Source organism: Balaenoptera physalus, assembly GCF_965194825.1.
Source record: "Balaenoptera physalus genome assembly, chromosome: 4".
Classification (NCBI taxonomy): Eukaryota; Metazoa; Chordata; class Mammalia; order Artiodactyla; family Balaenopteridae; genus Balaenoptera; species Balaenoptera physalus.
Genome location: NC_138891.1, coordinates 79,688,240 through 79,792,800, shown reverse-complemented (window position 1 = coordinate 79,792,800; position 104,561 = coordinate 79,688,240). Strand labels below are relative to the sequence as shown.

The following is a 104,561-nucleotide window of genomic DNA, read 5'->3' as shown; positions in this document are numbered from 1 at the left end:
TCAGGAAGGAAGAAACCATATATCGAGAGCTTGTTCATGCCAGATTTCCCCACAGACATTACCTCATTTAATTTCACAAAAACAATCTTTTAAACTAGGCTTTATTATCCTAAACTCAAGTGCAGCAGAACAGGAAGGAAATGTAAATGGGTAAAGTAGGCTAGGTGATTTTTTAAGATACGACTTTTATACACGAAGTTCCAATTTTTAAACATTGGCAACTTAAACAAGTGAATGGATGAATGAATGAATAAAGCCATTGTAATAGATTGCAAAAAATGCCCACAAATTCCTTTCATCCTTGTATGCATGCCCCTTTGCAATGTGACTTTGCTGCTCCTCCCAACATGAGATGGAGTCTTTTACTTACCTCCTTGAATCTTACTTTGGCTAATAGCAAACACAACACAAGCAGAGGTTTGAAAAATGTTTGTGCCTTAGGATTTGCCCATTTCTTGCTACTTGAGACCACCATGCAGAGAAGTCAGGCTAGCCTCCTTGAGAATGAGACCAAGAGGTCCAGGCACTCAACAGCCCAGCACTAGCTGCCAGATGTGTGAATGAGGCAATGCGGCTGCCAGATGACTGCAGACATGTACGTGATCCCAGGTGAGACCAGCAGGAGAACCACCAGCTAAACCTAGCTCAAACTGCTGACCCACAAAATTGTGAGCAAATAGAATGACATATTTTATGCCGTTAAGTTTTGGGGTGTTTTGTTAAGCAGTGATAGATAACTGATACAATTATGTCAAAAAACATGCATGTAGGTGTGAATGACTATGGGCTGCCAGTTTGACACATTCTGCTTTAGATAAAGGGGTCTAAGCAACCTCCAGAGGTCCCCAGGCTCCAGTGTACTGCAGTAGCAGCAGAATGATTTGCCTGTGTCTGAGATGTTAGCACAGAAAGGACCAGACCAAAGGAGCCATGGTGATATAAACAAGTGACAGGTTGGTAGCAAACTGTGTGGACTGATGCCTGCAGACCAGGGAGCTTATAGTACATCTCAGCATATGTCAGCATAGACAACTGACATTGTGGTATTATATAAGCTTCCCTGGAATTTATATGCAAACCTGGGAGAAAGGGGGGTGTAAACCTTAGCTTTACTGAGGCTAAGTTTTTATTATTCCTGCAGTATGCAGACTCAAAATCAAAAGTGAATTCAAGAAAAATATTTCTTGCATATCTGAGTTTATGAGTACATTGGGTCTTGAATCGCTATTGATCCTAGAAGTTAGGCTTTGGTGATTAGGGGGAAAAAATGGATGGGAACCAATAAACGACAAAGGAAAAGCTTTACTGCTTTGTTTTTCCATAAACTTTATATGTTCTTTCCAAATCAGCTTTGAAGGCAGATTTAAGAGGTGTTTCAGTTCCTTCCTAAGGTGTGAGAGATTTCTGAAAGAGTAAGAAAGTGGTAACAGATCCTTGACTGGATGAAAATTATTTTGAGGGGCCTGAAAATATTTAAAATTGAATAAACCTATCAATTCCCTATTTAGGGATTTCTCCCAAGTGGGTTCACTTTATTTCCTGTCTTTTTCTGTTTTTGTAACAATAATTCAAGAAAACGAGTATTTGTTTTGTAACCACTATGTGCCAGGTACTGTGCCATACACACACAGGAGAAATGAGAATAAATAAAACACAGAACACATAGCTCTGAGTCTGTCTGATGGCTTTCTATTTTAATCTAATCACACACTTATTCATTTATCTTACAATTATTGGGGACCTGCTATGTGCCAGGCCCTGTGAGGTGTGGGGGGATACAGAGATGATTAAGAGTCTGGTTCTGTAGGAGGGCGCATGCTGGAGAAGACTGACCAATAAACGGACCATTACAACGGAGTGCATGTGTGCTGTGACAAGAAAGAGTCAGGGTGCTATGGGAGGGAGTAGGGACCACAGAGCTCTGACTAGCTCCCTGAGGAGATGATAGCTGAGCCAAGTCACACAGAGTAAGAGTTGGATAGGGCATTGAGCAGAGGGAGGATTGTATACAAAGACAGAGAAGTGCAGTGCATTCAAACACCTGTTTTTAGGGCACTGACGGAAATAGAGTGGAGGAGTCTAGTGAGGGAAGGCTTCCAGAAAGGGCAGTTTTGGCAGACATTTAAAGCAGGGGAAAGAGGGGGACTTCTAGGCAGGGTGATTAGCATTCAAAAAGACACCCAGTGGAAGAAGCAGGTTGTGTGCAGGGACAAGGCAAACATACACTGGACCAGAGCAGAGTCACAGTATCAAAGCAGTGAGCAATAAGAACAAAGATGCTAAAAACCAGGCAGAGGGAGAGGGACTCAGTGAATGATATGGGGAACAGGTGAAGAGAAGAACTTGAAAAGGACCAGGAATTGGAGACACCAGATACCTGCCACCTCTGGATTCTAGCACAAGATAGGTTTACTCTCTGCAGAAGCTCTGGACTCACAAATATCAGGGAGTGGGGCGTAGGACCAAAACCAAGTGTAGTGATGATGAAATCTCCAGCTTCCTTCTCCAACTGCATTTCCAGAATGCTATCAGCGAGTGTTTTACCCTCCAGACAGGACACTGGAGGATTCTTCTCTAGGACAGTGTCCTATAAATACGATACATTTTGATAAATAATTATTAAATATAAAAGGCAAAGTCTTTCTGGAAATGCTTCTTTTAATGAGGTAGATGGCTCCCTCCCACATTAATTCAAATATCCATGAATAATTCTTACTTCTAGAATGACACAGGATTCAGCATCATTTAATCCTATTTTTTGCTTTTATAGACATAAATGTTGAGAAAATTTGTTCACATAAATAAGCAGTTATGAACAGAAGGGATTTTGTTGTGGTAGCACTCAAATCCCTTCTGAATTAAATACCAAAAATCACATACTGACCTATCATTAAACATTATTTTAATGACCTATCAGTCAATAACTCAGATTGGTTCTTCTTTAATTTTGTTGCAAGCAAATAATTGGAAACCTGATTGGAAAAGGCTTTGTTGCCCAGCTATTGGAATCAGTGACTTTAACTGTTACCCTTTCACTTGGAGGTGCTTTGTCTAACTCATTTACTCAGAAAGGGTTGGGAAAATAAAAATGTTAATTTTACATACCTTTGCCTATATAATTATTTTTGATAAAAATGTTATTTTGATATTTTGATAGACCAGGCAAGAAGACTTGCCATGAAAGAATGTGCCACAGCCTTGGATGTTTCCTACCAAAGCTCTTTGCTTTGTTCTCAGGAGCTCTTCCTTAAGAGCTCTGCAAATTTTTTTTTTTTTTAATTGTGAGGAGTGGAACAGACAAAATCCTTAACTAAAACTAATATTTAGAATTGTGCCTTTGTTGGCATCCTGAAGACATTTACACCCTGGGGCAAAATGCCATATTTCTATTGCACTAGTAGTGAGATGCTCCTTTTCTGTAGTGGGAAAAGGGCAATTGGGAAAGTAGAGGTGGTAAATAAGAGCCAGCACGAGCTGCTTCACAAGCAGATCAGTCTTAACAAAGATACATTCATATGAGAATCAGTGATCTGGAAAATGATTCCCTTAAAACTATCCGTGCCCATGTACCTCTTGGAAGAGATTCTTCCACACATCCCAGTTGGAAGACCACTGATCCACACCAAGAAAATGGAAAATATTACATCCAGGAAACTGGGGATTATTACAGAGTAGTGTGAAGGACACGTGGCAGGCCTAGAGAGCAATCACTCCAGAGTGCAGTTAGAGGACGGAGGACCTCAGGACCGATGTCTCCAAGAAAAAGATGAAACTGATAGATTACCTGATATATTTGATGGTACTGAGCAAGATTTTACATCTTTGTTGAAGTTCAGGGGTTTCATTCTTCACCTTTACTTATTGATGACCTTGGTAAAGCTTAGTGGTTGGCCAGCTGAGAAAACAAATGTGGTATAAGAGAGGGGCTATGTATAAGATGGCAAGGCATTTCATTAGAAATGGATATACCCAGAGGGTAGAAAGTGCTAGTATTAAAAATGGGTAGCAGTACATCGAAGACAAATATTTCCTGTTTTGCCGATAGAGGATGTGACAATCACGTTACGATTGCTGTGGCATGTGTAGCCTTGAGAGGGAGGAGTGGCTTACTTAGTTCATTAAGGGGCGATCATGAAGAGGAAGCCAAAGATGAACTTTGATGAACTCTGCTATAACGGTGCCATAAGGTAGAGTCTACAATCCATGTGTTCCCTACGTTTTTGATATGGGTTTATTTTTTTCAAAGGGTGGATCCTGAGCTACCTGCATCAAAATCACCTGGTTTGCCTGTTAAAAATACAAAATCCTGGCTCTATCCCATATACATAGAACTGGGCGAGGGGGGCAGAAGAAATCCTGGAATCCTCATTTTAAACAAGCACTTCAGAGGACTTTCATGCACTTTTGAGTTTGAAAGCCATTGCTTTGAGTCCTTAAATGTAGGTGCTTATTAATTGTTACTCGAAGTTGGATCCTTTTCCTACTCTATGGAGCAGCGCTGGCAGGCTCCAACTCCAATTTTGCATTAGGCAAACATACTGGGGAATATGTGAGGCTCAGGGGCCTCCCAGTGCTAGATTTCCTGGAACCCTTCCTCTCCTACCACAGTAATTTAACTCAGTTTTGGGACTATGGAGAAATGAATTTTTTAACTTCCTTCTCCTCCTTCCCCCAGAGTATCCTCCTTTGAATTTTAACAGATGTTAAATCAATGCAGACATCCTGTTAGACTTCAAACTTCTTAAAATAGACGCTACCTGTGCTTTAAAAATTTCAATTAAACCAGCATTTAGATACCCATATAAGGCCCTACCTAGGTTGGGTGCTAAAGCACATACTGTTGAAATGAAGACTCAAAAGCTCTGATTATGGCAGCGGTTAGGAGCTCTTCACCTCAGTCCGATGGCCCAGCACATCAGTTCTATGCAGTCCACTTCCAGAATGGAGAGAAAAACAGCAGTGTCACGGCACCTGGATTATATCATAGATGTCCCAAGTTCAGGAACTTCTGAGAACCTGAGTAAAGCTGATATGGATCAACCCCTTTGGGAGTGGCTCTCTCTCTAGAGCACTAAGGTAGAGAGACCAACCCAAATCAAATCCTTAGTTGGATTCCAACTAAGCAGCCTGGGGGACAGATGAGTGGCCATAGATCTTCATATCTGGTTGCCTCCACAGTGAGTAAGAACGTTGGTTAGACATCTGAATCACAACAGGGGAAAAAAAAAAGTTCTCTTACAGCTAGCAATTTGTTCCATCAAGAAAGTAAGAAAATTAAGGCTTTAATTAACACTTTTTAGGAAGTATTTGGTATTTCAACTTGTTTATTACCTAAAAGCAATTTTTATGAGCAGGTCTCAGGAAGTCTTAGCAAAAATTATGCTTCAAAAGATTCTTTTTGAAGAACTCTGGCTAATAACATTCACTTTGGCCAACAACCTTATTTTGCTGCTATAAATGCTGCAACAAACTTACCTTAGATGATTAAAATCATTTTTTCTTAGAAAACTATAATTCAGGAGTCAAGCCTGACAGCAAGAACAAATGAAGTTGAGTACTGTTAATTTTTCAAGGTTGACCCTGAAGCCATCAGTGATAGGTTATTTTCATCTTATTTTTCAATAAGGGAGAAAATAGAGAAATTGGAATAGATCTTCTTTCTAATTAAGGGTTATTGATTTATTTTTTAAAAGAGGAATACAAAGAGCTTCAGTTGGTTTAGGTCTTCTGCATATGCATTTGGTTTCTACTTCTTAACTGCACAGCCACTGTCACAAAATACTTGTGCCAAATTCCACATACAGATCCTGATTTGCATAGCTCTCCTTTATGTCAAAAAAGAAATCAGGGCTAACTCTTGTGGGGGAGGATGTGAAGAAAGACTGCAGGATATTCTAGCTGATGAAAAGTGCTTTAAAATCCTTGCCAAATTCCCAAGACTGACTTTCTAAAAGCACTCTCTAACATCGTCATTTTAATATCCTCTTTCAGCACACCTTGATTTCCAAAGTACGGAATAGAAAGAGAATTTAGTGTTTTTTTCCCCTAGTTTTAAAATGAGAAGCTGAAACTGTGTATTTATTATTATTATATTTTAATATGGAGCAAAATCAGGAGTGCAGAGACCTCCTAGAGAGAAGAATACATGTGAAAAGGAGTTGTTGAATAAGGCAGCAAATTACAGTTTTCGTAAAACAGGTTTATATATTAACAAAGACTGGGGCAAAGGCAATTATACAAGCAAAAAAGATGGGTAAAAAAAGTAATGATGAACAATTATGCATATACACACACACCACCCCCAAAAAATTTTGGATTATGAAATCCAAGAATCCTAGTCCATAATTCATGTAAATGTGTTGCTGTGGAAGTTATTTTTACTTCTCTCCATAAATACATTGTTGACACAAAGAATAATATTCTTAGTTTACGGACTATAGTTAAGGGACATTTTAGGAGTTGACCTTTCCTTCAAAAATAAAAATAAAAAATGAAGAGGCTGTAAATCTCTCTTACTGTGCTTGTGCAGGTCTTAGATTTCACCCTACCTATTTCCAAACAGAAAACAGTAAGAGGGTGCAGACAGCTGTAACCTAAAGAGTGAAGGATTTAGTGAGCTGTCAATTTCTCGCATAATTCTTCTTTTCTGGTACTGCTGTCCTCTATGTATTATTAATCTATTTATATTTAACTCCAGCTATTAGTCTGCCTCTTCCAGCCACTGAGCCATTTGCAAAGGAGAGGAGAGAGAGACAAGGGTTGCTATTATTAGGCATTCTTTTGTGTGATGAAGGTGGAGGCAGTTAAATAACACCATTTTGCTTCTTTGAAAATGACAGAGAGTGTTTGGGGTGGACAACTCAGGGCTGGTTAACATAACCTTTCCCCTCAGAAGGTAAAACAATAGAGATACATTTTTGAAGTACTTAATTAAGCCTTCAGCAAGGAGTGTGGGAAAATTACAGACCCATAAAAACCCTCCAGTTCTGGGCAAGGGTAAATTTTCTCTGCAGCATTCTGTCGCTGCTCATTTACTGCATCATTTTAACATCTCGTATTTCCACAAGGCTTTTATATAATCTATAAACAGGGACAGAAAGGTGAGGAACAGAGAGAATGGGGACAAAGTTTGGACTTCCCATGCTGTTACTTCCTTTCAGTTTTCCATTAAAGGGTGAGGGTGAAGGGTGGCATTTTAAGATGATTTCGTTAAAAGCCTGAGACATTAATAATTGATACAGCAAGAAGAAAGCTGTGAAAAACTGCCACTGCTTGCTTACTCTTCCAAAGGATGAGTGTCATTCAGTCATAATGTAAGCTCTTTAATGTTCCTCCCCCAAACCTTTTTCGATCAGGAAAGCCTGGAATCTGTAGGCAAGAAAGATAATCATATTAGGACTCAAGCAGGCAGAGTTCAAATGCTAATAGCCTTTAAAATGTTCTCCTTATTTTCTGTTTCTGTATGCTGGGCTGTCGTTCTTTAAAGAACTATCTTTCTGCGGTTTTACTCAGAAAACCACAGCAGATTAAATAATAAAAAGAAATTCTACCAAAATGAAAAACATTTGCCAAGCAATTGGTGATAGTGCCATCTAAATCAGACAGGATGGTGGTGAATCTCATAATATTCACCTATTGGACTTTTATATGAATTATTTGCATTGTGATAGACTCTGGATATATGCCTTTGGAGTCTCAAGCAATTCTATTATTTTATAATGTAACCTAATATCTGGATTCTTTTTGTTTCTTAGACCCTTATTTTCCCTTGATCTGATTTTTTCTTTTGTATTTAACAGGACAGAAGAAAGTCAGTTGCTTGGGCCTGCAAAGGACTCCCTCCCACCCCACTTTAAAAAAAAAATTTCAAAAATAAATTTGGAAATTAATTTCAAATAAGTCAAACCTCTCTCCAAATTCAAGAAATCATTTTATCAAGAAAAGATAGATACAGACCTGATTACCATCTCTTAAAAAGTATCTCTTCTCTATGACCTGTGAAAAACAAACAAAGATTTTAAGGGCTTAGCACATATACCTTGAAAAGGTGGTAACTGCAATGGCCACTAATGGCACTAAAAGGTGTATACCCAAATTAAGAGTCTTTTCAACAGCAATAGACATCTAGTACAATGAGTTAAATCTGGTGCTTATGAGATCAGGATTGTGGAAGTATTTTTATAAAAGCCTGCCTCTTGTTCCAAAAAGCATTAATGATAGGTCAAAAAATACATGAACAACAAAAAAGACTAAATAACCAGAAAGTGACATGAGATCCCATGCAATTCCTAGTGTATGGCTGCAAATTTGGCTCAAAGTTCCCTAGCAGTCAGCCCCAAAAGGTACCAAACAGAATCCATAAGATAAAAGCAAAGCACTTTTGCTACTACAGTAGCATAACTATTCTTTAAAGAGGAGTCTGCCTGTGTAATGTAGGAAACTGCCACATCCCTCTAGTAAATACAGTTGTACATCCTGTCGGTCCTTAATGGAGACAGATGACACAACATCAAAAGCAGTCAATTAACTTCTTTTCCGACTTAATCTGCACCCTTAATTCAGCAGTTTCGGAACTGTCTGTATTTGGTCAGTAGGAGAAATAAGGTAAAGCAGTGGATGTATCTGTACAAATCCATCACTACTACTGAAAAGAAGCCTTCAAAATATATGCCCTAACATAATGAGTTTAAGAGCACCATATTTTCACATGATGAAAAACATTTTTTTTTGAATTTTATTTTATTTTTTATACAGCAGGTTCTTATTAGCTATCTATTTTATACATATTAGTGTATACCTGTCAATCAAAATCTCCCAATTCATCCCACCACCACCCTCCCCCCCCCCGCCACTTTCCCCCCTTGGTGTCCATACGTTTGTTCTCTACATTCACATGATGAAAAACATTAAAAAAAAAAAATGAACTCTGTTCTAACACTTGAGAAACTGCAATGGTGACAGAGGCAGTATTACTTTCTTTACGCAGAGCTTTACATGTGATTAAGAAAAGTTCATCAGATTAGAATACAGATTAGCTGGAGATTAACTCTAAGACATTAGAATCTAGAATTATGAAGCTAGGAATTTCCTCGGAATAAAGCGGAGCATCTTCTTCCAGGCCTGCAGCAGCTTGCTCTCATTGGCCTGACAGCCATATCATCTGTATTCTTTTTATCTTCGAGACTATGGATGGGTTACTTTTAGCCACAAGAGACTCAGGGTAAGGTTGCACTCACTGGCCTCAAAGGTAGAAAAGTTGGTTCATGATTAGTACACATCTAAAATACTTGACCCCACAAAAACCATGACAGGACTGATTTTCCTTCCTCTCTCCAGGGTAGGAAGGGAAAATTCTATTACTCTAGAGTGGTTAGGAATTACTATTAGCGAAGGGAGTGTGGAAGAGGATTAGATTCCCTCTTGGAAAAGAAATCTTTTATTTATTTAATTTTTGAGCCTTTGCTGCTGCAAGCGGGCTTTCTCTAGTTGCAGTGAGTGGCGGCTACTCTTCGTTGTGGTGCATGGACTTCTCATTGCAGTGGCTTCTCTTGTTGCAGAGCACGGGCTCTAGGCACACGGGCTTCAGTAGTTGCAGCACATGGGCTCAGTAGTTGTGGCTCGTGGGCTTAGTTGTTCCGCAGCCTGTGGGATCTTCCCAGACCAGGGCTCAAACCCGTGTCCCCTGCATTGGCAGGTGGATTCTTAACCACTGCACCACCAGGGAAGTCCCTTGGAAAAGAAATCTTTACACTAAATTCTGGAAGATATGATGTAAAGTCATATCTTAGCTGCCAAGTCCCTTGCTTTCAGGCAACCACCTCAGACTGGAGGTTTGGCCCAACTTTTTTTTTTTTTTAATTAATTAATTAATTAATTAATTTTTGGCTGCGTTGGGTCTTCGTTGCTGCACGCAGGCTTTCTCTAGTTGCGGCGAGCGGGGGTTACTCTTCGTTGCGGTGCGCGGTCTTCTCATTGCGGTGGCTTCTCTTGTTGCGGAGCACAGGCTCTAGGTGTGCCGGCTACAATAGTTGTGGTGTGTGGGCTCAGGAGTTGTGGCTCGTGGGCACTAGAGTGCAGGCTCAGTAGCTGTGGCAAACGGGCTTAGTTGCTCCATGGCATGTGGGATCCTCCAGGACCAGGGATCGAACCTGTGTACCCTGCCTTGGCAGGTGGATTCTTAACCACTGCGCCACCAGGGAAGTCCTGGCCAACCTCTTAATCCACCTGACTTTGTCTGTGATTTAAGAAACTAAGAGAGAAGCTGCTTTTCAATTTTGCTCATAATTCCCTGCCCTCAACTTGCGATATCCTTCTCTTATCAAACCATTTTTTAAAAAATTATTTATTTATTTATTTGGCTGTGCCAGCTTTTAGTTGCCGGCACGCGGGATCTTCGTTGTGGCATGTGGGATCTAGTTCCCTGACCAGGGATCGAACCCGGGCCCCCTGCATTGGGAGGCCTTAACCACTGGACCACCAGGGAAGTCTTAACCACTGGACCGCCAGGGAAGTCTCCTCTTATCAAAACTTGCTCTCTTCTTAAAACCAACCAAGTTCCCTCTAATTTTTTTTTTTTCAAGTAAAGTCTTGCCTGACAACTTGGGTCACACTGATCTATAACCCATTGTTTCTCTAGGATATAACTTATTACATTTTATTTTTTTAATTTTAAAATTAATAGATTATTTAAAATTTAAACAATATACTCTGGGATCTTTCCATGTCAGACACAGATCTATATGATGCTGCTCCTAGGGGACATAGATAGCGGCCACGGATCTAAACCAAATGGAAGTTCTTACGTTTTAAGTTTGAAAACAACGTGGAGAGAAAATCTGGTTCCTTGCAGTGCTTCCAACCATTTTTTCATGTCATGACACATTTAGAAAATGCTAATATTTATACATTAGCAAATGTACAAATGGAGTAAATGGAAGAGCCAGGCCAGGGGCTCTGGCTGCTCTGAGAACTGAGGGGATCACTATCTCAGTGCACCTGTACCCTTTTGGCCACACACCAGTTGGGAAGTTCTGCAATAAAGCAAAAATTTCCCAGTGGCCTAATATTAAACAGGGATGGAGTGTGGGGCTCATCTTATGCTGACCTATTGGACAAAAGAGCCAAATATTAGATCTCTAAATAGTTAAAAGAAAAATGATTCATAAAGAAGAGCTATGAGGAGGAAAATTTTTTTCTTGGGAGATTACTTGTAAAAGGAAATATAAGACAGAAATTAATCTTTTTTCAATAATAATACAGAAATATATCCTGTTTTACTTTACTACACAATGTCAACATTGGGTAAACAATTTAACTTGGTCAATATTGTATGCAATGCAGCTGTATGGCCTTGTGAAGGAAAGACAAACAGTGCTCTAATTTACCAGTATGTTGAAAATGCTACATTTTCATTCCAGTTCTGGACAATAAGATGATGCTGGTAAGAGTCAAAAATTGGAATGCAAAGGTTTCTGATAGGGAAAATTAGGGAATCAAGAAGATGACATAACCTTAAAAGTATCAGTAACATTTATATGGAGAATATTAGTAGCTGGGAGAGCAAAAATAACTCAGGGCTTTAAGCAGAATGTCCTCAGTTTAGTGTCTTTTGTGGGGACTTGGGGGTGGTGAATAAGCACAAAAATGCTAGAAAATATGGAAACATAAATTGTTTTAAGGAGGGAATTAGGTATCTTAAAAAAACCCATCTGAATCCAGTAGCTTTCATTCTTTGCTTAGAGAACAATGGTGATAGAATAAACATGTCGGCAGGCCTTGAGCAATTATACCAACAGATAAGAGAGATCAAAACAAGTAGTATTCAGGCTGTGAAGTTTAGGATGAAGGAATAAACGGACAAAGCATTCTACAAAGAATTTAAACTCTCATAATACATAAATTAAGTTTAAAAATAACTTAATTGAAGCCATTACCTTATCAAAAAACCTACTGAGCTTGACAGCATTGGAAGAACCTGCAGCTAAGTACCGTGGATTTGTGCAATCCTAGAAGATAAAACATAAGATCCACAATTAAACGTTAGGAAACATAAGCTCTTTGAGTCATTACTGTTCCTCTTGCACATTTCTATAGTAAAATATTAGGCATAATACTCTCATAAAACATTCAAGTAATTTTCAAATTATGATGCACAGAGCAAAGAGGAAAGTGCTAAAGGAAGATGAGGCCACTTACTCTTTGTTATTTAGGCAATTTTAGAGGACACTGAACCACTGTATTCATCATTAAATAATTCATAAAGGAAGACAGGATTATTAATGTCTTACTAACAACAAAACCAACATACTAATTAGGTGACCTGCCTACCTTTACCTTCAAAAGCAGAAATAGAGCTATTAAAAACAGACAACACTTTTTTTTTTAACATCTTTATTGGAGTATAATTGCTTTACAATGGTGTGTTAGTTTCTGCTATATAACAAAGTGAATCAGCTATATGTATATATATATCCCCATATCCCCTCCCTCATGCACCTTCTTCCCACCCTCTCCTCCTTGTATATATGTGCCACATCTTCTTTATCCATTCATCTGTCGATGGACACTTAGGTTGCTTCCATCTCCTGGCTATTTTAAATAGTCCTGCAATGAACATTGTAGTACATGTCTGTTTCTGAATTATGGTTTTCTCTGGGTATATGCCCAGTAGTGGGATTGCTGGGTCATATGGTAGTTCTGTTTTTAGTTTTTTAAGGAACCTCCATGCTGTTCTCCATAGTGGCTGTATTAATTTACATTCCCACCAACAGTGCAAGAGGGTTCCCCTTTCTCCACACCCTCTCCAGCATTTATTGTTCGTAGATTTTTTGATGATGGCCATTCTCACCGGTGTGAGGTGATACCTCATTGTGGTCTTGATTTGCATTTCTCTAATGATTAGTGATGTTGAGCATCCTTTCATGTGTTTGTTGGCAATCTGTATATCTTCTTTGGAGAAATGTCTATTTATGTCTTCTGCCCATTTTTGGATTGGGTTGTTTGTTTTTTTTGATATTGAGCTGCATGAGCTACTTGTATATTTTGGAGATTAATCCTTTGTCAGTTGCTTCGTTTGCAAATATTTTCTCCCATTCTGAGGACAACACTTCACTTTTTAGTACTAGTTACTCACCAGTGCTCAACTAACTTAAGTACCATAAAGTTCTTAGGAATAGTAGGAAGCATGAAAATAAAGAGCAAGAGGAGCAAAAACCAAACAGAACAGTGGCCAGGGACTTCTCACTCACTGAATGCAAGGCACTACATCTCTTGGTAGGCCATAAAGATAATAATAAACAACAGATATATTTTTGGTTAAAATAAACAATAGAAAAGTTTATTTTAAAATATCATTAAATATTATTTTTAATAATAAATAATAAACAACAGATATATTACTATTAGGATAAAAATAGGAAAAAATAGGGCTCTGAAGAGACAAAAGAATCTGAAACATTATAATGAAGTGACTAGTACATTGCAATGATTAGTAAAGACCTTAAAAGGTTTACTATCCCTTTCCTGGAATTCCGATGTTGAATTGCCTTAGCTTGTCACCACTGACTTGCCAACTCAAGAGATCGAGTATTTTGATTTGTACCTCAAATGCCACCTAAGACCCAACCATGGGGATATCATATAGGCTCCTTTGCAAGGATAGTATTTATTTTTTCAGTTATAGATCACCTGTGTCCCTTGGGAAATCACTGAAATTATTATTGTTGCATTTATTCTGATTCTAATCTCTAAGCCCACATGATTCCTTTCCAATGCATTTTGTAACAATCCCTATTTTACCAATATACAACATTCAAGGCTCACATTTTAAATTCTGACCAGAAGCTGTACATTTTCCAAAACCACAAAAGAAAAGAGAGACTACAACTTTTCAAAGATCATAGAGTAAAAGAAAAATCAGAGGTCTTCAAAGCCAGCAGGCTCTGAATCTGAGTATCTATCCCAACATCTCTAGATTGTGTGACATTGGTTAGGTTATTAAACCTTTAAAGTTGAGCTTATTCATTTGTGAAATGGAGATAGCAATACTTAACCCATAGGATTTTTGTGAAAATTAAATGAGATAATGCATGTCTGACACACAGTAGGTACTGAAATATTAGTTTCCTTCTTTCTTCATCCCAAGAAAATGCCATCAGATTGAATTTTCAGACACAAAAGCACCTAACATAATAAAAGATAATTCTATATATGGATTAAGCAGACTGAAATGTCATCGTGTATACTGTTGTATTTGAAATCATGTTTGAACACATTTATACAGCAATTGAGGCATATAAAAGACAGACCTTAACTAGATCTGTATTAGATATGTTTTACAAAACAGATATTGATCACATAATCATCAGAATGTCAAAAGACTTCAGAGATGACTCCAAATAGAGCTAAAGTACTAAATACAAAAATTAAATCAAACATCAAACAAACAGACAAAACCTCCCAAAGACTTATTTCTAAGCCTCCACAATTTCCGGTTGACCAGGCTAGAGAAACCCTATGATTTTAGGAAGAGAATTTTAGATCTGAAAGAACTATAACTATCTGCTATTGATCATGGCGGAGGGCAAAGCCTGAAAATTGATAGCTCTAAATGCTTGCCTAACCTTGAGAAAGAAACATTAACTAGGGAAGATGCTTCAGAATGATCACTTTGAAGTAAAAACATAACAGAGGAAAATTTGTGCTAGACACAAAAAAACCTAATAGGATTTAAAAAAATAAGTAATCTCCTCCCTGCTTATAATTTAAACAACTTGCCTTTTTTTTTTCCAGGCACAAGAAAGCTTTGCTTCTATCTTTGATGTATACAGTTATGTTAATTCTTACTTTTTAATAATTTTAAGTAAATTCATACAGTAACCAAAGATGCTAGCACTAATACTGTTAAATTAGTTTTTACTTGAGATTTTATATTTACTTGCTGAGTCTTTTTGACTGTTACCTCTTTTTGAAACTCTTATCTAATTCTCCTCCTCATTTTTTCTTCCCTGCATCCTCAAGACCCTCTTGTGTCTGCTGTGTTCTTGAAGGTATACACTGATAAAAGGCCATAAGTATGTTGTATGTGAATTCTGTGAAGATCATGTTTGCCACTTGAGTACCTTTACATCTTGTTAACAATTAAAGATTGCCCTGACTTTGGAAGTAAAATAGGAAAAGCACATATCTAGATGATTGTCACAGAAACCCACAGGCACTGGAAACAGATGCATTCTAAAATACATTAAAAGTAAAATAGTATGTGTCTAGCATGTGTAAGCACTTAATAAATGCCAGCTACTTTTATTATTAAAAAAAAAGTAATTGCTGGAACAAATTAAGCCTATTCAATGGTAAATTTCCCTTTGGAAACAATGTTCAAAGTAACCTCAGTACTTCTTCAACAAGGATATTATATATTCTATGTAACAGGAATTCTCTGGAATATGATGGTCCAGTGTTGACTACCTGGGCATTTATGCTGAATATTCTATGGTGGCAGCTGAGAAAAATAAAGCACCTCCACTGCAAAGCAGAATGTAAAAAACAATGGAATGGCAGGCAGAAGCTGACTCAGTTATAGGGGTACAGGTGGAGTTGAACCAAGCCGCGTTCACCAATGTTGATTCACAGAGAAAGGGCATCAGAATCAGCTGAGTCATTAGTTAAAATTACTGAGTCCTTCTGTCAAACCTATGAATAAAAAGCTCCAGCTGTGGGGCACTTATTCAAAAATTTTCACAAATACTATAATATTGAATACATAGTCAGGTTTGAGTAACTGGTGATCTAGATGATTTCTAACAATTCTTTCAGCTCCGAGATTCTAAATGTTAGCTGAAGGGTAATTAAGTGGAAAACAGGCTTAATTGTAGAGCATGGGCTCTGGAGTCAGAGTGCCTGGTTTGACCTGTGTAACCTTGGCCTAATTACCCCTCTTTGCTTCTAGTCTTTGTTTTTAAAATGGAGGTACTTATAGTACCTACCTTATAGGATTGATGTGAAGATGATGCATGTGAGATAATGTACATAAAGCACTAGAACAGTGCTTGGTACTAATAAGTGCTTAATAAATGTTAGCTATTAGTGGTATTAAACTACCACCACCACGTCTGGAATGCCAGTGCACTGATACGTTGCAGAAATCCTACTTGCGAACAATGACATATAAACCATGACTGAAGCTGCTGGCCAGGATCATTCTCTAGGCAACACTAACTAGCTTATATGAGAACTTTTCTAGCCTTCTTAATGTCCAGTTCTAATTGAGCTAAATATCTCAGGAAGGGACTCAATCCATTGTATAAACTAATGCTTATACATTACTAACTATACATTAGTTTATATAAACTAATGCTTATGAAGCACTCCTAGTTTACAGTTTGTAATTTTCTCATTTATATATTTGTTTACCCTTTAAGGTAAATTCTGTAGTTTAAGAAGCTAACAGGCTTTTCTAAAGCAAGAATAAAACAAAGTTTGAACATTCCAACAGGTCAGCATATAAGGAGGCTTTGCCCATCTCATAATCTATGTTGGCTCCAATCTCATTACTTTTTGGACTAGAACCCAAATACCTGATTTCAAATATAAAGCTTCTTCTGTGAGAATACAGAACTTTCGAAGTCTTTGGTTTTGCCTTTACCTGATAATAATACAAACATGCATTAGTAAAAAATACACACCAAATTAATCTCTTCTGCATTGAAATCCTCAGCCAGGAAAGCAGTCCTAGTTAAAACTTCATGGCGCTTGGTTTCATGAATCTGATCCAGTTTAGTCCCTATTACCAACAGTGGGATTTGGTTATCAGCAAACTGTTCCCGGTCATAATCCCTGTGATAAATAATAATGAAGAGGTGAATAGAATTTACCTTTCTGATGTAGATGTGTAATATTTAAATGCAACTACTCACACTATTTTACAGATACTTCACTGACTCTTGCTCACCCATTACCTATAAACCTACTTTTCTCCCACCTACTTGTTCATTTTTTCAATTAGTCCTCGCCATCTTTCAGGTTCCAACTATTAATTCAACTACTCAAAATTTGTCCCATCGGTCTTTATAGACTACTTGAATAAACTGAGTGCCCACCAGGTATATGAAAGTAGGTTGACTTGACTTCTCCCAAAGCTCTGTCTTCTAAGGCTAACAGCTCAGGAATTTTTCTGGGTAGATGCAGAGAGTGGATTCAAACCTCAGTGGAGAGAAAACCCAGTACCCTAGCATGGCAGTCACGCCTTTTGCCAGAGGGGAAGATGTCAAGCTTCTGGGTACCTTCTGGGTTATGCATAAGCTTTACAACTACCATACTCATTTCTGTCTATGAATAGTAAAGAAAAATAGATCATTTTAGGAAAATCAGAAATAGGAATGTTGAAGGCCAGAATAAATCAACCATAGGTGATGCTACAGCCTGGGGAAAGATGGATTCAACAAATGAAAAGGGAAAGAAACAGCTGAAATGCAAAATGAATAGTAAAAGGAAAGAATTAAGTACCAAATAGTTGTTTGTCCTGACACGAGAGCTGTGGGAGACACAGAACAGGTAGTAAGAATCACTTAGGGTTAGTGGCCTTGGGTCACTGTCTTTCTATTAATGAGAGGAACATAGAGCTCAATGTTGTTCATTTAATATAAATTCTACCCACGTATGAGAAATGAAACAGATTTGGATTTCTGACATATTATAAGCTCAGTTTATAACAGTCAGCAAAATCTGGTTGCAACACCTTATGACAGGAAATCAATATTGCATAACCCAATCAATACAAACCAGGTGAGCATAATTTTTTTCCTTCCTTTGACATCACTCTTCTTTCTCTTTGAATAATCTAAACTGTGATCGTGTGTGCGCCCACGCACGAGAACTTACCAAATTTTTTGCCCTTCACAATAACCTTACAGAGCCTCAGTTACTGTTCAGCCTTGGAACAAAATTGTTTTGAATTGTTACCTCCCATTTCATAAAAATACTATCATTCTAATTACTGCATCAAAGCCAACAATAGTTTGAGTTCAAGGCCTTTGATTCTTCTTACTAACATCAATGTTGACTTAGGAGACATGGTCCAAAACTGAAATTTGCTTTATTAGAGAATAAAGTTTTGAAAGTGCCCTCCTTTAGGACTTTTTCCCCCCCTATACTCTAACTCTGGCTTACATACAACTTTTTGTATATATTTTATCAAACATCATCTTTGATACACATATTTGTCACTTGCAGTCTTTCATAATCTCTTGCACATTAACATATATATTTATTGTATATATGTAACATAACATATATGTTGCACATAATATATGTATATTTACAATCTGTTCTCTTATTTCTCTTTTTAGCTTTCCTTTTTCTCACTTTCTTTCATTAAATCTTACATCCAATTTGAAATTTGATCTCAAAATCCTTTTTTTCTTTTTAAATCATTAGGTAAAAAACAAATGATGAATTTTATCATGAATGGATAAGTCTGATAACACCTTAACATCACAAAGAGATAGATAACCAGGTATTGTATTATATGCTCGGTACCACTTAGGCAAAAACAAAAACCCTTGCATCTATCAGGCCACTATATTTAATGACCATTATGAAGAAGATTAGGATTCAGAGAAACAAATGATGTTGGAACAATCGGACATTCATATACAAAAATCAACCTCAACCAAACCCTCACACATTGTAACTAACTCAAAACAGATCATAGATCTAAAAGTAAACCAAAACCTGTAAACCTTCTAGAAGAAACACAGGAGAAAACCTGCATGATCTGGGATTAGGCAAAGAGTTGTTACACATGATTCTAAAAACATAATACATAAAAGAGAAATCAGACTTCATCAAAATGAAAAACTATTGCTTTGTGAAAGATACTGTTAAGAGAATGAAAAGACAATCTACAGACTGGGAGAAAATATATGCAAATCAAACATTTTACAAAATGTTATTTTGGAGGGTACATTCCTGGGATTGCTATAGCATTTCAAACCAACTGTGAAGTAATCTGGGCTTACCCATTTGTTACCAAGACTCCAGTTGGCACCAAATCCCTGTTGAGAGCTTCCAATGACCAACGATACAAGTTTTGGGATGACTTCTTATTTGTTAAGTCATGGACTAAAATAATACCTAAAATAATCAAAGAAAATAATGTCAATATTGTAACAACTCCTCTTCATTTCACAATTGGCAAAACATTAGGTTGCTTACTGAATGCATTTTGGTACGACTAACAAACTCAGGCACAATTCTTTTAAAATTTCCTCTGTAAGTTCTTGCAAATAATTATTTAAAAATAATTAACTAAAAGCTTTTCTTTGTCAGTTATATAACTTTTAAAAAATTCTACAAGGGCTGACAGAATGTCATTAAACTTTAGAATGTCTTTTCTTTTTTTCTTCATTCAACACTTAATAAGTGCCTACTCTGCCTGGTCCTAATTACAGAATTACTTCATCAATAAAAAGAATCAAAACCACTTCAAGTATATAGGAAATTATATTCATTCAAAAAGGTATTTTTTTCCACATTATGCATCTGTCATAGACATCATATATACACATATTACTTACACTCATTAAAATATTTAATAATAAAAATTTATTAAAATGGTATTGATTTAATTTGATACAATTCCTATTCTTTAGCTGACAAGATGTTTTCTTGTAGATCACCTGAACCTAATCAACTCAAAAGTCTAATCGTTTAGTTCTTCGGATTAATGGCTAGCTATGTAAGCTTGCTCTACCTGTAAGAGATCTAGTTAACAAAGCAAAAGAAATATGCCACTAGAAGGAGGTAGGAAAAGATAGTCAAGAAGTATGAATAGTAGAAAACAGATGGACTTTTAAGAGATTGAAAAATAGCAAAATGTAATAAGGTTTAGAAATACAAGTAAACAGAATCAGTTAAGATCCTAGACAGAAAGGTAAAGCAGGTTATTACCATATGATATAGACAAAAAAGGAAAAGCTTTAATGCCTAGTGAAATTTAGGGTACCATCTTGTGATCAAGAGATGATAGGTTTTTAAACCCCCAACCCTTGCCTATATTACCCAGGTTCTACTGTGAAGAGAGAATGTGAAACTGATGATTCTTCCATCTTCAAGATGTAAGATATGTAAATTTGAAAAAGAAGGGCATAAGAGTTAGAATTCTTTGGCTCCTCTAGTTTTTACAGACATTGTGCAACTAAGGTGCCTGTGCAAAGTATAGTTGACTAGTTCCAGTTAGCTCAGATAAATCTGTATCTCTCCTGGGATCTGGAAAAAACAGAGATCTGACACTTGCCCCCGTGTCCAACTGCATTCACTCTACCTTCCTCGATGAGGGGCTCTATTAGGCATTAAGGAAACATGAACAAGGATAGATTTTAAAAAAGGAATAAAGAGCTACCGTTAAAGAATATAGCTAACATTTATTCAGTATTTATGTGGTAAATATTGTGCTTTATGTGTGGCATCTAATTTGATTTTCAGAACAGTCCTATGAGGTAAGAATTATTATCTTCATTTTACACATGTGGAAACTGAGGCTCAGAGAGGTTGAGTAACTTACCCTAGGTCACATGGTAAGTGGGGTAGCCAGAATTTGAAATCAAGTAATCTGACAGTAAAAGACTGGAGGAAGGCAGAATAAAGTCACTTCAGGGCAAAGGAGTGGAAGATATTTTCTCCTTTCCTTATTTCCTAGGTATAAATACCACAAAACTATGGGTGGGTTTGGTTGGGAGAGTGAAAAGATTACAAAGGCCTAAATGAGCTATTAGATGGACAGGGAGGAGTTTATTTTTTGAGGATCTCTATTTAAGGCTTTTGAGCTTTTAAGGGCATTGAGCACCTTTTTCCTTATTTTCCTTCTTTCATTTGGGCTGAGAGTTCCTGCTTTGTAGATTATGAACTAGAAGGGACGGGACACAGTGAGGCCCAAAGGAAAGAAGTCAGGGTGATAGCTGATAAGAATATGTTCTAAATCTTTAAAAACAGAGAGGTGGAGACACTTTACAGGTTTCCTTTGGGGATTACCAGCCTCATTCATCACAGTGGGAAGAGGTAGGGTATTGAGGGAAGAAAGTTATTGCTAAGAATAGACTGTATTTGAATGGAGTGATCCTTATATGCTCTGTTTCTTAGAAAACTAAGGATGGTAGATGGAGTAAAGAACCTTGAATGCTTCTACCAAGAGAAATGTTCCAGAGGTAGGCTCGAAGAACACAGAAACTGATTTTTCTTTCTTTTTCATTGAAGTATAGTTGATTTACAATATTGTGTTAGTTTCAGGTGTACAGCAAAGTGATTCAGATATATATATATATTTTTTTCAGATTCTTTTCCATTATAGGTTATTACAAGATATTGAATATAGTTCCCTGTGCTATACAGTAGGACATTATTGTTTATCTATCTTATATATAGTAGTATGTATCTGCTAATCCCAAACTCCTAATTTATCCCTCCCTCCCTTTCCCCTTTGGTAACCATAATTTTGTTTTCTATGTCTGTGAGTCCCTATTAAGATTGTTCTTAATAGGGAATTTTTTTTAAGAAACAGGAATATCTCTCAGTCTTACTTGTAAAACTAACATAGGATATATGAAATTACTTCAATAATATTTAAGGAAGACACAAATCACTAATGGAGAGTAGGTATAGAAAAGATAACCAAATAAATACAGATTTAGATGGATTTCTTCAGTACTTACTAAGCTTACAACTCAGAATTCCATGAAGTTTCTAGGATTTGAATGGTCTTTAACTTTATTATTTATTTATAATTTTTATCCTAACTCTCAAAAAGATCTAAACAGGAAAAGTGTTATTTATCCAAATTTTTCTTTGCCAAATCAGATTGATATCAACTTTGACAAGTCATTTGACCGATATAATCCAAGTTTATCACTTGATCCGAGATCTAAACCAGGCTTCATTTCTTTCTCTCCTGCTCTTTAGCAAGTCACCTAATACAATACCAGTCTTATCTTACTGTTTTCTCATTTATATACATTCTATTAATATATGCCATTATCATGTACTTTATCATGTATCATTATGATGTCATATATTAATGTCACCATCTTAAACTGTGTTTTGTTTCATTTATGAATATTTTGTTTCTTCAATTAGATTGTGACACTTTCAGATAGAATTCCAAGCTAAATGCGACATAGGTCTGAACTAACATGACTCATCCTGTATTCTACAGTACGTATCCAATGGCAAGAGCCTTCTCTAATTTTTTAAGTATCTACAACATCTTATGATATGGGATAAGACATTGAAAGAGGAATATAAGTAATGAAGATGGTACTGAATAATTACAATGCTTACTTAATATAGAATGAGATCTAAGCATAGTATAAATGAAGGCCAATTAATAGCTAAGCATCTACCAGAAAGGAAGGGGTAAGATACCAAATCTTTTGGTACATCAATCAAAGAGAAGTTGAAATTATATTTCACAGTAAAAAAAAAAGGTAAAAAGGAATTAAAGAAAAGAGAAGATAAAAAAATTCTATAGGTAAATCACAGGTGTCAGTAGTTTAGTTCCTGGACACAGAGTAGGCACTCTATGAACTGCAATTATGTCCTATTAAACACCTCTACCTGGAAGTCTGCTCCAGGTGTTTGTATATCTATAACTGGATGAAATTTCTGCACCCCTAAAAACATGCTTAGGCAGCTTTTATAATTACACAGGACTCTCTCTAAGGAGCAGATGAAAAAAAATCTCAGTATCTCTGTGACACCTGGCTTAGACCATGGGACTCCTAATGGTATATACTCAGTTGACCGAAGAAACAGCACTCCCAGAGGACAGTGTTTTGGAAGGTTCCATGTTTTATGTCGAGCACCCAAACTATCTCTCAATATTTAGTTTATGACAATAATATAAATAGAAACACTTAGACAAAGCAAATATCTAATGTTCTGAAATATACAGTTAGAATCTAAAAAACACGAACTGGAATGTGATATGCAGATTTAAATTAAGAATTGGGAGTATCTTGGATCTTCCTTAAATTGAGTCCAGCATTCCTCCATCAGACGATCTGAGACCATTAATATATGGTAAAAATAAAAAATGTTTTACCATTTACAGAGTTGTAGAATACTGCTCTTGTGCTTTTCACACTGCTGGCACTGCCCACAGAGCCTCCAACATCCCAAAATTCTATATAGTAGGTCTTCTCTTCTGGGGTTCCTTCTTTGTAGTCATGAACCTAACAAATCAATCCATCAAAATAATTATTATAGCCACTAAGAAAACTCATAAACACCCTCATTCCAGTTTAAAGCACTGAATATTCCATATCAGCAGCTTACCCTCTGACTCTCTAATCACCACCTCCTATCTTTGCAGCTTCCTCTCTCTAACACTCCAACTCTAATAATAATCTTTGACCCCAAAGGTCCCTATAGTTCATGGATCCTAACACCTTCCAAAGTCCCCCCTTCCACTTCCAAACCTTCACTTCCTTCCTAACTAAGCATAAATTCTGCTATTCATCATTTTAATCTCTCTTTTACCCCTCCCTCACATAGTATTCATTAGACAAAACTCCAGCCCTGATTATATCCACCTTTTCCTGTATTCCATGTCTGCAACCCAGCTAGTGAGTGTAATGTTCAGAAAAATATACATTCAAGCTAACTGGATTCATTTTAAATTCAAGTCTACCTTTGGAGCTCTCCTTCAATCAGTTCCATAGTCTATTTCCTCTTTTCCTCCCCTAGGTAACTATTTCACACTTACTCCTCTTTTTCAAACTTCCAATCTCTCTTCCTTGTCCTCAAGCACAGCTAATAATCTTGCTTCCAGAGACAGAAGCAATCAGAAGAGAACTCTACAACCTGCTCTTCCCTTATCTATCCACTCCCTGCATCTGTACCCATATAATCTGCTTTCCTTGCAGCTATTATAGATAAACTGTCTGTGTCCCTAAGGTCAAATCCCCTTCTTATGCATAAAATCCCATCCCTACTTTCTTATCAAAGAGGTAGCTCTATCAATTCTCCCTTTCATCATCAAATTTTCCCTCTCTGTTGGATAATTCCCACCAGCGAACAACCATGCCATAATTTTTCCCATCTTAAAATAACCTTCTCTTGACCTCATGTCTTCCCCTAGCTGCCATACCACTTCTCTATTCCTTTTTACAGCAAAATCCCTCCAAAGAGTTGTCTCTTCTCAACTGTCTCTAATTCTTTTCCTTACATTCTCTTTTGAACTCATTCCTGTCACACCTTTTGTCCCAGTCACCCCACTGAAATATTCCTTATCAAGGTCATTAATGGCTTCCACACTGCTAAATCCAACGATCAATGAACAGTTTCCATCTTACTTTACCATCTGATAAAACTAATCACTCCTCTTTCAATACTTTCTTCACTTAACTTACAGGATATCATACTGTTCTGCTTTTCTTCCCACCTCACTGGCTAAGCCTTTTTAGTCTCCATTTGGGTTGTCCTCATCTCTCTACCCTCTTAATTGTTAGAGTGTTCCAAGGTTTAGTTCTGGGATATCTAGCAACACTTGCTCTTTTGACAATTTCATCTACTCTTATGATTTAAAATGTCATAAATACGTTGATGAATTCCAAACTTATATCCATCCTGGACCAGTCCCTTGAACCTCAGACTACCATATCACCTAACTACAATTTGGATGTCTAACAGGCACCTCAAATTTAACATATTTAAAAATAATATCCCAATCTTCCTCCCAAACCCATTCTTCTCCCAGTTTTCTCTGATTCAGTAAAAGGCAATTCTAGCCTTCTAGTTAGTTGAAGGGCCAAAAACTTAAGCGTTAACTTAACTCTTAACTTAAAACTTAACTCCCCTCATACTGCATATCTGATTTGTCAGCAAATTCTGTTGCTTTTGCCTTAAAAAAAAATCCAAAACCCGTTCATTTCTCACCATCTCAACTATTACCACCCTCAAAGCCTCTATCTCTTTGCCTGAATTAATGTAATCATCCCCTAACTGATTTCCCCACTAGAGCCTCACCGACTCACTTTCCCACCACCCTCCATTTGTTCTCCATATAGTAGCTAGAGTGATCATTTTAAAATGAAAGTTAGATCATATCCCCCTTCAATTCAAAACTCTCCAATGACTTTCTTACTCAGAGTAAACTCCAAAATCTCTCTCTTTCTCATGGTCTAGACTCTATAAGAATTTACTGCTTATATTTCAGAAACGAAATCTGAAATATGGCAACCTTATCTATTAGAATATAGACAAGAGCCAGATTATAATACGGTGGTTCAGGGGTGTACATCAGAATCTTTCAAGTTTTTTTTTTAGAAATATACATGCCAACAAAAGCAAAAAGTAAACAAGTGGGACTACATCAAATAAAACAGCTTCTACACAGCAAAGGAAACCAGCAACAAAGTGAAAAGGCATCCTATGGAATGGGATAAAATATTTGCAAATCATACATCTGATAAAGGGTTAATATCCAAAATATATAAAGAAATAATACAATTCAATAGCAAAAAACCCAATTTAAAAAATGAGCAGAGGAACTGAATAGACATTTTTTCAAAGAAGACAAGTGGTCAACAAATACCTGAAACAGTGCTCAATATCACTAATCAGAAGGGAAATGCATATCAAAAGTGTGAGATAGCACCTCACACCTCTTAATATGGCTGTTATCAAAAAGACAAGAGATAACAAGTGTTGGTAAGCATGTGGAGAAAAGGGAACCCTTGTACACTATTGGTGGGAATGTAAATTGGTTCAGCCACCATGGAAACAGAATGAAGGTTCCTCAAAAAGTTAAAAATAGAACTACCATATGATCCAGCAATCCCACTCCTGGGTATATATCCAAAGGAAATGAAAACAGGATATTGAAGAGATATCTGCACTCCCATGTTCTGTGCACAACAGCCAAGATATGAAGACAATTCAAGTGTCTGTCAATGGATGAAGGAATAGAGAAGATGTGATATACAGCCATGAGAATGGAATATTATCCCATTATTCAGCCACGGGGGGGAAAAAAGGAAATCCTGCCATTTGCGACAACGTGATTGGATCTTGAGGGAATTATGCTAAGTGAAACAAGCCACTCAGAGAAAAAAAAAAAAAAAACAACTGCATGCTATCACCTATATGTAGAATCAAAATAAAAAGTTAAACTCATAGAAACAGAAAATAGAAAAGTGGTTGCCAGGGGTTGCAGGGGTGGGGGAAATAGGGAGAAATTGGTATAAAGGTACAAATTTTCAGCTCTAAAATGAATAAGGTCTGAGGACCTAATGTATAATATGGTGACTGTAGTTGATAACACTCTATTGTATAACTGAAACATGCTAAGAGAGTAGAACTTAAATGTTCTCACCAAATAAATAATAAATAAACATGTGAGGTGATGGATGTGCTAATTAACTGGATGGGAGGAATCCTTTCACAATGTGTAAGAATATAGTAAATCATCACAATATACACTTTAAATATCTTACAACTTTATTTGTCAATTATATCTCAATAAAGCTGAAAAAAAAAGTCCTTAAAAAAAAAGAAATATACATGTCAGACTTACTGAATCAGTAACTTTGGGGTCCAGTCCTTGGCATGCATAATTTGAACAATTCTCCAAATGATTTTGCTGTAACCTCTAGTTAAGAATTACTGATTTTATACAATGGAACTCTTTTGGTATCAGGAGGCCTAGACTATATTCATTGATTGCTACTAATTATCCCTGATATCTTTGAGTCTCAGTTTCTTTGCTTATAAAACGAAGAAGTTATGTTCTGTATATCAAATGGCTCTGAAATAACAGAAAGCAAGATAGCTGAATAGTTAAAATAAATGTCATAAAATGTATATATCAATATATATTTAACAGAATGCTTCATACTTTTTACTTATTCACAATTTTTTTTTGGTCCAAATCCTTTTGTCCAAGGAAAACTTTAAGTAAATAAGATATTCTACAGATAGCCACATTGACATTAAGAGAAGACAATTAGCAGACTGGCAACAAAGAGGATAGGACACAAAAATGACAACAGCAAAATCACAGCAGTTGGGGACCATTGTGGATAACAGAAAGTAATCTTGTATACTGTGATAAAAGGTATCACTATTTTGCTATATGGCATAAATAACTAATAATATGTAAAAATGTGAAGTCATCAATAAAAAGGTTAAACTACATGAATTCTGTTTATGAAAGCAAGGAAATTTATAATTTATATTATCAAGATTTCTAAGCAAAACAACTGAAACGAACAATACAAGGTATTATAAGGAGTCAGTTACCTGGTATCAAAAAGCTCAACCACTTTAGTGAAGCTTTGTTGATCCTGCCACCCTCCCCGGCTCCAAAACCAATCAGGGCCGGTTAGGTACTCTTTTTATTTGCTCCCATAACATCCTGCACAGTTCTATCATTTCACTAACCACACTGTCTTATTTATCTGCCGATATCTCTTCTATTAGACTCTGAGCTTAAGAGCATGGACCATATTATTCATCTTGGTAGGCCTACAACATAGCATAATACCTGGCACATATTAGATGCTTTGATATGTTTAGTTAAATCAAGGAATAAATTCAGGATATATCATCCTCTAAGGTTTTTTTATACTCAGTTTATTATTTTACTGAATTCCAGTGCTTCTCAAGTACAGTTCTAAGAACAAACTAAATCAGAACCAATAGGAAGGCTTATTTAAAAAAATACAGATTCTTGGACAACTCTTGAAGCTTCTGGGGTGGGGCTCAAGAATCTGTATTTTAAAGAAAGCTCTCTAGGTGATTCTCATACATAATTAAGCTGGGCAACCATTTAAGTACATCATTTTTTTCTCTAAAGTTATCTCAAATGTCTAATGTTTACAGACTGTAAACAGACTGTAACTCCTTCCAGAATAGCCACTATGTACTACAACTTCCAGGTAGCATGCCCTCTTAGCCTTGCAATGTACCAAGTCTATTAGCCAGCTCCCTTCTGGCTACACACACTTCCAAGCCAGATTCACCCACTCATCTGTACTCTTCACCACAAAATACCTTCCTTAATTAAATCTTTTCATGTTTCCTTCCAGAATTAGAAGAGAAGGTACCCTTCTTTCTTTCCAAACTGGTGAATTAAACTATGTGTTACTTAATTCAAATGTAATGAATCCTAAGAACTTTAAACCGTGGCTTGTAGCTCATAGCTATGACATAATATCTTTTATATGGGTGAGTGATCTCCAAGGGAAAGCTTGACATTTTAACAAGTATTGCTCTTGACACAATAAGTGGTATGTTGGTGCTATACTAAGAGCCCAACATGATGCGGGGTAATGCCAAACTATAAGAAATGTGTTTTATATTTAAATCAGGTCATCAAGGAACGAATATTTAAAGTCATTACAGACTTTACAGCTATATAAAGAAGGATTTTTCTCAACAGGTAGCAACAGTACGTGCTGATCATCAAATGGGAAAAGGAACCATACTGTAACTTTGGTACTTCTCATTTACTCACGTCTTAACTTTTTATTGGAAATCAAATCACGACTAAGTATAAAAGGTTTTGTCTCATTTGAAGAGTTTATTCATTGTTTGTAATTTTTAAAAAGGAGAAACAAATTTAGTAAAGAAAATGATACACATCAGGAAAGAGCAGTGGATGTTGTAGATATTCTCTAGTAAGTTTGGTTTAGTATGTGTGCCTGTAGAGCTATTATTAAAGAGTCAGGAAGGTAGGCGGTCTTAGGAGAGAGTTGGGAGAAAAGACAGAAGGACAGAAAAAAGTCAACAATGAGAGTGTACCAGGGGAGTAGGAATTGAATTTGTCTCATTCATTGCTGTACTTCTAATTCTTTGCAGTGTCTGATACCCAGGAGGTATGCAATATATATAATGAATGAACAAATGAATGAATGAATAATATCATAAAGGTGTCTGCTAATTGCCTCTTCCTTACCAGTAATCTTGTTTTGCCTTCAGCCAAGTTCATTTCCTCTATTTAAAAAAAAAACCCTTGGACTTCCCTGGTGGTGCAGTGGTTAAGAATCCACCTGCCAGTGCAGGGACCACGGGTTCGATCCCTGGTCCGGGAAGATCCCACATGCCCCACATGCCACAGAGCAACTAACTTCGTGCGCCACAACTACTGAGCCTGCACTCTACAGCCCACGAGCCACAACTACTGAGCCCGCGTGCCACAACTACTGAAGCCTGCACGCCTAGAGCCTGTGCTCCACAACAACAGAAGCCATCACAACAAGAAGCACACACACTGCAATGTAGAGTAGCCCCCACTCGCCACAACTAGATAAAACCCTCGCGTGGCAATCTAACGCAGCCAAAAATAAATAAAATAAAATAATTTATAAAAAAAATAAAAATAAAAAAATAAATTAAAAAAACCCTTCACTTTCCCCTTCTATTCTGTACCCATCTGCTCCTTTATTTAACCTCTAAACCACTGATTTAAACCTGTTTCTATTTCCTCTCTGCCTACTCACATCATTTGGTTTCTGCCACTAACATTCCACTGCATTTTCAAAGGTCAGCACTACCTTCATCGTCACCAAATCCAATTTTTTTTTCCTCTTAGTCCTTATATCTCTATATTATTTCATACTAAAAATAAATCCCTCCTTCATGAAATTCTCATCTCTTTTTTGCTCTTGCGGTATTTCATCATCTTGGCTATCCCTCCTATCTCTTTGATCAATCTTTCTCTGACGCCCTTTTCATCATCAACTCTCTAAATATACCACAAGGTTCTTCCTCAGCTCTTCTCTTTCTAAATTTTCCTTTCTGAAAACCTCATCAGCTCTCATGGTTCAGGATTATCCCTATACAGATAATTCCAACTCAGAATTCTCTCTTGAGCTTCAACACGTCAAATGCTTTCTTGACATTGGATAGCTCACAGATCCCTCCCTTCATCATGTCCAGAGCTAAATCTATCATTTCCTTCTCTTTCACCTGTAATATATATCCCCCTTCTTAAGGAATAGTACATTTGTCCGTTGCCCAGGCTACCTATTCAATCATTAACACTCAGTATAATTTCCTATTCTTCACAAGCACCTCACTTTCTCGCTTGAACACTTATATTCTATATCAGAGCTATCCCACAGAACTTTCTGTGATGATGGAAATGTCAAATATAGTAACCACCAGCAACATGTGACTACTGGGCACTCGAAATGTGGTTAGTTCAACTAAGCAACTAAATTTTTAATTTTAGTTCATTTAAATTAAATTTAAATCTCCGTATGAGTCTAGTCATTACTGTATTTAACAGCATTAGAATACCTTTTTCTTAATACCATTCTGGAACAAAAGGTAGTACAGAGTAGTGATCAAAAGCACAGGCTTTTGAACCAGACTGTCTGGGTTTGAATTCCACCTCCATCACTTACTAGCATTGTGACCGTGGACAAGTCAGTTAATACTTCTGTGCCTCAACTACTTCATGTGTCAGATAGGGAAGCTAATAGTACCTACCTCAAACGGTTGTGGGCATTAAGGCTTGTGGATTAGTATGTAAAATAGGTGCCTAGCCAAAGTAAGCACTAAAAAATGTTAGCCATCATTTATTATTACCATTATTTTAAAGATCATTTATATAAAGACCTTGTCCCACCTACCAGTTCCCACCTCATATTTTTAGTGGTAAGACGACTGCCCTTAAAAAAATCTTTTTTCTCCTCAGTACTTATATATTGTTATGCTGCCCAAGAGGAATTCAATAGATATTGATTGTGTGCAATGTGTAAATTAGAGTTAAAAATCCCATTAAAGTGAACTAGAAATGACAAATCAATTTCCTTATTTATAATTTGTGAAAAGATTAAATTCTGTAAGTTTTGTTTTCATAATTAAGCGTAGCCATGCATTTATATTGGTCCCATTAGACTTGGGGCAACAAAATTAGAACACAGCAATGAATGAAGAATACCACAAAATAAAACTTTTCTCCCTTTTCCCTTCAGTTCAGTTATGAACACCTCTGCACTGCATACTAAATCCAAAATGTTAATAATTACTGAGTACATACTTTAAGCTTATTAGCTTCACCCAGTACTTGAAATTAAACAATTACATTATCACCTTTACCATCTCTATTTTTAGTTGGCTCTTAACAGATGTGAAATGAGCTAAACAGGGCAAATGTTTTTAAGAGTTCTGAAGAGTGCCTATTTATGGATCTATACTGATTCTGGAGATCCCCTGTCAGGTTTCAGTAACACAGAAGCTGTAATTGCAATATAAAAGCTGCTACAGAAGAAAGTGTTCTTTCAAGTTATTTAGGTAAAGGCTTTATCAGATTTAATCATCCTTGCTAGAGGGAAGAACTGTTCACTTTATTACAACAATAGTCAAAATAATTTACATGTCTATCAGAACTTTCCTTAAGATTATCATTTAAAAATGCCTTTTACTTATGTTGTCACTCAAGAAATGCATTTTTCTCAAAGAAGACAAATCAACCAGCCCAATTCAATGAAAAGGAATAAAAGCAAGATCACTTTCAGCCCCACATGCCCAACTCTTCCACGGTAATGCAATTCAGGCCAGTCTGGCTTTAAAGAAGTCAGTAACACACTCATTCCAGTAAAATCCATCACATTACCACATGACACTTGTCTTCGACTACTGTAGCCTTTATTCCAGTCTCCCTTTGGGCAGTTTTACGTCCTCCCCACTGTTCCCTGGAACTATGGAGGGAGTTCAAAAGTCGGCAGTCTTTCATAAGCTAACTCAAGGGAACTTCAATTTCACTTTCTCCAAAAGCAGGGGTTTCCAAAGGAAATCGCTACTGTTACTTCTAAAACTTGGTCAGGGTCTTGGGAACTAACTAAACTCATATTGATCTGCTCTCTGGGACATACGTAGAAGCACTCCTTACAGATACACCCCGAGTCTCCACCTTCATATACAGGAGGCTGCTAAGACAAAGTTTCTTTTGGAAATTTTGCTACCAGCTACACTCAAGACCTGTTATCCTCAGTTACCACATACTTTAGGTCCTTAATTGATTTCTCCTATTCTGATTCCCAAACTGCTTTCTGCTTCCTCTACCCATTATTCAATCCCAATTGTTTCCTTCTTCCAAATCTTTCCACTTCTCTCCTAGAAACTTACTGCATGATTATATAAAATTCCATTGTATTCTTATCCTCAACCTCATTGTATTAACTGATGCCAGCCTCTACCCTGAAGACAAAACTTCTCCTGCTGCCCTCTCAGATGCATGCTGTTCACTCTTCCACATTCGAATTACCCTGGAGTTGAAAAATAGGAAATACCTTGCATGAGGCTTTGGACCATCTAGCTATTCTCCCTTCCCTCCCTCTTCCCTTACTGTTAATACGTTTTACTCCCTGTCAGCATCTGATTCATAGTCTTGCCTCTCTAAGTCCTGTCATTAACCACTTCCATATCCACTTGGAAAACTGATTCCACATCCTACCCAGTGTTCCTCAAAACACTGTTCACCTGCACCAGAATCGTCTCAGGTGCTTCTTAAAATGCAGATTCCTGGGCTTCATGTATAACTCTGAATCAGAATATCTGGTGGGCCTTTGTTATAAAGCAGAAACTAACATACCACTGTAAAGCAATTATACTCCAATAAAGATGTTAAAAAAAAAAATCTGGGGGCAAGGTCCAAGAATCAAATTAAAAAAGTAAGACGTCAGACTGGTTATCAAAGAAAAATTTAACTATATCTTATTTACAAGAAATACACTGTAAATACAAGTGTACAGGAAACATAAAATTTAAGAGATGGAAGTAAGATACACCACAAAACATTAACTAAAAATAAGTTGGTTTATACAATATAATACTATTAACTATATCACCATGTTGTACATTATATCCCCAGAACTTATTTATCTTATAACTGGAAGTTTGTACCTTTGACCACGTTCACCCATATTACCCCTCTCCCCCTTCCACCCCGACTTCTGGCAACCACCAATTTCTTCTCTGTTCCCGCGAGTTTGGTTATTTCAGATTCCACATCTAAGTGTGCTAATACAGTAATTGTCTTTCTCTCTCTGACTTATTTCACTTAGCATAATGCCCTCAAGGTCCATCCATGTTGTTTCAAATGGCAGAATTTCCTTCTTTTTATGGCTGAATAATATTCCACTGTATATATAACACATTTTCTTTATCCATTCATTCATTAATGAACATAATCTTAAAAATTCTCATGACAAGAAAAAAAATTGTAACTATGTGAGGTTATGCATATTACCTAAACTTATTGTGGTAATCATTTCTCAGTATATACATATATCAAATCATTTTGTTGTACACCTTAAACTAATACAAAGTTATATGCCAATTATATCTCGATAAAACTGGGAAAAAAAGTGGATTTAGCTGTTTTATTACCAGACAAAATAGACTTCAAAGTACAATGTATTACTGGATATAGAGAGGATATATCATGATGATAAAATGTTAAATCCTTCTGGAAGTTTAAACAATCTTAAATTAGAACACACCTAGTAAAACAACCTCAAAATATATAAACAAAAATGGGCAGAATTAAAATGAGAAATAGACAAATCCACACTTATAGTTGGAGATTATAATACTCATTCCTTAGCAACTGATGAAACAAGCAACAAAGAAAAGCAGTCGAGATAGAGAAGATCTGAACAAAAGACTAACAAACTTGACCTAATTGATATATTTAGAACAATGCACTCAACAGTTACAAAATATGCATTCTTTTCAAGTGCACATGAAATATTTACCAAAACTGGCATTAAGCAAATCTCATCAAATTTCAAAGAATGAAATCATACAGCACATGTTCTATGCACAATGAAAGTAAGCTAGAAATCAATAATTAAAAGATAATAAACATTCTCAAAGTTTGGAAATTAAGTGGCATATTTCTAAACCACCCATGAGTCAAAGGAGAAATCATAATGGAAATTAGACAGTATTTTGAACTGAATGCTAATGAACAAAATTTCAGAGATGCAGCTAAAGCTGTGCCTAGACAGAAATTTAGAGCCTTAGAGCTTTCTAAAGGGAAGCCTGAAAAAAACCAATGAGACAACTACCCAGTGCCAGAAGTTAGGAAAAAAACCAGCTAATTAAACCCAAAGAAAGTATAGACATAATAGAGAAAAAAACAGAAATTAATAAAATAGAAAACAGACATATAATAGATAAAATCAACAAAGCCCCAAACTGGTCCTAGATAGACCTCTAGTAAGACTAACCAAGAAAATAAGAGAAAAGCCACAAATTACCCATATCAGAAATGAAAAAAGGAATACTATTGCAGGTCCTACAGATATTGAAAGACAATAGAGGATATAAAAACAAATTTTTTGACAATTTACATGAAACAAATTGTATCAAAAACATAAGTTATCAAAATTGATATAGAAGAAATAGTCATTTTCATATTTTCTTTAATGTTATTTAAAAACTCCCACAAAGAAAACTTAGGTCCAGAGGTTTTTAACTGTGAATTCTTCCAAATACCTAAGGAAGAAATAAAACCAATCTTACATAAACTCTTCTGGAGAATAGATACAGAGGTAAAACTTCCCAACTCATTTTACGAGGCTAGCAAAATCCTGATACTAAAACCCCACAAGGAGATTATAAGAAAGGAAAATGATAGGCCAATATTCCTCATGAATTTAGATACAAATATTTGAAAAAAAAAGTATTAGTAAATTGAATCTAGTAATATTTGAAAAGAATACATCAAGACCAAGTTGGATTTACTCCAAGAATGCAAAGTTGGTTTAACATTTAAAAATCAATCAAAATAATTTACCATAGTTACAAAATAAAGCAGAGAAATTATGATTATCATGCAAAAGCACCTGATAAAATCCAATACCAGTTCGTGGTTCAAACTCTCATCGAAACAGAAAGAGAAGGTAACTTTAATCTGATAAAGCATATCTACAAAAAGTCCTATAGCAAAAACCATATTTAATGGTATTACATTAAAAATTTCCTGAGACTGGGAATGAGACAAGGATGCCTGTTAGCACCACTTCTATTTAACACTGTACTGGGGATTTAGCCAATTCAATAAGAAAAGGGGAAAAAAACCCAAATAAGACAAAAGGTAAATTACATGAGCAGACTGGGCTCTGGGTAGATAAGAGGGGCAGGTGGGTGGGGCAGGAAAATGAATTTAAGTTCAATTTCATCGTCAAATTGTAAAGCACTAGACCTTAACCTCACACCTTTTAAGCTTCTCTGATCCTCCCTACAAACCTGTAGGCTAGATAAAGCAGGTATTATTTACCTCTAATTTGCAAATGACATACTAAGGCTCAGAGAACTAAACTGATTAGTCTAAGTCTCTCTTTAAAAAGCAAAAGCAATAGGGGACTGACCCAGGAAGTGGGAGTTCAAATCTAAGTTTCTTTTCAATATGTTACGCTTTCTCACAGAAAGGGAGCTAGAAAAGCCCAAAGGGAAATTTTGTCCAGAGCTTATTATTGGGTCTCCCAAACTTAAATAAAGTTGCCACTGAATTCATTATCTAGAATTTCTTTTTCTTCCATAGCTAAGAATTCGGGAACATAGTAGGCTGAAATGATATAGACAGGTCCCCTCTGACTTCACACTCATAGAAATGCCATAAAAATATTTTTTTAAAATAAAAAGGACACGCTTGAGAAAAAAAAAAAAAAGGAAATTCCCCAGATGCTAGAAATGAAGGAAAAACTTAGAGTATGAAGTGGGAGCTGACCCAGATTCAGATATAGCTTCAGGGGTTGGTCCCCAAAGTTTTAGTGCCCAGCCAAGAATAGGAATCTGTTTTCCAGCTTTTAAGGCAAGAGTATATGTGGGTGAGTGACAAAGAACAGATTCCCTTCTTGAAATGTGGACCCTTGATGAGCAGCCCAGTCAGTGAAAGAGAGTAGGAAAAACTCTGTCCACTGGCTCAGGAAAGCAGGAAAAACTTTCTGTCAGGGACCTTGTAGAAAGTAGATGAAAGATCCACAAAAAATGGAAACCACAATCAGATGCTGGGGGAAATTTACATTATCAAGATTGCATGGAAATTCCAAGCTGAGAAATTACAAGGATCACTAAAATCTCTAGGGCTCTGGCAGCAACAGAAATGAAAGGCACTGTACTCTCACAACACAGCATACAAGACTTCAAAAGGAAAGAGGAGAAAAAAAATCCTGTTGAAGATGTGGTCATCTTCAAGAATTACAAACCATACAAGAGGTACATTTCCATGAGGTAGAGTCTGCATATATAGCAAGTAGGAGATCTGTCACCCACCCAGAAAAAAAATAGAATGAGCCAAAAGAAACCATAAAATATTATGTTGAATATGATTAAAATGAAAAGTAATATATAATGAAAGATCAGAATATTTTGAAAAATTTTGACATTTGAAAAAGAACCGAAAGGAACATCTGGAAATTAAAAGTTACAGTTACTGAAATAAAAAACTGAGTGGATTTATTAAAAAACAGATTAGACATAGTTGAAGAGATTCTTAGTTAACTGGAAGGCAGATATGAGTACATCATCCAGAATGCACCACGGAGAAACAAACAACAGAAAGCATGAAAGTGCAATTAAAAGATGTGGAGGACAAAAATCCAATAGAAGTTCAAAAGAAGAAGATAGAAGGAACGAGGTAAGGCAAACAGATAATGGCTAAAAATTTTGAAAAATGAAGATATATACGAGGCGTACAACTTCTGACTAGGATGAATAAAAACTAATCCACCCCTAGATGTAGGTTAGCAAAACTACAGAACATCAAAGATTATAAAAAAAAATTTTTTTTTCTAAAGCAACTAGAGAGAAGAAATTACCTTAAAAAGGAATAACACTTAGGCTGACAGAGGATTTCTAATCAGTGGCAATATACATCGCAGACTGTGGAACAACAGGTTCAAGGAACTGAAGGAAAATAACTGTCAATCTAGCTAACTGCTATTCCCTCCTTATTTATTTAACTCAATGGAGAGAGGTATGCCAGTACAAGAGAGGCCTGGACAGGAATAGCTGGAATTAGCAAGACCAAAATATCTGGGAAGATAGTTAATTCAGCGGAAACTGCACTTGGGTTTCCTAAATGTGAGGTGGAACAGATGACCTAGACATAAGGCTCCAGAAGCTTTTGCCTTTACACTATATTTCTAGCCAAAAGTTGGCTGTCTTAGTGGGAAAGGCTCGAGCAGAATGATTTATGGAGCATGTTAAGCGAACTCTAGATATACAGCATAGTAATTAAAAGTGAAGTCTCTGGAATCAGACTAATTAGGATCAAATCTTGACTCTGCTTCTTACGAACTGAATGAATTTGATCAAATTACTTTACTTCTCTATGCCTTAATTTCTGTAGCTATATCTTACAGCTTAAAAAAAGACTAAATAAGCAAAGACATGTAAAACACTGGGCATAGTATCTAGCACAAAGTAGGTGCTTAATAAAACCCAGCTATTATTATTACTTAGTCTTGACTACAGGGCTGTAATTGGATCATGAGTTTGAAGGAGTTATCTTTAATATGACACTGAAAAACTAAAATATAAGAAACACATACCCTGACATCTACTGAGCAGCCCACAGTCCATGATGGATTTCCCAGCACTTGATTTTGGCACAGGAGATGAACTAGGGAGGATTTCCCAACACCTGTAAAAGATACAAGAACTCTAGTCATTTAAAAGACATGCTGAAATATATTATGGCAAAAGTAAGACTGAGAATGAGCAGTAATAATGATATGTAAAGCATGGTTGATTAAAGGGTGTTCATACCATACCAACGATTTAATAAGCTTCATTGATAAAGAGAAGATGGTCAAGGACACTGGTTCTCTCAAATTTAGCATCAGAATCCTCTGGAGGATTTGTTAAAACACAGAATGCTGGGTCCTGTCCCCAGAGTTTCCAGTGTGACAGGTCTGTCATGGAACCCAAAGATTTTGCACTTCTAACATATTCCCAGGTGATGCTGATGCTACGGATCCAGGGAACTCACTTTGAGAACTACTGGTCCAGGGCAATTTCAAATAAACTAATCCCTTTCCTTTGGAATGATTTCATCTATTCAGCCTATTTTAGAATTGCAGAATCTTAACGTATCTTAGAGGTAATCTCCTCTATCCTGACCACCAATGCAGAGGTCCCTTCCACAGACCCTGTTAGACGGTCTTTCAGATTATGCTTGAACACTATCAGTGACAGGGATTCACCATTTCACAATTCCATATTTAGATATTCCAGTTCTCCCATACAGTGATTTTTAGAAAGCAGTCAACCACTTGGCCCAGACTTACCTTTTGGAAAAGGAGAACAACTCTTCTTCTTCTTCTACATCATGGACCTTTAACTTCATAGACAGCACTTTTCTTTTTATTGAAGTATAGTTGACATACAATATTATGTTAGTTTCAGGTGTACAACCCTTAAATACATTACAAAATGATCACCACAATAAGTCTGGTAACCATCTGTCCCCATGCAAAGCTATTACGGTACCACTGGTGATATTCCCTATGCTGTACAATACATCCCTGTGACTTATTTATAATTGGACGCTTGTACCTCAATTCCCTGCACCTATTTCACCCCTCTCCCCACCTCTCCTTTCTAGCAACCACCAGTTTGTTCTCTGTATGAGTCTGTTTCATTTTATTTGTTTGTTCATTTATTTTTTTTTTTAGATTCTACATATAAGTGAGATCATACAGTATTTGTCTTTCTGACTTATTTCATTTAGCATAACACCTTCTAAATCCATTCATGTTGTCGCAAATGGCAAGATTTCATTCTTTCTATGGCTAATAGTCCACCTGTATGTATATATATACACACATTTTCTTTATCCATTCATCTATTGATGGACACTGAGGTTGCTTTCATATCTTGGCTACTATAAATAATGCTGCAATGAACATAGGGGTGCATACATCTTTTCTAATTAGTCTTTTTGTTTTCTTCAGGTAAATACCCAGAAGTGGAACGGCTGGATCATACAGTAATTCTATTTTTAATTTTTTGAGAAGCTTCCATATTGTAAATTGGCTGCACCAATTTACAATTCCACTGACAGTACATGAGGGTTCCCTTTTCTCCACATCTTCAATGACACTTGTTATTTGTTGTCTTTTTGATGACAGTTATTCTGACAGGTGTGAGATGATATCTCATTGTGGTTTTTTTTTTTTTTTTTATAACAATTTTTTCACGCCAGTGCTTTTTTTTTTTTTTTTTTTTTAAGAAATTCACGTTCTTCTATTTATTTATTTATGACTGTGTTGAGTCTTCGTTTCTGTGCGAGGGCTTTCTCTAGTTGCGGCAAGTGGGGACCACTCTTCATCGCGGTGCGCGGGCCTCTCACCATCGCGGCCTCTCTTGCTGTGGAGCACAGGCTCCAGACGCGCAGGCTCAGTAATTGTGGCTCACGGGCCCAGTTGCTCCGTGGCATGTGGGATCTTCCCAGACCAGGGCTCAAACCCGTGTCCCCTGCATTGGCAGGCAGATTCTCAACCACTGCGCCACCAGGGAAGCCCTCATTGTGGTTTTGATGTGCATTTCCCTGATGATTAGAGATGCTGACCATCTTTTCATGTGTATGTCTTCTTTGGAAAAATGTCTATTACGGTACTCTGCCTATTTTTTAATTAGATTGTTTTTTGATATTGAGTTGTATGAGTTCTTTATATATTTTGGATAGCCCCTTATCAGATATGTCGCTTGCAAATATCTTCTCCCATTCAGTAGGACAGCACTTTCTTTTCTTATAGATCTCCTGGGTTGAGGATAATCTAATTACTAATGCTAGGGCTAGTATTCTGAGATCTGTAGGAAGAGGAAAGGGAATGAGCTATCCCTGTACATTTATGTGTACAGTTACTCATTCAATTAACATATTTTGGGATGCCATTATAACAAGCATTGTTGGTGAATCTTTATGTGTCACTAATTGTTATCAAAAATTTAGCCGACCTCTTTGTGTGCATTACTGTGCATGGAACTATCACTTTTTATTATAAAGTTTTATTTACAGTCTATCTAGAAAGTACAGAAAAAAGAAGAAAATAAATCACCCAAAGAGCACTACTGTCAATAATGCAGATTTAATTTCATAAGCAGAGTTTTTCTATAAGCAGGTTGTTATTGTGAATATATACACAGTGTACTTAAACACAATGAAACATAAGCCTTTGCTTACACAGCTGGTTTTGTCTGAAATATCCTACCCATCCTCTCCTTCCATTTCCCCTCTCCCATTGGCCTGGTGAATTAATCTTTCAAGACTCAGCATCATTCTAGATATAAAGTCTTTTCTTAATCCATACAGGTAGAACTAAGCACATCATCCACCATCCTCTGCATGTCCACTGTACACTGTACATTTTTCTATAGAGCACTTAAAATACACTATTACACTTGCTTGTTTATAGATTTTATTCACTCTGCTTGATTTTAAGTTCTTTGAGGCCTGGGACTGGGTTTTACTCATTTTTTATTTCCAGTACTCCAAGAGGGCCTTAATTAGTACTTATTTAGTGGCTAAAAATTTCCATGTTATTACAGAATCTTCATAGATATTTTTAATGTCTCCATAGTAGTTCAGAGAGGAGACATAATGATTTATTTAACCATTTTCTCATTATTAGATATTAGGGTGTTCTGAACTTTTCACTATGCTAAGAAAAGATTTCTGTTTACACTTTCATTTAAAATTAAAATTATTTTATTAGTATACCTTCCCACAAGTGAAATTAATATGTAAACCGAAATCAACATTTACGGTTCTTGATATACATTGACAACGTTTATCTGGTTACTCTGCCACCCGCCATACACATAAGCCTGCAGGTCTTGTTGCACCTCAACAGTATGTAGTTGCTTTTTCATCTTTGTTAGCTTATAAAAGAAAAAAAAAGTGACATCTTGCTTTAGTCTGCATTTCTTTACCTTCCGGTAAAGATACACATTATGTTCATCTTTGCTAACCAGTTGTTTTTCCTCTCTTATGAATTATCTATTGACGTGCTCCACCCATTTATCTACTAGGTTTTACTGTTATCAGTTTACATGACTTTTTCATATACTAGCTGCTCATGTAATTGAACCAAACATTTTCCCAGATTTCCCTTTCATTCATTTTATTTTTTTACATACATGCACGTAAGATTTTTGAGTACTCAAAGTGAGTTTTGTATTTTATTTACTGCATTGCATCTGATATCTATGGCCTTTAGGGCATATCGTTGATTTTTGTGTTTGCATGTAGATTTGTTTATGTTGGAGGAATATAACTAGACATTTAGTTATCAGCTTGATACAAGTCTTGAAATTCTAGTTAAGCTTAACTGTGTCAGAGTAAACATCTCTATGCAATAATATTGTATAGCTCTCCATGAATTAACTGCATTGGGTGATAAGAGTTAGCTAACATGGGATGAACTTTAAACAGTAAGAACAACAGAAGTGCCAAGAATAGTGGTTAACTTTAAGAATTTTGGGAGATTCTGATTCTATGTTTTCATCATTAGAACTAACTTAGATCAAAAGAATGCACTTGATTTGCTGGGGGAAAAAAGTTCAATATAATCAAATAAATGCCAGCTCCAAACAGAGCTGGTAATGCGTTAAGCTCATCCCTTACATATGAAGGAACAAAGAGAAAAGAGTATGTGCATGTTAGAGAGACTTTCAGGATTCCTTACTAAATTATCAAGTATCTCTATGGGATACAAACAAATTTCTAAATCCCTAGTCATTCCTTTATATATTTGCGAAATCCTCAAAATCTCACAGGGGAAATGAGCCTTTATTCAAAAGTAAACTTTGAAATTTAAATACAAAGGCAGATGAAATGTAAAAAGTATATTCTAACTTGTCAGACAGCAAATCACTGTTAAATGGGAACTGATAAAAAGACAATAACTGACTTTGCGCATATAGCCTAATATCAGTGAATGTGTGACAAGATCAATCACTTTCCTGGTGGGCATGGCTGTGTCTTCTGTTTTACAACTAAACTATAATAATAATTTTAAAAAGCTTACTAACTGCCTGATCACTTTTTCACATTTAATACAGCAGCCAATTCAACCCTGTTGTGTAATGCACTGATTCCACAGTTATATCCCCAGCACCTAATTCAGCATTTGCTATGTATTGTAATAGGGAAATATTTTTTGGGGAAAAAAAATAAATCGACTAGTTTGAACAAGATGTAACATGAAGCAATTGTTAGATGCAATAGAAAGGTAATTATAAATGAGAGAGAGCACCCACTTCACATATCATGAAGAACGGTGTTAGCTCTGGATTTTTCTAAATCCTACTTGGTGATACTCTTACGAAGCCCATTTAGACCACCGTTGCTTTCTTTATCTGCAAAACTGAGTGCTTTTATTAAATTAACTTCAGCACCACTTCATGCTAAAGAACTAAAGTTGACATAAATTGGATTATGTTCATAGAATTTCATAATGCAACTTTCGGAAGGGAATATTAAATAATGCTCTCTGTAAAATACTTTGCAATGCAAATAATCTGCAGGCAATGTGAAAATGTTCTCAACCTCCTCCCCTCACCAATTTTATTCAGTTTGGTAAGGCTAGTTTTCAAGTTCTTTGGGGTATGTCCTCTCCACCTCCAAGCATCTGACACAACGTCTTTGCTCAAGCAGACATCCAAAGGTCAACTCCAGAAAAGCACATCTATGAAATGCAAGGTTAACATTTTTTCCAAGTTCTTAAAGAAGCTTAGGAGTGGAGGGTATGAGAAACAGGATAGTGAAGGGGAGACAGAAACACAGACTTCAACTCCTGTTCTCAAGTGTCCAAGGTAAGAATTTTAACACTAGGAATAAACTGGGCTCAGCATTAAGTCCTAGCTGCATCATAAAATGGCCCTTATCTTATTTTTTCTATTTCTTCCAGCCTAGCACATAATAGTTTTTCAACTAAGATTAAACAGAACAAAGAAAAAAGAAGCGCAGTTGAGAGTAAAACAGGTCTACCACCTGATAGTTCACGAAATAATATGGGTTAGTGTTCTAAGTATGGGGACTCCCGGCTCAAACTAGTTCTGTCATTTACATCTCTTTTTTGTAAAAGAGATTTGTCATTTGTGAAATTGTTTAATAGGACTGATCTCAGGATTAAATGAGTTAATATATGCAAAGCACTTGGAACAGTGTCGTTCTTCTTAGTGCACATTTGACTTCTTTAATTAACAAAATCTCTTAAAGGCAAGGTCCGAACTTCTGTCTCAGCACGGCGCCCAGTACAACACTCAACCTCCGCAGATCTTTTAAAACAAAGGATCACTAGGCTTCGGTCGCCCTGGAAACCGACGTAGAAACCAGCGAAAGCAGAGAAAGGCCCCGGCTCCGCGCCCCCCACCCGTGCGATTTGAGCAAAGTCCTCTGGGAAGTGTAGTCTTTAGGCCTCGAGAGGGAATTCAGCCACGGGCCAGAGTCAGTTAGTCGGTGGGTGTGTGAAGGGAGAGTGAAAGGGGAGGATTTTCGGATAACTCAAAAGTGTCGGGAGCCCCAGAGGTGGGTTAACCGGCTCACCTGAGTCTCCCAACACCAGTACCTTCACCCGATCCAGGGACGCCATCTTGCCACTGCCTTCCTGAGGTTAACGCCTATTCCGGGATTATAGGCCAATCAGAGCTGGGATTGGAAGGCTGAGTCTTCAATGTCATTGGCCAATAGGAGCGTGACTGTCTTGATTGAAGGCCTCAGTGTGCTGATTGGCCCGCCTGGTTAAAAGTAGCGGGTGGTTTCTAAAGCTGGTCGCAGGAATAGGGCGTTCTCCTTGTCGCACAAGTGGCGTGGCTCGTTTAAACCAGTAGTTGAGGCGCTGAGGGAAGCTGTAGTGGGAGTGTTCGAGGATTCGCTTTGGTAAACCTTGTTCCCTGTTCCTTGTTCTCGGTTCCCTGGCCCGGCGCCGTCTTTCAGGGTGTCTTCTACTTTTCGCTCCTTTCTCCATAGCTAGCCTCCTCCCCCTTAGCTACTCTCTTGACTCGGTTCTCTTCTTGGTCTTCCAAAGTACTATTGACCCGGAGCGGCCCATGTGCGACCTCGGGTAGGACGGGCTTGGCTGCGCCGAATGTGGCCTCTGGACTCAGCTGGCAGAGTCCGAGGGGATCTAGGGTGTCGGGGTGTCACAGTGGGGAGGAGGTGAACATTACCGGGCTCGTGGAGGCTAGCTTGTCCGGAGGTTTCGCGGTGATATGCCACTGTATGTATGAAGGCGTGGAGAGTACCGTGAAATATGGTAGCCGAGAAAGCCAGTTGGTTGTGTAGAATCCAAGTTCTTCTGGAACTGGAATAGAACTATACTGAAATAATCTGACAGGACTCCCCACATCCACTCCTTCCTTCTTTTCTTTTACACGCTGCAGTTAGCATAATCCTTTACAATCACGAATTTGATGCTTTCACCTCCTTAAAACCATTTGAAGTTTAAGAAGAGGGTTTCCAATACCCTATCTTTTTCTACTCTGGAAGCTGCAGTGGAGGAAGTGAATTGGGGGGAAGCTGGCAGGGTGGGCGTGTTTGAAGAAAAGGTGCTTTACAAGACCTATTGAAAGTTTTATGGAAGTACTAGACCAGCTGTGCTGCACGTTGGAAAGTCAGTGGTGAACGAGATTAATCTCTTGGTCTCCGAGGTAGACATGGAGAAAGTATAAGTCTGTTCACTGCAGCGAAGAAGGGGAAAGAACTACAGAAACGTGTGAAGGGGTGGGGGGGATCATTCTGAGCTACTAAGGGGAATCTGAGAGGGTGTCTCTGAGGAAATGTCATTTGAGATGTGAAGGGTGATTAGGAGAAGGGCTTTGGGCTTAGCTGCGGGAGCAGAGAAAACAGCATGTGCAAAGGCCTGGAAGTAGGGAATGCGTGTGTGGCTCACAGAATTGAGAGAATGCCAGCGTGGCCGGAGATGAAGCTGAGGAGGGTAGACCAAGCACAGAGAGTGCATTCATTTCAACTTTGTTTCTCCAACTCTGTTGCCCGGTGTTTGTATGATTAGAATACATAGGGTTCAAAAACAAAACCAACTTGCCTTTGGGGGTCTGGGCTGGGTAGGGTGGTAGGTGAGGCTGGGAGGTGACTGATGGATTCTGAGGCTAAAAAGAAGAAACAAGGCCTGGCCCCCAGAGGTCACACACTGAAAAGTCTCCAGAGGCCAGCCAAGCGCCTTCCCTGTTTAAAAATGTCAGCTGCTCTTTAGCTAATTGTTTCCATGTGGGAACATGGCCTCATTTTTTTTCCGCAGATATTTGCAGTTCTCAAGAGGGCCTGAAAAAATTGAAATTGATGTGAAATCTCATGATTTTTAATGTTGACCACAAATTCAGAAAATTTTCAAAACATTCTTTGAGTCAAACGATGTGGCACAGGCTACCAGTTTGAGACCTCTCATCTCAGTATTATGAAATCCAGAGATTGAGGAGATTCAGCATAATTGGGGGAGTAGAGGCAGTGAAGGAGAGAACACAGTGTTCAGGAAGGAGGATTTTAGAGTGCAGAGATTTTGAACAAGGTGGCACAGCATGACTTCTTTGCTGAGTTCCAGTTTCATTTGTTCAGCCGCCTGCTGGACATCTTCACAGTAATATTCTGTGGTATTTCCTCAAAGACAAGCAACTAAAACTGAATGAATGCCTCATTTCTTCCAAACCTGTTCCTCTTCAGGTGTTAACCTGTTTCTCATAGTAGTACTTTTCTCTTCTAGTTACACTGGTTTAAAACAAATAGCTATATGTTATTGTTTAATAGGTATAATGTTTTAGTTTTACAAGGTGAAAAGAGTTGTGGAAGTGGTTGGTGGTGATAGTTGGTTAACATTATGAATGTATTTAACATTACTGAACTGTCTGCTTAAAAATACTTCATCGGTAAACTTTATGTTATGTATATTTTATCACAATAAAAAAAAATGGGAAAAAAACCCCAAATAGCTATTTAAAATTTTCCTACTCTGTAACTCCATTTCCAATGTATTATTGGGTCCTTTTGAGTTTGTTTCTCTAATAAGTTTCATTCATCCTGTCCTCTTATAGTTTTTCTTGTCTTTCGTAGTTTAGGTTTGATTACTATCGCTCTTAATGCTTCCACAGTGCCTCCATTTTCACTTCAGCCCGCTTCTCAAATTGTTTTAAGAGTCACTTTTCTAAGTAGGGAGTCTTATTATGTATGCTAGTACTTAATGGAACTCTTACGATGCCAACCTTGAAAGTCAAACACTTTACATGAATTATCTCATTTAATCTCATACATCAACTCTATGAGGAAGGCACTGTTAATCTGATGAAACTGAAGCTGAGAATTTTCCAGGGTCACAGGCTAAGAAATGGCGGAACTGGCATTCAAAACCTAAAACTATTGGACCACAGAGTTCTCTTGTCACTCCCTTTCTCAAATCTTTAGGGCCCCCTAGGGTGTTTCAGGAAAAGGTAACAGGCTGAATGATGTGGCACAGGGCCCTCCCCATGCAGGATGTGCTTTGGCCAGGTATGTAATAGTCAGGTACCCAGTTTGTTGGTAACAGTGGTCAGGGACTTATTCTGTATATTAGAGTCATCTAAGGAGCTTTAAAAATTAGTGTGATGCCTAATCTGGCCTGCCCAGACCAGCTGAAACAGAATCTCTGGGAATGGGGCCCAGGGTGGGTACTTTTAAATGCTCCCCAGATGATTCTGCTTTACAGCCAGGGTCGAGAACCATTGGCCTGGAAAATGGAGTATATGGGGTGGAAGGTCAGGGAGGGGAGTACAATAGTAGGAAATAATACTGGAAAAGTAGGTTATTTTGACATTTGTCTGCCATCCTTTGGCCTGTTTCCGAAGCCACATATTGTGTTCTGCCAACTGTTGACCATGTAAAACAAAATGAAACAAAAACCCCAAAACTAGGTTCAAGTTCAATGTATAGGCCAAATTGGAAAGAATAAAATGCATATCGCAGTGTGTCATGCTACTACTTTGGTGTTGAACCCAGGCACTTGCTTGGCATCCTTAAGCCTTGGGATGACAGGAAGGCTCTAGGACCACAGGTTTGGATCTAGGTGCTCCTTTGTTATCTCTTATATATAGTCATGCCTGAGTATTTACAATCCAAAATATAACTGACTTTCCTTTTATTTTTCCTTTATTAAAGGTAGGGTATTATATCCACCCCCCCCCCCACCATATGTGTATTCATTGGTTATTTAGGAATATCTTTTTAGAATAGTACTGTGGATATAAAACTGTTTCTTATAAAATAGGGTGATAGAGTTGATTACTGATTTTAAATAAAAGATTCAATAGAAACTAGTATTAATAACAATATGATTCCCTGTGAAAATAATTCAATAGGATGTCTGTTAAAAATTTCCTTATAGTGTAGGGAAATTTCATTTGATATAGTCTGTGATACAGTCTGTGTGCCTGGCCGTTTTTAGTTTGAGATGTATTAAATTGATATAGATGGTGTCTTTATTAACAGGTGCTTCCTAAGCACATTACATTCTCATTTATTCATCACAACAACCTCATTGAAGTAGTTGATATTATCCTTGTTTCTCAGAGAGTGAAGTGTGGCTTGAAGTTGTTAAGGGACTTGCTCAGGATGACACAGCCACTAAAACAAGGCTATCTGACTCTAATTCCAAATCCCAGGCTTTTTAACAACCACATGAAAGTCTAGCCCATGCCAGTTTGGGCTTCTAGAAGACAGCTTTCTGGGTACAGTTAGCTTCTACTTGTCCTGCAGGGGATCCAGTATTTAAGGATATCTTGGTGTTTGTTGTTACTGTTTTTTAGAACCGTATAGCGTTTGCTTATTTGGTCATTTAACTTTTCAAGGTTGGTAAAGCTGTCTGGATATAATTGTTAATTTCTTTCAGATTTATAACAGTAATTTTGCCAAACATCCCAGCTGGTGATTACTTAGGCATTTCTTGGTTTGTTGTGATTTTATTGTGAGAGCATGACTATGTAAAACATCCTAGAATCTATCTTGGTAGAAAATTTTTACTCAAGAAGAGAAATAAAGGCACTTAAAAGAATATGCTAACTGCTAAGTTTCTCAGGGTTTTTTTCCCCCAGCATTCCCAAAGATCTGTAACATTAAGAATAATGAGACTTCGTTTAGATTTTTGTGTTTCTCTTTCTGAAATAAAGTGAGCTTGATATAGTATATCATTGCTATAAGTAATGTTAATTTTTGGAATTAAACACACAGTAGGTCATGAAAGTAACCATTTAAGAAATATGTCAAGCTTTTAAGATGTAATCTTTTGTGTACTCTAGAATAAAGTCTTGTTCTCTGTTAAATGCTTAGGCATTATAAGTCTTTTAAAAACAATGTTGTAAGTACCTTTGTGGCACTCCAAGAATAGCAATTACCAGCTACCTAATGGGTTGATTATTCTAGATTTAAAAGGATTACTTTGTCCTTATGCCTAGCTAATTTTCTCTTTTTTTTCTGAATTCAGTACATTTAAAGTTGAAGTTTGCTGCTAAAGATGGCGGATCCAGATGTCCTCACTGAGGTTCCTGCAGCATTGAAGCGGTTAGCCAAGTATGTGATCCGGGGGTTTTATGGCATTGAGCATGCTTTGGCCTTGGACATCTTGATCCGAAACCCCTGTGTGAAAGAGGAGGACATGCTGGAGCTGCTCAAGTTTGATCGGAAGCAACTTCGATCAGTCTTGAATAATTTAAAGGGAGACAAATTCATCAAGTGCAGAATGAGGGTAGAGACTGCTGCAGATGGGAAAACCACTCGCCACAACTACTACTTTATCAATTATCGTACTCTTGTTAATGTGGTAAAATATAAATTGGACCACATGAGAAGGAGGATTGAAACTGATGAGAGAGATTCCACCAACCGGGCTTCCTTCAAATGTCCTGTCTGTAGTAGTACTTTTACAGATTTAGAAGCTAATCAGCTCTTTGATCCCATGACAGGTGAGATTGTTCCAGTTTATGAATCTTTCTTTTAAGTAACTTTTTAAAGTATGTATTCTTTTTCTTAAGTTGATTCATCTAGTTTTTAAACTGATCATATATATCATTATAAAAGTGGATATATTGGTGTAAGTAAGCATACAGTCATTCTTAGTCTTAATGTCCTGTTTGACTGTCATACTACTTTTAGAAGCTGTTGCAAAGCCTTTCTCCTTTACAAGGGAGTACTCATCCATGGACTGTTCTTTTATCCATGGCCCTCTACCTCTGTTTTTGCCCCCATCCCTTATTTACAACTGCAGCCTAATCTAAAGGGTTGACTTTCTCTACCACTTTGAGGCTATTCTGACTTTACTAAGTTTACATTTGAACTCTTCATTCAACAAATATTTGAGTATCTACTTGTGCCAGTCACTGTCAGACAGTTATAATAAATATGTATTATTAGAACTTAAATACTTTGTTAGTGGAAGTGCAAAGTGCTATCAGGAGGACATAACTCGGGCATCTAATGTGGATTTGGTGAGGCCTCTCAAAGAAGTTTAAACAGCGGGGGCCTGAAAGATAAGTAAAAGTTAGCCAGATGAAATAAGAGGGGCACTCTTTCCAAGTTAACAATAGATATTTAGTTTCTTAGCCATTCATTAATGGAAGCGAATCGTCAACAGGAGTTATAAATTGCTTCATTTAATTAAATGCTTTAGTTTTAAGGATTTTTCTAATCAACACAGAATGTACAAAGCATGTTTCTTCTAAAAATACATGTCTAACATTAACATGGGACACTTTAAAGTGCTAGGTTATACTGTACATAACTATACATAACAGTATAGTTATGCTGTTATTTGTAAACTGGAAGAGAGACTATAGTTTTACTAATTACTCAAGTGGATCAATTTTGTGTTAAAAATTTGTAAAAATCTATAGAAAGAATCACAGCTGTTAAGTTAGATTGTCCCTTTGTTATGGCTGAATTCAGGAGTATAGGTTACTTTTTAGTTCATAGATCTGACTTTAAAATAACTATCTGAAAAGTATAATTTAAACTTTTACACATGAAATGTTTTATTGTAAAAAAAATTACAGGTTTATGTACATGTTTAATTTTGTATATGTTATATATTGTACATTTTAAAGAATTAAAAAAAATTTTAATGGGAAATAATGCCAACATCAATTAAGATTATTCACAAAAAGAGCAGTGATGGCCTATGACTTTTTTTTTCCCCTTATTTACTGTGAAGCAGTCATCTTGGATGAAAAGTCATTTAAAGAATTCACATTTGTCTTAAATGTTTAATTTGTCTGAACCTAACTATTTACCTTGAAAGGGCTTAACTAGGAGAGGTCTTGGTTATGAGAAAATCTTAGCCATCCTGAGTATAAGAATTGCTTGAGTGTACTATAGAGGAAGGTTGTAGACTATATCTGGAGCTCTTTCAAAGTAGACTAGAAAAGTCTCATGATTTTTGCTATTCACTCTAACAGATTTCTTAAAGGAGCTCTGGGTTTTGGTTTTTGATTTTCTGCAGATGTTGGTGTTACAGTGGTCGTCTTCGTCACTCTTGACTGCAGTGAAGGTGTTATCCAGTCCCTCAGAGAGGGTAATCTAAAGGAATATGCTTCTACTACATTCATGCATCACTTGATTCTTATTTAATTTCATGAAAGTTTCTAAAAGGAAGTTATCCCACTACTTATATATCAGTATTTAGGAGTTTGATTCATGATGCTCTTCGAATTTTACCTAGGGTTTGTGTCTGAATGAAATTAGTTGTAATCAACAGGTGGCTTGTGGAAGAGATGGCCTGACCAAATATAGTCAAGATTATTTGTGTGAGGGAATTGAGATAGGGTAGGGAGCATGAAAACATATTATGAAAGAGAGCTAAAACTGAAACAGTTGTTTTGTGGCCAGTCTGAACAGAGACTGTATTCTTAATATGAGGGTTACGGTCAACATGATGGTGGAAAGAAGGGGTTCAGGAGAGCAAGAATAAGTCACTTTACATTGGTATCGCTCATGGGAGGATGCCCTGATCAGCCAACACTAATAGTCAACTTAATTGGCAGTTATGTCTCAGTGAAGCCTGAGATACCATGATTGAAAATTCTTAATTATTGGGAACCCTCTTTATGAGAATATACTTGCCTTTTGATTATAATTTGGTTTTTCATTTGGACTTTCCTTTACAGAGAGAATATGATAATTGGGTGATATTAGACCCCCCAACCTCCTTGTCAGTCTGGTTTTGTTTTGTTTTTCCACTATTAGTACCTTGACAACCCTCCCTTGTTCTTCTATACATTCCCTTTAGAAATCTTGGACTTTTTCCCTCTGTTCCCTTCCTGTTTTGCTCAGTATTCATTTCTCTCCCCCTCATTTTGAAGAAGACAAGAAATAAACATTTGGTATGTGTATCGGAGGAGGAGGAGGGAAGTTTTTCTGCTGTAATATTTATTCTCTGTTTAAATTGATAGTTAACAGTTTTCATTCGAAGCCAGTGCTGTACAAAGCTGTTCTATTTCTTGGTTGCTATTGGAGATTGATGGTGTTTCTGACCAGTGATGGAGGTATCTAATGGGCTTCTATCTCCATTCCAATGTCAACAGTTCTTAGGTTTATTAACTATGGTTTATATTAGCAATTGGTGGTATTCAGGAATTAGATTTGAAGCCTTCTAGGCTTTACTTCTTCCCTGATAAAAAGTTCTTAACTCAAGTATATGGGCAACTCTGCCACTGGACAGAGAGTAGTGACTCCTAGATGAGTATCCAGGAATTCTGGGCTCAGGAAATTGGGTCCAGCAAGAATTGTTTTACCGGCATTAATTCACACATAAGCCAGCAATTTTCTTACTTCAGTTTATAGCTTTTCCCTCCCCCACCTCTCTTTTTCCTGAAAATTGTAGATTCTTTCCATACTTCCCACTTAGATTCTGCCCTTGGTTTCTGGGGTTGAACTCTCCCAGTGTTTGATGCTTGATATGTATAGCTAATTTTATTTTATTTTATTTTTAACATCTTTATTGGAGTATAATTGCTTTACAATGGTGTGTTAGTTTCTGCTTTATAACAAAGTGAATCAGCTATACATATACATATATCCCCAAATCTCCTCCCTCTTGCATCTCCCTCCCACCCTCCCTATCCCACCCCTGTAGGTGGACACAAAGCACCGAGCTGATCCCCTGTGCTCTGCGGCTGCTTCCCACTAGCTATCTATTTTACATTTGGTAATGTATATATGTCCATGCCACTCTCTCACTTCGTCCCAGCTTACCCTTCCCCCTCCCTGTGTCCTCAAGTCCATTCTCTATGTCTTTGTCTTTATTCCTATTCTGCCCCTAGTTTCTTCAGAACCTTTTTTTTTTTTTTTTAGATTCCATATATATGTGTTAGCATACGGTATTTGTTTTTCTCTTTCTAACTTACTTCACTCTTTATGACAGTCTCTAGGTCCATCCATCTGCTAATTTTATTAAAATGGAATAGCCTAGCTTTTGCCCACTAGTCCCTGGTTTCAGAAACTTAATCAGGCAAAATCAGCTGTTTTATTTCCTGAAATATGGGGGTCTTATGTAATCAGAACAAAGGTAGCATGGCATGAAATCCATCAATCAGCAGAATAGCATATTGTAGTTCATAAATGCATGTTTTAGATTTAGCAAGGCTCTGACCATGTGAAGAGACTTAGCATTTCTACTTTAGCAATCTCAACCACAGTGATTTCATTAATGACACTTCTAAGTTAAATTCAGCAACATTCTTCCCCAAAAGGGAGGGGGCGATTGTATTTTCTTTTTAGGTGTTAAAGTTAGATGATATGGAAATAGCTTTATATTTTCCATTTTTAATTTAAAAATTATGCAGCCATGGTGCCAGAAAAAATTTTGAAGAGAAAAAATTACGACAAAACCACCACCCTTTTATGTGTTATTTATAATTACAGTCATAGTCAAGAATAGTTTGTGATCTTTTGGTCCCTTAATGTACCAACTCTCCTGTGTCTACCTAGTGTTCTAAATATGTTTTTAGGTGTGATTTTCTCCCCTGTTTTCCTTTCCACCCCTTTAGGGCACTTTGATTATATATATATATATATTTTGCTGGTATAGATATGACACTTTGAATATTTTTGTATATATAGCATTTTATTCTTGTTTTTAAAGTTTTTCCTTAAGGATTCTCAGCAGTGGGAGTATTAGGTGAAAAAATATAGTTTTATAGCTTCTGTAAAGGCACATAAGGCAATGTAGTTTTATTGTGGGTTGGGTAAAATTGTTAGGTGTTTGAATTAGAAATAGTTTGGGAGCCCCTATTACTGAATTCACCTAGAGACCAGGGGATCCCATTTTAAATAAACTTTGAAGTAAGTTAAATTTTTAAAAAAGGAATCTTATAAATGTTTGTTTAATACAATCTTATAAATAGGAGCTAAGAGATTATCTAGTTCAACTCATCAAATGTGTGTGGGTACACACACACATGTCTGTTATACTGTAGGTTTTGGAGGATCTTACAAAGTAATAAAAAAATGTAGGGCCATATAGATTTCCAGAATGTTTTAAATGAGTACTGGGGAAGATACGATAGCTTTCATGGAGATTCAGCTTTTGTGTGGCTCCATGGAAAAGACTTAGAGTCAGGTAGATTTTAGGATTAGTGTAAAAGAAGTCTTTAAAAACTGACTCTAAAATGTGTCCAATAAATAACTCTTAAAAATAGCCAACAGTGGAAACAGACCTCTTCCAGTGGTTAGTTCTGAGTCACTCAGAATATTCAAGTAAAGTTCTTATCTACTTGGGATATTCATTTCTAAGTTTGGTGTTAAATCACGAGTCCCTCTTTTCCTTGTGACTGCAGGAATGCTTTTTGATTTAGACAGATCAGCTTCCTGATCCCCACATCATTGAAATTCCTCTTCAGTTCCTTTAACCTAACATTTTAGGTCAGGGTCCTGTATTCATGAGCCTCTTAAAGACTTGTTTCCTTCGTGCTCACCTTCATAGAACAGGCTTTTTCCTGTCTTCATCTCTCTCTACTTAAGGCAAGAAGATGTCTTATAAGCAGTGTTTCCAATTCCTGAAATGCTAAAAACACAAACAAACATAAAAAGAAATCTTTCTAGGATTACTTTGCTCAGTTGCTGGTTTGGAATCTTTGCCCAGGATGGGTTCATTAGAAACTTATACTGGAAAGCTCAGAGGTGTGGATTTTGGGGAGACTGATGATGGGACAGAAGGAAGGTGATTATTAGAATAAGTTAAAAAAAAAAAAAAACTAGTTATGGAAAAATAGTAAGGAACAAATGTCTTCTCTCTGCTACCCTTCACTTTCCACCAAAAGCTTTAGGGCTGATTTTTTTTAAATTTTGCTGCTCTTGATTTTAAGGGTTTGAAAACTTTTTTTTAAAAAATCATCTGTGTTTTATCTTTTTTGTATTTTGAAGCTGATTACATAGGAACAAACTTATTTGTGAAAGGTTGCTTTTTAGTTTTGATGCTGGCATATAACATTCTGTTGATTATTGTCTTTCAAATAGTCATATCAAAACCACATACTTTTTGCCTGCTCACTGCATGTTGAGATGAATTTGATTTGGGCCTAATTCAGAGAATTTATTATTGATATAAGCTTCAGTATTCAACCAAGTACCACACTTCAATTTATTGTTTTCCCTCCCAGGCATAATACATTTTTTCCCCTTTATAATGAGTTCCAGAATCTAGGAATAATGCATGATTAGACCAAACCTAGATGTGTTCAGTTAAGGAAGGACAGAAGCGAGTTTCATTGATTAAATTGAGTTTTGGGGGTAGAGTTATATTGGGTACATTATGAATACATTTGAGATCTTCTGAAATTAAAAATACATTAAACGTACTTCTATTTTTTTTTCCTTTTGCATGCAAATGAATATTTTACAGTGTTATATGTTCTGCAGTGAATTGCTAAAGGATGATTTTTCAAATTCCATTTTATTATAGGTAAAATAATTGTATAAAATATATAACTCTGCTCCTCTCATGTCTGTTATTATTTTATAATAGCAATTCCTTTTTTCATACACTTCCCCTTGCCCAAGTAAACTGAAGAAATTTGCTTTATGAAATAAGTTTGGAAATTAGAATAAAGGGTGACTTTCTGAGACTTTAGTATTTGGCTTAACATATTAATATATATACCCCTGAACATTTTGAGTTATAAAAGGTTTAACAGACGACTTGATAGTGCTTTCAAAGAATATCCCAAGAATGACTGTGTAACTTCTGTGTATTAAAAGGAGTCGAGTGATTTTGGAGAATTCAAAATAACATTTGTTTTCTTTCTTCTAAAAATACGTAAGTAATATATGAATGTAAACTTGTTGAAGACTCAAATAACAGAAAAATAGATAGACTAAAATGGCAAGCCTAGTTTTTCTTCTCTATGGTCTCCCGCGCAACCCAGTCCCTCCTCTCTCCATCTTTCTCTCTGTTGACAATTGGTAAGTTTTATGATTATATAACGTTTCACTTTATGTCTCCAACCCCACCTCACCCTCCCTCCTCCATAAGCCTTTTTGAAATCTGAGAAAGCAAGGTGATTATTTTTTTTTTTGACAGGAAAGTAGGATTTATTGGTGGGCATGAGTAAGGAGGGGACAGTGCCAAAGCTCTCATGAGTGAGAGCCGTTTGTCCAGGAGACCACAACTAGGGATGTATTTGACTCCACAGCCATCCGGGATGAGCCGCTTTTCTGCTGCCATGTTTTCATATTCATCTGCATTAAACTTAGTAAATCCCCAGTTCTTAGAGATGTGGATCTCCTGGTGGCCAGGGAACATGAACTTGGCCCTGAGTTGGGCCTCAGTCACGTGCTCCTTGTTCTGCAGCTTGGTGTGGATGGATATTATGACTTGGCCAATGTGGACCCTAGCCACTGTGCCCTGGGGCTTTCCAAAGGCACTGTACATACTTGTCTGGAGTCCAGATTGGGGACAGCATCCAGACATGAATGTCCACTGGAAAGGGCTGTCTCCAAGGTCCCTTAGGGCAACCTGTATAAGCACTGCCCAGGAGGCTGCTGTTTGTAGCCATTGCACACCAGGCCTCCACAGGGAAAGTGATTCTTAATTAAATATTTTGTTGTTATAACAGCTCTGGTTATTAATGCTTGACCAACTTATGTTAGTATTGTAAGGGTTTTTCAGAGCACTTATTACATTGGGTCTTTTTGTGTAATCAGTGTTTTCAGTGGGTATGTCATTTTCAGAGGGTTTTTTTGTTTTGTTTTGTTTTTTAAGCAGTGGCTATAAGACAGCAAAGTGACAGTGTATTAGGATTCCAGAGCCATGGCCGGCTTCCAGTCTTGGGCTATGTTAGTAACTATTCCCTGGGCAAATCCTACAATCATTGTAGGCCTTTTTTAAGGATATGTAAAATGATAAGTTCAGTCTATTCTATACCATATATGGTTTCTTTCAACTCTAACTTCAAAGCACCCTTTGATTTGGAGAATAGTTGACAGTTTAAATAGAGAAGCTATTAGAGAAGCTTGGGGATGTTTTATCACTGCTTTTAGAAGATAATGTCACTTTGATTAATTTGAAATCCTAGGTTAGGAACTGAAACACCTTGTTATAGTAGTGTTCGTATAGAAAATATGCTATGTTGAATTAGGCCGTCTTCAGAACACATTGTGGCATAATGGGGAATAATATTTAGGATTTTTGGCAGTCTTATTTTCCCAAGCTCTCCAGTTTACTCCCTTTCCTCATATATACATAATCTATAAAATATTCAGTGGGAGGGGAACCAATGTCCAAATTTGATTCCTAAGATATATACAGTGGTTGGATTTTTACAGAGTGGTAAAATTAATACCATATGTTAGTGATGTGTCTTGAAGTTTGTTTCCTCTTTATTTCACTAAAATCCTAGCGATTCTAGTCCCAGTAACTTGGTTTTAACATGGAACTGTGAATTGTCTTCTGTTTTGTTTTGTTTATCCTAGAAGCTTCTTGAGTGAAGGGAAGTCAAAAACTTTTACTCAAATTTTTTTCATAGAATTGTCTAGAAACATTAAGCCGTTATCTCTCTTTTTCTTTAACATCTTTATTGGAGTATAATTGCTTTACAATGGTGTGTTAGTTTCTGCTTTATAACAAATTGAATCAGCTATACATATACATATATCCCCATATCTCCTCCCTCTTGCGTCTCCCTCCCACCCTCCCTACCCCACCCCGCTAGGTGATCACAAAGCACTGAGCTGATCTCCCTGTGCTATGCAGCTGCTTCCCACTAGCTATCTATTTTACATTTAGTATTATATATAAGTCCATGCCACTCTCTTACTTCATACCAGCTTACCCTTCCCCTTCCGCATGTCCTCAAGTCGATTCTCTATGTCTGCGTCTTTATTCCTGTCCTGCCCCTAGGTTCTTCATAACCGTTTTTTTGTTTTGTTTTGGTTTGTTTTTTAGACTCCATATATATGTGTTAGCATACGGTATTTGTTTTTCTCTTTCTGACTTACTTCACTCTGTATGACAGACTCTAGGTCCATCCACCTCACTACAAATAACTCACTTTTCGTTTCTTTTTATGACTGAGTAATATTTCATGTATATATGTGCCACATCTTCTTTATCCATTCATCTATCGACGGACAGTTAGGTTGCTTCCATGTCCTGGCTATTGTAAATACAGCTGCAATGAACGTTGTGGTACATGACTCTTTTTGAATTATGGTCTTCTCAGGGTATATGCCCAGTACTGGGATTGCTGGGTTGTATGGTAGTTCTATTTTCAGTTTCTTAAGGAACCTCCATACTGTTCTGCATAGTGGCTGTATCAATTTACATTCCCCCCAACAGTGCAAGAGGGTTCCCTTTTCTCCACACCCTCTCCAGCATTTATTGTTTGTAGATTTTTTGATGATGGCTATTCTGACTGGTGTGAGGTGATACCTCATTGTAGTTTTGATTTGCATTTCTCTAATGATTAGTGATGTTGAGCATCCTTTCATGTGTTGGTTGGCAATCTGTATATCTTCTTTGAGAAACGTCTATTTAGATCTTCTGTCCATTTTTGGATTGGGTTGTTTGTTTTATTGATATTGAGATGCATGAGCTGCTTGTAAATTTTGGAGATTAATCCTTTGTCACTTCCTTCATTTGCAAATATTTTCTCCCATTCTCAGGGTTGTCTTTTGTCTTATTCATGGTTTCCTTTGCTGTGCAAAAGCTTTTAAGTTTCATTAGGTCCCATTTGTTTATTTTTGTTTTTATTTCCATTTCTCTAGGAGCTGGGTCAAAAAGGATCTTGCTGTGATTTATGTCATAGAGTGTTCTGCCTGTGTTTTCCTCTAAGAGTTTGATAGTGCCTGGCCTTACATTTAGGTCTTTAATCCATTTTGAGTTTATTTATGTGTAGGGTGTTAGGGAGTGTTCTAATTTCATTCTTCTACATGTAGCTGTCCAGTTTTCCCATCACCACATATTGAAGAGGCTGTCTTTTCTCCATTGTATACTCTTGCCTCCTTTATCAAAGATAAGGTGACCATATGTGCGTGAGTTTATCTCTGGGCTTTCTACCTGTTCCATTGAACAGGTTCTATATTTCTGTTTTTGTGCCAGTACCATACTGTCTTGATTACTGTAGCTTTGTAGTATAGTCTGAAGTCAGGGAGCCTGATTCCTCCAGCTCTGTTTTTCTTTCTCAAGATTACTTTGGCTATTCGGGGTCTTTTGTGTTTCCATACAAATTGTGAAATTTTTTGTTCTAGTTCTGTGAAAAATGCCAGTGGTAGTTTGATAGGGATTGCATTGAATCTGTAGATTGCTTTGGGTAGTATAGTCATTTTCACAATGTTGATTCTTCCAATCGAAGAACATGGTATATCTCTCCATCTGTTTGTATCATCTTTAATTTCTTTCATCAGTGTCTTATGTGTTCTGCATACAGGTCCTTTGTCTCCTTAGGTAGGTTTATTTCTAGGTATTTTATTCTTTTTGTTGCAGTGGTAAATGGGAGTGTTTCCTTAATTTTTCTTTCAGATTTTTCATTTCAGATTAGTGTATAGGAATGCCAGAGATTTCTGTGCATTAATTTTGTATCCTACGACTTTACCAAATTCATTGATTAGCTCTAGTAGTTTTCTGGTAGCGTCTTTAGTATTCTCTATGTATAATATCATGTCATCTGTAAACAGTGACAGCTTTACTTCTTCTTTTCCGTTTTGAATTCCTTTTATTTCTTTTTCTTCTGTGATTGCTGTGGCTAAAACTTCCAAAACTATATTGAATAATAGTGGTGAGAGTGGGCAGCCTTGTCTTGTTCCTGATCTTAGTGGAAATGGTTTCAGTTTTTCACCATTGAGGACGATGTTGGCTGTGGGGTTGTCATATATGGCCTTTATTATGTTGAGGTAAGTTCCCTCTATGCCTACTTTCTGGAGGATTTTTATCATAAATGGGTGTTCAATTTTGTCGAAAGCTTTTTCTGCATCTATTGAGATGAATATGTGGTTTTTCACCTTTAATTTGTTAATATGGTGTATCACATTGATTGATTTGCATATATTGAAGAATCCTTGCATTCCTGGGATAAACCCCACTTGATCATCGTGTATGATCCTTTTAATGTGCTGTTGGATTCTGTTTGCTAGTATTTTGTTGAGGACTTTTACATCTGTATTCTTCAGTGATATTGGCCTGTAGTTTTCTTTCTTTGTGACATCTTTGTCTGGTTTTATCAGGGTGATGGTGGCCTCGTAGAATGAGTTTGGGAGTGTTCCTCCTTCTGCTATATTTTGGAAGAGTTTGAGAAGGATAGGTGTTAGCTATTCTCTAAATGTTTAAGCCATTATCTCTTGCTTAGATTTTGCACTGCTCTTTTAGCTGGTCTCCTTGCTTTCATTCTTGATTCTCATGTAGACCGTCACAGCAGCCATTGACCCTTGTAAAAAACACATTAGGTTATGTCACTCTTCTGTTCAAAACCCTCCAAAGGCTTGACCCCTCAGAAAAGTCAAAGTCCTTAGTAGAACTTGGAAGGTCTTTTATCTATTCTTTTCCCTTCTCCTCCATCCCCTCCTACTCCACCCCACCCCCCATTTCAGTTACTATTTCTACCATTCTCCCTTCCTTGTTCACTGCACAGCAGCCGCACTGTGCCTTGCACTCACCAGACATCCCTTTACTTCTCCTTCCCTTTTATTTTTTTATTAACATCTTTATTGGAGTAAAATTGCTTTACAATGGTGTGTTAGTTTCTGCTTTAAAACAAAGTGAATCAGCTATACATATACATATATCCCCATATCTCCTCCCTCTTGCGGCTCCCTTCCATCCTCCCTATCCCACCCCTCTAGGTGGTCACAAAACACGGGGCTGATCTCCCTGTGCTATGTGGCTGCTTCCCACTAGCTATCTTTTTTACATTTGGTAGTATATATAAGTCCTTGCCTTTTTATATGCTGTTTCCCTTTGCCCAGATATCTACGTGGCTTGCTCCTTTATATCTTTTTAGTCTCTGCTTACACATTGCTGTATCAGAGAGGCCTTCCCTGATTTTCCTGTATAATAAGCAATACCCCTTTCTACCACCCTCCTTTTTTTATCCTCTTTCCCTGCTTTGTTTTTATTGATTGATTGATTGATTGATTTAACCTTTTTATTGGACTATAATTGCTTTTCAGTGGTGTGTTAGTTTCTGCTTTATAACGAAGTGAATCAGTTATACATATACATATATCCCCATATCTCTTCCCTCTTTCGTCTCCCTCCCTCCCACCCTCCCTATCCCACCCTTCTAGCTGGTCACAGAGCACTGAGCTGATCTCCCTGTGCTATGCAACTGCTTCCCACTCGCTATCTATTTTACATTTGATAGTGTATATATGGCAATATATACACTACCACTCTCTCACTTTGTCCCAGCTTACCATTCCCCCTCCCTCTGTCTTCAAGTCCATTCTCTAGTAGGTCTGCGTCTTTATTCCCGTCTTGCCCCTAGGTTCTTCATGATCTTTTTTTTTTTTTTTTAGATTCCATATATTTGTGTTAGCATACAGTATTTGTTTTTCTCTTTCTGACTTACTTCACTCTGTACGGAAGACTCTAGGTCCATCCACCTTACTACAAATAACTCAATTTTGTTCCTTTTTATGGCTGAGTAATATTCCATTGTATATATGAGCCACATCTTCTTTATCCATTCATCTGTCGATGGACACTTAGGTTGCTTCCATGTCCCGGCTATTTTAAATAGAGCAGCAGTGAACATTGTGGTATATGACTCTTTTTGAATTATGGTTTTCTCAGGATATATGTCAAGTAGTGGGATTGCTGGGTCGTATGGTAGTTGTATTTTTAGTTTTTTAAGGAACCTCCATACTGTTCTCCATAGTGGCTGTATCAATTTACATTCCCACCAACAGTGTATGAGGGTTCCCTTTTCTCCATGCCCTCTGCAGCATTTACTGTTTGTAGATTTTTAATGATGGCCATTCTGACCGGTGTGAGATGATATCACATTGTAGTTTTGATTTGCATTTCTCTAATGATTAATGATGTTGAGCATTCTTTCATGTGTTTTTTGGCAATCTGTATATCCTCTTTGGATAAGTGTTTATTTAGGTCTTCTGTCCATTTTTGGATTGGGTTGTTTGTTCTTTTGATATTGAACTGCATGAGCTGCTTATAAATTTTGGAGATTAATCCTTTGTCAGTTGCTTCATTTGCAAATATTTTCTCCCATTCTGAGGGTTGTCCTTTCGTCTTGTTTATGGTTTCCTTTGCTGTGCAAAAGCTTTTAAGTTTCATTAGGTCCCATTTGTTTATTTTTATTTCCATTTCTCTAGGAGGTGGGTGAGAAAGGATCTTGCTGTGATTTATGTCATAGAGTGTTCTGCCTATGTTTTCCTCTAAGAGTTTGATAGTGTCTGGCCTTACATTTAGGTCTTTAATCCGTTTTGAGTTTATTTTTGTGTATGGTGTTAGGGAGTGTTCTAATTTCATTCTTTTACATGTAGCTGTCCAGTTTTTCCAGCACAACTTACTGAAGAGTCTGTCTTTTCTCCATTGTATATTATTGCCTCTTTTATCAAAGATAAGGTGACCATATGTATGTGAGTTTATCTCTGGGCTTTCTATCTTGTTCCATTGATCTGTATTTCTGATTTTGTACCAGTACCATACTGTCTTGATTACTGTAGCTTTGTAGTATAGTCTGAAGCCTGGGAGCCTGATTCCTCCAGCTCCGTTTTTCTTTCTCAGATTGCTTTGGTTATTCGGGGTCTTTTGTGTTTCCATACAAATTGTGAAATTTTTTGTTCCAGTTTTGTGGAAAATGCCATTGGTAGTTTGATAGGGATTGCATTGAATCTGTAGATTGCTTTGGGTAGTATAGTCATTTTCACAATGTTGATTCTTCCAGTCCAAGAACATGGTATATCTCTCCATCTGTTTGTGTCATCTTTAATTTCTTTCATCAGTGTCTTATAATTTTCTGCACACAGGTCTTTTGTCTCCTTAGGTAGGTTTATTTCTAGGTATTTTATTCTTTTTGTTGCAGTGGTAAATGGGAGTGTTTCCTTAATTTCTCTTTCAGATTTTTCATCATTAGTGTATAGGATTGCCAGAGATTTCTGTGCATTAATTTTGTATCCTGCTACTTTACCAAATTCATTGATTAGCTCTAGTAGTTTTCTGGTAGTTCCCTCTATGCCTACTTTCTGGAGGGTTTTTATCATAAGTGGGTGTTGAATTTTGTCGTAAGCTTTCTCTGCGTCTATTGAGATGATCATATGATTGTTCTCCTTCAGTTTGTTAACATGGTGTATCACATTGATTGATTTGCATATATTGAAGAATCCTTGCATTCCTGGGATAAACCCCACTTGATCATGGTGTGTGATCCTTTTAACGTGCTGTTGGATTCTGTTTGCTAGTATTATGTTGAGGATTTCTGCATCTATGTTCATCAGTGATATTGGTCTGTAGTTTTCTTTTATTGTGACATCTTTGTCTGGTTTTGGTATCAGTGTGATGGTGGCCTCGATAATTACCTTAAACGTGAATGGATTAAATGCTCCAACCAAAAGACATAGAGTGGCTGAATGGATACAAAAACAAGACCCGTATATATGCTGTCTAAAAGAAACCCACTTCAGACCTAGGGACACATACAGACTGAATCAAGTGAGAGGATGGAAAAAGATATTCCATGCAAATGGAAATCAAAAGAAAGCTGGAGTAGCAATTCTCATATCACACCAAATAGAATTTAAAACAAAGAGTATTACAAGAGACAAGGACACTACATAATGATCAAGGGGTCAATCGAAGAAGAAAATATAACAATTGTAAATATTTATGAACCCAACATAGGTGCACCTCAATACATAAGGCAAATGCTAACAGCCATAAAAGGGGAATCGACAGTAACACAATCATAGTAGGGGAATTTAACACCCCACTTTCACCAATGGACAGATCATACAAAATGAAAATAAATAAGGAAACATAAGCTTTAAATGATACATTAAACAAGATGGACTTAATTGTTATTATAGGACATTCCATCCAAAAAGAACAGAATACACTTTCTTCTCAGGTGCTCATGGAACATTCTCCAGGATAGATCACATCTTGGGTCACAAGTCAAGCCTTGGTAAATTTAAGAAAATTGAAATCGTATCAAGTATCTTTTCTGACCACAATGCTATGAGACTAGATATCAATTACAGGAAAAAATCTGTACAAACACATGGAGGCTAAACAATACACTACTTAATAACCAAGAGATCACTGAAAAAAATCAAAGAGGAAATCAAAAAATACCTAGAAACAAACGACAATGAAAACATGATGACCCAAAACCTATGGGATGCAGCAAAAGCAGTTCTAAGAGGGAAGTTTATAGCAATACAATCGTACCTTAAGAAACAAGAAACATCTCAAATAAACAACCTAACCTTACACGTAAAGCAATTAGAGAAAGAAGAACAAAAAAACCCCAAAGTTAGCAGAAGGAAAGAAATCATAAAGATCAGATCAGAAATAAATGAAAAAGAAATGAAGGAAATGCTAGCAAAGATCAATAAAACTAAAAGCTGGTTCTTTGAGAAGATAAACAAAATTGATAAACCATTAGCCACACTCATCAAGAGAAAAGGGAGAAGACTCAAATCAATCAAATTAGAAATGAAAAAGGGAAAGTAACAACTGACACTGCAGAAATACAAAGGATCATGAGAGATTACTACAAGCAACTATATGCCAATAAAATGGACAACCTGGAATAAGTGGACAAATTCTTAGAAATGCACAACCTTCCGAGACTGAACCAGGAAGAAATAGAAAATATGAACAGACTTATCACAAGCACTGAAATTGAAACTGTGATTAAAAATCTTCCAACAAACAAAAGCCCAGGACCAGATGCCTTCAGAGGCGAATTCTATCAAACATTTAGAGAAGAGAACTCCTATCCTTCTCAACCTCTTCCAAAATATAGCAGAGGGAGGAACACTCCCAAACTCATTCTAGGAGGCCACCTGCTTTGTTTTTCTTTATTATACTTATCAACACCTGACGTTATTTTTTGTCTTGACTACTCCCCAGTAGAATGTGAGCTCCAAAAAAGCAGCTCAGAAGATGATTAGGAAGATTTAGGGAGGGAGAATGTGGGAAATCCTTGGGACGTTAGTTGTGCCGTGTTGGAATGAGGCCTCTGCAGCAGGGAAGGTTTGATCCTGCCTGTTTCTTTGGCCAGCCTTGAGGACTTGGGCTGCAGCATGACTCCTGCTTCAGCACTGCAGCACCTGTAGCGTATCAAAACAATTGGGCTTCTTTTATTTTGATTGATTGATTGATTTTTTTTTGTAGGAAAATGGCTGAGTAATATTCCAGTTGCAATTAATATGTTTGACAAATCTTTGACAGTGAACTCTAGGCATTAGGTCATGACCTATTCATTGTGTATTTTGGAGTGAAGAAGGAAAAACCACAATCCAAGTAATATCTAATTATTTGGGGATTTGACCCATAATGTCCTCTTCCCTTTTCCTCAGTTATGATAAATTTCCAAAGCATTTTCTTCTTGTTAAAAAAAGGAGGGTAAACGTTTTTTTCCCCTTTGGTTTTACCTGTATTTATTCATTGTTCCCTTGACTGAATACTCACATAATTAAAATGATGAGTAAACAGTTAAGTAGAAGACCTTGGCCAGCATAATAGACACCACCTGAATTTTCTTTTTCTGTGTTTAGCAAAGGAAAATGTTATGTTTGAATTTTGTTGAACATTACTGTTTTTTTTTTCCTTTTGTTCCCAGTCCCTTCTCTCCCCTCCCCCATGTCTCTGATTCCTTTTTATTTTTACATTTATTTTTATTTTTACGTTTCTTATTTCTGGCGAAAGTTAAAACTGTATGGCCCTCTTTCCCCTCACTCTCCCTCTTCTTTCCCTCTCATCCCAACAAGTAGGTCTCTATTTCTTTTCTCATTTTGGAGTAATAACTTACCTTCACTAGAAGAGTCCTGAGTCATAGAATTGGGATATTCATATACTACTGCATGGACAACCCTAAAATATAGTTTTGAAATATCTATTTTTAAAAGATCTTTTTTCTCCCTATTTTCAATGCCTGGTAATTATCTACATCTGGATATATTTTAATCCTTCTTGCAAACCTGATACATTAAGACTCAGCTGAGTCAATGCCAGGCATGTGATGCACATTTAATGTTAAATAAATTTTTTGTTACAAATCCTCTTTTCTGTTCCATATTTTTAAAAATTAGAACCTATGTATATACATGGGAAAAGTTTGCTAAATTGTAGCTGGTAGGGATGACAGGAGGTAAGGAAAGGGATGTGTAATTCAGGATGGTACGGTGAATTTACTCTTTTGAATCAGAAAGATTTGTATTTGAATCCAGGCTTAAGTTTTGCTTTTAAGCTATGACCTGGTGAACTTAACTTCTCTGAGTCTTTATTCCCTCATATGTTAGATTTGAATAATACTCTTGCACAGACTTGGCTATGATGAATACATGGGAATATTTGTAAAGTAGCTTTTTTAGTTTTTTGTGTGTGTGTGTAGTTTATGGGTGTATATGATCAGACATATATGTTATCATTGAACTCTTCTTTTTCTCCATATCTCATCCTCTGTCAAGCTTTGCCTAAAGAATCCTTGTAGCCTTCATTTTCTCTCTGCTGCCACATTCTTTGATCTAGCTTGCATGTTCTCCCTTATGTGGCTTCTTGGTCTTATGTGTGGCAAGGGAAAAATGGTACAGAGCTCTAAGTTTCCATTCCAGTTTCTTCTCTTATTGAATAGTATATTCTGTGCAGTATAGTATAGTCCAGTTTCAAGACGAGTTGGGATATTTATGATATTGATTACTTAACAGCAGCTCTCCACCAGGGGTATGCATTAGATTCCTTGTCTCCAGATACCTTTCATCTCTATTAAACTTTAAGCATCTTGATGACAGATTCTGTGTCTATATGTGTTACACTACTGCCCCCTCAGCAGAATGGTACTTTGTACGGTGTGTGCTGAGCCCCATCTCCCTTTCAGATTTTGGGGAAATTGATTTGCATTTTTATAATGTTTAGTAAAATTTATAAAAAATGCTCCTGGTATGTTAAGCTAGTCTTAAGTCATTTTCCATAAAATGTAGAATTTCTTATTTTTCTCGGACTCCAGGCCTGGCTTTTGACAGGCTGCTTTCTTGTCTACAACTTGTGTTTGTATGATAAACATAGGACTCAGATGTCAGGCTAGCTTTTCTTCTTGTAATGTTTGCCAGACATGGTTGTTGTTGGAAGACAGTTCTCCATGGGTCTCTCACATGTTATGTATGTTTTACAAGCTGAGATGCTACTGACTGCCTTTTTTCTAGACTGTATTTTTCAAAGAGGTTTATATAGTGAGCAGCCTTGGAAGATAGAGTTATTGTTTCTCTCCAGAGCAAAAGGCAGGTTTGCTTACTATTCAGTATAATAAAAAAGTCTCCCTCCAGAGTCTGTTTACTTAGTGTCCAGCATGGTAAAGGTAGTATCACCCTACAGAGCAAAAGACAAGCATGTTTATGCCCATTATAAAAGGTTTGGGTTCCTAAGCTCAGGGTTTCTTTCCTGGAACATGAGCCACTGCATGTACAGTTGTCACCTGGCCATCTTTGTGTTACCCTATGGGAAATGGGACTCAGGGAACTGGCACAAAACCTGACACTGGTACTGCTATTGCCATGAGTAATAAAGTTCTTTTCTCTAACCTATAAGTCTTGTGTCTGTCTTCGGCATCTATAAAACCGTGGTAGGATAATTTGTTAGTTTACGAGTAGGGTAAAATTTCAGATCCGTCACAGTTTTTGACAGTAATATGCAAGCCACTCTTTTCAGAACTGCAAAATGGGCCCTCTACAAGTAATTCTTGTTAAGCCTTAATCTACATTAAGCCTGGGTCTCTGGAAAGGTACCTAGATGAGGCTAGAGCTCAGGTTCCTTATGACCATACTGTGTTTTCTCTTTTCCCCCTGTTTTTTTTTTAATGAAACTAAATTTATTCAAGTTCAAGGACTATCGTTCTGAAATAATCTTGCTATGAAATGATGTTAACAGTGATCTCCTTTTCTCTCTCTTTTCCCCAAATAAAAGCATTGCTATTTTATACAGTTGAGCTACACTGGCAAGTGTGTTGATTTGTTTACTTAACACTGAAGTTTGGAATGTATGTTATCTTCAAGAGAAAAATGGGGTAGTTGGGAGGACATTTCTTTTTAATTGGGTAACATGACAATCTCAATGGTAAATAACCTAATAAACTAGGTAATAAAACATAGTATGTTGGATGGTGACAAATGTTAAGGAAAAGAAAGGGAGGACAGGACAGTGTTGAAATTTTAGGTAATGTTGGCTACGGAAGCTCTCATGGAGGTGACTTGAGTAAAGGTCTGAAGTTAGGAGACTAGCCATTTAACTTTCTGGAGGAAAAGCATTCTGGGCAGAGGGAACAGCAAGTACAAAGGCTCTGCAGCAAAGTGTTCCTGGTACAAGACATTGAGGAGGCTGATTTGTAATGCTTTGAAGACATATAATGAGAGGATTATAGCGTTGCCCTTTGCTTAGATATCTTTTTATTCTTCAACCAGAGCACTTACTTTTATGTTTAGGTACTTTTTCACTTGAGGAATGGGATTTCTTCCTTTAAAAATAATTTGAAAACTACTAAACTAGATAATTTTTCTTCTACAGTATTCTGTAGTTCTCCTTGATGGTCTCTGTAAGTGCTCATTTTTCAACAGTCAACATAAGTCCCGCATCTGTGTTTTTCAATTCAGCAGGTATTTGAGAGCTGTGTTAAATCTTACTTTACAGGCATACCTCGTTTTATCGTGCTTTGCTTTATTGCATTTCACAGATCATTGCATTTTTTACAAATTGAAGTTTGTGGCAACCCTGCATTGAGCAAGTCTGTTGGTGCCATTTTTCCAGTAGCATTTGCTCATTTTATGTTCCTCTGTCACATTTTGGTAATTCTCGCAATCTTTCAAGCTTTTTTGTTATCTTTGTTATGGTGATCTGTGGTTAGTGGTCAGTAACATCTCTGACGTTACTACTACAACTTGCTGAAGGCTCAGATGATGGTTAGCATTTTTTAGCAATAAAGTATTTTCTAATTAAGGTATGTACATTGTTTTTTTAGACCTAATACTATTGCACACTTAATAGACCACAGTATAGTGTAAACATAACTTTTTCATGTACTGAAAACCAAAAAATTTTTGACTCGCTCTCGCTTTATTGCGATATTTGCTTTATTGTGGTGATCTGGATCTGTACCTGCAATATATTTGAGGTATGCCTCTGTATGACTTATGTTTTAACTCTCACATGGATTATTTTCTTTATATTTCTGTTGAAGAGAAGAGACTGAGGCAGGTTGGAATAGTTAGAGAATACTCTAAGATAGCATACAAACTAAAACTTCTCTAGCCAAGGTCTCTATTTACCCTTTGTTACTAAATATAAAGGCTGGCTTTCAATTCTTATTGACCTTGAAAATTAGCGCCATACCATTTCCTCCTTGAAACACCATCCTATCCCTCTGGCTGTACCATTTCTATCTCTCAAGGATTCTTCTTTCCTTGGGTTTATACCTTGACTGTCCATGCTTCTTACTCCTTAATCTCTGGATACTCTGATCTACTTTATGGCTTCAGTTACCATCTATATGTTGTTGATTCTCATATCAAAATTTCTAGTCTTAAATTCCACTCTTGAGCTCTAAGCAGTTGTAATAAGTTGGCTTCTAACATATCCATTTTGATGGCCAGTGGGCAACGTAGATTCAGATATACAAAACAAGGTATCTTTATTTATCTTTCTTCAAGAAAGGTATCTTTCTCCCACAAAGAAAAACAAACTTGTTCTTCCTCTTTCTTTATTTTGGTAAATAGTATTCTTGATCAGTTAAGCCAGAATATTTATGTTGATGCCCATTAGTCAAAGACCATCATGCCCACAGTGTACAAAATTGGGTTTGTTGATGCTTTCTGCAGCAAGGAAACCACACACCATAAGAAACCATGTGATATCTCAGCAAGACTATGCTGAACAAACTTAGAGAATATGGGCTTTTGTTAGATAATATTGGGGAGGATTCAGGGAACTGGTGGGGATTTGCTGTGGTTTAGGTACTATCAAGAAGTGAGGGTAATTCTATGATTGGATATCTTAATAAATCTTATCCCAGAGGTGAGAAGACCAGGGTGAGGCTAAAAGTGTAATTGGTGAAGAAGTAGCAGTCATTCGTGTTAGCTGGGGTTTTGTGTGTGTGTGTGTGGTTGTGCAGAGACCTTGCTTTTGTCTATATTCAGACAGACTCAGATTGGCTTGGTTTTGCCTCACTTCCATCATGGTCTCAGAGGACCTTTTATCTGATGTTGGTGATCTGTGAGATTCCGTTTGGCAGAAAAGCATCACAGCCTAGCTATGAGTGCTAGGTTCCTTCTTAGCTATGAGGGGCTGCTTTTCTCTTTCTCACTTATTTGAAATAGATGTAAAAGATGAGGTAGCATATGGATAGTAGGAAGATAGATTAAGAGTGTTTAGACAGGGTATATGAACAAAGAATTTACTTGTGATTGGTTGTTTATGTTTGAGAGGCAATAAAGAAACTTATTCTGTTTGAAATATATCAGTAGAATCTAGTGTTAATGTTGAAGCAGAGATGTCTAGTTTGTTTATTCCTTACTAGGGGAAGAGGGGTTGGGGGTGGGGTTATGTGTCAGTCATATATTGGGCTATTTAAAACTAAATGTTTGCATACTTACTATGTGCCAGACACTAAGTACTTGTGTGATCTCTTTTAATCTCTTGGGTTAATTGGGTTAGAAAGGAAGGATGCATATCCCTGGCATTGGGAATAAGGACCAAACTGGAGATCCAAGTGGGGCTAGTGGTGTTAAGTATATTTAAGAGTGTGAGTTTCATCATATTGGATTGGGTTTGAATCCTGCCATCACCTCCCAATTAGTAGTAATAAGATCTTGAGCAAGTTACTCAACCCCTTAGAACCTCTGTATTTTACAGATTTAAATGGGCAATAATAATAATACTGTCTTCAGATGACTGGCGATACTTGGTACTTAGTAAGCACTCGATATACAATAGCAGCTTTTATTACTTTTCTCTTATTGGCTATGTGCCTTTGGACAAATCACAAAACTCAGATCCTCAGTTCTGATGTCATTTTACAGGATTGGTTTAGGGATCAAAAAGTGTAAATTGAAGCGCATTAGAAAGAAAGCACTTATACAAATAAAATAAATGTTAATGTCTAGTATATTGTCTCTCAAGTGTTTGAATTTACTTGACAAGTAAAGGACTGTGGTAGGGTTATGATGTTTTTGGATCAAGTTATACAGGATCTTGAATGTTAGGATGAGAAATTTAGATTTGATGCTGTGGACTTTAGAAGTTCAGCCATCAGATAGACTTTAGAGCAGGGGGATGAGATGATTCAAATGGTGGCCTAGGAAACTTGGAATTGGAGAGGGAGAGCCTAAAGGTTCAAAGACCAGATTTAGGAAGCTAAATTTCAGGCTAAGTAATGGTGGCCCAGATTAGTGAAATAATAGTAGAAGTGAAAAATCTGTGATGTTTCTAAGGAATTACTACAATTTAATTATAAGTTGAATGTGAAGGCTGTAGAAATAACAATGAAGGCTTCTTGAACTTTAATTTTGGAAATGGATTGGTTAAAGTTATTTAGATGTAAATAGTTAATAGATTTGAAGAAATAACCTTGTTACAATGTACAGAATGACCAGAGACTTTTGGTTTTAGGTATTTATTTGACTTTCCCCATGACATAGATTCAAATGTGTACTGTGCAAAAAGAAAACTGTTGGAAAAGGATACAGGTTTCAGTGGTAAGCTGTAAAGAATTTGATTTTAAGTTAAAATAAGTATAGATATGATAGAAGTGTTGTGATTAAAATCTGTTTGCTGTGCTGCAGTTAGGGGTGAAATTACTTTGAAATGCTTCAAAAAATGATAGATGGATAGATATGTGATAAATCAAATATAGAAAAATGTTAATTGTAGAATCTCAGTGGTGGGCACATGGATGTTCACTGTAAACTAATCTTTTCCATGTTTTTGAAAGTTTTAATAATAAAATGTTGGAGGAAGAGTGGAGATATTAACTGTTTGCTAAAGGCTAGTCTTGAGAATTTCTCTTCCCTGACCTGAGACTTTTGTTTTCTCTATAGGAACTTTCCGCTGTACTTTTTGCCATACAGAGGTAGAAGAAGATGAATCAGCAATGCCCAAAAAAGATGCACGCACACTTTTGGCAAGGTTTAATGAACAAATTGAGCCCATTTATGCTTTGCTTCGAGAGACAGAGGATGTGAACTTGGCCTATGAAATACTTGAGCCAGAACCCACAGAAATACCAGCCCTGAAACAGAGGTGAGTGTAGGCCCTGTGCTCTTATCAAGAACACTTTTAAGCTTGCCCTTGTTTTAACTACCTGTACTTTGGAGAGCAGGATTGGGTAAGTAATTTACCAGGAGACTAAAAGCCATAAGATTATGTGGCTTCTAAGCTCTGCCACACATGTCGTATTCACTTGTGCCTGTGATGAAATTTGTTTGTACTGAATGCAGTACAGTATGGGCGCTAGGCAAAAATCTTTAAATAGTCAGGTTTGACTTTTAAGTACTCAATCTGCTTGGGCCTACTGCAACTCAGCCAATTGTTAGTTAGTCCTAAATTGGTTGTGCCTCTTGGGGATATCTGAATTTTCCTCGTCAAGTTCTGAAGCCTGAAGTTCTTTAAGGAATACAGCTTTCACTTTTTTTGTATGTTTGTTTTTGAAGTTTTTAACCACACATTTCTTGCCTTCCTTAGTTTTCAGTGCAACTTCCTTGAAAGTGAAGTATAGTGGGTGTTACCTATGGGTTAATACTTCTTACTGTGGCTCCCTATTTTTGTCAGTGTACCCTAATTTTTGAATTGCAGAGGCAGCCTTAATTTTGCCATGCCATAAAAAGTGGTTTTTCTTCTTTGAAAAGTATAAATGAGAATTGAGGTCAGGGAGTACTCTCCTATTCTTCCCTTTTTCTTTCTTCTTCCCAGTTTCAAGCTGAGGGCTTAGAGTTTATACCCATCTACTCCCTTCCATAGAACACAATAGTCCAAGTTGTAACTGTCTAGATTTTGGGAGCACTCTTAGTATTTTGTGCCCTCTGGTACTGATGTTGCAGAAAAGCCAGTTCTGGGCAGTCCTGAGCAAATTGAGTTTCTTTTTGGTGGTTAAAAACAATCCAGTTATACAGAAGGTTTTGTATCTGTACAAGTTATTGTGAATTTTCTTTTCTAGCATCTGTGTCAGTTAGGATGCCTTTATCTGTGATAACAGAAAACCAACTAGAAGTAGCTTGAACAGTAAGAAAAACTTTCTAGCATGACCAGAAGTTCTTAGGTAGCACAATTCAGAATTAATTCCACAGGTCAGTTACATCTTCAAGGATCTAGATTTGTTCCATATTTACTCTGCCGAACTTGGCCTGTTGGTTTTCCTCTTGGCACCACCAGGGGAGCTAGCCTAAGATGGCCATGTCTTTCTAGGTATCACATTTAGATGAAAATGTTCAAGCACAGAAAATGGACTATCCCTTCCTTGTGTCCTATTTTAAGATGGAAAAAAGCTTTCTCAGAGGGCCACCTTCATCCTACTGTACCCTCAATGTCTCGCTGACCAGAATTGCTTTATATGCTTATTTCTAAACCAGCATCTCACAGAGGAAATGAGATCACATGATTGGTGCTTGGACTGGTTAAGGTTTACCTCCTAGGACTGAGGAAGGTGCCAGAGTCCTTTGGAGCAAATAGCCATCAATACTTGAATAAAATCAATAAGCAAAGAAGAAGAGGAGCCATAATTATAGGCAACCAATATCATCCACATTACAGATAGCCTTAAATTTTTCTTACTGGTCGTTGGTCTCTTATCAAGAATTTATTTGTTATATCTTTTTGTGCATTTAAATAATACTGTAACCCTGTCACAGAAGCCTGTGAGGGAAATTGATTTTACAAAAATACATACCTTTCTAAGCTTATGGGTTATTTCATATTGAAGTGTGTTTAGACATTTTCTCTGATTGCTTTCTATACAATATAATACTCTTTATGAATTATATTTGTGTTTCCTCTCCTAACTATAGCTGTCTTCTTGTTTATTAAGATCCTTCCCCTCTACAGTAGCATTCATTCACCACCACCACTGGCATTCTACCTCTGTTGTTCCACACCTACCACAGTCCGCCTCCCATTCCAGGATCTTCATTTAGGTATCCCTCACTCCATGCTGGAGATAAGTCTGAGCCAGATGCCCAACAGCAGCTCACTATATCAAATCACCTGCTTCTCATTAGGTAGGCATGATGGTGACTCAAAGGATGAAGAAGAATCAGGAAATACAGGAAATAAACTAATCAGGAAAGAGGCTACTCAACAGTTTGGTCACTAAGAAGAAAGGGGAAAATGGAGGCAGGCAAGAAAGATTGAATGGTCTCCCTGGACTTCCAGCCAGAACAAAATATAACCGCTTGTACGTGGTCAGGAGAAAGACCAGTAGAGCTAGGTTAGAAGGTGTTACCCTGGCTGAGATAGCCTCACCAAGCATTTGACAAGCTCCACCGCTTGGATATAACATCCTGAAAGTGGTATTGATTTAGCCTTTCTGTACTATAGGATCCATTTCAGAGCACAGCAGTCCTGTAGTAGCCATCCTGCCCCAGTACAAGAAAAGAAAAACATCAATAGAGTTGTATGGGGGCTCATAGACAAGAGTAATTCATTAATTAAAAAAAAAAAGCAGCATGATTGTTTGGTTACTGATATGTAACCAATTAAATTCTCTAGAACAGGAACCAGAGGCTGCCATTGCAAGACTGTCAGTAGATTTAACCCAAGAGCTGATGGACAGTTTCTGCCTTTCAGCAAGTCAACCCACTGGTGATATTTAAAGTCTTCCTATTCTTCTTAAATGGAATTTCTTTCCAGTAACCTCTCCTTTTCCATCATCTCTTATTTAGCATTCACCTTAAAGATCTTTAAAATTTTATTTATTTTTGAAATAATATTCCTCCCTCACCCCTGAGTAAGTTATATCTTTTAAAATTCTAAAATTTCTTAAATAATATAAAAAGATTCAAAACTAAATTGTTACTTTTGTCATCTTTAAGTGAAATGTGCACATTCTCTCCATAGAAGAAATTTAAATATGCAGAAGGAGTGAACTCTGGTGTCTCTCATCTAAATTTTCTTTAGTGTCACATTTGCTGATGATTTAATTTGACTGTGTATGTGGTGAAGGTAGAAATAAAATACGTGTAGTCAACTCTCCATGGTAAAAATTATCTTTTAAAAAAAATTCTTCCAAATTAAAAAATTTGTTTAACTTGTGGTGAGATCTCTCCTGCCTCAGGGAATTCCCTGGTGGTCCAGTTGTTAGGACTCTGCTTTTTCTGCCGAGGGCACAGGTTCGATCCCTGGTCCGGGAACTAAGATCCTGCAAGCCACATGGTGTGGCCAAAAAAACAAAACAAAACAAAACTCTCCTGCCTCAAACTGGAATAAAACCAATCTTGAGTTTCTATAATGGAATACTGAAAACAAAAGACTTTTTAAAAATGGTCTCATGCTAACATTTATTTGAATTGTCCTGTTCTTTTTCTCTATTCTTATTCTTCTCTACTCAAAGTACTGAACACTTGCTAACCTTTGGAAGATAGTCTTCAGAGTTAATGCTAAATATACAGCATAGATGAAAACTATGTGTTCAAGATGATATAGAGAAACAATAGCTTCAGAAAGAGTGAGTGAATCATTTAAGATTCTGGGTGAAGGAGAGATGAATAAGGACAGGATGTAGTTATCCAGGTCAGAACTAGAGAAACATTGAGTGGGTGGAAAGAGACAGAAAAGGCATCTGGCTAGCTCAGGGAGACACATGTGGGCGCAGACAAGCATACAGAACAGGCTCAGCACAACAAGATAAGAACGTTAGCTGAAGATAGAAGAGACATTAAAAGAAGTCAACGAGACAACTGGGTGAGAGAGGAGAGACTAGAATGTAGAGTGAGCACAGAAACATGAAAACACAGATCAGGCCAAGAGAGAAGGGAAAACTGAATGCTTGAGAGAAAGCAAAAATCAAAAAGACAACTTAAACCAGACTAAGCACAGTCATATTATAGTGAAGCCTTTTAGAAGACAACATGGAAGATAGAAAAGGAATGACTAGGGACAGATATGGATTAAATTGAGACAAATGTAGTAAATAATGCAAAAAGTAACATTAGATGAATGCAGAAAGGAATAAAAGGTAGAGAGAAACCAGTTATTTCCAGCTGTAACATAAGACTTTAAAATATAGTAAGACAAATAGATAGATTGGGTACAGAGAGATGGCCTTGTAGGCCTAGACTCAGAGTGGGCCAGCAAATAACTGATGAAAAAGCTATAGGAAAGAGTGATTTACAAAGCAGCCCTGGTACAGCTAAAGGCAGTAGTTACAAGGCATGGATTAAGTGGCCAGATCAGCATGGTTTGTACAACTAGAGAGGGTGCATTTTTTTGATAGAAAAAGTGGCAGTGGGTCTGTAGATATCCAGAGGCAGAACAGGAGGGAGGGATGGGATGAACCCAAGATTACCTCCAGAGGTTGGTCAGAAACACAGTATTCTCAGGGAGAGATGTAATGGGCCAATCAGATATGTGGATAGTAGTATACATCAGAGAAATCTCAACTAAACATGAGACAAAACTCAAGTAGATGTGAGTGGGCCCAGGAAGAAATGAGGAGCAATGGGGTAAGCAGATATGAAGTAGGACCAAAGAGAAGGAAAAACAGTGAATGGCTTCTGAGAGAGAAAACTGATACAGAACTTAAAGACAAATGAAGAAATATTGCTTAGGCTCAGAATGAGACAGCACACTACACAGGAGACAGTCCAGGATTCATGGAAAAGATTTAGGAAAAATGGCAGAGAAGTAAAGGAGAAACATAGGGCCAAGAGAATCAGTCAGCAGACACAGAAAGGAACACAGCAAAAGGTATGGAGAAAGATACAGAGCAGGTACTAAGTAAGCAGGTAGTTCATGAAATATGAAGATAGTTTATGCAATAAAAGAACTGTCTAAACAGAAAAGGAGGGACAGTCATGCCTAGAACTTGATGCAGAAAAGCATCAGTAGCAGGCAAAGAAAGACAAGGTGTGAGCTTAGACACACAGAAAATCAGGTATATTCAAAAGAATGTGGAGTACATTGAAAGTGAAACAATCAGATAAAACGGGGAGCAGCAGAAAGACTGAAAACTCATAGAGATGAGGAAACATTAAGTGACTAGAGAAAGATAAGGAATGATCCAATCTGGAACAGACTAAGAAGATCATGGGTAGTAGAAGTAAAAGGCAAAACAAAATAGACTCAGAAATAGATCATGGTTGCTGTGGGGTAGAAATAATGGTTGGGCCTGGATATGGAGAGTCAGCATAGGTGCAGAGATGGACAGATACAAGTTGAAAAGAAGCTGATCTCTGCATAAAGATTTGCCTTATTTGGTGAGTCGCAGAATATTAATTCTGAGTTGAAGTCTGGCTTTGTAGAATACTATTCTAGCTTCTCAGCACACAAAAGAAAGGGAAAAGTCCACAGAACTACTTTGAATTCTTCTGGGCTGGGCTGAGAGCATGCTTTTAAAAATATAACATGTGTTTTGTTTTGTTTGGGGTTTTTGTTTTGTTTTTAAACAAAATACTCATCAAAGATGTTCCTGGGAGAGATTTTTGCCAGACTAGTGTCTTTAAGTGGATTATGTCACTATTTCATTCTCCCCTCTCTCTAAGTAGACTTATTTAAACATCTTAATCTGTACAACCTCAATCATTTATAGACACCAGAGGATTCAGTGTTTGAGGAACTAAAATATAAATATGATGTGTTGTTCTAACCAATGTAACTTTCACCCTGGGGTATAAGAGCAGATTTTCCAGAATTATGAAAGCATGTGTGCATGATTGCTAGATAGAATTTATATGTAATTCTTCAGTAACTACTTCCCCAGCTCCCCTTCTTTTCTAGCACCAAGACTTCAAGTTTTCTTCTTCCCTTCCTCCTCTAATCTTTTTATTTAGCAAGGACCGTGCAGCAACTGCTGCTGCAGCTGCTGGCCTGGCAGGTGGGCACCACCGGGAAACATGGGCCACCAAGGGTCCCTCTTATGAGGACTTATACACTCAGAATGTTGTCATTAACATGGATGACCAAGAAGATCTTCATCGAGCCTCACTGGAGGGGAAATCTGCCAAAGAGAGACCTATCTGGTTAAGAGAGAGCACTGTCCAAGGAGCATATAGTTCTGAAGAGATGAAAGAAGGTAAGAGTAGAAGAAGTAAGATGAATATGTCTTGGGTATGGTAGAAAATGAACTTGCCTTAGGAAATCACCTGGGCAGTTCTTAGTTTTATTGGAAACCCACTGTGTCTGTTTTATAAAACAATTGCATTATAGCAGGAAGTAAATTGAGCAATAAGCATTAAAACCAACCAGTAGACTTGTATTAAACTTCAACTTAGTTGAAAAAACAGACAGCTTTTTAAATTTCCATTTTAGATTTGAGAAATTGTCATTTCTTTATGTTAATTTCTTGAAAAAGTACTCTTGTGTTCAAAGTGGCCAAATTCATTTCTTCTTTAATCTTCTGTTGCTCTAACTTGCATGCATTTTTGTTTCTTTGAATTAGGAACCATAACTATATACTAGTCCAAACTATTTATGTTGTCTCCTCATAAATACCGAGGAGATGTGCTACTTGAAATATATAAAAAGATACCAAATGAGTAAAGACAAGGATTCTCACCATCCAAGAAGATTGGCAAAACTTTATACTAGAAGATTTTGGAAATCTCTGTGAGCCCTGAAAGGTTAAGGATTATATAATAATCAGAAGCTTGAGAACTGCACGATTTTACTTTTTAAATTTTAGTCTCGAATTAGTGGATTCAGAGACTGGGTGATGATGGTTTAAGACTAGGTAGAAAATGGGAGACTAAAACTGGATAAGTATTGCTCAGAAACTGGGAAACAGAGGTGAAAGAGGGAGTCTTTACCTCTGGTTAGATTTCATCAGCATTAGAACCTACCCACCCCTATTCCTAGGATATGTATCATTGCCAACATATCACTTGAGTCTGTTTCTTTAATACTAAAGAATCATCAGTAATTAAAAACCACTTGTTTTTTGACTTTTTTTCCTAACCTCTTTTCCCTTCATAATTAGCATTTCTTTACTGTGTATGCTAAGAATTGTAAAAGTAGTGTGGAGTTGCGTAGTCATGGTAAAAGCAGATGTGTGATTCTCTAGTGTGATTCTCTTTGGTGTTTTAATTCCAACCAGAAAAAAGTTTTCCTTGGCAATCATACTTTACTCTCCCTCCTTCCCACTGATTACTTTGGCTATGAGGTTTAGTTATTTTGGTGCATATTGGTTTAGATTACATAGTAGTTAGGCTGTCAACTATTTAATAGGTTCGTTTTCCCCAACTTGGCTTCTTGCCTGTTCTTGAAGCAACCAAGCCTTTTTTTCTGTGAACTTAGGAACAAAATCGAATGAAATAAAACTATTGTTAGCCAGTATTGTATACAGTTAGGCTCATATGTTTAACAGTCAGTGTTTATAATTCCTAGAATGGTACAACTTGAATCATAAGGGCTTTAAATAAGTCATCTAGTCTACCCTGTTCCCTTTTGTGACTATTTCCTTCTGTGTATAAAATAGGATATGCTTTTATGTCTAAATTTGTCTTCGTTAGGTTTTATTATAGTTGAATAGGCTCTATCCAGTGAATGTGTGAAGTGACTCTTATTTGTCCTACACTTAATTTTCCTCAGAGTTCAAGTTATTTTAACATCTTTCAGAATTTTATAGACTTCAGTCATGTCCTTATTACTCTACTGAAAGTTCTAATTCCTTTTGATTCTACTTTCCTTACAAAGCGTTCTCTTCCCCCAAGCCATCTCCACCTACAGTTTTTGTCTTATTTTAATTATCTTTTTCTGGACCATCTCCAATTGTAATATACTTTACTTAAGACCTAGTGACCAGAACAATACATGTTATTTATGCATGAATTTATCATTAACTATTTGAGTTTTATCTCAAATATCCTTCTAGTTTTTACATGGCAGTTTATTGCTTTGCTTCTGGAAGCATATTAAGACCAACAACTTTAGAATTATGTGCCGAGATTTTTTTCAGACTCTCTCCTGCCCTTTATCTGATAGCTTGGATAAGGTTTTTTAGTATATTTTAGATTATTTTTCTATAGGCAGATTTTCTTACACTTGCCAATAATGAAATAGATCTGCCACTTTTCTGCCCACTTATACAACCTTCAGCTCTTCCTATATTTTTTTGCTATCAGTTTGGCCTTTAAGAACCCAGAATTGCTTAGCATCATCAGTGAACTTGACAGTTTCCCAGGACACATCTTCTTCGTAATTTATAACTCTATTAAATAAGACTGTTCCTAGAACTAGTGTTTCTACCTTACCATCTAGAGATTTGTTCATTTATCCTTATTTTTTGTTTTCTGTCTTCATCTGTAACAGAATAATTCTTTTTTTGGCTAAATCTCTCAAGAACCTTGTCAGAAATCTTTTAGATATGACTTCATTTAGTTTACAAAACTAAATTGCTTTTCCTCTAATTTTATATTTACTTTAAACATTATTCAAAATACTATGTTGGTAATATTAAGGTATTTGGAAAATTCTTTTAGAAGTGTATAGTCTTAGAGACTTGCATACATTCCTTGTCTTTTTTTCCTTTTGAAATACTGCATTGGTAATAAGGGCTCTAAGGAGGAGGTTCAGCCTTTGGCACTATTTTAAAATGGTTAAGTTTGATTTTAACCCTCATTTTTACATCAATGTTATCAACAGCCTGTCTTCTCTGATCTAAACTTTTAACTTCTCAATTCCTGTTTCCCTTTCTCTCTCTTATGTGCCCAATATCTTATCTCAGGAGTTCTATACTTTCTAAAATGTCCAGGGTTACAACTAATTCATTCTAATATGTTAATGAGAAGATACTTTCACTTCATCCATGGCCAGAATTGGTCATTTCTGGGTCTTCTCTTGATAATAAGTAACACTAATCTAAGTGCCAGGCCTTCACAAATATTCACTTAATACCCACAATAATCCAGTGAGGTAGATACTGTTTTTCCCCCTTTTTGTACTTGAGAAAATTGAAGCAGAAAAAGATGAAGTAACTTGACCAAAATCATACAGCTAATAAGTGTTAAGAGTCAGGATTTGAATCAAAGAGTCAGGTTTCAATCAACATTTTAAATTCTTTTATGTATTTAAATGGCATTATATTTTGTATTATTTTCAGAATACAAATGTTTTTCTTAAATTCTTCATCTGTAATATGTACACAAAATGATAGGAGGTGTGTGGTGGGAGAAGTTTCATTTCTGATACTAGATTCCTAGATAAACAGTTCAAAGTACACTTAATTTGCTTCAGGAAAATAAAACTGCCATTTATTCACTCATTCATCAAATATTTATTCAGTGCCTAACAAGCAATAGGCACTATTCTGGGTGCATGGGATATATCACTGAATAAAAAAGGTAAATATCTGTTGTGGAGAACCTACAGCTGTGGAAAGCAGGTGACAAAGACAGTAGACATAAATTATTATGTTAGAAAATAAATGCTATGGGGAAGAAAATAGAGCATTGGGAATATAGAGGTAGGGATGAATTGAAAGAAGGTGAAATCTGAGTGAAGACATGAAAGATGCAAGGGGGTATGGATACCTAGAGGAAAAATATCCCAGGCAAAGGAAACTGGCAGTGCAAAGGCCCTGAGGTAGGAGTGTGTGTGTGGTGTGTACAGGGAATACCATGGAGGCCACTGTGACAGGAGCAGAATGATCAAGGGATAAGAGAAGGGATAAGTAGGTGGGCAGGAGGAGTTCAGATGATGTAGGACTTTATATGCCATTGTAAGGCCTTTGGCTTTTACTCTGAGCAAGGTGAGGAGCCGTATTTTGATGTCCTATTATGCCAGCTACAAAATTGGTCCTTCATAGACATTATTTCATGTTCTTATCCAGAGCCCTAGAAGATAGATGCTTTTATTATCCCATCTTACAGAAAAAGGTACCAAAGTTTAGAGACTAAATAACTTGCCTAAAGTGTTACAGCTTGCATGTGGAAGAACCAGGATTCAGATCCAAGCCATATATTTCTTAAAACCCATGTACAGTTGACCCTTGAACAGTGCAGGGATTAATCTGAGTATAACTTAAATTCATGGTTTCTCCACCTCCATGGGTTCAACCAACCATGGATCATGTAGTACTGTAGTATTTACTATTGGAAAAAAAAAAATCCATGTATACATGGACCTGCACAGTTCAAACCCACATTGTTCAAGGGTCAACTGTACTTAACCATTACGCTACTTAAGTTCCAGTTTGTGAGAAACATTTTGAATATCTTATGGACAGTAACTCAAAAAATGGAACTAGTGAAGTCTGTGTTATTTTATAATATTATCCTATATTTAAATATAATATATTAAAATATTATATATTTTATTAGTTATAAAGGAATGCCTTTTATATTTAAGGATATTGACTTTCTGGTCTTTTTTCCTTCCAGGTGGCTTAGATATAGACTCGTTTCAGGAGCGTGAGGAAGGCCGTGCGGGGCCAGATGATAATGAGGAGGTCATGCGAGCACTGCTCATTCATGAGAAGAAGACCCCCTCTGCCACAGCAGGCTCAGTGGGGGCGGCTGCTCCTGTGACCACTGCCAATGGCAGTGACTCTGAGAGTGAGACCAGTGAGTCAGATGATGACTGTCCACCCTGTGCTACAGCTGTGGCTGCACATCATAGGGAAGAGGATGAGGAGGATGATGAATTTGAGGAAGTAGCAGATGACCCCATTGTCACGGTGGCTGGCCGTCCGTTCTCCTACAGCGAAGTGAGCCAGAAGCCAGAGCTGGTGGCCCAAATGACACCAGATGAAAAGGAAGCGTACATAGCAATGGGACAACGCATGTTTGAGGACCTCTTTGAGTGAGCTTTCCCTACCTTTTCCTCCTTTCTCTAATGCGCATTTCAAAAAGAAATTCCCTACCTTTGAAGAAAAGTGTTCAGTGGCCTTCTGCCTCTCTTGATGTAAGTCAACTGTTAATCTTGTGCAAAGAGTAATGGGAGAGAGAGAAAGTTTGATTTTTATGCCAGAAACTTCCCCATGAGGTAGGTTGGCTATAAGCATACCCTTTCCTATTACTACAGTATTAGTATTTTGCTGTATTTCCTTATCTCATCTTTTTCCTTTCCCTTTTAAGACACATTTTTCTCCCTTCTGAAATGAGTGAGAGAAGTCTATAGGTAAATTCTTCATGTCTGCCTGTAGAAGCCCACTTTGATAGGTTACAGTAATTCATTGATCACATCCTTTTTATTTATTCTGACCAAGCATTCCAAACAACTCCTGATATTGCTGCCAACCAAGCAGCTTGGCAACAGGCAAATCATTGATGAAGGAAAAAAAAAATCTTAAAGCTTCATATTGCTTCACAGTTTAGGATGAAGTCAGTTTGTAAGGGGAGGTGGGAGTGTGTGTGGAAGAAGGATGGTTATGCGTAAATCTCATGATTAATATCTAAACCAAAATTGGTGTCTTTAGAACTGACTTGACTGACAGATATTATTGTTGTGCTTAATGCCTTTTGGTTTGTATGTTGGATAATAGAAAACAGAAAGTGTGTTTGGTAAGCCCTTAGGAAGAAATTAGAGAAAAAACACGGACTTAGGATAAGGAGTCCATGTAAATGGTTGAAGAGTGGAGAGCATTGGGAACAGTACTTTTTAACATTGTCTGAGTTTGTGCTGATTTGGAAATCCTTTATATAAAGCTGAGTCTGGTCCCCTTCTTTTTCAGTTCTTCCACAGAGCTATAAATTGTTTAAAGAGGCCATTCCAGCAGAAATCAGCATATAACAATTGATTACTCCTCTCTCTTTTTTTTTTTCTCTCAACATTATTGAAGGCCTTGTCTCTTTTGATTCTTGTCAGGCATGGTATTTTAGAGTGCATCCAGTATATCAATGAGCATTGTAACCTCAAGGAAAATACTTTATTTTTGGTTCTGATATGTAGCATGGTATTATTCCTTAAGGCAGAACTTTAAAGAACTTTCATACAAGGGTCTACAACAATTGTATTTTTTATAATATTTTCCCTTGCATTGTCATTTTAAGTATTTATCATTTTATAGTACATGTGTAAAGTTGAGATAGATTTTAAACATCTGAGCCTTGTATAAAGTAATGATTCATTTACCTGGGTTGTATTATGATTGAATATTGACAATAAATCTATTTTATACTGACTGAAATTTGTTAATCTAGCTCTGTAACATCTTGGAGCATAATTAAAGTGAATATTCTTCCCATTTAAAAAAAAGTGTTTCAGAATTTTTTCTCTTATTCGTCATGTTTCAAATAATAGATGCAATTTTATGTAGTCTAAACTTTTTCTGGCAATAAGTTGCCTTAAGAATGACTTTATGGGAGGAGGTTCAAGGTGGCAGAAGAGTAAGACGTGAAGATCACCTTCCTCCCCACAAATACATCAGAAATACATCTACATGTGGAACAACTCCTACAGAACACCTGCTGAACGCTGGCAGAAGACCTCAGACCTCCCAAAAGGCAAGAAACTCCCCACGTACCTGGGTAGAGCAAAAGAAAAAAGAAAAAACAGAGACAAAAGAATAGGGATGGGACCTGCACCAGTGGGAGGGAGCTGTGAAGGAGGAAAGCTTTCCACACACTAGGAAGCCCCTTCGCGAGTGGAGACTGCAGGTGGCAGAGGGGGGAAGCTTCGGAGCCACGGAGGAGACTGCAGTAAAAGGGGTGCGGAGGGCAAAGCGGAGAGATTCCCGCACAGAGGATCGCTGCTGACCAGCACTCACCAGCCCGAGAGGCTTGTCTGCTCACCCGCCGGGACGGGTGGGGGCTGGGAGCTGAGGCTCGGCCTTCGGTCAGATCCCAGGGAGAGGACTGGGGTTGGCGGCGTGAACACAGCCTGAAGGGGGCTAGTGCGCCACAGCTAGCCGTAAGGGAGTCCAGGAAAAAGTCTGGAGCTGCTGAAGAGACAAGAGACTTTTTCTTGCCTCTTTGTTTCCTGGTGCGCGAGGAGAGGGGATTAAGAGCGCCGCTTAAAGGAGCTCGAGAGACAGGCGCAAGCTGCGGCTATCAGCACGGACCCCAGAGACGGGCATGAGACCCTAAGGCTGCTGCTGCAGCCACCAAGAAACCTGTGTGCAAACACACGTCACTATCCACACCTCCCCTCTCGGGAGCCTCTGCAGCCCACCAATGCCAGGGTCCTGTGATCCAGGGACAACTTCCCTGGGAGAACGCACTGCGCGCCTCAGGCTGGTGCAACGTTACGCTGGCCTCTGCCGCTGCAGGCTCGCCCCACAACCGTACCCCTCCCTCCCCCCGGCCTGAGTGAGCCAGAGCCCCCGAATCAGCTGCTTCTTTAACCGCGTCCTGTCTGAGCAAAGAACAGACGCCCTCAGGCGACCTACACGCAGAGGCGGGGCCAAATCCAAAGCTGAACCCCGGGAGCTGAGCGAACAAAGAAGAGAAAGGGAAATTTCTCCCGGCAGCCTCAGGAGCAGTGGATTAAATCTCCACAATCAACTTGATGTGCCCTGCATCTGTGGAATACATGAATAGACAACGAATCATCCCAAATTGAGGAGGCTTTGGGAGCAACGATATATATATTTTTTTCCCCTTTTGTCTTTCTGTGAGTGTGTATGTGTATGCTTCTGTGTGTCATTTTGTCTGTATAGCTTTGCTTTTACCATTTGTCCTAGGGTTCTGTCCATCCAGTTTTTTTTTTTAATTAAAAAATTTTTTTTCTTAATTATTTTTTTTAATAACTTGATTTTATTTTACTTTATTTTATTTTATCTTCGTCTTTCTTTCTTTCTTTTTTTCTCCCTTTTATTCTGAGCCATGTGAAGGACAGGCTCTTGGTACTCCAGCCAGGCGTCAGGGCTGTGCCACTGAGGTGGGAGAGCCAACTTCAGGACACTGGTCCACAAGAGACCTCCCAGTTCCACTAATATCAAATGGCGAAAATCTCCCAGAGATCTCATCTCAATGCCAAGACCCACCTCCACTCAACGACCAGTAAGCTACAGTGCTGGACACCCTATGCCAAACAACTAGCAAAACAGGAACGCAACCCCATCCATTAGCAGAGAGGCTGCCTAAAATCATACTAAGGCCACAGACACCCCAAAACACACCACCAGACGTGGACCTGCCCACCAGAAAGACAAGATCCAGCCTCATCCACCAGAACACAGGCATAGTCCCCTCCACCAGGAAGCCTACACAATCCACTGAACCAACATTAGCCGCTGGGGACAGACACCAAAAACAATGGAAACTACAAACCTGCAGCCTGCGAAAAGGAGACCCCAAACACAGTAAGTTAAGCAAAATGAGAAGACAGAGAAACACACAGCAGATGAAGGAGCAAGGCAAAAACCCACCAGACCTAACAAATGAAGAGGAAATAGGTAGTCTACCTGAAAAAGAATTCAGAATAATGATAGTAAAGATGATCCAAAATCTTGGAGATAAAATGGAGAAAATACAAGAAACCTTTAACAAGGACCTAGAAGAACTAAAGAGCAAACAAACAGTGATGAACAACACAATAAATGAAATTAAAAATTCTCTAGAAGGGATCAATAGCAGAATAACTGAGGCAGAAGGATAGATAAGTGACCTGGAAGATAAAAGAGTGGAAATAACTACTGCAGAGCAGAATAAAGAAAAAAGAATGAAAAGAATTGAAGACAGTCTCAGAGAACTCTGGAACAACATTAAACGCACCATCATTCGAATTATAGGGGGCCCAGAAGAAGAAGAGAAAAAGGGACTGAGAAAATATTTGAAGAGATTATAGTTGAAAACTTCCCTAATATGGGAAAGGAAATAGTTAATCAAATCCAGGAAGCACAGAGAGTCCCATACAGGATAAATCCAAGGAGAAACATGACAAGACACATATTAATCAAACTATCAAAAATTAAATACAAAGAAAAACTATTAAAAGCAGCAAGGGAAAAACAACAAATAACACATAAGGCAATCCCCATAAGGTTAACAGCTGATCTTTCAGTAGAAAGCCAGAAGGGAGTGGCAGGACATATTTAAAGTGATGAAGGAGAAAAACCTACAACCAAGATTACTCTACCCAGCAAGGATCTCATTCAGATTTGATGGAGAAATTAAAACCTTTACAGACAAGCAAAAGTTAAGAGAATTCAACACCACCAAACCAGCTTTACAACAAATGCTAAAGGAACTTCTCTAGACAGGAAACACAAGAGAAGGAAAAGACCTACAATAATAAACGCAAAACAATTAAGAAAACGGGAAGAGGTACATACATATCGATAATTACCTTAAATGTAAATGGATTAAATACTCCAACCAAAAGACATAGATTGGCTGAATGGATACAAAAACAAGACCTGTATATATGCTGTCTACAAGAGACCCACTTCAGACCTAGGGACACATACAGATTGAAAGTGAGAGGATGGAAAAAGATATTCCATGCAAATGGAAATCAAAAGAAAGCTGGAGTAGCAATCAGACAAAATAGACTTTAAAACAAAGACTATTACAAGAGACAAAGAAGGACACTACATAATGATCAAGGGATCAATCCAAGAAGAAGGTATAACAATTGTAAATATTTATGCACCCAACACAGGAGCACCTCAATACATAAGGCAAATACTAACAGCCATAAAAGGGGAAATCGACAGTAACAAAATCATAGTAGGGTACTTTAACGCCCCACTTTCACCAATGGACAGATCATCCAAAATGAAAATAATTAAGGGAACACAAGCTTTAAATGATATATTAAACAAGATGGACTTAATTGATATTTATAGGACATTCCATCCAAAAACAACAGAATACACTTTCTTCTCAAGTGCTCATGGAACATTCTCCAGGATAGATCAAATCTTGGATCACAAATCAAGCCTTGGTAAATTTAATAAAATTGAAATCTTATCAAGTAACTTTTCCGACCACAATGCTATTTGAGACTAGATATCAATTACAGGAAAAAATCTGTATGAAATACAAACACTTGGAGGCTAAACTACACACTACTTAATAACCAAGAGATCACTGAAGAAATCAAAGAGGAAATCAAAAAATACCTAGAAACAAATGACAATGAAAACATAATGGCCCAAACCTATGGGATGCAGCAAAAGCAGTTCTAAGAGGGAAGTATATAGCAATACAATTCTACCTTAAGAAACAAGAAACATCTCAAATAAACAACCTATCCTTGCACCTAAAGCAATTAGAGAAAGAAGAACAAATAAAACCCCCAAAGTTATCAGAAAGAAAGAAATCATAAAAATCTGATCAGAAATAAATGAAAAGGAAATGAAGGAAATGATAGCAAAGATCAATAAAACTAAAAGCTGATTCTTTGAGAAGATAAACAAAATTGACAAACCATTAGCCAGACTTATCAAAAAAAAAAAGGGAGAAGACTCAAATCAATAGAATTAGAAATGAAAAAGAAGTAACAAATGACACTACAGAAATACAAAGGATCATGAGAGATTACTACAAGCAACTATATGGCAATAAAATGGACAACCTGGAAGAAATGGACAAATTCTTAGAAATGCACAACCTTCCGAGACTGAACCAGGAAGAAATAGAAAATATGAACAGACCAATCACAAGCACTGAAATTGAGACTGTGATTAAAAATCTTCCAACAAGCAAAAGCCCAGGACCAGATGGCTTCACAGGCGAATTCTATCAAACATTTAGAGAAGAGTTAACAGCTATCCTTCTCAAACTCTTCCAAAATATAGCAGAGGGAGGAACACTCCCAAACTCATTCTACGAGGCCACCATCACTCTGATACCGAAACCAAACAAAGATGTCACAAAGAAAGAAAACTACAGGCCAATATCACTGATGAACATAGATGCAAAAATCCTCAACAAAATACTAGCAAACAATCCAACAGCACATTAAAAGGATCATACACTATGATCAAGTGGGGTTTATCCCAGGAACACAAGGATTCTTCAATATACGCAAATCAATCAACGTGATACACCATATTAAATTGAAGAAGAACCATATGATCATCTCAATAGATGCAGAGAAAGCTTTTGACAAAACTCAACACCCATTTATGATAAAAACCCTCCAGAAAGTAGGCATAGAGGGAACTTTCCTCAACATAACAAAGGCCATATATGACAAACCCACAGGCAACATCGTTCTCAATGGTGAAAAACTGAAACAATTTCCACTAAGATCAGGAACAAGACAAAGTTGTCCACTCTCACCACTATTATTCAACATAGTTTTGGAAGTTCTAGCCACAGCAATCAGAGAAGAAAAAGAAATAAAAGGAATCCATATTGGAAAAGAAGAAGTAAAGCTGTCACTGTTTGCAGATGACATGATACTATATGTAGAGAATCCTAAAGATGCTACCAGAAAACTACTAGAGCTAATCAATGAATTTGGTAAAGTAGCAGGATACAAAATTAGTGCACAGAAATCTCTTGCATTCCTATATACTAATGATGAAAAATCTGAAAGTGAAATTAAGAAAAGACTCCCATTTACCATTGCAAGAAAAAGAATAAAATATCTAGGAATAAACCTACCTAAGGAGACAAAATACCTGTATGCAGAAAATTATAAGACACTGATGAAAGAAATTAAAGATGATATAAATAGATGGAGAGATATACCATGTTCTTGGATTGGAAGAATCAACATTGTGAAAATGACTATGCTACCCAAAGCAATCTACAGATTCAATGCAATCCCTATCAAACTACCACTGGCATTTTTCACAGAACTAGAACAAAAAATTTCACAATTTGTATGGAGACACAAAAGACCCCGAATAGCCAAAGCAATCTTGAGAAAGAAAAACAGAGCTGGAGGAATCAGGCCCCCTGACTTCAGACTATACTACAAAGCTACGGTAATCAAGACAGTATGGTACTGGCACAGAAATAGAAATATAGATCAATGGAACAGGATAGAAAGCCCAGAGATAAACCCATGCACATATGGTCACCTTATCTTTGATAAAGGAGTCAAGAATATACAGTGGAGTAAAGACAACCTCTTCAATAAGTGGTGCTGGGAAAACTGGACAGCTGCATGTAAAAGAATGAAATTAGAAGACTCCCTAACACCATGCACAAAAATAAACTCAAAATGGATTAAAGACCTAAATGTAAGGCCAGACACTATCAAACTCTTAGAGGAAAACATAGGCAGAACACTCTACGACATGCATCACAGCAAGATCCTTTCTCACCCACCTCCTAGAGAAATGGAAATAAAAACAAAAATAAACAAATGGGACCTAATGAAACTTAAAAGCTTTTGCACAGCAAAGGAAACCATAAAGAAGACAAAAAGATAACCCTCAGAATGGGAGAAAATATTTGCAAATGAAGCAAGTGATAAAGGATTAATCTCCAAAATTTACAAGCAACTCATGCAGCTCAATATCAGAAAAACAACCCAGTCCAATAATGGGCAGAAGACCTAAATAGATACTTCTCCAAAGAAGATATACAGATTGCCAACAAACACATGAAAGGATGCTCAACATCATTAATCATTAGAGAAATGCAAATCAAAACTACAATGAGGTATCATCTCACACCAGTCAGAATGGCCATCATCAAAAAATCTACAAACAATAAATGCTGGAGAGGGTGTGGAGAAAAGGGAACCCTCCTGCACTGTTGGTGGGAGTGTAAACTGGTACAGCCACTATGGAGAACAGTATGGAGGTTCCTTAAAAAATACGACCATATGACCCAGCAATCCCACTACTGGGCATATACCCTGAGAAAACCATAATTCAAAAAGAGTCATGTACCACAATGTTCATTGCAGCTCTATTTACAATAGCCAGGACACGGAAGCAACCTAAGTGTCCATTGATAGATGAATGGATAAAGAAGATGTGGCACATATATACAATGGAATATTACTTAGCCATAAAAAGGAACGAAACTGAGTTATTTGTAATGAGGTGGATGAACCTAGAGACTGTCATTCAGAGTGAAGTAAATCAGAAAGAGAAAAACAAATACCATATGCTAACATATATATGGAATCTAAAAAAAAATGGTCATGGAAAACCTAGGGGCAAGATGGGAATAAAGATGCAGACCTACTAGAGAATGGACTTGAGGATACGGGGAGGGGGAAGCCTAAGCTGGAACAAAGTGAGAGAGTGGCATGGACATATATACACTACCAAATGTAAAATAGATAGCTAGTGGGAAGCAGCCACATAGCACAGGGAGATCAGCTTGGTACTTTGTGACCACCTAGAGGGGTGGGATAGGGAGGGTGGGATAGAGGGAGATGCAAGAGGGAAGAGGTATGGGGACATATGTATATGTATAACTGATTCACTTCGTTATAAAGCAGAAACTAACATACCATTGTAAAGCAATTATACTCCAATAAAGATGTTAAAATATATATATATTTATATATATATTTATATAGTTTTATGTTTGGTAGAATTCAACAGTGAATCCATATGGTACATGGCTGTCTTTGTTGGACTTTCTAGATTTGTGATTCAATTTTCTTAATTTTTTAAATCTAATCAGATTTTCTATTTTTTCATGGTTTAGTTTTGGTGGGAGAATTTCCAGGAATTCATCCATTTCACCTGGATTATCTAATCTCGTGAGGTGCAGTTGTGCATAGTATACCCTTAGCATCCTTTTTATGTCTGTAAATTTAGTAGTAATGTCCACCACTTATTTTAATAATTTAAATCTTCTCTCTTTTTTCTTAGTCACCTTATTTGAAAATTTGTCAATTTCCTGGATCTTTGCTAAGAACCTACTTTTGCTGATTTTCTTTGTTGTTTTTCTCTCCTCTGTCTCCATTTTAATCTATAGTATCTCATTCTATTTGATATATTCGAATTTAATTTTCCCTGTTTTTCCTTGTAGATTTCCTAGTTCCCTAGTTAAGACGTATAGTTAGGTTGTTGATAAATATATTGGAAATAAATTTTTATTTGAGGTAAAAGAAAAAAAAAAGAATGACTTTATGTATGTACCTCGTGCATATGGGGCTATTCAACTTTTAAACATTGTTTTCTAAACATAATTTAGAAAGAAGTTCATTTAAATAAAATAATAATCAGATGTTAAGTTTTAAAATGTAGTTGTAGGTGAACTCTCAGCTCTTCATTTCAGTGAATACATGTTTCTTGTTATTGTTTTTTCTTGAATCCAACTTACATGTTCTGCTTCCTAAAGCTACTGTTCTATTTTTCTTATCCATTATCTACCAACTTCTTAAAGACTCATCTAGACTTGTTGCGTATTTCTTTCATCTCCCTCTTGCAGTCTGTGTTATGCCCTATTACTACACTGAAACAGCTTTCTCCAGTCCTAATTGTCCAACCTAACAGCCCTTTATTTCTCAGTCTCTTTGGCTGCTCTTTAGGATTTGATGCTATCAACCCACTTTTTCCTTGAAACATTTTCATTTGGTATCCTAGCCATTACACTGGCCAGGTTTCTCCTTACTTCAGGAAGCCTCCCTGCTTCCCTGGCCTCTTCATCTCTCCTCTGCACTATGTATACCAACTCTCACAGTACTATGGACACAAGTCTGTGTAGCAGATCTTCACTGAAGTTTTTGTAGTAATGGGCAGGGGACGGGCAATGAGAGGGGTTTTTGTCTCAGCACTGAATAGTCAAGGTATATGAGTGGATTGTATACATCCTTGTTCTTAAAGAGTGTCTTTGCCATTCTCACATGTTTCATCCCAAGTAGAGTCCTGCCTTCCTTGCTAAAATTTCAGCTTCCTTTTTCCTTCTCATTATCACCCTTTTCTTTCCAAAAACCTTGGAAAGCTATAAATGTATTAGAGAAAATAATTTAGTTCTTTGTTTTATTCCTACTCCAAGCAGGGCCTTGAAAGATCCTATCACATCCAAAGTGGCCTATCAAGATGTTTCCCTAACCAAGGAACCGTTTTCCCACCTACTTTTTTCCTACTCCCCCCCACTTTCCAACTTTTTTCTCCTCTCATTGCACTAAAAAAATATTACTCATATATTTGGCCAAAAGTAAGATGATGAATAAATAACTGGCCCTAGGTGATCCATAGCTTTGTATCTGCTGGAAAACTGCTTTCATTCTATCTGCCCTTGAAGTCAAAGCCTTTTTCTTATTTAGATACCACTTTTTCCAAAACACCTTAAGGAGCATTAACTTTAAATGATTAAAAGAAAATATACAATTTAGCAGAGCCTGGAAGTCAGGAGACTAGGTTCTAGTCCCAGCTCCAGTTAACTAGACACTTGCAGTGTGACACCATTATCTGATGTAATCTTTCTGGGCTAGTTTCTCAGCTGTCAGTAATGAGAGGATTATGCTAGAATCACCAATGATTCCTTTCTGCTCTGATAGTTTATGGAGGTAAGTGGTAGCTAATACATTTTAAAATGAGGCCGAATAATAATAACAAAACAACAACAACAAAAATCTTCTGATGTTCTACAGCAATTCAAACCAGTTGAATGATATTTTAATTGAGGGACTAGTGTAGGTGGCAGGTTTAGGATTTAGAATGTAGCAAACCAGAGCATAAACAATTGCTAATTAGGTTTCTCTCTTCCTATCTTGCCAAGGTACTTCATTTCTAATCTCACAGACTAAGGCGGAAATAATCAAATATTTCATAACTCTTTTTGGTATCATTTTGAGAGAATTAGACGCTGAATGGGAACAAGATTGGGAAGAGCAGTTCATTTTCTTTCTACCGGTTGGCTCTATGATTAGATTCCCAGCCAGGACCACAATAGAAAGACTTACATATGTACTTTCTTGTTCTCTTTATTCCTGAGTTTAAAAAACGTTAACTAGGAAATGACAATCAAAAAACAAATATGAAAATCTTTAGAATTTAGAAATTGGTATAATTCTGCCTTCTGTTTGTTCAACGTTTTGTTTCTACCAAAGCTATTTCACATGTGTTATCTCTATCAGAGCTGGGCTACTATCACTTTTTTTTTTTTTTTTTAACATCTAAAAATCTCTTGGGGAAATGAAGATTTTCAGAAAGGAACTGGAACTATGGCACTAAATTTGCTGTCTTTTCTATTGGATTTTCATATTATAAAAGTAAAATAAACTGTGAACAAGATAAGTACAGGTATTCTTAAAACATGTAAAGCCAAATGGGTTGAGAAGGGGCAAGAGTCTTGAAATTTTACTTCTTCCTTTGAAGAGCTAAAGGAATGAACTAATTCTGGTGTGCCCTCAAGGGAAGGAACCTTAGCTTAACCTTAGCTTCTCTTCAGAAAGAGCTTCCTGTCCTCCTGAATACTAGACGCTGCCTTTCCTATTCCAGTTGCAAAGCAGATAGGTCTAGTACACGACCCAGCTTCAAGAATCAACCCACATTTCCCATCACATGAAAGTACATTATCGCCTACCTAACGTAAATAAGTCTGAGAAATTAGTCTGGAAATGAAGGCTGGTGCCAGGTGCTAAAGTGCCTTGAATCATGTCAAAGCATACAGGATAGTTGTACACTTTGTTGTTGTTGTTATATAAATGTATTAATTATTTAAAAATTCATCCAATAAGAAATATATATATATAGTTAAAAATGAGAACTCCCCACCCAGCCCATCCCTATTTCATTTACCCCGAGGTAACCATTGTTGATAGTTTAATGTGACATTTTCTAGGCCTTTAGAAACAACATACTCATACATACCCACAGATATACTGCAATGCTTTTAAATAAATACAATCATATACACATTGCCATTTGTTTTTGAAATATCTTGGAGATCTTTCTATATCAGTATATTTAAACCTGCTTCATTTTTAAAGATAAGGACTAGATTGAATTTTATAATATAATTATATGATGGTTTATGTAACAATTCCCTTCTTGAATGGCGTTTAGGTAGTGTCCAGTTTTTCACTATTAAAGTGCTATGATGAATTACCCTCATATCCACATTCTCTGAGTACTTCTATAGGATAGAACCATAAGAGAGAAATAGCCAAATTACAGGACATGTCCATTTTAAACTGATAGCTATTGCCAAGTCGCTCTTCACAAAGATTGTTGGAGAATTTTAAGCAGGGGAACAATTTGTAGCATTGACATTGGGTTGGAATTGAAACCTGGAGATTATTAAGGTGATTTCAATAGTCTTAATGAGTAATAGGTCTAAAGACCTGTCCAAGTCAGTGGGGATGGAAAGGAGGGGACAGCATTAAGAAAGTTTGGGGAGGTGGCATTAACGGATTTGGTGACTCTTTGGATATGGCACCGCCTTGGATGAAGCTCTGGCTTCTGACTGAATGGTTGTTCCATTTATCAAGATTGGAAATACAGGAGCGGGAGCAGTGTTTGTTCCTGTTTCAGCTCCCCATCTCAGTAAATGACACCACCATTCCACCTGCATGCTCACACCAAAAGTCTAGTAGTTGGCCATCCTCTCTTTTTTTCATCCCATGTCCCATTCATCAGCAGGTCCTATCAGATTTGAAATAGAGCTGATAGGACTTGCTGATAAATTGAAAATATATTCTAAATCTGACCCCACCACTACCAGCCTACTCCAAGCCATATTAACAAACCACCCCCCCTCCACCCCTGGCGCTTAAAACCCTTCACTGACTTTTTCTTAGAATAACATCTAGACTCTAAACTCCTGACCCTTTTCTATGGGTCCTAAGAGGTCTGGCCCCTGGCTACTTTTATGACTACATCTACTATTCTTCTCCCTGTTAACTACTGTCTAACCACATTGACATTCTTTGTTTTGCAAATATGCCAAGGTTTTTCCTGCCTGAGGTCTTTGCCCTAATTGTATTCTCTGCACAGAACATTCTTCTCCATTTTTGTCCCTTTTATTTCATTCTCGGCTTAAATGGCACATTCTCAGAAAAGCCTTCTTTGCCGTATCTAAAGTAATCTCTTCTCCCATTCATGATGATATTTTCCTGTTTTATTTTCTTCATAGCAAAATTGCTATGGACAGTGAACTTATTTATTTTTTTATTTAATTATTTATATCTATCAACTTCTCCCCCAAAAGATGGTAAGTTCCCTGAGGGCAGGATACTAGCATATGCAGTTAATTCTGGTGCATGATAGGCTCTCAACAAATGTTGAATGGATGAATGGACAGATGAATTGGCACTAGGAAAACATAGTCTTTTCTCTACCACGTCATATCATTTTGTTCCTGCCTGAATATGTATATGTATGTGTATATATACACATACATACATTTATATATGTATTTTTTTCTTAATCAGTGAATTATGTTTACTTGTGGTTCGTGGTACCTAGGGCTGTGTCCCCAGGACTAACAGTAGAGGGTAGCAGAATATAGCTTCTTTGGTGCAGCCAATGAGATGTCTAGAAGCTTTAGTTCTGGGGAGCCATTAGCTTTAATGTTCATGGAAAAGGGAACTTAGTGAGTACTTTGTCTAGGGCTGCCCTGTCCAATGTGGTAGCCGCTAGCCACTTGTGTCTATTGAGTACTTGGACTATATCTAGTCCAAATTGAGATGTGCTGTAAATATGAAACACATACCAAATTTTGAAGACTCAGAATGGGATTAAAGAAGGTAAAATATCTTATTAATAATTTTTTATATTGATAATTGTTGAAAAAATAGTACTGTAGCTATCTTGGGTTAGAGGAAATATGCTATTAAAGATAATTTCACCTGTTTCTTTTTGTTTCTTTTATATGGCTATTAGAAAATTTTATATTGCGTATATTGCTCACATTTGTAGCTTGCATTATATTTCTCTTGAACAGCACTGGTCTAAGGCATTCTCTTCAGTTGCTAGAGTTTTGTATTGTGCTTAGTGATTATTTGCATTATTCCTCATGTACAAGTTTTTGACCTGAATGCTGTGCCCACTCTCTTCTCCTCCCTCATCCTCTACCAGAAAGGCAGGCTTTGTTTTTTTGGTAGGCTCTTTCTCTTGGGAGCAGTAATGGATTTTGCTTCTGGTTTAATTTTCCCCCTTTTAGGGGTGGGAATGGTTGGGATGAAGTGTTTTCTTGGTTTGTGTGTTTCCTGAAGTAAGGTGAAATGTAGGGATGACATCAGCAGTGGAGATAAGGAACTGAGAAATTGTTGACTACTGAGACCAATGTTGTGATGTTGAAAGTGCTGCTGACTCCTAGGTAACTGAGGAACCTGAGCGCCCTGTGAAACCACACCAGAGACGGAGGAGCTGACAGCCAGTCCTAAATCAAAGGAGTTGGAAGCCCAGTGTGTTGCTCTGTATGCATGATATTAACAGGCAGTGTATGTGAGACTGCTCATGTGTTTATTGTCTGTCTCTCCCCTCACTAGAATGTAAGCTCCATGAGGGCAGAGGCTTATCTTTCTTGCTCACTGCAGTGTTCTGGCTCATATCCCTGGCTCAATGCCTGACACATAGTAAGTAGTCATCAATACATATTGAATGAATAAACAATTATGTTTATTCAGGCCAGGAGTAAACCATGGCCTTTATATAAAAGACTGTTATTTTCCATTTCTGTCATTACTTGAATACCTAATGTTTGTGATGCTATTTTGTATTAATTATCTTCCTGTTTGGAATGCTTACAGATGGTGAGTGCTGATCTACGCAGCAAAGTGCATTTTCCCAGCAACTGGTGAAACCACCTAACCAAAAGTACATCTAACAAATGCGTCTGACTGAAAGCTTACATGTGAATTTGTTCACTTAGTCTATGTTAAAGTCAATCTTTAAAGAAGAAATTGTAAAGAAGAAAGATTGTCCTATTTCTTCAACTAGGGATTTTATTTGTCTCATAATAAATTAAAATTGATGATACCATGGTTTCCTTCATGATATCAAAGACCTAGCTTCCTTTTATCTTTATGCTCAGCCATTCTTGGCAAATATTTGTTGCTTCGTGGTCACATAATGGCCAATACTTCACCTTTCTACATACACCTTCAGGTAGAAGTGAGGGAGTTAGGGGATAAAGGTATATGCTGGCTGAGTCAGTATCCCCCTCCCTTTTTTTTATTGTGGTGAAAATCATATGACATAAAATTAATCATTTTAAATTGAACAATTCAGTGACATTTGGTGCATTCACAGTATTGTGCAAGCACCATCTGCATCCAGTTCCAAAACATTTTCACCACCCCAAAACAAAATCCATACCCATTAAGCAGTTGCTCCCCATTCTCCTTTCCCCCCAGCCCTTGGCAACTACCAGTCTTCCTTCTGTCTCTGCATTTACCTATTCTGGATATTTCATATAAATGGAATCACTCAATATGTGACCCTTTGTATCTGGCCTCTTTCACTTAGCATTAATATTTTAGAGGTTCACCCATGTTGTAACATGTGTCAGTACTTCATTCCTTTTTATGACTGAGTGGTATTCTGTTTTGTGTATTTCTACAATTTGTTTATCCATTCAGTTGTTGATGGACATTTGGGTTGTTTCTACATTTTAGCTATTGTGAATAATAATGCTGCTATGAACATTCATGTACAAGTATTTGAGTACTTATTTTCAGTTTGGGGGGGTATATAACTAAGAGTGGAATTGCTGGGTTTGTGATAATTTATATCTATGTGCTGTTTCTTTTTAAAGTAATACCTCTCCCAGCACTGTGTGCAGTAATTACTATCAATCACTGGGGAGTAGACAGGGCCTTGAAACCAAGATGCGAGAGTCAACAGAAAATGTCAGAATTCTAGGGTTTGTGACCAGACAGCCTTTCCTGGCAACAGCTACAGAGGACAGAGTAATAGGAGGCATGCATATGAGGTAAGATTTCAAGCATCCTGGATTTTTTTTTTTAACATCTTCATTGGAGTATATAATTGCTTTACAATGGTGTGTTAGTTTCTGCTCTATAATAAAGTGAATCAGCTATACATATACATATATCCCCATATCTCCTCCCTCTAGCGTCTCCCTCTTACCCTCCCTATCCCACCCCTCTAGGTGGTCACAGAGCACCTAGCTGATCTCCCTGTGCTATGTGGCTGCTTTCCACTAACTATCTATTTTACATTTGGTAGTGTATATATGTCCATGCCACTGTCTCACTTCGTCCCAACTTACCCTTCCCCCTCCCCATGTCCTCAAGTCCATTCTCTACATCTGCATCTTTATTCTTGTCCTGCCCCTAGGTTCTTCAGAACCATTTTTTTTTTTTTTTTTTTAGTTTCCATATATATGTGTTAGCATACGGTATTTGTTTTTCTCTTTCTGACTTACTTCACTCTGTATGACAGACTCTATGTCCATCCACCTCACTGCAGATATCTCAATTTCGTTTCTTTTTATGGCTGAGTAATATTCCATTGTATATATGTGCCACATCTTCTTTATCCACTCATCTATTGATGAACACTTAGGTTGCTTCCATGTCCTGGCTATTGTAAATAGAGATGCAATGAACATTGTGGTACATGACTCTTTTTGAATTATGGTTTTCTCAGGGTATATGCCCAGTAGTGGGATTACTGGGTCATATGGTCATATTTTTTAAGGAACCTCCATACTGTTCTCCATAGTGGCTGTATCAATTTACATTCTCACCAACAGTGCAAGAGGGTTCCCTTTTCTCCACACCCTCTCCAGCATTTATTGTTTGTAGATTTTTTGATGATGGCCATTCTGACTGGTGTGAGATGATACTTCATTGTAGTTCTGATTTGCATTTCTCTAATGATTAATGATGTTGAGCATCCTTTCATGTGTTTGTTGGCAATCTGCATATCTTCTTTGGAGAAATGTCTATTTAGGTCTTCTGCCCACTTTTGGATTGGGTTGTTTGTTTCTTTGATATTGAGCTGCATGAGCTGCTTGTAAATTTTGGAGATTAATCCTTTGTCACTTGCTTCATTTGCAAATATTTTCTCCCATTCTGATGGTTGTCTTTTTGTCTTATTCATGGTTTCCTTTGCTGTGCAAAAGCTTTTAAGTTTCATTAGGTCCCATTTGTTTATTTTTGTTTTTATTTCCATTTCTCTAGAAGGTGGGTCAGAAAGGATCTTGCTGTGATTTATGTCATAGAGTGTTCTGCCTATGTTTTCCTCTAAGAGTTTGATAATGTCTGGCCTTACATTTAGGTCTTTAATCCGTTTTGAGTTTATTTTTGTGTATGGTGTTAGGGAGTGTTCTAATTTCATTCTTTTACATGTAGCTGTCTAGTTTTCCCAGAACCACTTATTGAAGAAACTCTCTTTTCTCCATTGTATAATCTTGCTTCCTTTATCAAAAATAAGGTGACCAAATGTGCGTGGGTTTATCTCTGGGCTTTCTATCCTGTTCCATTGATCTATGTTTCTGTTTTTGTGCCAATACCATACTGTCTTGATTACCGTAGCTTTGTAGTATAGTCTGAAGTCAGGGAGCCTGATTCCTCCAGCTCCGTTTTTCTTTCTCAAAATCACTTTGGCTATTCGGGGCCTTTTGTGTTTCCATACAAATTGTGAAATTTTTTGTTCTAGTTCTGTGAAAAATGCCAGTGGTAGTTTGATAGGGATTTCATTGAATCTGTAGATTGCTTTGGGTAGTATAGTCATTTTCACAATGTTGATTCTTCCAATCCAAGAACATGGTATATCTCTCCATCTGTTTGTATCATCTTTAATTTCTTTCATTAGTGTCTTATAGTTTTCTGCATATAGGTCTTTTGTCTCCTTAGGTAGGTTTATAACTAGGTATTTTATTCTTTTTGTTGCAGTGGTAAATAGGCGTGTTTCCTTAATTTCTCTTTCAGATTTTTCATCATTAGTTTATAGGAATGCAAGAGATTTCTGTGCATTAATTTTGTATCCTGCTACTTTACCAAATTCATTGATTAGCTCTAGTAGTTTTCTGGTAGCATCTTTAGGATTCTCTACATATAGTATCATGTCATCTGCAAACAGTGACAGTTTTACATCTTTTTTTCCAATTTGGATTCCTTTTATTTCTTTTTCTTCTCTGTTTGCTGTGACTAAAACTTCCAAAACAATGTTGAATAATAGTGGTGAGAGTGGGCAACCTTGTCTTGTTCCTGATCTTAGTGGAAATGGTTTCAGTTTTTCACCATTGAGAACAATGTTGGCTGTGGGTTTGTCATATATGGCCTTTATTATGTTGAGGTAAGTTCCCTCTATGCCTACTTTCTGGAGGGTTTTTATCATAAATGGGTGTTGAATTTTGTTGAAAGCTTTTTCTGCATGTATTGAGATTATCATACGTTTTTTCACCTTCAATTTGTTAATATGGTGTATCACATTGATTGATTTGTGTATATTGAAGAATCCTTGCATTCCTGGGATAAACCCTGCTTGATCATGGTGTATGGTCCTTTTAATGTGCTGTTGGATTCTGTTTGCTAGTATTTTGTTGAGGATTTTTGCATCTATGTTCATCAGTGATATTGGCCTGTAGTTTTCTTTCTTTGTCTGGTTTTGGTGTCAGGGTGATGGTGGCCTCGTAGAATGAGTTTCGGAGTGTTCCTCCCTCTGCTATATTTTGGAAGAGGTTGAGAAGGATAGGTGTTAGCTCTTCTCTAAATGTTTGATAGAATTCACCTGTGAAGCCATCTGGTCCTGGGCTTTTGTTTGTTGGAAGATTTTTAATCACAGTCTCAATTTCAGTGCTTGTGATTGGTCTGTTCATATTTTCTATTTCTTCCTGGTTCAGTCTCGGAAGGTTGTGCATTTCTAAGAATTTGTCCATTTTTTCCAGGTTGTCCATTTTATTGCTATATAGTTGCTTGTAGTAATCTCTCATGATCCTTTGTATTTCTGCAGTGTCATTTGTTACTTCTCCTTTTTCATTTCTAATTCTATTGATTTGAGTCTTCTCCCTTTTTTTCTTGATGAGTCTGGCTAATGCTTTGTCAATTTTGTTTATCTTCTCAAAGAATCAACTTTTAGTTTTATTGATCTTTGCTATCATTTCATTCATTTCTTTTTCATTTATTTCTGATCTGGTCTTTATGATTTCTTTCTTTCTGCTAACTTTGGGGGTGTTTTGTTCTTCTATCTCTAATTTCCTTAAGTGTAAGGTTAGGTTGTTTATTTGAGATTTTTCTTGTTTCTTGAGGTAGGATTGTATTGCTATAAACTTCCCTCTTAGAACTGCTTTTGCTGCATCCCATAGGTTTTGGGTCATCGTGTTTTCATTGTCGTTTGTTTCTAGGTATTTTTTGATTTCCTCTTTGATTTCTTCAGTGATCTCTTGGTTATTTAGTAGTGTATTGTTTCACCTCCGTGTGTTTGTAATTTTTATAGATTTTTTCCTGTAATTTATATCTAGTCTCACAGTGTCATGGTCATAAAAGATACTTGATACGATTTCAATTTTCTTAAATTTACCAAGGCTTGATTTGTGACCCAAGATATGATCTATCCTGGAGAATGTTCCATGAGCACTTGAGAAGAAAGTGTATTCTGTTGTTTTTGGATAGAATGTCCTATAAATATCAATTAAATCCATCTTGTTTAATGTATCATTTAAAGCTTTTGTTTCCTTATTCATTTTCATTTTGGATGATCTGTCCATTGGTGAAAGTGGGGTGTTAAAGTCCCCTACTATGATTGTGTTACTGTTGATTTCCCCTTTTATGGCTGTTAGCATTTGCCTTATGTATTGCGGTGCCCCTATGTTGGGTGCATAAATATTTACAATTGTTATACCTTCTTCTTGGATTGATCCCCTGATCATTATGTAGTGTCCTTCTTTATCTCTTATAATAGTCTTTATTTTAAAGTCTGTTTTGTGTGATATGAGAATTGCTACTCCAGCTTTCTTTTGATTTCCATTTGTATGGCATATCTTTTTACATCCCCTCACTTTCAGTCTGTATGTTTCCCTAGGTCTGAAGTAGGTCTCTTGTAGACAGCATATATATGGGTTTTGTTTTTGTATCCATTCAGCCAGTCTGTGTCTTTTGGTTGGAACATTTAATCTATTTACATTTAAGTTAGTTATCGATATGTATGTTTCTATTACCATTTTCTTAATTGTTCTGGGTTTGTTGTTGTAGGTCTTTTCCTTCTCTTGTGTTTCCTGCATAGAGAAGTACCTTTAGCATTTGTTTTAAAGTTTGTTTGGTGGTGCTGAATTCTCTTAGCTTTTGCTTGTCTGTAAAGCTTTTAATTTCTCCATCGAATCTGAATGAGATCCTTGCTGGGTAGAATAATCTTGGTTGTAGGTTTTTCCCTTTCATCACTTTAAATATGTCCTGCCACTCCCTTCTGGCTTGCAGAGTTTCTGCTGAAAAATCAGCTGTCAACCTTATGGGGATTCCCTTGTATGTTATTTATTGCTTTTCCCTTGCTGCTTTTAATATTTTTTTTTGTATTTAATTTTTGATAGTTTGATTAATATGTGTCTCAGTATGTTTCTCTTTGGGTTTATCCTTTATGGTACTCTCTGTGCTCCCTGGACTTGATTGACTATTTCCTTTCCCATGTTAGGGAATTTTTCGACTATAATCTCTTCAAATATTTTCTCAGACCCTTTCTTTTTCTCTTCTTCTTCTGGGACCACTATAATTCAAATGGTGGTGTGTTTAATGTTGTCCTAGAGGTCTCTGAGACTGTCCTCAATTCTTTTCCTTCTTTTTTCCTTGTTATGCTCTGTGATAGTTATCTCCACTCTTTTATCTTCCAGGTCACTTATCCGTTCTTCTGCCTCAGTTATTCTGCTATTGATTCCCTCTAGACAATTTTAAGTTTCATTTATTGTGTTGTTCATCACTGTTTGTTTGTTCTTTAGTTCTCCTAGGTCCTTGTTAAACGTTTCTTGTTTTTTCTCCATTCTATTTCCAAGATTTTGGATCATCTTTACTATCATTACTCTGAATTCTTTTTCTGGTAGACTGCCTATTTCCTCTTCATTTGTTAGGTCTAGTGGGTTTTTGCCTTGCTCCTTGCTCTGCTGTGTGTTTCTCTGTCTTCTCATTTTGCTTAACTTACTGTGTTTGGGGTCTCCTTTTCACCAGCTGAAGGTTTGTAGTTCCCATTGTTTTTGGTGTCTGCCCCCAGTGGCTAAGGTTGGTTCAGTGGGTTGTGTAGGCTTCCTGGTGGAGGGGACTAGTGCCTGTGTTCTGGTGGATGGGGCTGGATCTTGTCTTTCTGGTGGGCAGGTCCACGTCTGGTGGTGTGTTTTGGGGTTTCTGTGGCCTTAGTATGATTTTAGGCAGCCTCTGTGCTAATGTATGGGTTTGTGTTCCTGTCTTGCTAGTTGTTTGGCATAGGGTATCCAGCACTGTAGCTTGATGGTCGTTGAGTGGAGCTGGGTCTTAGCGTTTAGATGGAGATCTCTGGGAGGGCTTTCACCATTTGATATTACGTGGAGCTGGGAGGTCTCTGGTGGACCAATGTCCTGAACTTGGCTCTCCCACCTCAGAAGCACAGGTCTGCCACCTGCCCAGAGCACCAAGACCCTGTCAGCCACACGGCTCAGAAGAAAAGGGAGAAAAAAAGAAAGAAAGAAAAAAATAAAATAAAGTTATTAAAATAAAAAAATTTTTTTAATTATTAAAAAGAAAAATAATTAAAAAGTAATAAGGAAAGAAAGAAAGAAGAGGGCAACCAAAGCAAAAAACAAGTCCACCAATGATAATAAGCGCTAAAAACTATACTAAAAAAAACAAAAACAAAAACGGAGAGACAGAACCCTAGGACAAATGGTAAAAGCAAAGCTATACAGACAAAATCACACAAAGAAGCTTACACATCCACACTCAAAAAAGAGAAAAAGGAAAACAATATATCTATATATTTTTTTTAAAAAAAAAGGATGAGAGCAACGAAATCAATAAACAACTCTA

At 37.1% G+C, this 104,561-nt stretch overlaps 2 protein-coding genes across 6 annotated transcripts; one reads left to right on the top strand and one right to left on the bottom strand.

Moving 5' to 3' along the window:
• Nucleotides 1-6,077: 6,077 nt before the first annotated feature.
• Nucleotides 6,078-43,690, bottom strand: RABL3 (RAB, member of RAS oncogene family like 3). Its single transcript, XM_082460111.1, has 8 exons — nucleotides 43,565-43,690; nucleotides 37,563-37,654; nucleotides 23,093-23,222; nucleotides 19,017-19,131; nucleotides 16,683-16,833; nucleotides 11,934-12,005; nucleotides 7,957-7,995; nucleotides 6,078-7,368 (listed from the first exon to the last, which is right to left on the bottom strand). The coding sequence occupies exons 1-8, from the start codon at nucleotides 43,608-43,610 to the stop codon at nucleotides 7,303-7,305; spliced, it is 711 nt and encodes a 236-aa protein (XP_082316237.1). The 5' UTR covers nucleotides 43,611-43,690; the 3' UTR covers nucleotides 6,078-7,302.
• An 88-nt stretch (nucleotides 43,691-43,778) lies between these two features.
• Nucleotides 43,779-104,256, top strand: GTF2E1 (general transcription factor IIE subunit 1). Of its 5 annotated transcripts, none has more exons than XM_082460073.1 (7): nucleotides 43,801-43,897; nucleotides 46,430-46,513; nucleotides 48,480-48,957; nucleotides 71,744-71,945; nucleotides 77,684-77,925; nucleotides 82,229-82,649; nucleotides 97,359-104,256. In XM_082460073.1, the coding sequence occupies exons 3-7, from the start codon at nucleotides 48,510-48,512 to the stop codon at nucleotides 97,363-97,365; spliced, it is 1,320 nt and encodes a 439-aa protein (XP_082316199.1). In that variant the 5' UTR covers nucleotides 43,801-43,897; nucleotides 46,430-46,513; nucleotides 48,480-48,509; the 3' UTR covers nucleotides 97,366-104,256. The 5 variants fall into 5 exon arrangements, with proteins under 5 accessions (XP_082316198.1, XP_082316202.1, XP_082316199.1 ...); XM_082460074.1 differs by lacking the exon at nucleotides 43,801-43,897 and adding an exon at nucleotides 43,911-44,081; XM_082460072.1 differs by lacking the exon at nucleotides 46,430-46,513 and having other exon boundaries at nucleotides 43,779-43,897.
• Nucleotides 104,257-104,561: the final 305 nt, after the last annotated feature.

Excerpts from the sequence above, each read along its gene's own strand:
- GTF2E1 (XM_082460072.1), top strand. The coding sequence starts at position 48,510 with ATGGCGGATCCAGATGTCCTCACTGAGGTTCCTGCAGCATTGAAGCGG. Across the intron at positions 48,958-71,743 it reads GCTCTTTGATCCCATGACAG|GAACTTTCCGCTGTACTTTT; the intron begins GTGAGATTGTTC and ends TTTTCTCTATAG. Across the intron at positions 77,926-82,228 it reads TTCTGAAGAGATGAAAGAAG|GTGGCTTAGATATAGACTCG; the intron begins GTAAGAGTAGAA and ends TTTTCCTTCCAG.
- RABL3 (XM_082460111.1), bottom strand. The coding sequence starts at position 43,610 with ATGGCGTCCCTGGATCGGGTGAAGGTACTGGTGTTGGGAGACTCAG. Across the intron at positions 23,223-37,562 it reads GCTGCTCAGTAGATGTCAGG|GTTCATGACTACAAAGAAGG; the intron begins GTATGTGTTTCT and ends TTGATTTGTTAG. Across the intron at positions 16,834-19,016 it reads GGAGTCTTGGTAACAAATGG|GGATTATGACCGGGAACAGT; the intron begins GTAAGCCCAGAT and ends TATTTATCACAG.